General features: G+C 36.1%; 2 protein-coding genes across 4 annotated transcripts; one reads left to right on the top strand and one right to left on the bottom strand.

Moving 5' to 3' along the window:
- Positions 1-39777: 39777 nt before the first annotated feature.
- TEX9 (testis expressed 9) lies at positions 39778-93527 on the top strand. 3 transcript variants are annotated; one of them, XR_005986357.1, is made up of 12 exons: positions 39778-39886; positions 39993-40084; positions 49520-49583; positions 50385-50464; positions 55784-55829; positions 56549-56631; positions 58502-58680; positions 61553-61635; positions 62034-62207; positions 73198-73332; positions 88826-88929; positions 92383-92424. XR_005986357.1 is itself a non-coding variant. In XM_041746475.1 (12 exons), the coding sequence occupies exons 1-12, from the start codon at positions 39860-39862 to the stop codon at positions 93423-93425; spliced, it is 1176 nt and encodes a 391-aa protein (XP_041602409.1). In that variant the 5' UTR covers positions 39778-39859; the 3' UTR covers positions 93426-93527. The 3 variants fall into 3 exon arrangements, 2 of the variants coding, with proteins under 2 accessions (XP_041602409.1, XP_041602410.1); XM_041746475.1 differs by lacking the exon at positions 88826-88929 and adding an exon at positions 93348-93527 and having other exon boundaries at positions 92383-92517; XM_041746476.1 differs by lacking the exons at positions 39778-39886; positions 88826-88929 and adding exons at positions 49210-49364; positions 93348-93527 and having other exon boundaries at positions 39990-40084; positions 92383-92517.
- MNS1 (meiosis specific nuclear structural 1) lies at positions 92598-127185 on the bottom strand. The gene is made up of 10 exons (XM_041746474.1): positions 127118-127185; positions 125775-125996; positions 118440-118567; positions 110518-110620; positions 107819-108048; positions 106880-107096; positions 106669-106776; positions 100427-100684; positions 95542-95667; positions 92598-94172 (listed from the first exon to the last, which is right to left on the bottom strand). Exons 1-10 carry the CDS (start codon positions 127118-127120, stop codon positions 94080-94082), a joined length of 1488 nt encoding a protein of 495 aa, XP_041602408.1. The 5' UTR covers positions 127121-127185; the 3' UTR covers positions 92598-94079.
- Positions 127186-144179: the final 16994 nt, after the last annotated feature.

Here is a 144179-nt window from a genome sequence, read left to right as displayed (position 1 = left end):
TGACTCCTGCCTTGGAGGCAGAAGATAACCACACATATCAGTCTGCAGCACTAGCAATGAGCTGGAGACAGATATCTAGTCTGACTCCAAGCCCTGCCTACCAACAAAACTTCATAGTGGACAACAAAGAAAAGAACCCTGTAGTTTGGGGTTACTGCATCTCGAGTAGATGCCTGCTATGACTCACCTCAAGTCAAAGGCCGCCCTGGACTGGCTCACTTACAACATAGGGACAAAATCTTGTCCACAATACACAAAGAGAGCCATTGCAGATGACTGGACTGAAGGCAGAAGCAGCTCAACAACAATATAAGGGTGACACAACACACATAGGAGACACACCTGAAGTGCCAGGTTCTGGTGAACAGAAAATCTTGTACTACAGGCACTGCAGGACTTCTTCATACTACAACATACCACTACTGTCAAGGGCAACAGACATACACAGCTGACTTTCCTACCACACATAAACAGACACAGAGAGTCAGATAAAATGAGGAGACAGAGGAATATGTCCCAAATGAAAGACTAGGACAAAATCACAGCAAGAGAGCTAAATGAAACAAATAAATAATATGCCTGATAAAGAATGTGAAGTAATGGTCATAAAGATAATCACTGGACTTAAGAAGAGTGGAGGACCTCAGTGGGACCCTTAACAAAAAGATAGAAAACATTAAAAAGAAGCAATCAGAGATTTAAAAAAGCTCAATGATTGAAACTAAAAATTATTAAAAATTATTTCCTACACTAGAGGGAATAAACAGTAGTTTAAAGGAAACAGAGGAATGGATCAGTGACCTACAGGACAGAGTAATGGAAAGCAATCAAGCTGAGTGGGAGAGAGAAGAAAACTAAAAAATGGAAGTAGACTTGGCGAACTCAGCAACGCTAGTAAGTATAATATCCTTATTATAGGGATCCCAGAAGGAAAAGACAGAGAGGAGGGGGGCAGAAAATCTATTTGAAGATATAATAGCTGAAAACTTCCCAAATCTGGAAAGGGAAACAGAAACCCAGATCAAGGAGGCCCAGGGAGCTCCCAACACAATCAGCCCAGGAGTTCTACACCAATACATATAGTAACTAAAATGGCTAAAAGTAGTAATAAAGTGAGAATTTCAAGAGCAGCAAGAGAAGAGAAAACAATTAGATATAAGAGAAACCCCATAAGGCTATCAGCTGATTTTTCAGCAGAATCTTTGCAGGCCAGAAGGGAGGGGAATGATATATTCAAAGTGGTGAAAGGAAAAGATCTGCAACCAAGGACATTCATTCCAGCAAGGCTATCATTCAGAATAGGAGAGATAAAGAGTTTCCCAGGCAAACAAAAGCTAAAGGAATTCATGACTACCAAACCAAGAAATGTTAAATGGGACTCTGAATTGCAAGATAAGATCATAAGTAGGAGTAAGAAAAGTAGGAAGCAAAGCAGTGGAAAAAATAATTATATTTATAAAAGACAATCAAAGGATTCACAAAATAAAAGGATGTAAACTATGTTACCATATACCTAAAATGTGGAAGGGAGAAGAGTAAAGAATGAGTTCAAGTTTAAACAACCACCAACTAAATATAGAGTGCTACATGCAGAATATGTTATATACAAACATAATGGTAACCACAAATCAAAAACTGGTGATACATATGCCAAAAATAAAGAGAAAGGAATTCAGGTATATCATTAAAGAAAGCCACCAAACTATGAGAGAAAAAAGCAAGAGAAGAAAGGATTAGGGAATAACTACAAAAACCATGACAAAACAAGAAACAAGAAGGCAATAAGTGCATATCAATAAATAATTACTTTGAATGTAAATTGACTAAATGCTCCAATCTAAAGACATGGGGTGACAATATAGATAAGAAAGCGAATTCCATCTATATGCTACCTAGAGACTCATTTTGGAACTAAAGGATCCCTGGGTGGCGCAGCGGTTTGGCGCCTGCCTTTGGCCCAGGGCGCGATCCTGGAGACCCGGGATCGAATCCCACATCGGGCTCCCGGTGCATGGAGCCTGCTTCTTCCTCTGCCTGTGTCTCTGCCTCTCTCTCTCTCTCTCTCTCTCTCTCTCTCTTTGACTATCATAAATAAATAAAAATTTAAAAAAAAGACACTTACAGATTGAAAGTGAAGGGATGGAAAAGCATTTATCACACAAATGGAAGTGAAAAGAAAGCCAGGATAGCAATATTTATATCTGACAAAATAAACTTTAAAACAAAGACTGTAACAGGAGACAAAGAGGAATACTATATAATCATAAAGGGGATAATCCAACAAGAAGAAATAGCAATTATAAATACTTATGCACACAATACTTGCACAACCAAAGTAGATACTTTATGCTTTATATTTAAAGCAGCTTTTAACAGACACAAAGCAGTAAATGACAGTAATACAGTGATTGTAGAAGACTTAACACCCCAGTCACATCAATGGGTCGATCATCCAAGCAGAAAATCAATACTGGCTTTGGGTGACACACTGGATCAGATGAATCTAACAAGTATATTCAGAACATTCCATCCTAAATCACCAGAATACACATTCTTTTCAAGAGCATGTGGAACATTCTCCAGAATAGATCACAAAACAAATTTTGACAAATTCAAAAAGATTGAAGTCATGCATGCATATGTTCTAACCACAGTGCTATTAACTAGAAATCAAGTACAAGAAAAAAATCTGAAAGAACACAAATAAATGGAAGTTAAATAACATGCTACCAAACAAGGAATGGATCAAACAAGAAATCAAAGAGGAAATTTTAAAAAATACAAATGGAGACAAATGAAAAGTGAAAACACAATGATCCAAAATCTTTGGGATGTAGCAAAAGTGGTTCTAAGAGAGAAGTTTAGAGCAATACAGGCCTATCTCAAGAAGCAAGAGAAATCTCAAATAAATAAGCTAATATTACACTTAAAGGAGCTAGAAAACAAACAAACAAAATCCAAAATCAACAGGAGGAAGGAAACAATAAAGATTAGAGCAGAAATAACAAAATAGAAACTAAAAAAAAAAACAAAAAAAAAAACAAAAAAAAAACAAAACAAAAAACAATGCTTCAGTGTAATGAAAGTAGGAGCTGTTTTTTTTTTTTTTTAAAGATCAACAAATTCATAAACTTTTAGTCAGACTCAACAAAAAAAGGAGAGAGGACTCAAATAAAATCAAAGAAAGAGGTGAAATAACAACTGACACCACTGAAATACAAGACTATAAAAGATCATTTGAAAAATTATATGCCAACAAACTAGATAACCTAGAAAAATAAATAAATTTCTAGGAATATATGACTTCCCAAGACTGTAATCAGGAAGAAATTTAAAAAAAATTGAATAGACCTATTTTCAGCAATAAAATTTAGTCAGGATAAAGCAACAACTCCCAACAACAGAAGTTTAGGACCAGAGGACTTCACAAGTGTATCCTACCAAACATCTAAAGAAGAGTTCATGCCTATTCTTCCTAACCTATTCTGAAAAATAGAAGAGGAAGGAAAGCTTCCAATTTCATTCTGTAAGGACAGCATTCCTCTGATACCAAATCCAGGTAAAGACATTACAAAAAAGAGAATTATGTGCCAATATTGTTGATGAACATACATAGGAAAATCCTCAACAAAATACTAGCAAACTGAATCCAACAATACATCATTCACCATAATCAAATGAGATTTATTCTGGGGATATGAGTGGTTCAATATTTGCAACTCAATCAACGTGATACATCACATCAATAAGGGAAAGGATAAAAACCACATGATCCTTTCAACAGATGCCTAAAAAGCATTTGACACAGCACAACGTCCATTCATGGTAAAAACCCTCAACAATGTAAGTTAAGAGGAAACATAGGAACAAGAGGAAACAACATAATAAAAGCCCTACATGAAAAACACAGAGCAAACATCACACTTGGGAGTAAAAAATTAAGAGCTTTTCCCTAAGGTAAGGAACAAGACAAGGATGTCTACTCTAATCACTTTTATTTAATATAGTACTGGAAATTCTAACCACAAGTAATCAAAGAAGAAAAAGAAATAAAAGACATCCAAATTGTACAGAAGAAGTAAGCATTCAGTATTTGCAGATGACAAAATACTATATGTAGAAAACCCTTAAAACTCCACCAAAACACTACTGGAACTGATAAATGAATTCAGTTACTGTTGCAGTATACAAAATGAATATACAATGATGTCAGTTATTATGTCATCTCTTTCTTTTCAGTGTCATTCTTTTGCATTTAGCTATCCAGTTTTCCCAGCATCATTTGTTGAAGACAGTCTTTTCCCCATTGGATAGTCTTTCTTCCATTGTTGAAGATTAATTGACCGTATAATTGTGGGTTTATTTCTGAGCTCTCTATTCTGTTGCATTGATTTGTATGTCTATGTTTGTGCCAGTACCATACTGTTTTGACTACTACAGCTTTGTAGTATATGTTAAAATTTGGGATTGTGATACCTCCAGTTCTGTTCTTCTTTTTCAAGATTGCTTTGGCCATTCATGGTCCATCCAAAATTTAGGATTATTTGTTCTAATTCTGTGAAAAATGCTATTGCTATATTGATGGGAATTACATTAAATCTGTTGATTGCATTGGGTAGTATGAACATTTTAGCAAAATTATCCTTCCAATCCATGAGCATGGAATATTTTTCCATTTGTTTGTGTCATCTTTTCTTTCATTAATATTTTATACTTTTCAGAGTTACAATGATTTCACCTTTTTGGTTAAATTTATTCCTAGGTATCTTATTATTTTTGGCATAATTGTAAATGACCCTTTTTTCTTAATTTCTGTTTCTGCTACTTTATTATTGGTGAATAGAAATGTAATAAATGTCTGTAGAGTCTATACATTCCCAAGTATTTTATTGTTTTTGATGATATCATAACAAATGGAATCAATTATTTCTTTTTCAGAAAATTCATTGTTAGTGTGTGGAATCATTGCTGATTTTTGAATGTTAATCTTGTATTCTACTGAATTCACTTTACTTAACTCATTATTTAGTTCTATTTTTGGTGGAGTCTTTAGTATTTTCTAATTATAAAATCATATCACATGCAAATAGAGGTAATTTTATCTTTCCATTTCTGATGACTTTTATTTCTTTTCTTGCCTTATTGGTCTAGCTAGGATTTATATCACTGTGTTGAATAGGAGTGGTGAGAGTGGGTGAGAGGAACCCACCCTCTCAGAATGGGTTCCTGGTTGTAGAGTAAAAGCTTTCATTCTCTCACCAGTGAGTATGATGTTAGCTTTGGGCTAAGGCATCATATATGGCCCTCACTATGTTGAGAAATGTTCCTCTGTGCCTGATTTGTTGAGTTTTTTTTTTTTAAATCATGAACAGATATGGCATTTTGCCAGATGTTTTTTCTGTGCCTATCGAAATGATTGTGTCATTCTTTTGTTCTCCTTATGTGGTGTATCACATTGATTAACTTGCATAGGTTGAACCATCCTTATAACCCAGGGTTAAATTCCTCTTGATTCTGTGCTGCTGAATTCAGTTTGCTAGCATCTTAAATTTTACATCTATATTTATCAGGTATACTGGTTTTTTGTTTTCTTTTCTAGCAGTGTCCTTTTATGGTTTTAGTATCAGGCTAATACTGGCCTCCTAAAATGAGTTTGGGAATGTTCTCTTTGATTTTTTGTGATTAGTGTTAGTTCTTTTTTAAGTCTTTGGTAAAATTCACCAGTGAAGCCATCTGATCTTCAGCTTTTCTTTGTTAGAATATTTTGATTACTGACTTAATATTTTTACTATTAATTGATCTTTTCATTTTTAAAAAATTATTCCTGATTCGTTCTTGACAACTTGTGTGTTCCTAAGAATTTTTCCATTTTTCTCTAGGTTATCTGATTTGTTGGTATGAGTTCTTTATAGCAGCCTCTTATGATCCTTTGTCTTACTGTGGTAGCAGTTGTAAAGTCTTCTTTTTCATTTACAATCTTATTGATTTGGCTCCCTTCTCTTTTTTCCTTGGTTAGTTTATCTAAGGGTTTGTCAATTTTATTTATCTTTTCAAAGAATCAATTCTTGGTTTGGTTTAACCTTTCCTGTTGTTTTTCTGTTCTTTATTTCATTTATTTCTGGTTTAATCTTTATTATATTGTTTCCTCTGCTAGCTTTGGACTCAGTTTGTTCTTCTTTTTCTAGTTCTTTAGGTCATAGAATTAGGTTGTTTGGGATTTTCTTTCCTTCTTAATGTAGATGTTTATTGCTATGAAATTCCCTCATAGAACTGCTTTTGCTGTATCCCACAAGTTTGTTGTCTTTCAATTTTCCTTTGTCTCAAGAAACTTTTATTTTGCTTTGATTTCTTCTTTCATCTATTGATTGTTCAAAACAGTGTTAATTTCCATGTTTTTGTAAATTTTCCAGTTTTCTTCTTGTGATTGATTTTGAGTTTTATGCCACTGTGGTCAGAGAAGATGCTTATATGATTTCAATCCTCTTCATTTTGCTAAAGCTTGTTTTGTGACCTAACAGATGGTCTATCCTAGAAACCATTCCATCTATGCCTGAGATGAATGTGTATTCTGCTGAACAAACCATATGTCTCTCAAGTCCATTTGGTCTATGTTTCCTTATTTCTTTTTTTTTTCCTTATTATTTCTATATCTGGATGATCTATCTGTTGTGGAGAGTGGGGTATTTAAGATCCCAACTATTGTATTACTGGGTTTTGTTGTTGTTGTTGTTGTTGTTGTTGTTCTGTTAGTTTTTGCTTTATATATTTAGATATTAATATGTTGGGCACAGACATATTTACAATTGTTATGTCTTTTTGATATATTAACCCTTTAATCATTATATAATGACCTTCTTTGTCTCATTAACATTTTAGTTTAAAGTCTGTTTTATCTAAATATAGCTACCTCTGCCATTTTTTTTCTTCTTCCTCTCCTCCTCCTCCTCCTCCTTTCTTGGCTACCCTTTGTTTGAAATGTGTTTTTCCATATCTTCACTCTTAGGTTATGTGTGTATCTAAGGCTACGATGAGTTTCTTGTAGGCTACATATTTTTGGATATATTTTTTAAAAATTTTATTTATTCATGAGAGACACAGAAAGAGAGGCAGAGACATAGACAGAGGGAGAAGCAGGCTCCCTCTGGGGAGCCTGATGTGGGACTCAATCCCAGAACCCTGGGATCATGTCCTGAGCCAAAGGCAGATGCTCAACCACTGAGCAACCTAGGCATTCCTTCATGTTCTTTTATATAATTATGATAGGATTTTCATTGTGGTTACTGTGAGGCTTCCATAAAATGTCTTCAACTTTGAACACCTTATTTTCAACTAATGAAAACTTCACTTCAATAGTATTTGTAAACTGTGCGCTCTTATTCTCTCCCTCACATTTTAGGTTATTGCTGTTATTTAAAAAGATTTATTCATTTATTTGAGGGCAGAGGTGGGGAGAGACAGAAAGAGAGAGAGAGAACATGAAAGTGGAGAAAGGGGCAGATGAAGAGAATCTTCAGACTCCCCACTGAGCTTGAAGCCCAGTGCAGGGTTTGATCCCACAACCCATGAGATCATGACCTAAGCCAAAACCAAGAGTTAGACACTTAACTGACTGAGCCACCCAGGTGACCCACAATGTACATGTTTTTTATATTGTGTAACTAAGAACAGATCATTATATTTGTGGGTTTTTACATTAATTTAGAAAAATTTTAAAAGAATTGTAAGTAAATTATACACTATTACTATATTGCAGAATCTAATTATGACTATATATTTGTCACTACCAGTGAGAGTTTTGCTACATTTTTGTGTTTTTATCATGTTAATTGCATTTTTTTTTTTTTACTTCCATTCAAAGAACTCACTTTAGTATTTCTTGTAAGGCAGGTTTGTGGTAATGTATACCCTCAGCTTTTGTGCGTTTGGGAAAGTCTAATCCCTCCTTTGTTTCTGAAAGAAAGTTTCTCCAGGTATAGAATTCTTGGTTGATAGTTATTGTCTTTCAATATTTTGAATGTGTCATCTGATTTTCTCTTGGTCTGGAAAGTTTCTGTTCAGAAATGTGCCAATAATCTTAGGGGGGTTCCTTTGCAATATTTCTTCTCAATCTTTCTCCTCTTAAAATATTTTCTTTGTCTTTGACTTTTGATATTCTAATTTTAAAGTATCTTGGTGTAGTTCTATTGGGGTTCAACGTATGTGGGATCTTTTGAGCTTCATGGATCTGGATATCTCCTTCCCTATATTTGGTAAGTTTTCAGCCATAATTGCCTTAAATATACTTTCTGTCCTTTCTTTTTCTCTTCTCTTTCTGGAACTTCCGTAATGTAATTATTGGTTCTTTTCATTGGGTCTCATAATTACTATGAGCTTTCATTCTTTTTATTTTCTTTCCTTCCTTTGTTTCCTTTTCTTCCTTCCTCTCTTTCTTTCATTCTTTGTCTTCCTTCCTTCCTTCCTTCCTTCCTTCCTTCCTTCCTTCCTTCCTTTCCTCCCTCCCTCCCTTCTCTCTCCCTTCTTCCTTCCTTCTTTCCTTTTTCTGCTCTGGATAGTTTCCAATGTCATATCCTCTATGTTGCTGATTCTTTTTTTTACATGGTCCAGCATTCTTTTGAAACTCTAGTAAATTCCTCAATTCAGTTATTATATTTTTCAAGTTTAGAGTTTCTTTTTGTTGTTGTTATGTTTGATAGTTGATATTTCTTTACCGAACTGCCTATTTTGTTCAGGCATTGTTTTCCTAACTGTTTAGTTGTCTGTTTTCTTATATTTCATTAAATGCCCTTTAGAGGATTATTCTGAATTATTTCTCTGGTAGTTGATATATTTCCATTTCTTTGGGTCAGTTGTTGGAGCTCTAATAGTTTCCTTTGTGTTTTCATATTTACTTTACTTTTCATAAACCTTGATTCCTTGTTTTGGCATCTGTGCATTCAAATACTGGACCTCCTTTTCCAGACTTTACATGTTTGCTTTGACAGAAACAATTCTTCATGAGTCAGTTCAGTTTGGGCTTCTGAGTATGTCTTCTGTTAATGTGTTTGGGTAGGTTGTCTAATATTATGGTCTAGTTTCTATGGTCTAATTTTGGGTGAGGCAACTATTTGACAGAGATTGGGGGCTATGCCACTGGTGAAAACTCTTGGATAAAACTGCTGTCCTGTTGCCTGCCAAAGTATAGGTTCTACAGTTGTCTGAATAATCTAGTCAGACTAAGTAGATGACTGGGGCTGTGTACTATATTAAGTAGTAGGTGGGGATATGAATTAGCTTCCCTACCCTGGCATGACAGCTGGCTAGGACCCAGCTCCAGGGCCTGTATAGCTGGTTGTTTGGGACCTAAATCAAGCCAGAGTGTCAGCAACTCTGAGCCTTGGTTGTGAATTAATGCCTCTGCCTGTGCATAGCATTTGAATCCTCCATGCCTGGTACTGGCTTTTTCCTGGGGTAATCAGCTTTTCCTATCCAATTCTTGGCTTAAGTCCTATTGGGCTAGATAGTTTCCATGAGTTGCTACTAGCCCTTCTGCTTATAAAATACTCTGCATAGTGGGTGGGGCTGTGTCACAGCATCTTGCCTGGATAGCAGCAAAGTGGGCTCTAAAGCCAGCAAAATACCTTATCTGAGGATTCAGATCAATAAGATCTGCACTCCAGTGAGTTCCCTGGTCAGAGTATACCCCTGAATTGGTTCTGCAGATTGACAAAGGCACTGGTTGGAATTACTATTTGGCCACTGCAGGTATGAACTCAGTCTGGCAGGATTAGTGAGCTGCTTGTTGCAAGCCCCTCCCTTCTTCTTTCCCCCAATCAGATTGCCTTTGGCTAGGCCCCACAAATTCTCCTGCAGCCCCTGTGGAGTGGGATCAGAATAGGGGCTCCTGTAATGTTGGGGAGACTTTGGTCTCACATATGTTCTCCTTTCCTACTGGAGGAACCAGAGGCTCAGGGCAGATATCTCTGCATGGTGTTCCAGTAGCCTGGGGGAGGGCCATGTGGGTCAGTGTATAGGTACTTCTCTTACCCTTCTAATGCAGTTTGTCTTGGTGTCTGTGGTACAGTGGAGTGCTTCAGACTCACCCTGTGTTCTAGAATTTGCTCAGTGGTGTCTTGTTCTTGAGTAGTTGTTAGTTGCTCTTTTTGTGAGGAGGGGAGTCAGGAATAACCTGTGTTATATCTTGGTGGTATCCCTTGTGTTAATTTTCTTTGACTACATTAAAATTTTTTCTTTCTCTTTTGTTTTCAGATATTTGTCTATGATGTTTAGGCATTATTTTCTTTATGTTTATACTATGTGGCATTCACTGAGCTTCTTGAAGCTGTAAATTTACTTCTTTCATCAAATTTAGGGAATTTTTAGCCATTATTTCTTTATATATTTCTTCTGCCCCATTCTAAATCTCCCCTCTTGTGACTTCAAAAATTTATATATCACGTATATTAGAATAACTAATACTATCCTATTGGCCCCTGAATCTCTGTTCATATTTTTAATATTTTTCTCTTAATTGTTCAGATTGAATTATTTCTAATGATTAATCTTCAAGTTAACTGACTTTCCTTTGTCATCTTTACTTTGCCAGTCAGCCCATCTGAAGAATTTTTCAAAATTTCACTGATAATAGTTATGATAGCAACTTTAAATTCCTTGCTTGTGGGCACATAGGTGGCTCAGTGTTTGAGCCTCTGCCTTTGGCTCAGGTCGTGGCCCCGGGGTCTTGGGATGGAGTCCCACATTGGGCTCCCTTCAGGGAGCCTGTTTCTCCCTCTGCCTATGCCTTTGCCTCTCTCTGTGTCTCTCATGAATAAATAAATAAAATCTTTAAGAAAAATAAATTCCTTGTTCGCTAATTTCTACATTTGGGTTATCTCAAGATCAGTTATCATTGATATCTTTTACTTTGAGAATAGGTCATATTTTCCTGTATATGTCAAGTAATTTGGGGTTGTACCTTGAATAATGTTAATACTAATAGTATAGAGATTCTGGATCTTTTTTTTTTTTTAATTTTTATTTGTTTATGATAGTCACACAGAGAGAGAGAGAGAGGGGGGCAGAGACACAGGCAGAGGGAGAAGCAGGCTCCATGCACCGGGAGCCCGACGTGGGACTCGATCCCGGGTCTCCAGGATCGCGCCCTGGGCCAAAGGCAGGCGCCAAACCGCTGCGCCACCCAGGGATCCCAAGATTCTGGATCTTATTATATTCCCCCGAAGAGTTGTTTGAGAATGAAATTAAGTTGGTCAGACTCGATCTGAAAACTTTTTCTCTTGGAAACACCTTAGATCTTAGGTGTTTTCATTATTAGCTGAGCTGCTTGAAATCTTCCCATGCATGTGCAATTCATTGGTCAGCTAAAGCTTTGGCTATAATTTATACACAGAATTTTGTGCTTTTCTTCTTTGATGCTCTTTCAAGCTGTTCCAAACTCTATTGTCTGGTTCTTTAGATCAGAAAGGCTATGGGTTTTCTCTTAGAGTTTTAGCCATTTTGTGCTGTGCACACTACAGCTTGCTCTCATGTTAAAAGCTATAATTTTTTTATAAATTCATTTTTTATTGGTGTTCAATTTGCCAACATATAGAATAACACCCAGTGCTCACCCCGTCAATTGCCCACCCAGTGCCTGTCACCCAGTCACCCCCACCCCCCGCCAACCTCCCCTTCCACCACCCCTAGTTCGTTTCCCAGAGTTAGGAGTCTTTCATGTTCTGTCTCCCTTTCTGATATTTCCCATTCATTTTTTTCTCCTTTTCTCTTTATTCCCTTTCACTATTTTTTATATTCCCCAAATGAATGGGACCATATAATGTTTGTCCTTCTCTGACTGACTTATTTCACTCAGCATAATACCCTCCAGTTCCATCCATGTCGAAGAAAATGATGGGTATTTGTCGTTTCTAATGGCTCAGTAATATTCCATTGTATACATAAACCACATCTTCTTTATCCATTCATCTTTCGATGGACACCGAGGCTCCTTCCAGTTTGGCTACTGTAGACATTGCTGCTATAAACATCGGGGTGCAGGTGTCCTGGCGTTTCATTGCATCTGTATCTTTGGGGTAAATCCCCAGCAGTGCAATTGCTGGGTCGTAGGGCAGATCTACTTTTAACTCTTTGAGGAACCTCCACAGTTTTCCAGAGTGGCTGCACCAGTTCACATCCCCACCAACAGTGCAGGAGGGTTCCCCTTTCTCCACATCCTCTCCAACATTTGTGGTTTCCTGCTTTGTTAATTTTCCCCATTCTCACTGGTGTGAGGTGGTATCTCATTGTGGTTTTGATTTGTATTTCCCTGATGGCAAGTGATGCGGAGCATTTCCTCATGTTGGCCATGTCTATGTCTTCCTCTGTGAGATTTCTGTTCATGTCTTTTGCCCATTTCATGATTGGATTGTTTATTTCTTTGCTGTTGAGTTTAATAAGTTCTTTATAGATCTTGGAAACTAGCCCTTTATCTGATACGTCATTTGCAAATATCTTCTCCCATTTTGTAGGTTGTCTTTGAGTTTTGTTGACTGTATCTTTTGCTGTGCAAAAGCTTCTTATCTTGATGAAGTCCCAATAGTTCATTTTTGCTTTTGTTTCTCTTGCCTTCATGGATGAATCTTGCAAGAAGTTACTGTGGCCAAGTTCAAAAAGGGTGTTGCCTGTGTTCTCCTCTAGGATTTTGATGGAATCTTGTCTCACATTTAGATCTCTCATCCATTTTGAGTTTATCTTTGTGTATGGTGAAAGAGAGTGGTCTAGTTTCATTCTTCTGCATGTGGATGTCCAATTTTCCCAGCACCATTTATTGAAGACACTGTCTTTTTTCCAGTGGATAGTCTTTTCTCATTTGTCGAATATTAGTTGATCATAAAGTTGAGGGTCCACTTCTGGGTTCTCTATTCTGTTCCATTGATCTATGTGTCTGTTTTTGTACCGGTACCACACTGTCTTGATGACCACAGCTTTGTAGTACAACCTGAAATCTGGCATTGTGATGCCCCCAGCTATGGTTTTCTTTTTTAAAATTCCCCTGGCTATTCGGGGTCTTTTCTGATTCCACACAAATCTTAAAATAATTTGTTCCAACTCTCTGAAGAAAGTCCATGGTATTTTGATAGGGATTGCATTAAACACGTAAATTAAACATGTAAATTGCCCTGGGTAACATTGACATTTTCACAATATTAATTCTTCCAATCCATGAGCATGGAATATTTTTCCATCTCTTTGTGTCTTCCTCAATTTCTTTCAGAAGGGTTCTATAGTTTTTAGGGTATAGATCCTTTACCTCTTTGGTTAGGTTTATTCCTAGGTATCTTATGCTTTTGGGTGCAATTATAAATGGGATTGACTCCTTCATTTCTCTTTCTTCAGTCTCATTATTAGTGTATAGAAATGCCACTGACTTCTGGGCATTGATTTTGTATCCTGCGACACTGCCGAATTGCTGTATGAGTTCTAGCAATCTTGGGGTGGAGTCTTTTGGGTTTTCTATGTAGAGTATCATGTCATCGGCGAAGAGGGAGAGTTTGACTTCTTCTTTGCCAATTTGAATGCCTTTTATTTCTTTTTGTTGTCTGATTGCTGAGGCTAGGACTTCTAGTACTATGTTGAATAGCAGTGGTGAGAGTGGGCATCCCTGTCTTGTTCCTGATCTTAGGAGAAAGGCTCCCAGTGCTTCCCCATTGAGAATGATATTTGCTGTGGGTTTTTCGTAGATGGCTTTTAAGATGTTGAGTAATGTTCCCTCTATCCCTACACTCTGAAGAGTTTTGATCAGGAATGGATGCTGTATTTTGTCAAATGCTTTCTCTGCATCTATTGAGAGGATCATATGGTTCTTGTTTTTTCTCTTGCTGATATGATGAATCACATTGATTGTTTTACGAGAGTTGAACCAGTCTTGCATCCCGGGGATAAATCTTACTTGGTCGTGGTGAATAATTTTCGTAATGTATTGTTGTATTCTATTGGCTAGTATCTTGTTGAGAATTTTTGCTTCCATGTTCATCAGGGATATTGGTCTATAATTCTCCTCTTTGGTGGGGTCTTTGTCTGGTTTTGGAATTAAGGTGATGCTGGCCTCATAGAACGAATTTGGAAGTACTCCATTTTTTCCATCTTTCCGAACAGCTTTAGTAGAATAGGTAAGGCTTCTTCTATAAACGTTTGATAGAATTCCCCAGGGAAGCCATCTGGCCCTGGACTTTTGTGTCTTGGGAGGTTTTTGATGACTGCTTCAATTTCTTCCCTGGTTATTGGCCTGTTCAGGTTTTCTATTTCTTCCAGTTCCAGTTTTGGTAGTTTGTGGCTTTCCAGAAATACGTCCATTTCTTCTAGATTGCCTAATTTATTGGCGTACAGCTGTTCATAATATGTTTTTAAAATAGTTTGTATTTCCTTGGTGTTGGTAGTGATCTCTCCTTTGTCCTTCATGATTTTATTAATTTGAGTCTTTTCTCTCTTCTTTTTAATAAGGCTGGCTAATGGTTTATCTATCTTATTAATTCTTTCAAAGAACCAACTCCTGGTTTTGTTGATCTGTTCCACAGTTCTTCTGGTCTCTATTTCATTGAGTTCTGCTCGAATCTTTATTAACTCTCTTCTTTTGCTGGCTGTAGGATCTATTTGCTGTTTTTTCTCTAGCTCCTTTAGGTGTAAGGTTAGCTTTTGTATTTGAGTTCTTTCCAGTTTTTGGATGGATGCTTGTATTGCGATGTATTTCCCCCTCAGGACTGCTTTTGCTGTATCCCAAAGATTTTGAATGTTTGTATCTTCATTCTTGCTAGTTTCTATGAATCTTTTTAATTCTTCCTTAATTTCCTGGTTGACCCTTTCACATTTTAGCAGGATGGTACTTAACCTCCACGTGTTTGAAATCCTTCCAATCTTCTTCTTGTGATTTAGTTCTAATTTCTGTTAAAAGCTATAATGATGAGAAGTTCACTCTATGCCATTCCCTATAGTCGAGTATAATTTTTCTTTCACAAATTATCTGGTTTTAGTCATCACCCAGTTCCTACAGGTGATTTTATTTATTGTGTTCAAACTTTATTGTTGTTATCTGCAAAAATGTTGGTCTAGTAGATTAGTCATACCAGAATTTGAACTCCCTTCTTCTGTCTCTTTCTCTCTCTCTCTCTGTCTCTCTCTCTCTTTTTTTTTTTTACTAAAAGAACATCTGTCAAGAATAGTTAAGACTATCTCCTCACAGAAAGCCTCTCTTGCTTTCATCTTCTTTAGGTTCAAAGTTAGTTACATAAGAGTTGATTAGGTGTCTCTCCCCTGGGCTTTCACAGGGACTTGTGTCAAATTTGCTTATAGCACTTATATTTTAATGAAGTTATTTATGTGTATATTTCTTTTTCAACTAACTATAAGAATTTGAGCTTAGTGACTCTAATTTATTTACCTTTATATTCCTGTATGTTATATAAGATCTGGTGAATAAGCTATTTTTAAAAAATTCTGTGTTGATAAAATATATTACATATCTTATAGAATTGTGTGATAGTAGATAGATAGAGATAGGGATGTATACATATTTACAGTTGGCTCTTGAACAACATGTGGATTAGGAGTGTCAACTCCCCACACAGTCGAAAATCTGCATGTAACTTTTGACTCCCCCAAAACTTAACTACTATCAGCCTACTATTGACTGGAAGCCTTACTAACATGAATAGTTGTTAAAACATGTTTTGTATGTTACATTTATTACATATTGTATTTTTACAGTAAAGTAAGCTCGAGAGAAGAAAATGTTATTGAGAAAATCATAGGAAGTAAAAATACATTTACAGTACTGTACTGTGTATATACATATATATTAAAAAATGACATATCAGTACAGAATGTTCTGTTATGTGTGTGTGTGTGTGTGTGTGTGTGTATACAGTTGACTCTTGAACAACATGAGTTTGAACTGCATGGGTATGCTTATAAATGGATTATTTTCAATCAGTATATTGGAAAATTGTTTAGAGATTTGTGACAAGTTGAAAAAAACTTGCAGACAAATCACATAGCTTTAGAAATATTGAAAAAATTAAAAAGTTAGGCATGTCACGAATACATCAAATGTATGTAGATGCTAGTCCATTTTATCATTTGCTGCCATAAAATATACACAGATCTATTATAAAAAGTTACAGTTTATCAGAATTTCTGCAAACATTTATAGAGTTTACATGGCACCATTCACAGTTGACAAACTTATAATGTAGTATTAAATCATAACTGCATAAAATTAACTGTACTACATGCTGTACTACTATAATAATTTCATAGCCACCTCCTATTATTAGCTCAGCCACCTGAGCTATTGCAGTGAGCTCAAGGTGTTGGGAGTATTTGTTTAAAATGCCATGTGATGCTAATCATCTCTGTGTGAACAGTTGGTCTCTCCAGTAAATTGCATATCACAGCAAAAAGTGATCTATTGGTTCTCATATATTTTTATTGTGTTTAGTACAATACCATAACCCTCAAATAATACCATGGGATCCATACAAAGTGCCACTAGGGGTGCTGGAAATCCTCCCAAGAAGCAGAGAAAAGTCATGACATTACAAGAAAAAGTTGAACTCCTTGATATGTATCATAGATAGAAGTCTGCAGCTGTGGTTGCTCACCAATTCAAGAGAAATTAATCCAGCATTAAGGACCATCGTAAAGAAAAGAAAATGTACAAAACCACCACTGGAACTACACTAGCTGGTGTAAAAACCTTGCGATTTTTGCAAAATACTTTTTTTTTTAAACGATTTTATTTATTTATTCATGAAAGAGAGAGAGAGAGAGAGAGGCAGAGACACAGGCAAAGGGAGAAGCAGGCTCCATGCAAGGAGCCTGACTTGGGACTCGATCCCGAGTCTCCAGGATCGCACCCCAGACTGAAGGCAACGCTAAATCACTGAGCCACCTGGGCTGCCCGCAAAATACTTCTTAATCTCATATTGAAAATTCAGCTTTCAGATTGGTACAGCATTGGCATAAGAAATGCATACCTATAGACTCTAATATGATTCAGGAAAAACCAAAATCATTATGTGACAACTTGAAGCAAAAGGAAGGTGAAGGATTTAAAGCTCGAGAATTTAATGCCAGCAAAAAAAAAGATGGTTTGATAATTCTAGAAGGAGGTTTACTTTTTTAAATGTCAAGATAACAAGAGGAGCAGCTTCTGTCAACCACGAGGCAGAAGACAAATTCTATTTGTCTAATAGACAGATACTATTTAGAAGATCATTAAGGAGAAAGAATATCTGCCTGAACAGATTTTTAATGCAGACAAAAGTACCCTATCCTGGGAAAAAAAAATACCACAAGGACACTTATTAGTAGGAAGAGAAGTGAGCACTGGGATTTATGGCAGGAAGGGATAGGCTAACTCTACTATTTTGTGCAAGTGCAGTCAGGTTTATGATCAGGACTGCCCTCATCTATAAAGTTGCTAAACCCAAACCTTGAGGGGAAAAGATAAACACCAGGTACCAGTCTTTTGGTTGTATAACTAGAGGGCCTGGACAATGAGAACACTTTTTCTTGGTTGGTACATAAATGCTTTGTCCCTGTCAGGAAGTACCTTCCCAGTAAGGGATGGCCTTTTAAAGTTCTTTTGATAGTAGACAATGTCCCTGGCCCCCCAAGACCCCATGAGTTCAACACTGAAAGCATCAAATGGTCTACTTGCTCCCAAACACAATATCTCTAATTCAATCCCTAGATCAGGGGATCATAAGGACCTTTAAGGTTCATTATACATGGTCCTCTATAAAGGATTGTCAAGGTCATGGAAGAGACTGATAGACTATCATGAAAGCCTCAAGGATCATACTATTGAAAATGCCATCATTTATTTTTTTAAAAAGCTGTTAAATCATCAAGCCTTAAACAACAAATCCCTATCATAGAAACTGTCCAGATGTAGTACATGACTTCACTGGATTTACAACAGAGACAATCAAGGAAACTATGAAGATTGTGGGTATGGGAGATAAAAGGGTATGGGGGTAATGGGTTTCAAGATATGGATCTTGGAGAAATCCAAGAGCTAATAGACAGTTTGATGGAAAGAAGTGCTTCCAAGCCAGTGCCAGATGATGAGGAAGATGTAGAAGTGGTGTCAGAAAATAAATTGACATTAGAGAACCTGGCAGAAGGGTTCAGATTATTCAAGACTGCTTTGACTTCTTCTATAACCTGGACACTTCTATGACATAGGCACTGAAACTAAAGCAAATGGTAGAAGAAGAATTGGTACTATGCAGAAACGTTTTTAGAGAAGTGGGGAAAAAGAGTCAAACAGAAATTACAATATATTTCCATAAAGTCACAGTGAGTGTGCCTGCCTCTCCTGACTCCCCTCCTAACTCTTTTAATTCTTCCCCCTCGGCTACCCCTGAGGCACCAAGACAAACCCTTCCTCTTCCTCCTCCTCCTCAGCCCACTCAATGTGAAAATGATTCACTTCAACTTAAAGAATAGTAATAATCATCATGCTGTACAATCAATAAACTTCTCTGTTGTATATATATATATATATATATATATATATGAGTATCTTCATATAAAAACCTAATAACTGTATGACAGGAACTGTGTGAGATGTTTTTGTGTCACCATTATCATCATTGCCCAAGTGTTCATCATGTAGAATGTTGTATAAGACTGGTATAGAAGTGGGCAGCCTATCCTCACATAGGTATAAAGTGAATTATAGTTAATATAAAATTAATAACGTTTTAGTTTTCTTACTGTTTTATCATTTCAGTTTCAAAGATTTACATTGTTTCTAATATTGTGTTATGAGGGATGCCCTGGTGGCTCAGCAGTTGAGTGTCTACCTTTGGCCCAGGGCGTGATCCCGGATTCCTGGAATCGGGTCCTACATCAGGCTCCTTACATGGAGCCTGCTTCTCATCCCTCTGCCTGTGTTTCTGCCTCTCTTTCTGTGTCTCTCATGAATAAAAAACAAAATCTTTTAAAAAACTGTATTATGAATCTAATTGTAATACTTGTATGCCATAAAAATTTTATAACACCTTATTCATTAGTGTATAGGCTAGGCTACCATGAAGCAAAGCAATCATATTGCTGCTTCTTCATTATTAATGCATGAGTCCTTATTCCTGTAAATAATTACAAATTCCTTTTTTGATATTATCTTTTTAATTTTGATGTCCAGGGTTAGTAAACATGCATAGCATCTACAGTGTTTTATATCAAATAAAACAATATCAGTATAGGAACTGACAGTTCATCTTGTAAACAGACAATGTAAGCTTATGGTATTGATAACTTCAGTACTTTTGTGAATGTTTTTTCTTATGATTTTCTTAATAACATTTTCTTTTCTGTAGCTTACTTTATTGTAAGAATACATTATGCAGTACACATAACATACAAAATGTATGTTGACTGTTTATGTTATTGGTAAGACTTCCAGTCAATAGTAGGGCATTAGTAGTTACATTTTGGAGTAGTCAAAGTTAACTTTTGGGGGGATTGGTACCTTTAACCTCCACATTGGTCAATGGTTAACTGTATGGTCAGCTGTAAAAAGATGAAAATAATTGTTATGATTCTCTTCATGTTGGTAAGTGTGTAGTGGCCAAATATTCAAACCAGAGAGTTCAAGGGGACATGTCCAATATAATTGTTAGGCTTAGTAAGCTTAGGATGGCTATGGAGATTAATAAGTAGACTGGGGTTCTTGGAAAAGTTCCAGACCCAGAAGTGGGAATGACAATTAAACTAGGAACTAAGGCCAAAATTTATCCTATTGAGCAGGCACTAAAGACAAGGGGCAGAGAACAAGGAAGCCACATAGTGGTCTACAGGTGCTTGGAGGGTTCTCATTCCATTCATGCCAACCAATTTAAAATTTTATTCACTTAGTCTGGAATAGCCTTAAAATTGGATAGGTCTGACCCTTAGGCTGGTGATCTTAAATGATTAAAGTTTATTTCTGCTATGGATACATCAATCCTGGTCCTAGAAATGTCATAACTTTTTATTCATTTCATTAGGCCTTGAACTTATATTGGTCCTTAAGAGGTCCAGCAAAAATACCTGTGGGAAGGCTAATGGTTTAGAAGATAGTTAATTAACTGATGGCAGTGGAGTGGATATGATGGAAAAACAGAAACTATAAAACATTTCCATAGTTTTATGAAGGGTCACTGTTTAAGTGGATCATTAGTCAATTCTCCCTTCATAGGCTTCCAAACTCCAGACACTTAAGGTACAATGAATTTTTTCCCTCTTTTTAATAAAAAGAGTAAAATAATTTGTAGCTATAGACCATGATTCCTGAGTAAGTCTTACTGAGATTTAGAGAATCTCTTTCTTAGAGAAATAAATTCATTTAGTAGCAATAAACAGGACATCATAGGTGCAAGGTAGCTTTGAAGTTTATGCCAGGTTACTGTTTTTCGTCTCCAGTAAAGGATAAAGAAAGACCTGCTAAATAACCGGTCTCAAATGAAATAATGGAGTTATGATAGTATACCATCACTGTTGAACATTTCAGCCCAAAAAAGCAAATAAGAGTATTAAAACTCCATCCTCCTTTTTTTTTTTAAATTTTTGTTTATTTATTTATGAGAGACACAGAGAGAGAGAGAGAGAGGCAGAGACACAGGCAGAGAGAGAAGCAGGCTCCATGCAGGGAGCCTGATGTGGGACCCAATCCCGGGTCTCCAGGATCAGGCCCTGGGCTGAAGGCGGCGCTAAACCGCTGAGCCACCTGCCGCCCCCCCCCCCACCTTTTTTAAGGATTTTTCCATCCTCCTTTAAAGAAGATACCTAATCATAGTCAAAAGCCTTTGGATTTGTTTCCAAATATCAGATGTGTAGTTCTACTTCAATATAACAAAAAGAAAAAAAAAAAAAAAACCTATGTCACAGCAGAGGGCTAACGTAGCACAAGAGTTTGCAACCGATGTGATGGTAATACGGTTATGAATGGAGAAGAATGAAGAAATAGCAAGGTAATCCTTGATGATCTCTAGGTCTCTAGCTAGGCAAAAAATTACACCTAGCTAGAAGTCATTCATTTTAATTTCAGCGAATGACGTAAGCAATCAGACTTAGCAGTTGCCAAAATATCCTGATCAAAACTCTTCAGAGTGTAGGGATAGAGGGAACATTACTCAACATCTTAAAAGCCATCTACGAAAAACCCACAGCAAATATCATTCTCAATGGGGAAGCACTGGGAGCCTTTCTCCTAAGATCAGGAACAAGACAGGGATGCCCACTCTCACCACTGCTATTCAACATAGTACTAGAAGTCCTAGCCTCAGCAATCAGACAACAAAAAGAAATAAAAGGCATTCAAATTGGCAAAGAAGAAGTCAAACTCTCCCTCTTCGCCGATGACATGATACTCTACATAGAAAACCCAAAAGACTCCACCCCAAGATTGCTAGAACTCATACAGCAATTCGGCAGTGTCGCAGGATACAAAATCAATGCCCAGAAGTCAGTGGCATTTCTATACACTAATAATGAGACTGAAGAAAGAGAAATGAAGGAGTCAATCCCATTTATAATTGCACCCAAAAGCATAAGATACCTAGGAATAAACCTAACCAAAGAGGTAAAGGATCTATACCCTAAAAACTATAGAACCCTTCTGAAAGAAATTGAGGAAGACACAAAGAGATGGAAAAATATTCCATGCTCATGGATTGGAAGAATTAATATTGTGAAAATGTCAATGTTACCCAAGGCATTTTGAGCTCAAAAAATTTCTAGCTTCAGGGACACCTGGGTCCCTCAGTCAGTTAAGTGTCTGCTTTTAGCTCAGGTCATGAGCCCAGGGTCCTGTGATTAAGCCTCACATAGAGCTCCACATCAGCTCCTTACTTATTAGGGAGCCTGCTTCTCCATCTCCCTCTGCCCCATCTCCCCTTCTCTTCCCTCCCCAACCCCTCCACCTCGTGCACATGCATTCTCTCAAATAAATAAAATCTTTAAAGATTTTTCCAGTTTCATAAAATATTTTAATGTAGTCACAAATTTTGGGTTAAATATCCTATGTATGAAAGAGAGAACTGTTATGTTATTTGGCATCACATTTTTCTTTAATTCAAAATTTTTTTTTCAGCTGAAGTACCAAGTGGAGGTATACAAAATGCTTCCTTCTGATTTCTCTAAATCTTAGTACGTAACTTTGTTGACAAGTCACTTTAGACACTATTGTTATCCTCTTTAGTACTTGAGATGAGGAGAGGATGTATGATAAGTACATAATGAAGCTCTTGATCTAATGTATCCCTACATAGAGCTTAAAGCTATTCTAACGTGAACAAGATTGAAAAGGAAGCAACTTCAATACTTTGGGGAATGAACTTCATTTCCAAGAAGTTGGCATGTATGGGTTTAAAAAGAATCTCAGACAGGAGTCTGGAAAATGTTGAGTGATTGGGTGTTAAAGGAATATCCGGATGTTGATTGATGCTTTTCTTTTTTTTTTTCAAGATTTTATTTATTTATTCATGAAAGACACAGAGAGAGAGACAGAGACAGACAGACAGAGTCAGAGACACAGGCAGAGGGAGAAGCAGGCTCCATGCAGGGAGCCTGACTTAGGACTCAGTCCTGGGTCTCCAGGATCATACCCTGGGCTGAAGGTGGCGCTAAACCGCTGAGCCACCAGGGCTGCCCTGATTGATGCTTTTCTCTTGCAAGCTTTGCCATGTGTCTTCCATTAGTACAGATTTTAAAAAATAATTTACTATTTCTTTGGCAATATAGTGGCTGATGGCACTTCTATTCTTGTTTATTATTTTTGTTTTTAGTATTCTTGTCATGTGACATTTTATATCAAGTTACTGGGAAGCAGTAAACATAATTGTTGTCACATCAGAAATGAATTTCTTCAAAATTAAAAAATAAGCTTTTCATGCAAAAAATCTTAGTTACTCCAACTCAAAATCTTAAGATATCCAGTCAGTTAATATAAACTCTGTTACATAATTTCAGAATATATGAGTCCTTGAAAAATACATTTCTACATACCTTTGAATTCTTTTTTCCCTCTCCATCTTCTTTTCAATTTCACTTATTTTCTAAACCATCAAAAGTTAATTATTTCCTATTTTTATGCAAAACTGATTAACAAATACTTGGGTCCTTGTGATATGGGGTATATTTGTGTGCCTGACCTGCTCGTAGCCATTTTCTGAACAAATAGATCAGAAGCAGCCCTTACACATAAGTGGCCATGCTTAGGCTTATAGGATCTCAAAATAATAACCACAGTTGACTAGACCCAAACATAGCATGCAGGTGAGTAAGCCTATCATGAGAGCATTGGCTAAGTGTGGTGCCCTGTGCCCAATAACTGGGCAATACCAAAGGAGACTTCCCTTAGAGAGTTCGAATGAGAATCCTGCTGTCAAGGAGTTATTTCATTGTTATTGACAGGAGCAGTAGCAATAAAGACAGTAAATGAGTGGTAAATGAACACTGGAATTGGAAGCAAGACTCTCCTACTGTTGGTATGATGAAGTAAGCAGAATACTAGAAGTATGTTGTTTCCTTAATGATATTCCAGTTCTCCATAGCCTGGTGGTATGGCTATTGAGACTATTTCCTTTTCTTCCAATAGCCTCCCCTCAGTATGGCCACAATAGATTCTTGTTATTTGAAATAACATGAGAATGTTCTTTATAATCCTAAACAGTCCAGCAGTGCTTCTCACAACTTAGTGTACATACAGATCTTCTGGGATCTTGTTAAAATGCATATTTTGATTCAGTAGGTCTTGGATGTGGACTGAGATTCTCCGTTTTAGAAATTCCTAGGTCACACTGATTTTGTTAATCCATGCCCATTGATTGTACTTTGAGTAACAAGGGCTTAGATAACACCTACTCTATGGGCTACATACTAAGTGATTGATGCACTACTTATAAGTTCCTACTAAGAAACAACATCTACGTGTACTTGGCTGGCTCAGTCCGTTAAGTGTCTGACTCCTGATTTCAGCTTAGGTCATGATTTCAGGGTCATGATATTGAGCCCGAGTCATGCTCTGTGCTGGGTGTGGACCCGGATTCTCTCTGCCTCTTCCTCTGTCCCTCCCCATCTACCTCAAAAGAAAAAAAAGAAAGAGAAAGAAAGAAAGAAAGAAGAAAGAAAGAAAGAAAGAAAGAAAGAAAGAAAGAAAGAAAGTCAAAAAAGAAAAGAAGAGAAAAGAAGAAAAAAGAAAAAAGAAAAGAAAAGAAAGAAAAAAAGAAAAGAAAAGAAAGAAAAGAAAGGAAAAAAAATGGGGGCACCTGGGTGGCTCATTCGGTAAAGTATCTGACTCTTGATTCACAACATCCTTTAGATTCCTGTTTGTTTTCACAATGTTTCCCTATCAAAATGGAATGTTTTATAAATCTTCATTACTGTGAAACATTATTTCAAAACAGATGGGGTGGCTACATAGACTATCTAAACATTTCTAATTTTTTTTTCACATATTTGCAGAATTGAATTATGGAAGACTAGTTGTGAATTTTCAAGTTCCATTCAAAGAAGAAATAAAAAACAATGAAAAGTTTATCACAAAGTACATCCTATTTAAAAGTGACACTATGAGAGACGATGTGTGCCATCCATGACTTGACTTATAGCTGAGTCTTTAAGTCACTTAGTCGATAGCAAGTATTATTGAAAAACACCAGAGGTTTGGTTTAATCAGGGCAGGACTTGAGGAGATCTCTGTCACTTGAGGGACAACAGATCAAAGTATGGTGCAGCTTTGCAACCAGATCTAATAATTGACATAAAGAAGATTTTTAATAATTACAGCTATGCTCTGCTTTTGCTTAGGAAGTGCTATGGATTTAACACACTCCTGTCTGACTTCATTTGACATTAATTACACAATATTTTAAGGTAGGGAACAGTTGCTGAAAAACACATAACAAAGAATAAGGGGTGTGAATATGCCTTATTGCTTACTGCCAGTTGTCAAACTGTTGAGGAAGAAGGACATCCAGAAATTATATCACCCTCCCAAAATAGATTATATAACATATTTAGGGACACTAGTGAGATGGAAAAAAATTTTTTAAATTTCATTTTATGTATTAAGCATGACTCATAAGAAGTTGACTCTTCCACAGTACGTTGTGGAATCTAATGCACGTATTGCATTAGATTAGTTTCTTTTTTTTTTTAAGATTTTATTTATTTATTCATGAGAGAGAGAGAGAGAGGCAGAGACACAGGCAAAGGGCGAAGCAGGCTCCATGCAGGGAACCTGATCTGGGACTTGATCTTGGGACTCCAGGATCACACCCTGGGCTGAAGGCAGGCACCAAACCGCTGAGCCACCCAGGGATCCCTAGATTAGTTTGTTTCTTGAAGCTTAAATTAAAAAATAGTATTTTCTGGTAATAATTTTAAAGCAAATAATTTCAACAAACAGGTTTTATTTAGGCATCTATATTTATCATAAGATATTGAAGAGATTATCCATATTTTAATAACATTGGCTTTTTCTATAGGTGAAGAAAAAGAACTTTCCCTATATAAATTTGTTATAAAGTTCTTTGATAACTGAAGCTGGAAAACACATTTAAAAATTTTCTACTAAACTTATAACCAAGAGGAGAGAAATTAAGACTAAGCTGGTTCTGTAATCTTCCTATTGTCCAGACTAGACTGGCTTTGTTTTCTTTTTATCCACTTATAACTATACATCTTAATGTATTTTTTATTTATTTTATTGTTTGCAATAGAATTTTATTTTTTGTTGAGAAGAACTCTGAATATATGAGCTTGTTTTAATGAAATTAGTGTATATGTTGTTGTTTTTCATTCTGGTTACTTACCTTAAAGAAAGCCTGTTGAAAAGTGAATAGTCACCTCCTAAGGATGCCACAAAGAAATGTTTAGCTCTGGATATTTTAAATGAAAAAAATGAAACTAACAAATACTACTCAATTTTGGATATCTCTACAGTACTACTGGGGAAAAAATAAAATCACATCAGCACTCTAAATTAATAGAAGGCATTTTTGAAAAATATAATCTACATTTCATAAATTGTAACAGGCTTCTTTAAAATTCACATTAATAAAGAAGGAATCAAATAATTATTAAAAGAAGTTTTTTGACCATGATTAAAATTACTTATTTAAAATAAAATCCAATAAAAAGTGGGGAAAAGATCTAACAAAAAGAGATGATGTGGTAAAAAATGTAAAGTGGCCCATAAAGAAAGCAGCACAAATCAATTCAGTTGGTCAGGTGTAAGCTTCAGGTTTTTAAATATGGACTGATTCAAGAAAAATGTACAACCATACTTTGGCACCAGATTCCTCAAACATATCGTTGACAGTAACTGCCTTCCACTCATTCCCTTCTAACATGGCTTCTAATTCTTCCACTTTACTATAAATAACCTTCCTGAGACCAGTATCTCTTGCCAAATCCAGAGGCCTTTTCTCAGTCTGCCTGTTGCTCATTTTTTCCATGGTATTTTAGATGGGTCACCTCATATTTGTTTCATTTTACTTTTAGAATTCTAAATATTAGAAAAGTAATGTGCTCTTCATAATGAATTAGAAAATACAGATTTTTAAAAAGATATTCAATTTCCATAAACATTTTAGTGAAATCTTTTGTTGTTGTTGTAGTTTTGTTTTTGTTTTTGTTTTCATTTTAGTGGAATCTTTCCTGGTTTAGACACATTTACGTATTTGGCACGTTTGTATCCTGAGTCGGAGATAGGAGTCATTCCTTCATTAATAATCAGATATCTCTGGCATTTGTTTCACCTGCTTACAGGATATACTACCAACTTCTGCAATGTCTTTCTAGTATTTCTGGAGGTTCCTAGGGGTGTCTCTCCTGTACTTACAAACAAATCTTATCTTTTTTTTTTTTTAATTTTTATTGATCTAATGTATTTTTTTTAATTTTTATTTATTTATTTATGATAGTCACACACAGAGAGAGAGAGAGAGGCAGAGACACAAGCAGAGGGAGAAGCAGGCTCCATGCACCGGGAGCCTGACGTGGGATTCGATCCCGGGTCACCAGGATCGCGCCCTGGGCCAAAGGCAGGCGCCAAACCGCTGCGCCACCCAGGGGTCCCCAAACAAATCTTATCTTAAAGGTACTGGTACTATTCTGTGAGGTGTCTCCCTCCCTCCCATCATCCTGGACTCTGCCATACACCAACTTTGGCTCTCTCCATTCCTTGAATCATCAAACGTGGGCTGAGCTCCAGAAGTGAAAAAGAGGAGGAAAAGATAGACCAGGAAAATGACTAATCAAAAATCGCCAAGTTAGTTATACTAATATTAGATAAAATTGGCCAAAAAGCATTATTGGAGATAGACTATTTTATAATAATAAAATGTTTGTTTCACCAGGACTTAAACTGTGCTTGCTTCTCCCACATTTCAATTCCAAAATGTCCTTCTTCTTCCACATTTTAATGTATCTGAAATCAGAAGGCATCTTGTAGTTAAAGTCAGACAAACAGTAGAAACAGAAAAGGTTTGGTTATAATTATCATTGCTCCAACATTCACATTAAAACTTGCTGAATGGATGTCAGAAGCTTGGAAGAAAATTCTGGAAAAAATAAAATAGTGGAACACTCTTTATAAATGCTGCATAACCCACACTTGATGATACAAAAGATAATACTATATGGAAAAGGGTGGACACTGATGACTCAGTTAAAAAGTTATTTCAATAAGTCAACCCAAATTGGAGGAATTTTAGGAATATCTTAATCTTTTTCCCCCACAGTTTTATTGAGAAATAATTACACAATAAAATTCGTTGATTTTAATTGAATAGTTTAATGAGTTTTGGTATTTAAATATAGCCATATATCCACCACCACAGTTAAGATTATAGAACATTTCCAACAATTAAAATTTCCTTGTGGCCCTTTCCACACAATGCCTTCCTCCCACCTCCAATTACAGGCAACCACTGATCTGCTTTGTCATTAAGGTTTGCCTTTTCTAGAATTTATTATTAATGGAATCATATAGTATACAGTCTTTTGTGTTTGATGTGTTTTCATTGTCTTGGGTAATTACCTAGATTGTTGGGTTATATGGTAACTATTGGTTCAAATTTATAAGTCACATTCAAATTTTTTTTATATGGTGTGAAGTAGCAATCTGTTAACTTTTTTTTTTTTTTAAGATTTCATTTATTTATTTGAGAGAGAGAAAGAGAGGCAGACTCTCCACTGAGCGGAGAGCCCCATGTGGGACTCAATCCCAGAATCCTGAGATCATGACCTGAGCCAATCAGATGCTTAACCAACTAAGCCACTCAGGTGCCCCATCAGTTAACTTTTTTATATGGATTTATAGTTATTTAAAAAGGCTATTATTTTTCCATTGAGTGCCTTTGTACTTTTATTAAAATGTGTGGGTCTACTTTTGGGCTGTCTTTCCTGTTCCATTGATGTGCATGTCTACTTTTTTTTTAGACTACATTGTCATGATTGCTGTGGTCTTAATATCCGGTATTGTGACTCCTCCAACATTGCTGTTCTTTCCCAAAACTGTTTGGCTAGTGTAATTCCTTCATTATTTTAGGTAATGAATAATCAACACTGCATTCCCATCCTGCTGGGATGTTGATTGGAAAGAGTTGATATTTTCATAATATTGAGTGTCCTAATTCATTAACTTGAAATATCTTTTTATTTATTTGGTCTTCTTTGGTATCTTTCACCAGTGTTTTTGCAGTTTTCAGCATATAGATTTTGCACATATTTTGGTACATTTATACTCTAGCATTTCATGTCCCTTTGGTGCTGTTGTAAATAGTACTGCATTTCAAAATTCAATTTCCAATTGTTCACTGCTAGCATTTAGAACTAAAAGTAGTTTTTCTATATCTTACAATTTTGCTAACATCTCTGTATAATTACATGGACTTTTTTGGGTAGATTCTTTGGAGTTTTTCAAATAGACAATCATGTCATCAGTGAATAGAGACAGTTTGTTTCCTCCTTTCCAAGACTGATTGATTACTTTACCTTATTATGGGACCCTCAGTTCTGCAATATGATTATGAATAAGAGTGGTAAGAATGGAAATTCTTGTCTTGTTCCTTAAGTTAGGGGGAAAGCATTTGCTTTTTTATCATTAAATATGAGGTTATATATAGATTTTTTTTGAGATGCTCTTTATCAGGTTGAAGAAGTTCCTTTCTCTGCCAAGTTTGATGAGAATCCAATGTTCAGTCTTCCTTTAAACAAAATTCCACAGATTAGTCATCGTTATTAGTAGGAATTTTAAACAGTATTTAGACTTACATGTATGTTTACCATTTTATATGCTTACTATTCTTCAATTATCTCAAAGTGATCTTCTGGTATGATTTTCTTTCTTCCTAAAGCACATCTTTTAGAAGTTCCTTTAGTATGTATATTTGAGTCGTAAATCTCTTAGATCATCTTTATCTGAAGATGTCTTTATTTCATCCTCACTCTTGCAATGTAGTAGTAGTGAGTGCACAGTTCTAGATTGAAAATTTTTATCACTTTGAAGATATAATAAAATCCCCTCAGAATCTGATCAGTGAAGATGAAAATTTCTGATTGTGTGAAGAGAAGAGTGGGTTTATTGTGGAAATTAAAGAAATGAGTCACCTGAGTCTGTCTAGCTGGTTGGCTAGAAGTTTTAGTTGTCTGGCTCTATAATTAAAATCTTTGCTCATCCTGATTGTGGTTCTGCACCACTTGGTGGTGGCTGTCTGATTCAAAATAAACACCAGTGGTGCCATTTCTGGATCATGTCTCACTGGCTAGAACCTCCAGGACAGTGACAGCATTTATAGTAATTTATAGTAATCTCCTACATAGGTGGGGCCAATTAAGTCAGGCTCATCAGGGATCCCTGGGTGGCTCAGCAATTCAGTGCCTGCCTTTGGCCCAGGGAGTCCCGGGATCGAGTCCCATGGCAGGCTCCTGGCATGGAGCCTGTTTCTCCCTCTGCCTGTGTCTCTGTCTCTGTCTCTCTCTCTCTCTCTCTCTATGTCTATCATGAATAAATATTAAATAAAATCTTTTAAAAAAAAGTCAGGCTCATCAAAGGAGAATGGACTAGAAGAATATTGGCAATAAAGGACTTACCCTCTGCTGCTTTGTATCCTGAGATAGGGTGCTTCCTTTTACCCACATGCCTTTACATGCTCTTTCTTCATCCTTCCACATCCTCTATCTCATCCACTTGGAAGATAAAAGTTTATTCCACCCAGTTTGAAAATGGGAGCTAGAGAGAAGGCAGCCAATCATTAATGATTAATTGGTGATTAGTCATCCATCATACTTGATACAAATTCTCACTATTTTACTGTCTTCTGGCTTCCATCACTGCTTTTAAAACATCTGCTCTCAGTCTAATCCCTTCTTTGTAAGTTGCCTTTTTTCTCTCTGGCTGTTTGAAAGATGCTTTTTAAAAAATCTTTTGGATTTTAGATCTAAGAATAGGTTTTTAACTTCATCCTCCTTGTGATATTCTGCGCTTCTTGAATCTGTACATTCATGTCTTTCCTAAATTCTCAAAAATTCTAAGCAATTAACTTTTGTAATGTTACTTATCAACATTTAAAATCTGGTTATTGAGACGCCTGGGTGGCTCAGCGGTTGAGTCTTTCTTTGGCCCAGGGCATGATCCTGGAGTCCCAGGATGGAGTCCCACATCGGGCTCCCTGCATTAAGCCTGCTTCTCTCTCTGCCTATGTCTCTGCCTCATTCTCTCTCTGTGTCTCTCATGAATAAATAAATAATCTAAAAAAAAAAAAAGAAAATCTGGTTATTAATATGTCATATCTTCTCAGCCTAACTTCTGTAATTATCGTTTATTTTATATTTACTATGTCCTTATCATTCTCTGTTCATTCTGGAGAGTTCTCATAGGTATTTTATGGTTATCAATTTATCTGTGTAATATGTGACATTCAACCTATCCACTGAATGTTTTTATTTCAACAAATATGTGGGGTTTTTTTTTTAAGATTTATTTATTTATTCATTCAGAGAGAGCGAGAGAGAAGCAGAGACACAGGCAGAGGGAGAAGCAGGCTCCACGCAGGAAGCCCGATGTGGGACTCGATCCCGAGTCTCCAGGATCACACCCCGGGCTGCAGGCGGCGCTAAACCGCTGTGCCACCAGGGCTACCCCCAAATATGTGTTTAATATCTAAAAGCTTTCAATAATTATTAGTCACAACTACTTGACCATTCCTGATAGTCCTTTGTTGCTTACTCATCGCTATAATTATCCCTTATTTCTTTAAATATTTTCTAAATAGATATTCTATATTACATAACTGATAAAATTTTGGTTTTTTGTTTTGTTTTTTTCCTTCAAAGATATTCTTTATTTGAGAGGGTGAGCGAGAGAGATAGAGTGTAGAAGTGGGAGAGAGGGGCACAGGGAAAAGGAGACTTCTTGCTGGACAGGGAAACTGATGTGGGGCTCAATCCCAGGACCCCAGGATCATGGCCTGAGCAGAAGGCAGACACTTAACCAACTGAGCCACCTAGACACTCCAGAATGATGAAATTTTGATATCCGACTTTCTTTGGAGTTATAAATATTTATAATTTCTTTTGATTTTTGATGGTGCACTCACATTTTATTGATCTTAATCCAGGAATCTAGGGGGCTGAAGAGGTTTTCTGTTTGATCTTGCTGGAAGCCTAGGGATATTACCAATTTGGAACTATTTTGGAACCTTTATCAGTTAATTTAGTAGCTTACAGCAAGAGTCTCTGGTTTAACCCCTTCATATTACTATTGAGCTGTCTTGTTTTCTGAGCACAGTTCTTTTATGTGCATTTTCTTGGGTTAGTCCATTTTATTCTTAATTGCATATTTGCAGAATCCGTTTTGTTTATCTGAGGGGACAGAGAGCTGGAGTGAGAGATGTCAGGAGGACACAGAAATTTGCCTTACTTCTGCAGACTCAGCAATGCAAATATGTTTGACAGAATCTGGTTGTTTTACAGGATGAGGGTGCTGCAGATGATCTAGCTCACAATTCTGTTAAAGACGTTTCTTTTAGCTTATTTTTTTTAAAATAGAATTTAGTTTTTGGAACAGATTTAGGTTTACAGAAAAACTGAGAATATAGTACAGAGTTTCCATATACACTGCACCCAGTTTACCGTATCATCAACATCTTACACCAGTATGGCACACTTGTTAGAACTAATGAACCATTCTTGACACATTATTATGAGCTGAAGTCTATAGTTTATTCAGATTTCTTTGTTTTTTAACTTAATGTATTTTTTCTGTCCTGGGATTCTATATGGAATACCACTTTACATTTTTATTGTCATGTCTCTGTAGGCTCCTTGTGCTTATGATTGTTTCTCAAACTTCCCTTGTTTTGGAAGATCTTGATAGTTTTGAAAAGTACTGATCAGGTATTTTGTAGGATGCTCCTCAACTGGAATTTTTTTTATTGTGGTTATACACACACATACATATGTGTGTGTGTGTGTGTGTATTTTACCATTTTAACTATGTTTTAAGTATACAGTCTGATGGCATGAAGTACATTCACAATGTTGTGCAATGACCACTATTTTCCACTTCCAGAGCTTTTTCATCATCCCACACATAAACTTTGTACCCATTAAAAAATAACTACCTGGTCCCTCTCTCCCCTGAGACAGTCTATATTCTGTCTCTGAACTTGCCTATTCTAGGTATCTCATATAAGTGGAATCATATTTGTCCTTCTGTGTCTGGTTTGTTTCACTTAACATGTTTTCAAAGTTCATTCATGTTAAAGCATGGATCCAAATTTCTCTGTATATGTACACCACATTTTGTTTATCAATCTTGTTCATTAGTTGCAGGAAGTAGTTTTTTGGTGATTCTTTGAAATTTTCTCCATAGATACTTATGTCTTCTCTGAACAAAGACATTGTATTTATTCCTTCCCAATCTATACCTTTTATTTTATTTTCTTGTCTTATTTCCAGGTAAGACTTTAGGTATGATATTAAATAAGAATGGTGAGAGAGGATGTCCTTGTTCCTGACCTTAGGGGGAACTATTCAGTTTCTCACCATTAAGTATGACATTTGCTGTAGGTTTTTGGTGGATGTTCTTAATCAAGTTGAGAATGTTTTCCTCTGAGAATTTTTTGCTGAGAAATTTTCTAGAATATAAGTTTTGGGATTTTCTCAAAAGCTTTTGCTGCATCAGTATTAATGATCATATGATTTTTCTTCTTTATCTTCTTTATATGCTGAATTATGTCAATTTTAGAATGTTGAATCATTTTTCTACACCTAGAATAAATCCCCCACTTGGTTATGTTGTGTAATTCTTCTTGTACATTGTTGGATTCTATTTGCTAATATTTGTTGAAGATTTTTGCATTTATATTTGTGAGAGATATCAGTCTATTGTTTTCTTATACTGTGTTAAACTGCTTTCATTATTAAGGTAATGCTGGGCTAATAGAATTAATTAGAAACGGTCCCTCTATTTCTATTTTCTAGAAGACATTGTGGGAAATTAGTACCATTTCTTCTTTAAACATTTGGTAGAATTCACCAATGAAACCATCTGGGCCAGGCACTCTCTTTCTCAGAAGGTTTTTACTCAGTCCCTGCGGACTGAGTCAAAAATCTTTATCCATTTCTCCTTGTGTGAGTTTTGGTAGTTTGTATCTTTCAAGGAATTGGTCTATCTCATCTAATTTATCAAATTTGTGGATATAGAGTTGTCTATAGTATTCTTTTATTATTCTTTTAATGTTCATGGGATAATTAATGATGATCCCTCTTCCATTTCTGATCCTGGTAGTTCATTGTTTATATTTTTAAATTTTCTGTGGATTATGACATCTTGAAAAAAATTTTCTGCCTGGTGAGAGATTGTCTTTCCTGGGGCTAGCCAATTCTCAGAGATAGCAAAGGGCTCAGCCAGGAACATGCCTTTGGTATGCAAACTAACTAATCCAGAGTCATATCTCCTTTATTTGTCCTTATACACCCCAGGAAGCAATATTTCTCTGCCTTAATTGTCCCAGGACCGGATTCCATGCAACTAGGGACAGCCTCTGTGCCCCAAAGCCTGCTGAAATGATTCAAACTAGCCAATCCTAAACCACCTCACCTTGCCTTTTCTGCAGAAACCCCAATAAAGTTCTAGCCTAAGTTTTCCCCTTGTTTCTGTTTTCTGTCTTCTTACCACCTGAGGCTTTCCTATGTAGTTTTGTGTGGCATGCTATGCCTCCTGCTTCTCTCCTGTGTCTCTGCTTGTGGTCATACCTAACTGACCATCAAATGAAATAACACAAAATGGGTAATTTTACGTCTTTTTTCTTTTTCCTTGGTTAACATGGCTAGAGGTTTATTGATTTTATTAATCTTTCCAAAAACTAGATTTTTGTTTTCTGTGATTTTCTCTATTGTTTTCATTTTCAGTTTCATTGATTTCTTTTTTAAATTAATTAACTAATTAATTAATTAATTATTTTTTAAGAGAGAGACAGAGATACAGGCAGAGGGAGAAGCAGGCTTCTCACAGGAAGCCTGATGTGGAACTTGATCCTTGGACTCAGGATGACGCCCTGAGCCAAAGGCACTCAACCGCTGAGCCACCCTGGTGTCCCCACCCCCGTATTAAAGATTTTATTTATTTATTCATGAGAACAGAGGGGGGGCAGTATTCATGAGACACACACACACACAGAGGCAGAGACACAGGCAAAGGGAGAAGCAGGCTCCCTATGGGGAGCCGATGGGACTTGATCTGAGACTTGGGATCACGACCTGAGCAGAAGGCAGATGCTCAACCGCTGAGCCACCCAGGTGTCCCAAATCCATTGATTTCTGTTCTACTTTTTATTTCTTTTTTTTTTTCTCTCTCTCTCTCTCTTTAACATCAATTGCTCTTCTTTCTTTCATTGCCAGGGTGGAAACTTAGATTGTCAATTTTAGGTTTTTCTTCTTTTCTAATATATGCACTTAATAGTAAGTACTGTATGCACTGTTTTTGCTATATCCAACAAGTTTTAATAGGCTACATTTTCATTTAGTTCAAAATATTTTTTAATATTTTTTAAGTTTCTGTTGAGATTTCTTTGACTCACGTATTATTTAGAAGTATGTGTTTTATCCCCAACTATTTTGGGATTTTCCCAGCTATTTTTCTGTTACATGACTTCTAATTTAATTCTATTGTGGGCTGAGAACATAATCAGTATGATCTTATTATAGGTCGAATTGTATCCCCTCAAAAGATATGTGAAAGTCCGAAACCATGCTCCCCAACCTGTGGATTGACCTTATTTGGAAATAGGGTCTTTGCAAATGTAATCAAATTAAGATGAGGGCATATAGGATGGGTCTGTAGTGTAAGTGGCTGTCATTAAGCATTTGATTGCCAAGGCATCCCTTTCAAATACATCTATCTTTTTTTTTTTTAAGATTTATTTATTTATTTATTCATGATAGACAGAGAGAGAGACAGAGAGGCAGAGACACAGGAGGAGGGAGAAGCAGGCTCCATGCCGGGAGTCCGACATGGGACTCGATCCCGGGACTCCAGGATCGTGCCCTGGGCCAAAGGCAGGCGCTAAACCACTGAGCCACCCAGGGATCCCCTCAAATACATCTATCTTGAATAAACATGTTGCCAGCTGGATGACACAGTTACTACCTAGACAGCTAGATAAAGAGCCAGGCCTCGCCTACCCATGAAATTTTCCTTTTAGGAACCCTTGGGTAACCTACATAACTGACCATAACTGACTGCTTAAGTAACTGACTTCTTTCCCTTCCTTGTACCCAAATTCTCATTCTTACATTTGAAAACTCACCAGTAAAGACTGAATCACAGAAACCCTAGGCAACCCACTCTCAATCCTGATAAAGGCAGAACCCCAGGTGTGAACTCCCTCTCTCTACCTGCAACCTTCTTTGCATGGTCCTTGGGCATGCTGTGTACCCTCCAGGATTTGTAAGTAATAAACCTTGTTTTTCCCTGATAGTTGTGGCTGAGGTGCATCTTGCATTCATAATAAGAACCATAAGGGCCTGTCCACTCACAACACTGGCTCTGGTTGTGGAAATATCTACACAGGCTTGCCACAAGTAGTATGGGCCCAGGTGAGTGCCCCAGGCATTTCTAGCCAATAGAATCACTGCTGATAGGCTGAAATTGACATGAAACAGTGTCCTTGGTCAATATGACTAGTCTTTATGAGAAGAAATGCCATGTGAAGACAGAGACACTTGGGGAGAGCATTGTGTGATTACAGAGGTACAGATTAAAATGATGCATCTGCAACCCAAAGAATTCTGAGGAGTAACAGCAACCACCATAAGCTAGGAAGGATTCCCCCCCTATAGGTTCCAAAATGAGCATGGCCCTGCCAACACCTGTTTGGACTTCTATTTTCTAGAATTGTGTGACAATAAATTTCTTCTGTGTTAAGTCACCCAGTTTGTGATACTTTGTTACAGCAGCCCTAGGAAACTAATATAAATTCTATTCTTTTAAATTTATTAATATGTATTTTATGGCCCAGAATGTGGTCTATTTTGGTGAATGTTTTGACATTGAGAAGAATGTATATTCTGTTTGAAGGGAGTATTCTATAAATGTCAATTAGATCAAGATGATTGATAGTGCTATTTAGGACAATTATATCCTTACTGATTTTCTGCCTGTTTTAACTATCAATTACTGAAAAGGGGTATCAAAATCCCCAATATGTTAGTGGATTTATCTTTATCTTTTTGCAGTCCTTTTAGGTTTTGCTTCATGCATTTTAACACTAAATTGTTTGGTGCATACACATAAAGGATTGTTGTGTTTCTATGGAGTGTTAATCTCTTTATTATTGTGTAATGCTTTTCTTTGTTGCTGATAATTTCCTTGTTCTGAAGTCAGATTTGCTTGAAATTGATATAGCTACTCCAATTCTCTTTTGATTAGCTTTAGTGTGGTATTCCTTTCTCTGTCCCTTGACCTTTCCATTTAATAATTAAATTTTTAAATATTTTAACAACTTGATTGACATATTTCACATACCTACCATTTACCCATAAAAAGTACACACTATTTGCTGGCTTTTAGTATAGTCAACAAGGTTGTGTAACCATCATCACAATCAATTTTAGTACATTTACATTAATCTCACAAAAACCATTGCAACCCCTTAGCTAATCCCCCATCATCTGTCAAACTAGGCAACCACCAGTCTCCTTTCTGTTTCTATGTATTTTCCTATTCTGGATATTTCATATAATATGTGGTCGTATTTGATTAGAATCATGCAATATTTAGTCTACTGTGAATTGCTTCTTTCACATTTCATTTTATCCCAAGGCTCATCCATATTGTAGTATGTATCAGTACTTCATAACTTTTTGGTGCTGAATAATAGTCCATTGTACGTATTGCACCTGGGTGGCTCAGTCAGTTAAGCAGCTGCCTTCAGCTCAGGTCATGATACCAGGGTCCTGGGTTCAAGCCCCACATCAGGCTCCCTACTCAGCAAGGAGCCTGCTTCTCCCTCTCCCTTTGCCACTCCTCATGCTTTTCCTCTCTCACTCTCTGTCAAATAAATAAATCTTAAAAAAAAAAACCCATCCCTCCTTTAGCCCCCCCCCAGCAACCCTCAATTTGTTCTCTAAAAAAAAAAAAATTATCTTAAAATAAAACTATTGGGAGGCCTGGGTGGCTCAGGGGTTGAGCATCTGCCTTTGGCTCAGAGAGTGATCCCGGGATCCAGGTTCGAGTCTCGTGTCAGGCTCCTTGTGGGAGGCCTGCTTCTCCCTCTGCCTCTGTGTGTGTGTGTCATGAATAAATAAATAAAAATCTTTAAAAAAATTAAACTATTATATCATTCTTTAAAAAAATAATCAGTTTTATTTGCCATTAATCAGTTTATGATCATTTGGGTTACCTTTTGGCTATTCTGAATAATGCTTCTATATAAATATTTGTGTACAACTTTCTGTGAAGGTATATGAAAAATTTCCATTTTTCTTGGATATATACCTAGAAGTAGGTTGCTAGCTCACATGGCAACTCTATGTAAAACTGCCAGGCTGTTTTTTGCAGTGGTTGCACAATTTTATATTCCCACCAAAAGTGTATGAGGATTTGAATTTCTCCACATTTCCTCCAACACTTGTTATTTTTTCATATTTCACTTTATTTATGGTATCCTTTTAAACAAAATGTTTTTGATTTGATGATGCTCAGTTTATTGAGTTTTCTCTTGTGGCTTGTTTTTGGCGTTATATCTAAGAGATCATTCATTTAAGGTAATGAAGATTTTCACCTATGGTTTCTTTGAAGAGCTTTATATTTCTATCTAAGATTAGGTCTTTGATTCAGTTTGAATTAATTGTTATATCCTGTGTGAAATAAGGGTCCAATTTCATTCTTTTGCATGCCCGCATCCACCCATCCCAGTATCAGTTGTTAAAAGACAATTCTTGTCCCCACTGGTCTTGGCACCCTTGCTAAATGTTGACTCTTGTGAAAATTAATAAATGGAAACTTTGTTGAGAATAGAGTCAGGAGACCATTAGGGGGTAGTTCTCAAACTTTACCACTTGATGATTACAAATCCAACAGGAAGAGACAGATTTGCACGTGGATACACTTTACTATCCCAGTAAGAGGAAGAAGGGTGTTCCTCGTGCCCTGGCAACAGCCCAGCCAATAAGAGGCTGTCACAGCCCCACCAATGGAGAGCCACTGCACTTCAAACTCCCAGTTTATTTCAATGGACTTTTGTTTATAACGGCTTTCCCAGCATCCCCCTTTCTTGTGTAAGAGCGGTTCTCCCCTTTGTTCCGTGGACTTGCCTGTAGTTCTGCTTCAGCTTGCTTGTTTCAGATGGCAATTCTGTATTCCCAAATAAATCCATTTCTGCTGGTAAAATAACAGGCAGTTTAATTTTTTTAAGGCTAACACCCTAAATGTGAAGGTTTATTTATGTACTCTTGATTTTATTCCAAGAGTTGAAAAATTTAACCTCGTTCTGTGTGTCAGCCACAATCCTAATCACAAATTCACTTCTCATAGTACTGTTCTTACTCCCATTTTACCGGCGAAGTGGCCAAGATACAGAGTGATTTACCCAAGACAATACAACCAGTTAGGTGGCAGAGCCAGAACGTGAACTTAGGGTGACTGATTTGAAAGACTGAGCCTTTAATCATGCTGTAAATAAATGTGTGAAATTAGAACTTAGAATTCCAATGGGGGCAGCCCGGGTGGCTCAGCAGTTAGCACCACCTTCAGCCCAGAGCCTGATCCTGGACACACGGGATCGAGTCCCGCGTCGGGCTCCCTGCATGGAGCCTGCTTCTCCCTCTGCCTGTGTCTCTGCCTCTCTCTCTCCTGAATAAATAAATAAAATCTAAAAAAAAAAAAAAAAAAAAAAAAGAATTCCAACGAAGAGTTCATTTTTTAAAAAAAACCAGGCGGAGGTGGAAGTGGCCAGTAAGTTTGGAAGAGAAATAACAGAGTAGGGGCTTTACTAGCTTGCTTCTTACTGAGTTTTAGAAACGGACCTGCCTGCCTTGGTTGAAACCTCCCCAACTCCAACTGAAGAGTTGCAGTCTGCGCGCTGGGCTGGCTTCTCCGGAGCGAGGGCAGCGCAGAGCGGGAGTCGCCCTCCCCGCCCGCAGCTAGCGCAGCCGACCGCCCTGCCCCGCCCTGCCCCGCCCTCCCCCGCCCTCGGGCCCCACCCCTGCTGCCCAGAGCCCAGGAACGGGCGGAGCCTGCGCTCAGGGCAGTAGGCCGTCGGCGATGCCGTAACTCTCGCGGGAAGATACGTTCGTTGCCTTGGTAACAGCGTCGCGGTCGCAAAAGATGGCGGGGCGAAGTGTTGGTTCCCAGGTTAGTTCAGACCGACCCCCGGGAGCTAACTACTAGCTTCGCAGCCGGCCGGAGAACACGGAACCTAATTTAACTTTGGGTCTGAACGTCTCTTTCTCTTTTACAGAGACGGGGCGTTTCAGGCACTCCGCTCCCGCCGCGTGGTCAGCAACCTGCTGCGTCTCGACGGGACCTCTTTGCCAGGGAGGAAGAATATAAGTAAGAGATTAGGCCGTTCAGTTTTTCCTTCTTTGTTTTATTACCCAGAGCAGGTTGCTCGCAAGTGCTTTCCTGGTGATTGACTGGGTCTTTGGGATCACTCCCTGCTCACCCTTCTCATCATCCGGTTCGCTGGTCTTCATCTTTTCTTCCCCTGCGCCTGAGCTGTTGGAAAGGAGTGAACATTTATTTTGCTCAAGTAAACGTGCCCATCCGCAAAGTGATAACTGCTAGAGGTGATTTGGAAAGCAGGCATTGCCAAAAGTTCAGTTTCTAGTTTAAGAAAACCCACTTAATTTGGAGCTCCTAGAGTTTAATTTCGTGGATTTCTTTAAGGCTTGGTTTCTCTCTCTCAGTGGTGCGGTTGGAACCCTCGTTCTCATCTACAGTTGGCGGAGTTGGGAGGAGGATGTCCTTCCCTCTTTCTGCTCTCAGCGTAATTACGCCTACTCTGACCACACGTGCTTTTTTCGTTCTTGGACCATTTCACACAGAAGCCGGGGGTAAATCATTTAATTTGATCCTGTCAGTCCCTTGCCTCGAACGTTGCAGTGGTTGCCAGGTGTACTTTAGACACTGTCACATCTAGCTTCTGTCCCTTGTTTGATTTAGTGCCCTCCCTTTTTTTTGCCTACCAGTCTCCAGCCTCCCTGGCCTTTAAGTTACTCAGAGCTCTTCCTTTGAGGGCAGTCACACACATGCCTTACACCTGGACGCTAACCTGGTGTTCCTTATTATGTTAAGCTTCCCAATGACTCTCTTTGTCTGTTTCCTCCACTGGTCAGTAAATCCTTTAAACTCAGAGACCAGGTCTCTGGTCATCGCATATGCCCGTACAAAATTATATTATATTATATTATATTATATTATATTATATTATATTATATTATATTATATTATATTATATTATATTTATTATATTTTTTTAATTTTTATTTATTTGTGATAGTCACACACACACAGAGAGAGAGAGAGGCAGAGACACAGGCAGAGGGAGAAGCAGGCTCCATGCACCGGGAGCCCGACGTGGGATTCGATCCCGGGTCTCCAGGATCGCGCCCTGGGCCAAAGGCAGGCGCCAAACCGCTGCACTACCCAGGGATCCCCAAAATTATATTTTAACAACTCATTTTTTTTATCATTTACCTAATTTAAAGTTCGGGAAACATTATAGCACTGCTTCAGATGGTTAAACATAGAGTTACCATATGATTTGTACTTAGATTCTCTGACTAGTTTATTTCTTTTTGAAAAAGGTTTCATTTACTTATTTGAGACAGAGAGTGCAAGAGGGTGCACAGAGGAAGAGGGAGAAGCAGGGAGAGCCGGAGCAGAGAGAGAGCCTGAGTTGAGAGCCTGAGCAGAGCTCTATTCCAGGACCCTGGGATGATGACAGGAGACAAAGGCAGACATCCAACCAACTGAGCCACCAAGGCACCTTTCCTTTTTTTTTTTTTTTTTTTTTTAATTCAAGTTAGTTAACATATTGTGTAGTATTGATTTCAGGAGTAGAATTTAGTGATTCATCACTTACATATAACACCCAATGCTCATCCCAACAAGCGCCCTCCTAACGTCCATCACCCACCTACCTGGTATTCCCCTCCCCCTCCTCCCTTACAGCAGCCCTCAGTTTGTTCTCTCTATATGAGTCTTTTATGGTTTGCTTTTCTGTTTTTATCTTGTTTTATAAAATTAAAGCATACTTAAAGTTAAAATGGAACTGTACTATCTTCTGATGAACTAGACGGTTTATTTAATTTGCCATAGCATTCTCCTCTGTTTAATGAAATGGGCCTATTAATCCAGTTCAAGACTGTACCTAAGCAACTGATCTTGCACAGGTCTGAATCAGCTGTGCTCAACCCCAAATGGTTATTTTCATTACCATATACAGATAGCACCAAATACCTTCATTGATTAGGATAATATAGTTACTTAATTAAGGGTCTGTTTTGCACCTGGCACTGATATGTTGTAATGGTCCTGCTTGAAATCTTAAAGATGTCTACAGGAGGGACTCCTCCGTGGCTCAGCGGTTTAGCACCACCTTCAGCCCAGGGCGTGATCCTGGAGTCCTTGGATCAAGTCCCACATCCGGCTCCCTGCATGGAGCCTGCTTCTCCCTCTGCCTGTGTCTCTTCCTCTCTCTCTCTCTGTGTCTCTCATGAATAAATAAAAAGTCTTTAAAAAAAAAAAGATATCTACAAGAGCTATTCTATTTCAGCAGAAGTCATTTTGTGGCAAATGTGGCCAGTTACTCGTTCTGGTTTTTTTTTTTTGTGTGTGTGTGTCTCCAGGATCACACCCTTATCCAGGGCAGGCACCAAACCGCTGAGCCACCCAGGGATCCCCTCCTTCTGTTTATTTACTCAGGTGTGCAGCTCTGAGACATATCCAAATAGAGTAGCTCCCAGGCTCAGCCTGAGGCTATAAATTACTTCTGTGCTAGATTATCTCTGTGCCATGCAGAAGAGTAAAAAGACCATTCTTGTAGAGAAGGATATGAGTTAATAACAGTATTATGCCACATATTCTTGATATTAAGCATATTTGAGATGTTTTCAATCAGGAGAACACAGCACTTCATTGGGATCCCAATGCAAAATCTTCTATAATCAGCTGCTGTTGAATATTTGGAGGAAATAATCACTGTCTGAGAGGATAGACTACAGAATATGCTGGTGGCTCAAGTCAGTAGATTTTTACATTTCGTGCTTATGTTATAAAACCAGAAAACTCAACAGTAAGATTACGTGACATCTGTTTTAATGATCTTGATAGCTGGTAGGGCAAGTCCTATATCTCCCCACACCCCATGCCTATAAATGCCAATTACATTGGATTTATAGATTATTTTGCAGAGCCCTGGCATCTTTATGCTATTGAATCTTTCCTGCCATAAATATGATACATTTCCATTTACACAGGAGTGGGTTTTTTTTTGTTTCCTTTAATATCTTATATTACCACGTTAAACTCTCACATACATAATCTGTTTCAAAGTGTCTTATGGTTTTTGTGGCTGTAATGAATGGCTTTTTTTTTTTTTCTTAAATGTGGAATCTAACTTGGGGCTTGAACTCAGGACCCTGACATCAAAATTTGAGCTGAGATCAAGAGTCAGACACTCAACTGACTGAGCCACCCAGGTGCCCCAAGAGTTATATGCTCCATCAACTGAGCCAGCGAGGTGCCCCACCTTGCATTTTTTATAATGACAGTTATATCATAAGCAAATTATGATAGTGTTGTCTCTTCACAGTTTCCCACGCATCTTTTTTTCTCAATTTGGTTAGGACCTCCATTACAGTGTGAAATAGAAAAAGTGGTGGTGGGCATCCCTATCTTGGTTATGATTTTAAGGAGCCCACTTAATTTATCACTGTATTTGAAATTTGATGTGGTTTTGCTAGATTCTTTTAATCAGGTTAAAGGACATTGCTTCCTTTAGTTCCTATTTTGAATGAATATTAAATCTTTTCAAAACTTTTTTTCCCCCAATTTAGGTGATTAAATGTCCTGTCCTAAATGCTTGCACACACACACACGCATTTAATGTTTTAACATACTGAACTACCAAGCAGATTTTTTATTTTCCTCTGAAGACTGCTGGATTTGATCGCTATAACTTTATGTAGATTTTTTGCATCTTTGAACTAAACTCTTATACTTCTTTCTAGTTCTTTTCCTTTCTGATTCAATATCAGTATTATCCTAGCCACACGAAATAACTGAGTAGTTTTCCTTATGTTTTTTCCTGTTCTTTTTTGTTTGTTTGTTTTTTCCTGTTCTTGAGAGCCTTTTTGTAATCAGAGATCATCTATCCTTTGGTTAAAATTGTGAAATTGAGTATCATGTACCTTTTTATGTAATCTTTTTGCCTATCAATTCAGTTTCATTGATGATTATTCATTTATTTAGATGTACAAGTGCTTCCAGAATAAATTTTGGTTATTTGATGGTTTTCTAGAAAAGTGTCCACTTCATGTGTGTTTTAAAAAGTAATAGCATTGGGATCCCTGGGTGGCTCAGTGGTTTGGAGCCTGCCTTCGGCCCGGGGTGTGATCCTGGGGTCACAGGATCGAGTCCCACGTTGGGCTCCCTGCATGGAGCCTGCTTCTCCCTCTGCCTGTGTCTCTGCTTCTCTCTCTCTCTCTCTCTCTCTCTCTCTGTCTCTCATGCATAAATAAATAAAATCTTTTTTAAAAAAAGTAAGAGTATAAATATACTCTAATATGTGTATTTTTTTATTTTAATAGTTAATTATGTTTTAAAATTCCAGTATAGTTAGCATAGTGTTATATTCATTTCAGGTGTACAATAGAGTGATTCAGCTCTTCCATACATTCCCTGTTGCTCATCACAACAGTGCCATCCTTAATCCCCATCACCCTATTTTTTTTTTTTTTTTATTTATGATAGTCATACAGAGAGAAAGAGAGAGAGGCAGAGACATAGGCAGAGGGAGAAGCAGGCTCCATGCACCGGGAGCCCGATGTGGGATTCGATCCCGGGTCTCCAGGATCGCGCCCTGGGCCAAAGGCAGGCGCCAAACCGCTGCGCCACCCAGGGATCCCCCCATCACCCTATTTAACCCATCCCCCACCCACCTCCTCTCTGGTAACCATCAGTTCTCTGTAATTAAGAATCTGTTTCTTGGTTTATCTCTCCCCTTTCTTTTCCTCCTTTGCTTGTTTGTTTTGTTTCTTAAATTCCACATGAGTGAAATGTGGTATTTGTCTTTCTCTTGACTTACTTTGCTTAGCAAAATACTGACTAGTTCCATCCATGCAAATGGCAAGATTTCATTCTTGGTTTATGGCTGAATAATATTCCATTGTGTGTTTGTGTGTTTGTCTTTTTATCAATCTTGCTGGGAGGTTTTTCTGTTTTATTGGTCTTTTCAGAGAACTAGCTTTTGATTTTGTTGCTAATCCATGTTTTTATTTCATTGGTCTTTAGCTCTTTTGATTGTGGTGGATTTATTTATTTATTTTTTAACTTTTTAGTTTATATTTAGCTTACTTTTTAAATTTTACTTGTTTTTTAGTTTTTTCTTTTTAATAAATACATTTAATTTTTCTAGATTTATCTCTACAGCTTATTTCAGGAGCTGTTTTGACATGTATTTCTTTTGTGATTATTTAGTTTTAAATATTTTGTGATTTTTTTTTTAGTGGTTATTTAGGAGTTCCCAAAAATATAGGGTGTTTGCTTGTTTTATTTTTGTTATTTTAAAATTTATTTTAATTTTTAAATTTTTTAAAATTTTATTTTTTTAAAGATTGTATTTATTTATTCATGGAGATACAGGGAGAGAGAGAGAGAGAGAGAGAGAGAGCCAGAGACACAGGCAGAGGGAGAAGCAGGCTCCATGCAGGGAGCCCAACGTGGAACTTGATCCCAGGATCATGCCCTGGGCCGAGGGCAGGCCCTAAACTGCTAAGCTACCAGGCCTGCCCTAAAATTTATTTTTAATTGTACTATAGTTAGAGAATTATATATTATTTTTTAAAAAACTAAATTTGTGAGCAGGTACATACTCAATTTTTGTAAATGTTCAGGTATTCTTTGATAGGATATTTACTATTTGTTGACTAATCTCTTAGTTTAAGCTAATTAATTTGGCTGTCCATAACATCAGTATCCCCACTATTTTTTCTCCCTGCTACTTCTGTTGGTTCCTCTTAGATGTGTATTAAAACGAACTATAGTTCTTCTTATAATTATGTCCATTTTTGCTTGGATGCTATATTATTTGATTTACTTAAATCTTCTAGATGAATTCTTTTCATTATTATTCAGTGCTATTTTTATTTATTTTCAAGCTTCTTATGTCCTTTAGTTTAAAAACATTCTTTTTATATACTGCCTAATCATTTCTGCCTTCTGAAGAGTGAGTTTATTTACATTAATGGGCTTACTAAATTGAAGTTGTTTGAGCCATCTTATTTTTTGTATTTTCTATTTACTATCCCTTTTCTTTGTTCTTTTGTCTTCTGTTGGATTGAAGGAATTTTTGTTATGTCTTTATTTTTCTGGTTTGGGAAGACCTTAAAATGCTTTAAAGTTTTGTTTGTTTGTTTGTTTTTTAATTTTTATTTTTATTTATGATAGTCACAGAGAGAGAGAGAGAGAGAGAGAGAGAGAGGCAGAGACACAGGCAGAGGGAGAAGCAGGCTCCATGCACCGGGAGCCCGACGTGGGATTCGATCCCGGGTCTCCGATCCCGGGTCTCCAGGATCGCGCCCTGGGCCAAAGGCAGGCGCCAAACCGCTGCGCCACCCAGGGATCCCTTGTTTGGTTTTTTAAAAAGATTTATTTATTTATTCATGAGAGGCCCAGAAGAGGAGAGGCAGAGGCATAGGCAGGAAGAGAAGTTGGTGCCTCTCCGGGAGCCTGATAGGGGACTTGATCCCAGGATCACGACCTGAGCCGAAGGCAGATGCCTAACCTTAAAGTGCTTTAACTTGGTTTTTCCATCCGTTAAGTTAGATAATACTTTACTTCCTCTTTGTTTTGAATACTCCTACTCTTCAAGTTATCATTGATGTTATTTTTATTTTTATATTCTGTACTAATTTAGATTTATCATTATGATTCCTAATGTTTTTTCTTATCATAATGTTCTTTTTAAGAGTCAGCTTCCTACTTCCTGAAGTGTAGACCCTTCATTCTTTCTTTTTTTTTTTTTTTGAATACTCCTACTCTTCAAGTTATCATTGATGTTATTTTTATTTTTATATTCTGTACTAATTTAGATTTATCATTATGATTCCTAATGTTTTTTCTTATCATAATGTTCTTTTTAAGAGTCAGCTTCCTACTTCCTGAAGTGTAGACCCTTCATTCTTTCTTTTTTTTTTTTCATAGATTTTATTTATTCATAGAGACACAGAGAGAGAGAGAGGCAGAGACACAGGCAGAGGGAGAAGCAGGCTCCATGCTGAAAGTCTGACGTAGGATTCGATCCAGGGTTTCCAGGACAGGTGTGGGCTTTTTTATTTTCTGTTTTTTAAGATTTTAAGTAATCTCTACACCCAATGTGCGGCTCAAACCCACAGCCCCGATTTCAAGAATCACATGTTCTACCAACTGAGCCAGCCAGGCATCCCTGTTTTCTTAATTCTAATTGAGATCCATGTCTTTTCAATTCTGGAAAATTCTCAGTATTCAAATATTGACGTTTTGTCCTTCCCTGGGATTTCCTTCTGCAACTTCTATTAGATAAATAGACCTCTGTCTTTGTCCTACAGTCTTTCAATGTATGTGAGCCTCTCTTTTGTATTTTTATCTTTTTGTTTCTCTATTTCCTTTTAGGTGAATTTTCTCATATCTGTCTTCTCATTCATTTCCTCTTCAATTCATTCTATTGTTCAGTGTAGCCACTGAGTTTGAGTTTTTAAGTGCAATGTCTGTGTTTTTCATTTATGTAATTTCTATTTGGTTCTTTTCTAAATTCAGTGTTCTTTTGTAATAAATACTTGTTCTTGCCTAACGGTTTCTATTCCTGCTTTCGGGGTAGTGGGCAAATGAAAAATGCTGATTTAAAAATCTTTTTAAAATAGATTTTAGATTTAGATAACCTAGTTATGATAGAAATTGTGTCATGTCTGCTGATTGTCATGGCAATTTTTTTCTTGATGCACTTTGTTATGTTGTTGAAGTCATTTTTAGCAAGGTTTGCTTTCTGAGAGAGTTTCATATATTCTAGATAAGTAAATGTCCTTCTAGGTTGACTTCATGTTTACTTTTCCTAGCTTATCAGAGTTTTCACTGGTTTTGGTGCAGCTTTCTTTCTTTCTTTCTTTCTTTTTTTGGTGCAGCTTTCTATAGTAAAATTTGGCATACAGTCCCTGTACCATCTGGGTAAGATGAATTTGCTGTGATTACTCACAAGAGAATTTTTTCCACCCATGGCTCCAGTTTCATTTCTGTTCATCTAAGGTTATGGGTAGTGTTTTTGTAGTCTGTTTCACAGGTGTAGCCCTTCGTGACTCCCACACATGCATCAATTTTTAGCTGTTAGACTGTTTTGGCTTCTGTTCCTGTTTACTGCTCTCACTTTGAGTTGCTGCTTTATTTTTAGTGCCAGGGTATTTCCCTTGCCTGAGTTGGAGCTTAGCGATATTTCCTTCATTGCATTTTATCCAACATGTCCTTTGGTTTGGAGCAGAATAGAGTTCTGAGTCATGTCAGAACACTATATTGACCAGAAGCTTCTATTTAAGCTCTCAGGATTCTTGTTAAGGAAATATGAGAAATCAAATAATGGTATCTTAAATACAACTCTAAGTCTTTATTAGATATTTTTCTTTTGATTAACTTATCCTAAGATATAAAAATATTTCTTGAAACATTAGACTGTTTTAAGAAGAGATAGAGTACTATTTCTTTTTTTCTGGAAGTGGGGATTGTTGGTGATCTTTATTACTTCTGAATCACATATCTAAGACAAAAAAGATATCTCATTTTAAAAATTGCTCAACATATTCCCTTCATAAGAGCCTAGATGGTCTGGAAATGTGAGCTATGAATAAAATAAAATTTTAAAGTTATATTCTTTTGAAGCTGTTTATTGTAGTGTTAACCTTTAAAAGTGAAAAAGGGACTTTAATAGTAGGAACAGTTCAGTATATCATGTTAAGTGCAACTCATTACAATATTGTGTAGCCATTTAAGGCATGAATTATAAAGATTATGTAGAGTTAAACATATTCCTTTTATATATTATGGGGAAACTATATAATTGTGTATATAAGTGAAACTTAGAAGGGAATATGAAAAATAGAAACAATTGGACGATGGTGGTAGGATTATGAGCATTTTGTCTTTAAAAATGGTTTCCTTCAGTGATATTGCCATTCTTCCATTCTAACTGAGGCCAAATAATATTCCTATTCTTTGCTAGATTCCAAATAGATTGAAGGTGGGGAAAGGAGTGGCAGGTAGGGGTCAAAACAAGCACCTTTTTTTCTGAAGCTGATACTGAAGTGTGGAGCTAAGATGTGAGCCATTATTAGGCCTACTCACTAAACCCCAGATTTATCTCCCCGGTTGCAGCAACACCCCAGACCAAAGCAGGCCTCTCCCCTCCCATGCCCCACTCCTGCCCCCATTAGGAATTGATTCCAAGAAGATGGAGATTGGAACTGAGTTGAACCCACCCAATTTATCCTACCCAAATAAGTCATTACAAAAGTGAGGCCCAGAGAGAGGCCAGGAGTTATTGTTTGAATTTCTACCATAAAAGATGAGGAATCATGAAAAGTTGGAGGTAAGTGTTCCAATAGTAATGGTAATTTTAGAGTAAAAATGTCGTGTATGTTTTGACATTTCTTCATTGGCTAAAGTGTAGTTACTGAAATTTAATTTTATTTTTGTTAGAATCTTCAGTATTTCCCAAATGTTAAATTATTTTTGGCTTTTTAGGCGTTTAAATGCAGAATTACAGGCAAAAACAGCTGATTTGGTTCGACAGGCTGAGGAAGTAATAGTAAGTGAATATGCAGTTATTATTAATTTCATGTGAGTGCTTGTTTTTTAACTTTCTTAAGTGCCCAAAGCATAAGTTTGTAGCTCAATGAATTATCACAGATTAAACATGAATATATGAATAGGTATATGTTTATATGCATGTATATGTTTTTGATAGGCACACATTTCGTAAAAGCCACTGAAAAAGCTTTTTCCATTTAGATGTTCCAATCATAGAATTATTAAGAACATTAATATTTAATAATCTTTCCCAGTACTTTAATATTTGAGAGTAGATGTATAGAATGAATGCTGGTAATTCAGAAATAAAACGGGCTCAGGATAAAAGTTGAATAAAAGATAATTGTTACTCATACTCAGATGATAATTTGTTTCTTCTGCATTTGAAAGTAATTCAAATTCTTAGGGCTAGACTAGTAAGATTTATAGTTAGAAAAAAATGTAGTGAAGTTATATCACTAGATAATGTAAGCGTATTTTGCCCCATTCTGGCTATCAAATTGGTTATTCCTACTTTAAGCAGCTTCTTAAGCATTAACATTCCCATTATTTATTGATAGGATATAGTAGTATTCCTTAGACCAGTAAAGTAGCTGATTTCAGACTTTTTTCAATTTTTACTCTGTACTTTTTTCTTTTAAATTCTCCCATCCCCCTTGGGGATAGCAGTGAAGAATAGGCAATAATTTGTTTTAATGCCTTATACAGATTCATTATTATTTGTTAGATTTGGAATAAGATATGTGTGTGTGTGTGTGTGTGTGTGTATGTATATATATATCTTTACTCATTTAACTAGAGAGATCAGCAAGAAGTACAATCAAGGCCGGTTTCAACACAAATTAAATCATATGAAAAGGAAGAGGATTACAGCTTAAGGTAAGTAACTTAAATTCTCAAACATCATTTTTTTGATGATATATGTAGATCTTTTATTAAAAATCTTTTTGCATGTAAGTATTGGAAATCTATAATTTGAAGAATAATATATACTCATAAAATCAGGGCTTTTCTTTTTTTTTTTTTTTTTTAAGATTTTTATCTATTTATTCATGAGAGAGACAAAGAGAGAGAGAGAGGCAGAGACACAGGCAGAGGGAGAAGCAGGCTCCAATCAAGGAGCCCGATGTGGGACTTGATCCTGGAACTCTGGGACCACACCCTAAGCCAGAGCAGATGTTCAACCACAGAGCCACCCAGACATCCCAAAATCGGGGCTTATACCAGCCAGACACAATGTAAACCCTTTACCTACTTTATGTCATTTAGTTCTCAAAGTATTATTTTGAAATAAATATTATGTCTTCATTTTAAAAATAAGGAAATTGGAGCTTAGCAAAGTTCAGTAGCTTGCCCAAGGATATATAGATAATATATGATTTCACTGCAAACCACAGTTGGTAAGATTTCTGAGCCTGTTCTTACATGTTATATTACCTTTTAAAATTGCATATGTAAGTTAGGTAAAAATAAATTAGTAAAAATACAATACAATATATTAGATCTTTCTTCCTTGAGTTTCATGTGCACTTCAGGTATGTCAAAAAAAAAAAAGAAAAACAGGGAACCAAAAGTATTTAGGAATAAACTTAACAGGAAACATAAAAGATCTGTATGAATAAAACTGTAAAATCTTATAGCAGAGGCATTGGTGATCACCCAGTGTTCTAAGTCTCTTGCTATAAGCAGAAATCAGATTATTCTCTTCCAAGCCAACAGATATGAGCTCTTTTTTGAACTCCAGTTGGCTCTCTGCCATCATCAGTGACAATCCAGTTGATGAAACCTCCCACCTGGTCTCTGGGTAACTATGTGGAACATATGGGGGGAAAAGGGCCTTCTGTCCTTCTCTATTGCTACCTTGTGTTTAGCCACTGAAATTTTGTGGTTAATGTCCTAGCTTATCCTAACTAATACAGCAATTGGTATTGAGAATCAGGTGTCCTATGACAAAAACTTGGAAAGTGTTGCTTAGCTTCATAGTTAAGTGGTAGCAAGGAAACTAATCCTGGAGGCTGGAAAGATAGAGAAGTACTATTAATATAGTCGCAATGGATTTAGTAAAACTGCCACCTTTGGTAAATTGGGAGCCAGAACAGGTGTCAAATGAACTTGTGCACTGGGGGGAGAGGTTTCCACACTGAATGGTCTTGGCAGTTTTGTCAAAAATCAGCTGACCAGAGAAACATGGCTTCATTTTTGGACTCTCATTTCTATTCCATTGATCTACAGATCTGTTCTTGTGGCAGTACCGCACTGTCTTGGTTACAGTTAGGGTTAGGTTTGTAGGCTTAGCTGCTTTTAGACCAAAAAAAATATGAGATAAAATTAAGAGAATCTTTGAGGAACAAAAGCCTTTCAAAGCTCAACCTTGATGCAAAGATCAGACTAAAGATGTGGTCTTCATACTATTTGATAAAACTTTATAATGGATTAAGTTTCTTCTGGGCAAGGATCATTTTGAATGGCACCTAGTGAAACTTTCCAATTGGATAAAATGTGTTAGGGCAAAGCTCTAACTAAAGGTATAGTTTCCCCATAGAAGCCTGACAACCTCAAAGTAAGCCATTTTTAAAGTTGGGGGGAGGTGGAAGGAGGGTGAGGTGTTCAGTATAAAGAAATAGTCTTGGAAAAAAAAAATCTTTTCATATATAAAAAAAATTGAATAACAACAAAAAAAAGAGTCTTGGAAGAAAATGTGGATGTGGTAATGGCATATGGAACTGACTGGAATCAAATAGATATGAAATCCACTAGTTTTGGGGGTGTTATACAGGCTAAGAACCTTTGAGTGCTAGACTACAACTGTTGCTGTTTAAATCTCAAAACAGCTATAGATCCTCCTGGTCTTCTAAGATAAAGAAGCAGGCTATGAGAGCAGCAGGGCCCTAACAGAGTATAATGTTTAAATACCTTAGAGGGCTTAGAAACAAAAAAGAAATGTTTTACTTAAGCAACAGTGTATTTGGCTTATACTGGAAATATTGGGACATTATTCATTTACTCGAAAATACTGCATATGATCCAGCAATTCCCCTTTAGCTATTTACCCAATAGAAATGAAGACATGTGCCCAAATGAAAACCTGTATGCAGATATTTATAGCACTTTTGGCATAACTGCCAAAAACTGGGAACAACTCAAATATCAAGTGGTGAACAGATAGGATAAGCGGATTATGGTATATCCATGCAATGGAATAGTACTGGCAGTAAAAGGCAAGGAACTATTGATGCGGCAACAACATGGAAGCTAAGTGAAAGAAGCCAAATTAAAGCGTATTAGTAAAAAAATAAATAAGTAAATAAAGCGTATTAGTATACTGTATGATTTCATTTTCTTGAGTTTATTTAAATTCCAGTTAACATACAGTGTAATATTAATTTCAGGTGTAGAATTTAATGATTCATCACTTCTGTACAACATTCAATCCTCATCACAAGTACCTTCCTTAATACCCATAACCCATTTAACTCATCCCCCTGCCTAATTCCTCTCCAGTAATCATCAGTTTGTTTTCTAGAGTTAAGTCTGTTTTATGGTTTGTCTCTCCTCCCCATGTTCTATTTATTTAACATTATTGGAAAGGTAAAGTTATAGGGACAGAATCTGATTAGTGGTTGTGTGCAGTGGAGGGGAGGGAATTAACTACAAAGGGCATAAGGGAACTTTTGGGGACGATGGAAATATTCTTTATCTTGGTTGTTGTGGTTACATGTCAATAGAATCTGTTAAAATTTATAGAACTGTAGAGGCTCCTGGGTGGCTCATTTGGTTGAGTATCAAACTCTTGGTTTCTGCTCAGTCATAATCTCATAGGTTATGGGATTGAGCCTCATGTCAGGCTCCTTGCTCAGCAGGGAATCTGCTTGAAAGATTCTCTCCCTCAGCCCAGTCACCCTGTGCTTGCTCGCTCGCTCACTTGCTCTCTCTCTCAAAATGAATAAATCTTTTAAAATATATAGAACTGTGTACCTAAAAAGTATATTTAAAATTTTTAATCATTATTTGATATACACACATGAAAATACTTATCCTTATTTTTTAAAAAATATTTTATTTATTTATTCATGAGAGACACAGAGAGAGAGGCAGAGACACAGGCAGAGGGAGAAGCAGGCTCCATGCAGGGAACCCGACGTGGGACTCGATCCCGGATCTCCAGGATCAGGCCCTAGGCTGAAGGCGGCGCTAAACCGCTAGCCACCCGGGCTGCCCCTTATCCTTATTATATGTAGTACTTCCTGATATTTTATGGGAAATGATGTTTAGCAGTTATCAAAATTCCAAAATTTGGATTACAAAGATTAGGCACAACTTTTATCAAGTAAACTGAAAGACTAGAATGATGGGAACAACAGCTAATCCCTAGTTTCTGTTGATTCGAGTGAGAGACTGACTTCACAAGCATAAAAATAAATTTGTTGGTTTCCTTGCACTGAATTTTCCTTAAGTGCAAAGTGGTGATGACACCTGTGTTTACCTTGACCAGGTGGCTTTTTTTTTTTTTTTTTTTAAAAACTACTGTTTGAACAAATGGCTTTTACCAGGTAAAACATGCCGCTTGACTATTAGTTGCAAATTGCTAAAGATGCGAGATAATTCTGTAAAGAGACAATCCATTTTAGCTTGGAACCATCATTCACCTAAATGCTGGTCGTCAGGCAGTATGTAATAGGTCTTCAACATCCAAGGTTTCTCTGCCAAACAATATGGTCGGGAAACCAGAATTTCATTTAAGAAATATCCTTCAGTCTCCTGGAAGCTGGGTTTAGCACACTAATCGTTTCAGTCTTACATACAAACCTTTCATGGAGAAGTGTAACAAAAATAACTAGGCTATTATATTTTAGTTCATTTTTTGTCAAAATACTACCAAAATAATGTCACTCTGCTAAACCTGAAGGAGACCAAGAACTTGTAAATGTTTCTTGGCTGATACATATGTGTGTCAGTGGGAGGGGAGGTGGGAGATGCAGAAAATGTAAGGAGATGGCAAATATTAATTTGATAAAAAAGCCATTAAAGAGGACACTTAAAATTTGTATAAAACTTGGTAACATTTTAATGTTGTATATGAGAATGATTCTTTAGTCCCTGTAATTTTAAGGTATTTTGAAAGCTCCCTTTTTTCTTTCCAGAGCTGTTGCTAGTTCTTTAAGAGGTTGTATATAATATTATCTAAGTATATTTTTGCATTTAATATTGAAATAACTTATATATGACTAGTCGAGTAGGTAGCATCTGATGGAAAGTAATTTTGTTTTTGTGTCCTTATTATGGTTATGAGTTCTCAGGGGATATGATGGAGTTTTTTGTTTTGGTTTGTTTTTTAATAGCAACAATAGATAGTAACATGGTAGGTTTTTAAGAAGTATTAATACATGTAATGGGGCTGATCTAGACCATTGATCAGGGGTAGGTGAACTCTTCCTATAAAGAGGCAGATAATAAATATTTTTGTATTTGTAGGCTTTACAGTCTTTGTCATAACTACTCAACTTTGCTGTTGTGTGAAAACAGCCATGGATAATGTGTAAATGAATGGATGTGGGTGGATTCAGCCCATGGGCCATAAAGTACAGACCCCATAAACACTCCCTGTTTTAAATAAAAACAGATTTTGAAAACTGTGCATAAAAATGAGTTGTATTTTAGATATATTTACTCATGCATTTAACAAATGCTTATTCAGTGACAGTTTAAGAGCTCATATGCTAGGTACTATGCCAAGTTATAGGTGTAGAGCAGTGAACAAAGCAGACATGATTCCTACCCTCATGGAGTTCACAGTATAATGGGGAAAACAGACACTGACCAAGTATTTAAATACATTAACAAAGGATAACTGTGGGGGGGCTCACACTTAAAAAGCCTTGTGGTGAATCATTTTGTAAAATCAGTAATCCCTGTGTGTAACCAGTACTCCTTATGATTTTCATTTGTTAAAATTTGTGGTATACTTTATTAGAGATGTGGGTATTATAGTGTATCTTCTCAAAGGTGAATTACTGAACCAAAGAACTTTTCTTGTTTGTGACACTTATCAAAATAAATAAACATGTGCATAACTAGAATTATAGCAAAGTTTACCTGATAGTTGTCTATTTTCCCTTTCAGATATAATTACTGTTGGATTTTATTGTGTCTCAGCTTAGTATCATCTATTAATATATAATGTTTACTTTTGGTCTGTAGCGGTCTGTTGTCTGAAGGGATAGCTCACCTACATTCAGAAACTAAGGTATGAAATCAAACTTTCTGTAAATGTGATTACTTTCTGCAGAATTTCTGTTATTTTAGACTTATTAGAACAAAACAGGAGTATGACTATAGAAATAGAAAATAAGCCTTGATTCTTAGAAGAGATGCCTTCATGAAATGTTGTTCATAAAATAAGTTGAATCCTTTTTGTTTCATAATTTCACTGACTATATATTGGAAAGAATTCTAAGTAAAATGAATTTGTAATCTAAGCATTTTTAATTTTCTTTCTGAAGCCCCAATTCACTAGATCTACCACTCAAAAAAGAAAAGTATCTATATATAAAGAAGGTAATTTGAAGGGTTTGTTAATTCATTTAAATATTTGCAGTGTATAGATCACTATTGCAGGTGCTGGGCAAATTGGGATCTACAAGTTCTCCACCCACTGGGATTTAGACCAAGGGAACAGTATATGTGAAGGCAGTCTGGGGAATAATCAGTGAAGTGAACTGAATTCTGTGAGTCAGAACATTAAGTTTAATGTTCTAGGAACTAGCTGAATATCTTTGAATTTTAGGGGCTAATTTGCCTTTGAATCTGTTGGTGATAATAATACCTATATTTTATAGCTATACAATCTGGGATTCTTTAAAATACAAATTGATTAATTCAATAGAATTCTGTGTATTACAAAATTGCGTACTATGGCAAATGATTAGAATCTAACCAATCAATAATTAAATTCTTTTGATGTAGCCAAAGACCAAAAATGTTGATGCAGTAAATAAGATTCAAAACAAACGACACTCTGCAAATAAAGGAAGGAAAGCAAATTCAAGGTACAGTTTTAACAGTATTACTTTACTTTTTTAGTCTTATGATTGACAGTACCATCATTTTAATTATTTTTTTCTTTTTCGTCATATTAATTATAAAGCTGTTTCTCCAGATCTTTTTATACCTTACATTGTATATATCTTATCTACATTCAATAATTTTAAAACATATTCTGCTCAGAAATGTCTTGCAGCAGTTACTAAGCATTTTATGTTCTTTTATTTTTTTTTTAATTTTTTAATTTTAATTTTATTTATGATAGTCACAGAGAGAGAGAGAGAGAGAGAGAGAGAGAGGCAGAGACATAGGCAGAGGGAGAAGCAGGCTCCATGCACTGGGAGCCCGACGTGGGATTCGATCCCGGGTCTCCAGGAACGTGCCCTGGGTCAAAGGCAGGCGCTAAACCGCTGCACCACCCAGGGTTCTCTGTTCTTTTATTTTTTAAAGATTTTATTCATTTATTCATGAGAGACACAGAGACATACGCAGAGGGAGAAGCAGTCTCCATGCAGGGAGCCCAATGTGGGACTTGATCCCGGGACTCCAAGATCACACCCTGGGCTGAAGGCAGACGCTCGACCACTGAGCCACCCAGGCATCCCCATATTATGTTCTCTTAAGCAAAATCGCCACATTTCAAATTTTTGTTAATGAGATATTTTCTTAGAACTAAGGCTCGTCTACTTTTTTGAGCATTTAATAGAACTATACATTGTATATATTGACATACAGAGTGATTTGGTGGGCTCTAAGACTGTAGGATCACTATAATTTGCATTCTATTGTTTTTGGTGAAAAAGAATTCAAGACTGTTAGTATTTTAAGCTTGAAAAGGGGACTGAAGAGGCTCTCTAGGATAGGAGACCTAGAGAAGGAAAGTCACTCCTGCAACGGATTATACCAACCAACTTCTTTTTATTAAATGTCTTACTTACTCAGACTGATCGTTGCATTATAATCCTGGAAAAATATTTCTTAATGTTAGTGTCTTTTAATTGGCTAAATAATTTTTTTGCTTTTGGAATAAAAGGAAAAATAGAGGGGATAATGAAGAGACAATAAATCTAAAATAGATTGATAGAAGAAAAGAGAACATATACTGCATACATAACATTACTGGTTATCTTATTTTCAGATGTCAGCATTACTTTTTAAAGAAAAGTTTATTTTTCTAAACAGAATTCTGAAGGTTTTGCTTGTTTGTTAAAAAGTAAGTTAGGCTTTAAGTAAAATGTTAAAAATAAGGCTTTCAGAACCATAAACTTGATGGGTTAGAGCTGGCCCATTCCTTAATGCCTTTACTAGTGATTTTTATTTCATATTTCTTCCCTTGTTAAGAAAATGAAATCTCATTTTTTTATTGACTTTGATTCTGGCGAGAATATGTTTCTTTAGATGGAAAAGAAGTTGATTCTGATTGATCTAATAATTGTGCATTCTGATTTTTTCTATAGAGGTATTATTCTTTGTTTACAGAATTAGGGCTATAAGCAATATCACTTTATACAGTTCTTCCTCAGCAGCATGTAGTTTAAAAGCAATGGAATGGATTTGATCTGGGAGGCACAACCCTCCTAGTTTTTATGTTTACTTGTTTGGAGGCAATGTCTAGATGAACTGGCCTTGTAAGCCTTCTCTAGCTCTGAAGCTGTGTGATTCATAAAAATTGAAAGTCAACTAATTGTTTTTTTTATAATATCATCCTTGGAAGTATCAATTGTAGATTTCATCATAAATTTAAAATTAATAATTTTGATCTTTGTTATTTGAATAAAAAAAGTCATATCTCCTTTGCATATTAACATTGTATATATGAGTGTGTGTATATATATGTGTGTGTGTATGTTTATTTATGTATTCATTTATTTATAGTATAAAATTGAAATACCCTGATGTACATGTTGCCAATGATGTTGCTATTCCGGAAGATTTCTCAGACTTTTCTCTTGCAAAAACAATTAGCAAAATTGAAGGGCAACTGGAGGAAGAAGGCATATCTGATTATATAGATGACGATATTTTTTGTGGTGTTAGTAACGACATTGGAACAGGTAAGTTTTCTTTTATTTTTATCCTTGTATCACCATTACATAGAAAAAGATATTTGGGAACTATTTTTCTTGTATTTAAAAAATGTATTGTGATATCTTGTGTTTGTTTCAAAATCATCTAGTGGGACATGGTAGGAGGAATGAGTGGAATTATAGGTAAAATTGGTAATGAGTCAGTTATTGTTGAAAATGGGTGATGGGAAGTCATTTCTCATTGACCTCATCTCTCTACTTCTATGTATATTTGATATTTTCTGTTATAAAGAGTAAAAGATTATATTGGGGGGCACCTCGGTATCTCAGTTGGTTAAGCATCTGACTCTTGATTTCTTCTCAGGTCATGATCTCGGGTTTGTGGGATTGAGCCCCATGTCAGGCTCTCCATTCATCAGGGAGTCTGCTTGAGGTTGTCTCCCTCTCCCTTTGCCTCTTCTCATCCCCACCACCCTCAAATAAATAAATAAATCTTAAAAAAAGAAGACTATATGGTACTGGTTTCATTGACCACTTTTCAACTAAGGTTAAAATGCCTCATAGCTTATCATTTTTGGGTGGGGAGTTGGGGGCAAGGGGAGAGAGAGAGAGAGAGAATCTTAAGCAGGCCCGATGCAGGGCTCCACCTCACAACTGAAATCAAGAGTTGGATTCTTAACTGACTGAGGCACCCAGGTACCCCACATTAAAATAACCTTTAAAACCCAATATTTGGTGCTTGGGTGGCTCAGCGGTTGAGTGTCTGCCTTTGGCTCAGGTTGTGATCCTGGAGTCCTGGGATCAAGTCCCACATCAGGCTCCCCACAGGGAGCCTGCTTCTCCCTCTGCCTGTGTCTCTGCTTCTCTCTGTGTCTCTCATGAGTAAATAAAATCTAAAAAAAAAAAATATTTCTTTGAATTCCTTTCATTTATGAATACTGTATTCTACTTAGTGCAAGCTAAAAAAATGAATTATTGATGTGGCATCAGTTAAAATAATCATTAATTTTCTAATGAATGTAATTTTCTTTCTTATAAATTCATTCTCTGCATATCACTTTTTAAAATAATAATACTAAGTTTAGATCATCTAAAAACAAAATTTAGTTACCAGTAATATCTCTAGAACTGTTGAATTTATGAGAAGCCACTTATGCTTTTGTAAATAAAGACTAAGACAATTGAGTGTATGTGACCCTGGTTAATACTGAGCTATAATTGTGACTTCAGGCAAGCCAGTTAGCCTCTCTGTAATAGCATTTTCTTCATTTCAAAATTTAGCAGTTTGTATTAGATGGTCATAAGATTTATCTTTAAAATTCTCTTGATTCTGTGAAAACCATAACATATGCGTAATGATTATTGTGCTGCATGCTAGTCAGTCATAAATGAGCTATTCATTTGTGAATTTATTACCTTTACTGACTTATCAAAGCTTTCTGGGAGTACTCTTCAGAAGAGAAGGAAAGTGAAGCAGGAAGTTGCCTTTATGTCTCTGTCAAGATGCCTTCAAGGACACAGTGATCACATGTTGACTGTTCTTCAGTACATAGTCACCATGGCCCTGGGACAATATTCTTGCTCTTAGATACACAGGACCAGTACAGACAGACCACCTGAAATTGCTATTTTCTTTTAATTGCTGAATCTCCTCTCTGCCACTTTGCCTCCCTGTCTTCTCTTCCCAGAATCTTTGGCTAAGCTATCCGCCCTTCTGGGGAGTTTTCTCTTGTTCCAGATGATTGCCTGAATGGCTGTTATGGGCAAGAGGAAAAGATGAAAAAGTAATTTAATAGTATATACTGCTTTGTAAGACTATTTTTTCTCCTTTCTTTTTAGAGACGAGCTCCTGCAAACTTCACATTTTTAAATGCGTCATTTCCCTTCTATACTGTGCTAACCTGGAGTGACATGAGAGGCTTGAAGGAGAGTTGAGGCTAGAGAGCTCTAGGTGAAGTAGAGCCAGTCATTGTTAATCAGCTCCATGGTAACACTGGGAGCATTTAATAAGAGCTTTGTAACAGGAAGTATGTATGGAGATGTTTTGTGCTCTGTTGGGATATATCCTAATGATTTCTCAGAGGCAACTCCAGGTGTTTATTCAAGATAAGATCCATGAAAGCAAAGCTTGTCTTATCCCTACTATGCCTGGAACATTATAGAAACTTAATGTATATTTTTTGAATGAATGCTTGAATGAATTGTGGAGTGAGTTCTAAGTTCACTTTTCACTTTATTTTGTTACATAGTTAGAGAAACATCAAAGATTTACTGCTGATACTGTTGAATAAAGAACTTTAGGTAGTGATGAAATACCAGAGGCAGATTTTAGGGTTTGTGGAGAAAGCTTCAGCAGTACATCATTAGCGTAATTCTTTGCTTTTATGGCACATAGATTACATTTTAACTTCTGTGAAATCGGGATATATATTACAGTCACTGGTATTTTATAATCACGGTGGCTGAGATTGAAGTTGAGTTTTGCTAGAGAGGTTTTATGTGTGCTTCTGCCAAACACTTGGGGACATTACCAACCTGAAACCACTTGAAGTTTTCTGACTGAGGTATTTTGGACCACCTTGGTAAAGTCTAACTCAGTCTGCAAACTTAACGTGAGTACTAGCTTGTGGTTCAGATTCTCAGGAGAGGTTTTTGTTGTTTTTATTTCTTTACTCAGTTCCAGGTTGAGATGTGGACAATTCCTTTTCATTGGGTGGATTTGTTTTTCATTTATCTTTATAGTGGGGGTATTTAGTGTCTTTAGTATTCTCAAACAAGGATCTCCTGATAAACTCTCCATCTTGAACATTTTTTTCCTCATGAAATAATGATCTATCTTGTAATTGATGGCATCTTAGATTCAGTGAAAGACAATAAATGTAATTATTTAAATCCACAGAAGCCCAGAACAGATTTCTAAAGGCCAAACTCCGTGTTATGCAGGAAGAATTGGATAATGTTGTATATGAATGTAATAAAAAGGTAAAAACCTCTCAAATTCCCTAATATTCAAAGATACTTTAGTAGCAGTTTCAATTATTTAAAAAATATATTCATCGAGGTATAATTTACTGTTAAATTTTGAATTAAATTCTATATAAATACTCAACTTTTATTCTGAAATACTGAATTTTCACTGAGCTAAAGAATTTTAAATACTTTTTAGCAGTTAGAATTTTCTGTGTAAGATTTACAAATGTAAGCTATTAAACACAAAATATCTCACTTCCATTTTTGAAGGTGAAAATGGAATGTAATTTGGTTTTCTTTGTGAAATGAATATAAATATCTGAAATCATATGAAGCTCCTTTTTTACTGCTTTGTTTTGATACTAAACCTTGTGCATTTTTTCACATAATGTATAATTTCATAACTATAGGAAAATGAAATTCAGAATTTAAAGTCACAAATAAAAAACTTTGAAGAAGATTGTATGAGACAGCAGCGAACAATTAATTTGCAGCAGTCTCAAACAGAAAAATATAAAACTCTTTTTGAAGAGCTAAACAAAAAATGTGATGGATTACAGCAACAGCTATCTTCAGTAGAAAAGGTAATAATTTTGCTATTTTTCTGGACCTAATGTTAAAGATACTATAAAACTTTAAAGTTTACATGTTTGTGAAGACATTACTTTTATTTGTTCAGTTATTTTGTTAGTATTTACTAAAATGTCTTCCAATATAAGAATATTTTTTAATAGCGTTATTGAAATACAATTCACAAATAATACAAATCACCCTTTTAAAGTATACAATTTAGTGGCTTTTAACATATTCAGAGTTGTGCAGCTGTCAGTATGATCATTTTAGAACATTTTCATCACCCCAAAAAGACATTCTGTACCCTTGAGCCACCGTATCCTAACCTTCTTCCCCTAGTCCCCTCCATCTCTAGGCAACTTCTAATCTATTTTCTGTTGATAGATTTGCCTATTTTGGACATTTCATATATACAGAATTATACAATATGAGATATTTTGGGATATCTTTCATATAAGAATGTTTTTGAGGTTCATCCACATTGTACTACATACCAGTACTTCGTTCCTTTTTATAGAGTAATATTCCATTATATGGATATAACACATCTATTTCTTTATCAGATGATATTTCTACTTTTTGACTATTTTGAATAATGCTGCTATGAACATTAACATACAAGTTTTTGTGTGGACATATGTTTTCATTTGTCTTGTGTATATACCTAACAGTAGAATCATTGGATCATATCGTTACCCTGTGTTTAACCTTACAAAAAACACTCAGCTCTTTTCCAAACCAGCTATACTGTTTGTACATTTCCACCAGCAGTGTGTAAGGGTTCAGTTTTCTCCACATCCTCACCAACACATGTTAGATAATCTTTTTTTTTTTTTTAATTTTTATTTATTTACGATAGTCACACAGAGAGAGAGAGAGAGTCAGAGACACAGGCAGAGGGAGAAGCAGGCTCCATGCACCGGGAGCCCGACGCGCCCTGGGCCAAAGGCAGGCGCTAAACTGCTGCGCCACCCAGGGATCCCAGATTATCTTTTTGATTCTAGGTATCTACTCATGTAAAGTTATCTTGTCATATTGATTTGCATTTCTCTGATAACTAAAGATTTCGAGCATCTTTTCATATGTTTATTGGCCATTTGTATGTCTTCTTGGAGAAATATCTGATTCTTTGCTCATTGTTTAAATTGGAACTTTTAAATTCTTGAGTAGTAAATGTTTTTTTACATATTTTAGATACAAGTCCCTTATCAGGTACATATTTCTAAATATCTCTCCCATTCATTAGGTTGTCTCTTCACTTTCTTTACAGTGACCTTTGACGCACAAAATTTTTTAATTTTGAAATCCAATGTATCTAATTTTTCTTTGGTTATTTGTGCTTTTCGTATCAAATCTAAGGGGATAATGCATTTTAAATAAGCTATCCTATTAAAAATTTTATATTGTGCCGTTGAGATAATAAAAATAAAGCATACTGTATGGTATTACTTTGTAAGACTTAGGATAAAAATTATGTATTATAAGAGATTTAGGAAATAGGAAATTATGTCTTCATTACTATATTTTTCTTTAGTGTGTTCATATAAAAGAGCATATATTTGAACATTTTCGTCTTGTCTAATTAGCATTATCTTCTGATAAAAAATTCTTAACATTGGATTCACTGAGATAAGATTCGTGTACAGTAAATCACCCTTTTTAAGTATACAGTTCTGTGAGCTTTGACAAATACATAGTCATATAACTATCACCATAATTGAAATACAGAATAGTTCTACCATCCCCAAAAGTTCCCTTGTGAATTTAGTCAAATCCGTTGCATACTTTGAGTCTAAGGCAGCCACTAATCTGGTTTTGGTTCTTACATTTTGGCGTTTTCCAGATTGTCATGTAAATAGAATCACATAGAATAACTTGTAGGCTTTTGAGTCTTTTTTCACTTGCATAAAGGAATTGAGGTTAATCCATGTTGAAATCTGTTCTTTTTAATGCTGAGTAGTATAACATTGAATGGATGTACCACATTTTGATTACCTATATGTCCGGAAATAAAAATTAATTACAGTATCTAGTAGCAGAAAGTGCTACCCAATATGGTAGCTCACTATATGTGGCTATTCCAAATTGTGACATGCTATAAGTTTAAAATAAATACCAGATTTTGAAGACTTAATACAATAAAGAATTAAAAAGAGAATCTTTTTATATTGATTACATATTGAAATATTTTAGATATGTTGAGATAAATGAAGTATAGATATATATAATGAAGTATAATATTAAAATTATTTTTACTTCTTTTTAAAGTAGTTACTAGAAAATTTTAAATTTCATATATGATTCATATTATATTTGTTAGTCTAAAAATTATAGACCAGTGTTCTAAGAAAAAACCATTGTATCTGGGAAACCAGAGTTTTAATTTGTCATGGTACTTTATCATTTGTCATCATGCTGACAAGTTTCTGGTCCTGCTGTCATCAGGATCATTTCACATAATCTGAAACCTTGCCTACATCTCTGATTCTCTTCTTCTTGGCCTTTATACCCAATCCTATGCATTCTTCACATGTTTTTCATTCTTTTTTTTTTTTTTTTTTCAATTACCATTGCCCCTTCTTGATTCAAGCTATTATTATCTTCTTTCTGAATCCTCCCCACTGATTATTTTATGTCCTTTCTCTTTTCCTTATCCATTGTATCCTATGTTCTGTCAATAGATTAATATTCCCAAAAGACCACATATGATTGATTATAACTCCACCTTTGTATGGCAGAAATGGAACTAATATTTTTTTGAGTACTATGTGTCAGGCAAAACATATTATAGAAAGAGACTGAATCTAATACGTTAAGCAGATTGCCCAGGGTCACACAGATAGTGGCAGAGCAGGATTCAAGCCATGTTTGTCTGACTCCAAAGTCTGTGTTCTTTCCACAAATCATGTAGACTCTTTCTACAACCCCTCAAAATTAAGTGGTCTACTATTCCAAAATCTCACTGCTGTTGAGAGTTAAATATTTGAACCTTTGGTTCACAGTGAGTCTTCTAAGCTATTATGATACATCGACTATCTGAAGATTTTTATTATAATGACTTTTCATTAGCTCTGAACTTTCCAGCTTGAATCCTTATCTACCTACCAGACAGAGAGGTGTAACAACTCTCATGGGTTATGCAGAACTCCAGATTGAGTCTTTGGCTAATTCTGCAAAAAAGAAAACAAAAAACAAAAAAAAACCCTCACTGGACATTTGATAGAAATGCAAAACAGAGCTTGAGTTTGATGGAGCTGCTTCTATAAACCTATAAAAGCCAACTATTTAAAAAATTACTACAACTATTATACTAACAGGTAGAGCCATTTCTAAAATACAAAAACAAAACATTTTATGGCAGCATTGAATTTTTGTTTTTCAGTTAATCTATTTTAAAATCAACTTTATTGAGAAATAAATACAATTAAATTTACTTGTTTTAATCGTGCAGTTCATTGAGCTTTGGCAAAATAGTATATCCTTATAACCATCACTGCAATCAAGTGCATCACTGCACTTCCTCCAAATTTCCTTTGTCTCCCTTCCCCCAAATCTCTGACCTCTGACCATGGCCCATCCACTCACTGATCTGCATTCCTTCGTTACAGATTAGTTTTCCCTGTTCTACAGTTTCATACAGATGGAATCATAAGTATGTACTATTTTATGCCTGGCTTCTTTTGTTCAGCATAATGATTTTGAGATGCATTAATGTTGTTGCATATTTTGTGGTTCATTCCCTTGTATTGCTGGGTAATGTTTGTTTATGGATGTACTGAATTTTGTTTATCCATCAATTTGTAGACATTTCTGTTGTTTCTAGCTTTGAACTATTAGAAATGAGGACACTATGAATTTTTATATACAAGTTTTTATGGAGACACATGTTTTTGTATAGGCACATCCAGCGATATTGGAAAAATACCTAAGGGTAGAATTTCTGAGTATTACAGAAAGTGTATGTTTAACTTCACAAGAAACTGCCAAACTGGGTTGCCTGGGTGGCTCAGTGTGGTTGTGCGTCAGTTAGCCTTGGGCTCAGGGCGTGATCCCAGGGTCCTGAGATCCAGTCCTGCATCAGGCTTCCCTGTGGGGAGCCTATGTCTCTGCCTCTCTCTCTCTCTGTGTCTCTCATGAATAAATAAAAATAAAATCTTAAAAAAAAAAAAGAAACTGCCAAACTGTTCCAAAGTGATTGTACCATTCTTCATTCCCACTAGCAATATAGGAGAGTTCCAGTTAGTCTGATCTTCATCAGCACTTTGTATTGTCAGTCTTTCAGAATTTTAGCCATTCCAGAGGGGCAGCATATTAGTATCTCATAGTGGTTTAATTTGTATTTTATAACTATTGATCTTGAACATTTTTTCATGTTATTGGCCATTCATATATCTTCTTTTGTCTATTCCTTTTGCCCTTTTAAAAAAAAGTATTGAATTGACATAGGAATTCCTTATGCTTCCTTATAAAATTCTTTTGCTAGAATATATAGTGAAGAGTTTCTCACAGTCTTACTTGGCTTTTTTTCTTAACAGCATTTTTCAAAACATAGTTTTAAAGTTTGATGAATTCCAGTATTTTATTTTATTTCTAGTTTGTGCTTTTTTAACCCTATTTAAGAAATCTTTGCCCAGTCCAAGGTCAATGAGGATTTTCTCCCATGTATTCTTAAGGAGTTAGCCTGTGTGTGTGTGTGTGTGTGTGTACATGCATATATAAATAGATCTGTAACCTTTTTCAGGTTAATTTTGTATATGGCATGAGGGTAAGGTCAAGGTTTATTTTTCAGACAATCAACATTTGAAAATACTATTCTTTCTCAATTTAATTACCATGGCACCTGTGTAGAAAATGAATGGACTATATATGTGGGTCAGTTTCTGGACTATTCTGCTATATAGATCTCTGTATGATCATTGATCTATATGTAGTATATAATTCATCAATAAAACCATGTGAAGTGGAGTTTTCTTTTTAGAAGGATTCTAATTGCCAGCTCACTTTATTTAGTGGATATGAGTCTCTTCTGATTTTTTATTACTTTTTTGGGTCAGTTTTGATAATTTGTGTTTTTAAAGAAATTTTTCTATCTCATTTAAGTTATTAAATTTATGGGCATAAATTTGTCTTAATATTCCTTTATTATATTTATAATGCCTGCATGATCTGTACTAATGACCCCTATTTTTAATCTCTCATAATATTCGTTGTTCCAAAGTCTGCTTACTCTGCCTGATATTGTAGTAATTCCAGCTTCATTATGTTTCATGTTTGCTTGGTATATCTTTTTCAACTTTTTATTTTTCATCTGCCTTTATATTGAGAATAGGTTTGTTGTAGCCACCATATAATTGGCTTTTGCTTTTTCACCCACTTCAGTGGTGTTTCTATTTTATTGAGATGTTCAGGCCAATTATGTTAATGCATTTTTGATCAGATTTAAAACTGTCATCTTACTATTTTTCTGTTTTTTGTTTTTTCTAACTCTGTTTTATTACTTTTTTCCTCTTCTGAATTGAATATTTTTTAGTATTACATGTTTTCCTCTACTGTTGGCTATATCTCTGTTTTATATTTTTATGTTCCATTTAACTCAAAAAACATATTTACATGTGTAAATTACATAAAACACAAAAACATATTTGCCATATCACAGTCTACCTTCCAATCATGTTATACTCTTTAACACATAAGACCCTCACAACAATATACTCCATTTCTGCCTCCTTTCCTTTCTACTTTTGTTATGTTTACTTTTAAGTGTCATAAATCTCACAATATTTCTTTAAATGGTTATATTTTAAACAGATTGACATATGAAAACGCCTTTGTATTTGCCAGTTTTGGTATTCCTCATTTTTTTAGATCTCTTTTTTCTATATGACAGCTTGAAATAACTACCCTTTCAATTTTTGTGCTGCCCTTTGGTAGTCACTGATTCTGGTGTTTGTTTCTTTGATAAAAGACCATATTTTTCCTTACTGAATTTTTTTTTGAAAATTATAGATTCATAGGAAGCTGCAAAAATAACAGGTCCTTTAGACCTCAGTTTCCCTCATTGATTGCATCTGACATGATGATAGTACAATATAAAAACCAGGAAACTGACATTGGTGTAATCCACAGGCATTATTTGGGTTTCACTAGTTTTGTGTGTGCTTCTGTGTGGTTGGCCCCTTACATTTTTTAAGGATATTTTCCACTAGATACAGAATTATCAATTAAAACTTTGTCTGTTTTTTAGTACTTTAAGGATATCATTCCATTGTCTTCTGGGCTATGTCATTTCTGACAAAAAGTTCACAGTAAATCTTTTCTTTCTACTCTGTATTTTTGTATCTTTTATCAATGCTTTCAAGACATTCTCTTTATTACAGGTTTTCAGCAATTTCATAATGATGTGTTTTCTTAGTTTTGTGTAAGGAGTGTATTTATTCTGCTTGAAGTTTGTTGAACTTTTTGAATCTGTGGGTTTATAGTGTTCATCAGATTTGGAAAATTTTGGCCATTATTTCTTCCAATATTTTTTCTTTATCCCGTCTCTCCCTCCCCCAATGTGAAACTTCAATTGTACTTCTCTTAGACTGCTTGATATTATTGCACTTAAAATATATCAGTGATATTAGGTCACTAATAATTTTGGCCTTTTTTATTTGGATAGATTCTATTGCTATGTCTTCAGTAGTTTACTGATCTTTTCTTTGCAGTGTCTAATATGCTCTTATTCTTAACCAAGTGAAATGTTCATTTTGATACATTACTCATCTATGGAAGTTCCATTTGATTCTCTTTTATATTCTCAATGTCCTCATTATATTAACATATATAATTAAAATAGCTGTTTTGACAGCTTTGTCTGATGGATCTGTCATATTTCTCATTTATGGATTTGTTTCTATTGACTACTGTTTCTTCTGTATATCAATCACATTTTCCTGCTTCTTGGTTTGGTTAGGGATTTTATACTGAATGCTAAACACTGTGAATATTATATTGTTGAGTGCTTGTGTTTAGTGTGCTCTTTGAACACAGGTAGTTATTTGCCAGTTTAGTCCCTTTGAGACCTGTTTTTAAGTTTGGCTGGGATGTGTCTAGAGTAGCGTCGGGGAATAGTTCAGCTGTACCACTAAGGCTTCCCTTAAAGAGACCTTCTAGAATCTCCACTGAATGCCTCAGATGATCACTAAGGTCTCTCCTTTCTGTCAGGTTAGAGATCAGATGTCATCTTTCCTTGTGTGAACTATGTTTGCATTGTTCTGTTTACATTCCCTGATTGTTCTTTGCTGGCCTTGTTGGGTTTCTCTGTATGTAGGTGCGGCCTCGTCCTCAGTATACTGGAAGGATATCCTGTGTAGATTCCTGAAGCTCCCTCCTAATGGAGTTCCTCCTACTTGAACCCTTCTCATAAATTCTAAGGGCCTCAGTCTCCTCCAGCTTCCATCTCTGTCCCTCAACTTAGCAGACCTCGGCTCTGTTTGTATTTTCTCCACATTATACCCACAGTGTGGACATTGCCTCCAGGCAGAATGCTGGGGTGATTGTAACACTACTCCATTTATTTGTCTTCTCTCAGGAGTCATAATCCTACTGTTTTCCTTTATCTCTAAATAGTTATATAACACATTTTGTCTATTTTCTTTAGTTTACATTGTGTTTTTATCTTAGGTTCTTATTTCATCATGAGTAGGAGCCTTCATCTTTGTTTTAGGGTTTTTTGAGGGTTTGGGTTTTTTTGGGGAGGGGGGTCAAATTATAGTCAGTAGGTACATTCCACAAGTTTCTCTGACCATGGATTATGTCACACAAACATGCCTATCACTAGTAACTCAGTTAAAAAAAAAGTCTGCTCTCTTTTTCTTTCATTCCAGCTGAAATTGAGGTTTGTGTCATTTTCTAAAGATGCTTTGTTCTTTGTTTCCGTAGCAAGGCGCCTCAAAAGCATTTTCTTTATTTCTTCAAGTCCTTATCTTGCAAAGGAAGCTTTTAAATTTTTGCCTGTATGTATCCTGCAAAGCCATAATTTTAATGGTCCTTATCTTCATTTAATATTGCATAGTTTACAAATTGCGATCACATACATATGATAGTTGTGTGTAGTCATATGGTTTTATTATATAGATCTGCACCTTCCCCTAGCTCTTTATTCCCTTTTCCCCAGCTTAAGTTTCATGGTGCACTACTTAATTATCCATTGTATATATTCTTAATTTCATGTGCCCATCATTTATGTAGAATAGTACCTGGCACACAGTAAATGCTTGATAAATGTGCTGAAGAAGTAAGTAGGTATAGATTTCATTACTACCAATTTTAGATATGGGAACTGAGTCTACCACAGCTCGTAGGTTCTCTGACTCCATGTTCATTGCTTTTTGTATCTTAGCACTTTTTTCTAAAACCTTATCTGATCATTTATTCTCATCTGATTATTCCTCTTCTGAATTACTGTGACAATTTGTGTTACTCTTAAAGCATTTACTACCATTTTTATCCTGTGCTGTGATTACTGATACAATACCTCTCTCTTTTCTTGCCCTCTCCCAGTGCTTTATGAATGCTTTAAAAGTTAAGAGAGGTTGGCAAATTATTTCTTCTTGGATCTCATAGTATTTGAGCTTTTAAGTGAGTTTTTAATTTCTTTAAGCTGTCTAAATTTTTCTCTTAAAAAAAGCTAAAATAAAATTCAGGGCTTAAGGTCTTTCCTAAAATTTGTCTTTAACAACATGTAAACTGCTTATTTTTTGGTAACAGTAGATTTGCTTCACTATTTTTAGCATATAAGGTATTATAAAAAATACTGGTATCTTGTCTACTTTGTAAATTACAAAGTACTTGAATGTGATTAAAAATAAATGTTTTCAAAAAAATAAATGTTTTCAAGTTTTTGGTAGGTTTTCCCTTTCCTTAGTGGATTTGTTCATTTGGGAATACTTTATTTCCTATTTTACTTTTCTAATGCCTTTTTTCTTTTTCACTTCTCCCAAGAAGGGAGCCATATTGATTCACTGTTAAAGGAACATAATGTGGTGTAGGATGGTTTTCATTTTTCTGTGAAGTAGGTTACAAAGTCACCAGCAGGAAAGAGAAGGGCAAAGATTTATTTTCATATTCTTTGGAGAAGAGGCTAAAATGAGGCAGCTAGAATTGTGGACTTTGTAGCTAATAAGAATCTCTGCCTTTTCCATGTGAACAGTGAGATAAATCAAGCTTGCTTTTACTGTAGCTACCACCCACAAAGCTGTGAAGAAGGCTGGTGATAGCAGATGGTATCCATACACAGTTTGATTTGTTTAGAAACCTACATAAAGAGCAGCATGTGTTTTGTTTTGTTTTGCCCTTAATTACTTAGGGCCAGGGAGATCAGTTTTCAAATAAAACAGTGATACAGCCAGGAGAAAAAAAATTTATAATAAAAGAAGAAAATAGACAACTATATTTTTAATTGCATCATTTCAATTCCATAATATTTATTGAATCTCTGTTGTGTATAAGGCTCTGTACTAGACATGGTAGGGGATGCAAAGAAGGGTGAGTTAAGTATTACAAAATAAATTCAGTTGAGGGATCCCTGGGTGGCGCAGCGGTTTGGCGCCTGCCTTTGGCCCAGGGCGCGATCCTGGAGACCCGGGATCGAATCCCACGTCGGGCTCCCGGTGCTTGGAGCCTGCTTCTCCCTCTGCCTATGTCTCTGCCTCTCTCTCTCCCTCTGTGTGACTATCATAAATAAAAAAAATATAAATAAATAAATAAATAAATTCAGTTGAATAAACATGTCATTAGTGCCTCCTCTGTGCCCCTAAAGTTCTGGGAATGCAGAACTTTAGGATTCCCTAAAGTTCTGGTAATCCTCAGTGAGCTTACATTAATAATGTGGAAAATGAAGTAAATGAATAGTTTCAGTTCTGCACAGCAGATACTGTGATATATGTGTGTCAAGATGTAGAAGCTCTGAAGAAAGGGTACCTAATTCAGCCTGGGAGGAGAAGAGGGAAGGCTTCCTGGTGGAGGTCAAACCCTCATGTATATCCCTCATTGAGTCTTAAAGGATGAATAGGTGCTGGCCAGGTAAAAATGAGCAGGGAGGAAGGATCAAGGAAGAAGGAAGAGCATGAGATAAGCAAAGGCTCCGAGACAAGAAACATCATAGCTGTTTGGGAGAGTTCCATATACTGCTGATATATCTGAAGGGTAACATCTTGCAGGAGATAAGATTATAGTGCCAGATAATGGTAGACTCTCTGTGACAGCATCCCTTAGAATATTTCCAGACATACAAGTCTAAATCTACCCCAAGATGTAGAACATTAACCCATAACTTGATTTTTTGCTCAAGAGTTGGAATTTGCCCTGTAAGGCTAATGTAGAATGCTCTGTTTTGAACAAATATTTCTTTTTTAAAAAAACATTTTATTTATTTATTTATGAGAGACAGAGAGAGAGAGAGAGAGGTGAGACGTAGTTCAGAGGGAGAAGCAGGCTCCCCACAAGGAGGAGCCCAACGCAGGACTCGATCCTGGACCCCGGAATCATGCCCTGAGCCGAAGGCAGACGCTCCACCTCTGAGCCACCCAGGCATCCCTTGAACAAATATTTCTTATATGATATACTTTGTTGGGTTTATACAAACACAGTATTTATGAGAGTTTGTGCCTTACATAGTTGTTATGAGGAGGTTCCCAAAGGAAGAGCTATAGGTACAAAGAGTTGCTTATAAAATAAATATAGAGGACCTCTATACTATATAAAAAGAGATAGAACATTCCAAACAAAAAGTAATTTGAAAGCCTAATTCTTGACTACATCTTTAAGGATATATCTGTCTAATACCAATTCAGGGTAAGAATTCCCAGAGACCTCTCACTCATTGCTCAGCCCCCAGCCTTTGACGTGTGTGTGTATGTGTGTGTGTAAAATTTGGGAGAAAGCAAGGAATATGGAAATGGAAAAGCAGAATAATAGAGGGAACTTATAAATGTTCCATATATCTCTTTTACCATATAGGAATTAGAAAGTAAAAGAAGACTACAAAAACAGGCTGCCACTAGCCAAAGTGCTACGGAAGTTCGGTTGAATAGAGCTCTAGAAGAGGCAGAAAAGTACAAATTGGAGTTAAGTAAATCAAGGCAAAATTACAAGGTATGGAAAAATTGAATAGTTTTGGTAATGATCACCTTTGGTAACTTTTCGCAAGAGTCAAAAATAATAGTTTTTAAATTTTAATTCTTAATGTTATGTGAACATTTCTATTTTCAGAAGCACATTCATTATTGTTAATGTAATTTTCAACAAATCTTTATTGTGTGCCCATGTTATATGCCAGACATTTTTCTAATCTCTGGGTACAAATGGTAGGAAAGAGTCTCTTTTGTATCTCAAATCCATTTCCTTCTTTTCTTTACTCACTTTTCTAATATTATGCAAAGGGCTACTTTATAGGGCAGTGGTTCTCAAACTTGAGCATGTATCAGAATTACCAGGAAGGCTGGTTAAGACAGATTGCTGGGCCCCACACCCAGAGTTTCAGATTTAGTAGGTGTAGGGTGAGGCCTGTTTTAACTAGTTTTAATAAGCAGTTTTAACAAGTTCCCTGGTGATGCTGATGCCTCTGGTTCTGAGACAACATTTTGATAATCACTGTTGTATCCCAGTATCTAGCCAATGATTGGTATAGAATTAGCGCTCAATGCCTGAAATAACTGTTGAATAAATGAAGGCTCAAATATCGTTGTGTATGAAAACTGTTTGCATACTCTATAAATTTTGACTAATTCAATTTTGGTTCTTTGTCAACCTAAAAGTGATGCTCCATTGGAATCTCTCCCTTTGGATAATACTGAATAATTTACACTTAACAGAGGCTTGATGAAGTTAGGAGCCACCTTTGTTACATACACAGATGATACATTTCCAATAAACTAACAGCACTTAATAGGACATAAAACTAGACTGAACTTGATAAATCCTCCAACATATTTAACAGAGGCAAAATGTGACAGTGACTACAGAGTTTTGAGATATCTTCTGTGAGATAGTTTGTACTGTGTAATCAGACTGTGTTCATGTTCAAGAGCCATCGGTGATGGTATGTTAGAGATTTATTAACAGAAGTTATTAAATGAATGAGGAAGTTATCTTTATAACTTGCCAATAATTAGCATGCTATTGGAATATTATTTCCAATTTGGTTCACTCTGGAGGGATTTTGAAGAAAATAAAATGGAATAACCATGTATATGTCAGGATTTGCTAATTCTTAGTTGTTGATGTTTTAGCACAATTAGAGAAGTAGAAGGAAAAACTTGTTTCCATGACAGCAATAATCCTATTGAGCCATTTTGCAAATTGATATACCAAGTCCTCATTAATTAAGTTTAAAACCATCAACACTGTAAAAACAAGTATGTTCAAAACAAATTTCTGATCCAAAGTCTGCATTATGGGTGATCAGTTTAAATGCAGTAGGAGAACATTTTGTAACTATTTGCTATCAAGTAGACATTTTGAAATCAGAGTTCTTAGATGTAACTTATTTTAGATTTCTGAAAAAATATGTGTATGAGTCTTAAGTTTCTGATTTTTTTCAATTATTTTGCTTCATTTCTAACTTGTCTTTTTTTAAAAAAATATTTTATTTATTTATTCATGAGAGATAGAGAGAGAGAGGCAGAGGGAGAAGCAGGCTCCATGCAGGGAGCCCGATGTGGGACTTGATCCCAGGACTCCAGGATCACGCCCTGGTGCTAAACTGCTGAGCCTCCCCTAACTTCTGTCTTTGAAGGACATTTTGGGCTTATGCTGTTTAGTTTTTCCTTGTAGTCTAGTCTATATATAAGTTTTTTTGTGAGGAGGTATATTTTTTCCATTTTAATTCTTTGTACCTTGCTTCTCATTCTAATTAGACATATGATTAGGTAGATAATTAAAATTATTCAGGTCTGTATGTTTAAGAAATAGTAAGGTTTCCATAAAATAGAACAAGATTGACTCCTAGTCATGAAAAAGTTAAAGATTTATTTTAAAAAATGATATATTCTGCACAGAGGTTAGGAAACTAATCTGGCCTTAGAGTAAGAGTAACTTTTGAAATGAAAAGTCAGTCAAGTTAAATCAGATGCTGCATGAGTGCAGGGACCCCGATTCTCTCATTCTGCTGTGTCTCAGTGCCTGGAACGTAGTAATTGCCTCTGAAATATACTATAGGAAGGAATGAGGAAAGACAACTTTGTGATGGTTTAATTGGAATTCTTAAAAACAGAGCATTTGATTAGATTGTTTGCTTATGGTCCATTTAAAATATGTCACCAGGGATCCCTGGGTGGCTCAGTGGTTTAGTGCCTGCCTTCGGCCCAGGGCATGATCCTGGAGACCCGGGATCAAGTCCCACGTCGGGCTCCCTGCATGGAGCCTGCTTCTCCCTCTGCTTGTGGCTCTGCCTCTCTCTCTCTCTCTCTCTCTCTCTCTCTCTCTCTGTGTGTCTATCGTGAATAAATAAATAAAATCTTTAAAAAATAAAATAAAATAAAATAAAATAAAATAAAATAAAATAAATATGTCACCAAGTCCATGTTATTTCATTTAGGAACAGATAATTTCAAATTCTTTATTAATTCATTTAGAAATATTTACAAAGGCCTTCTAGGTACCTGCCAGACCTTTCCTAGAGACTGGAGATACAAAGGTGATAAAAATAAATAAATGTGATCCCTGTAATCATATACTCCCTGTAGTGGAGAAGCTGTGTGTTATTTAGACAATTCATCAAGCAAAACTGAGGTGCAACTGTGATTTGAGCAGGTAACCAGGTAAAGGCATGCTTTTTTAAAAAATGTAATTCTGAGTTAAGATCTGAATAATATTAACAAGTTATATGCTAGGAAGAGATTATGGACAAAGGGAATCCTATGTATAAAATGGCTCTGTGGTAGGAGAAAAAACTAGGTCATGAAAGTCAGGGATGGAAGTGAAGAGAATGTTGTGAAGTGAGGCCTGAAGCAGGTAGAGGCCAAACCATCTAGATCCTTCAGGCTGTGTTAATATTTGGGGTTTTATCCAAATATAGTACAACGCCACTGCATGGTTATTTTGAACAAGGTAAGGGGAGACTATGCAGTGATCATATGTGTGCCTGGAAAGTATTTTTGTTTATTGTGTGGAGAATTCATTGGAAGGAGGCAATGAATTCTGGCTAAAGAGTAGCAGTGTGAGAGATGGAGGCAATGAACTCAGGTTAAGAGGAGCAGTATGAGAGATGATGAAGTAGCTTGGACTAGACTGATAGTGGTGGAAATGGAGAGAAATAAGTATCAAAATACATTGAAGAGAGAAAAATTACTAGGACTTGATGATGGGTAGAGATGGAATTATGGAAAAGGGAAGCTTTTGAGAGGATGTTTTGACTTTTAGTTTTCAGAACTAGATAGATAGTGCCATTCCCTGGAGTAGGTTTGGGAAAGATTTTAGAACATCTTGAGATTCATCCCATTGTTCCATGTGACAGTAGTTCACTTTTAATAATTTTACACGTGGTATAAATATAACAAACAATACCATCTATTGATGGACTTAGGGTTGTTTCCAGTTTTCACTATTACAAATAAAGCTGCCATGAACATTCACATATATGTCTTTGTGTAGACATGTGTTTTCATTTCTCTTGGGTAAATACCTAGAATTAATAAACATCTGGGTTTTATTATAGATGTACGTTCAACTGCCAAACTGGTTTCCAAAATGGTTTTACCAATTTATATTCTTAACAGCAGTATATAAAAGTTTTAGCTGTTCCATGTCATGACCAACATTTGACATAGTCAGGCTTTTACATTTTACTGTTCTAGTGGGTGACTAACAGTATGTCATTGTGGTTTAGTTTGCATATTCCTAATGACCAGTGAATAATACAAACATCTTCATATGCTCATTTGCTATCTTGAGATTTTCTATTTTCCCCAGTTTTATTGAGATATAGTTGACATACAGCATTATTAAGTTTAAGGTGTATAGCATAATGATTTGATTTATATATTGTGAAATGATTACCACAGTAAGTTCATTTAATATCCATCATCTCACAGAGATACAAAAAATAAGAAAAGCTTTTTTCCTGGTGATGAGAATTCTTAGGATCTATTCTCTTAACAACTTTCAAATATACCATACAACAGCTAACTATAGTTATCATGTTGTATATACATTACATCTCTAGTGTTTTATTATAACTGGAAGTTTGTGCCTTTTGACCACCTTCCTCCAATCTCCCCTCCTGCCTCCCACCACTCCCTACATCTGTTAACCATAAATCTGATCTGTTTTTTTTTTTTTTTAATTTTTTTTTTAATTTTTTTTTTATTTATTTATTATAGTCACAGAGAGAGAGAGAGAGAGAGAGAGAGAGAGAGAGGCAGAGACACAGGCGGAGGGAGAAGCAGGCTCCATGCACCGGGAGCCCGATGTGGGATTCAATCCCGGGTCTCCAGGATCGCACCCTGGGCCTAAGGCAGGCGCCAAACCACTGCGCCACCCAGGGATCCCTGATCTGTTTTTCTTTGCATTTTTAAAAAGAGTTTTTAAGTTATAAGTATGATCACACAGTATTTGTCTTTCCTTGTCTGACTTACTTAGCATTATGCCCTCTTGGTCCATCCATGTTCTTATGAATGGCAGGATTTCTCTTATTTATTCCACTGAGTGTATATATCACAATTCCTCTATCCATTCATGCATTGATGGACTTTTAGGTTGTTTCCATGTCTTGGCTATTGTAAATAATGCTGCCGTGAATATGGCATTGCAGATATCTCTTTGATGTAGTATTTTCATATCGTTTGGATATATTCACAGAAGTGGAATTGCTGGATTGCATGGTAATTGTATTTTAAATTTTTTGAGGAACCTCTAAACTGTTTTCTATAGTGGTTTTACCAATGTACAATCCCACTAACATTGCACAATGTTCCCTTTCCTCCACATCCTCTCCATCATTTGTTGTCTCTTGCTTTTTGATGATAGCTATTCAGATTGAATGCAATTCCTATCAACATTCTATCAAGATTGAAGATACTGTTTTATTTCCCCTTTGATTTCTTCTTTGACCTGTTGGTTGTTCAGGAGAGTCTAGATACCTTCTTTGGTGAAGTATTGGTAAAAAGTTTTTTACTCTTAATAATTTTTAATGAAGTTTAATTTATAGAAATTGTAAATCAGCATAAAAATTGTAAAGTTAGTACAGAGCATTTCTGTAATCTTCAAACACAGTTTCCTCTGAAACTAACATATACATTAGTATGGTACATTTACCATAGCTAATGAATGAATCAATAACGTTATTCACTAAAGAGCATACTTTATTGAGATTTCCTTAGTTTTTAATCTCTTGGTTCATTTTTAAAAATTGAGTTGACTTGTTATTATAAATGAGCTATAAGAGTTTTTATGTATTCTAACTACATGTCTTTTGTCAGATATATGCTTTGCAAGTGTCTTATCCCTTGCCTTTTATTTTTGTAACACTTCTTTTGAAGAGTGAACTTTTAAATTTTGATGTAGTCTAATCTGTTTTTTCTTTTATAATGTGCTTCTTGTGGCCTATTTAAGAATTCTTTGCTAAATCTAAGGTCACGATGATTTATTCCTATGTAGTTTTCTAGAAGTTGCATAGCTTGAGCTTTTGGGTGAATTTTTGTTTATAAGGGTCAAGGTTCATTTCATTATTGGTATATATGGAGCACTATTTGTTGAGAGATTATCCTTTTTCACCACATCCTTGTCAACACTTGTTTCTTGTGTTTTTTTTTTTTATTTTAGCCATTCTGGCATGTATAAAGTGATACCTCTTGTGGTTTCGATTTGCATTTCCTGGATGCCCATCTATATGTCTACTCTGGAGAAAAGTCTGTTCATGTCTTCTACTCATTTTTAATTGGATTATTTTTGGGGGGGTGTTGTAGAAGTTCTTTATATATTTTGGATGCTAACCCTTTATGGGATATGTCTTTTGCAAATATCTTCTCCCATTCAGTAGGTTGCGTTTTAGTTTTGTTGATTATTTCCTTCACTGTGCAAAAGCTTTTTGTTTTGATGTAGTCCCAATAGTTTATTTTTGCTTTTATTTCCTTTGTCTCAGGAGTCATATCTTGAAAAATGTTGCGACAGCTAAAGTCGGAATTACTGCCTATGCTCTCTTTTAAGGTTTTTATGGTTTCAGGTCTCACATTTAGACATTTATCCATTTTGAATTTATTTTTGTGTTTGGTGTAAGAAAGGGGTCCAGTTTCATTCTTTTGCATGTAGCTGTCCAGTTTTCCCAACTTGGCTTGTTAAAGAGACCATCTTTTTCCCATTGCATATTGTGTCGTCCTTTGTTAAAGATTAATTGACCATGTAATTGTGGGTTTATTTCTGGGCTCTCTATTCTGTTCTGTTGATCTTTGTGTTATTTTTGTGTCAGTACCATTCTGTTTTGATTACTATAGCTTTGTAGTATGACTTGAAGTCTGCAATTAGGATACCTTTAGATTTCTTTTTTTTAAAGATTTTCTTTATTTATTCATAAGAGACGCAGAGAGAGGCAGAGAGAGAAGCAGGCTCCCTACAGGAAGCCTGATGTGGTGGGACTCGATCCCAGGACCCTGGGATCACAACCTAAGCCAAAGGCAGATGCTCAACCCCTTAGCCACTCAGGTACCCCTAGATTTATTTTTCTTTTTCAGGATTACTTTGGCTATTTGGGGTCTTTTGAGGTTCCATACAAATTTTAGGATTGTTTGTTTTAGTTCTGTGAAAAATGCTGGTGGTATTATTTTTTTAAGATTTATTTATTTATTTGAGAGCGAGAGGTGAGTGTGGAGCAGTGGGAAAGAATCTCAAGCAGACTCCTCACTGAGTGCTGATCACAAAGTGGGGATTGATCTTACAATCCTGAGCCGAAATCAAGAGTCAGATGCTTAACCAACTGAGCTACCTAGGTGCCCCTGCTGGCTGTATTTTGATAGGGATTGCATTAAATCTGTAGATTGCTTTGGTAGTATGGACTTTTTAACAGTTGTTCTTGCAATCCATGAACATGGAATATCTTTCCATTTCTTTGTGTTGTCTTCAATTATTTTCATCAATGTTACACAGTTTTCACAGTACAGGTCTTTCACATAGTGAAAGTTTTACTTCTTTACTACCAATGTGGATGCCTTTTGTTTCTTTCTGTTCGATTGCTGTGGCTAGGACTTCCAATTCTATAGTGAATAAGAGTGATGGGAGTAGACATCCTTGTCTTGTTCCTGACTTTAAGGTAAAGCTCTCAGTTTTGCACCATTGAATATGATGTATGCTGTGAGATTTCATAGAAGGCCTTTATTATGTTTAGGTAAACCTACTTTGTTGATGGTTTTTTGTGTTGGGTTTTTAAAAATCATGAATGGATGCACTTTATCAAATGCTTTTTTTTCTGCATCTATTGAAATTACTATTATGGTTTGTATTCTTTGTCTTAGTAATGTGATCTATCATGTTGATTGATTTATGAATGCTGAATCACCTTGGCATCCCAGGGATAAATCCCACTTGATTGTGATGAATGATTTTTTTAAATGTACTGTTGGATTTCATTTGCTAATATTTTCTTGAGGATTTCTGCATATATGTTCATCAGAGAGATTGGCTTATAGTTTGTTTTATTTTTGTTGTATCTTTATCTGGTGTTGGTATCAGAGTAATGCTGCTCTTATAGAATAAATTTGGAAGTTTCCCTTCCTCTTCTATTTGTTGGAATAGTTTGAGAAGAATAGGTATTATTAACTCTTTTTAAAATATTTGGTAGAATTTTCCTGTGAAGCTTTCTGGTTCTGGACTTGTGTTTGTTAGGATCTTTTTGATTACTTATGCAATTTCATTGCTGGTAATTAGTTTATTCAAAATTTCTATTTCTTCAGTTTTGGTAGGTTATGTGTTTCTAGGAACTTATCAGTTTCTTTCAGGTTGTCCAGGTTGTGGCATATAATAATTCTTTGTATTTATGTGGTGTTTGTAGTCATTTCTCTTTTGTGGTTTTATTTGAGTCCTCTCCCCTGCCCCTCACTTTTTTTCTTGGGTCTTGTTTGAGGTTTATCAATTTTGTTGAGCTTTTCAAAGAACCACCTCCTGGTGTCATTGATCTGTTCTATTGTTTTTATAGTTTCTATATCACTTATTTCTGCTATAAGCTTTATTGTTTCCTTCCTTCTGCTGGTTTTGGGTTTTGTTTTTTCTTTTTCAAATTCCTTTAGGTGTAAGATTAGGTGGTTTGAGATTTTTCTTGTTTCTTGAGGTAGACCTGTATTGCCATAAACTTCTCTTTTAGAACTGCTTTTGCTACATCCCAAAGATTTTGCACTGTTGTGTTTTCATTTTCACTTATTTACATGTAATTTTTTATTTCTTCTTTGATATCTTGGTTCACCCATTAATTTTTTAGTAGCATGTTATTTAGCCTCCATGTATTTGTGGTCTTCCCAGATTTTTTTCTTGTGTTTGATTTCTAGTTTCATAGCACCATAGTCAGAAAAGATACATGGTATGACTTCAATATTTTTTAATCTGTTGAGACTTGTTTTGTGGCCTAAATGTCTGCTCTGGAGAGTGTTTCATATGTGCTTGAAAAGAATCTCTATTCTGCTATTTTAGGATGTTCTGAATATATCTGTTAAGTCCATTTGGTCCATTGTATCATTTAAAGCCACTCTTTCCTTGTTGATTTTGTTTAGATGATCTGATCTCTCCATTGATATAAGTGGGGTGTTAAAGTCCCCTACTATTTTTGCATTACTATCTATTAGTTCCTTTATGTTTTACTGTTTTACATATTTGGGTGCTTTCATGTTGGGTATATAAGCATTTACAATTGTATCTACTTATTGGATTGTCCCCTTTATTATTTTATATAGTCCTTCTTTGTCTTGTTAGTGTTTTAAAATCTATTTTGTCCAATATAAGTACTGTTCCCCATCTTTCTTGACATCCACTTGCATAATAAATGTTTCTCCATCCCCTCATTTTCAATATGCAGGTGTCTTTAGGTCTAAAGTAAGTCTCTTGTAGGCAGCATATAGATGGGTTTTGTTTTTTCATCCATTTTGTCACCCTCTGTTTCAGTTGGAGCATTTAGTCCATTTACAGAGTAATTATTGACAGATAAGTATTTAATATTTTGTTACTGGTTTTGTGGTTGTTATTGTAGTTTTTCTGATTCTTTCTTGTCTTGCTCTCTTCCGTGGTTTCCTAACTTTCTTTAGTGATATACTAGGATTCATTTTTCTTTATTCTGTGCATATTTATTACTGATTTTTGATTTATGGTTACCATTAGGTGTGTATATAACATCTTCTGCATTTAGTAGTCTATATGAAGTTGATGGTTACTTAAGTTTGAATCCATTCTTTTCTCCTACCTTGTTTTAGGTTTATGATGTCATATTTTATATCCTTTTATGTTGTGACTCCCCTGAGTATTTTTATAGACATACTTATTTTTACTGCTTTTGTGTTTCCTATTTTTCATACTCTCACCGATCGTCTTTACTTTCCACTCAAAGAGTCCCCTTGAATATTTCTTGTAGGGCTTGTTTAGTGCTTATGAACTCCATTAGTTTTTGTCTGAGAAAAAATTTTTTTTAAGATTTTATTTATTCATGGAGACACACAGAGAGAGGCAGAGGGAGAAGCAGGCTCCCTGCAGGGAGCCTGATGCAGGACTGGATCCCAGAACCCCAGGATCATGCCCTGAGCCAAAGGCCAGATGCTCAGCCACTGACCCACCCATGTGCTCCTGTCTAAGAAACTCTTCTTCTCTCCTTCTATTATGAATGATAACCTTACTGGATTGAATATTCTTCACTGCAGGTTTTTCCCTTTCAGCACTTTGAATGTGTCATGCCATTTTCTTCTGGCCTGCTAAGTTTCTGTTGAAAAATCTGCTGATAGCCTTATGGGCTTTCCCCTTATATGTAACTCTTCCTTTCTCTTGCTGCTTTTGAGTTTCTTTTCTTTCTCACTACATTTTGCCATTTTAATTTCTATGTCTTGGTATGGACCTCTTTGAGTAGATTTTGTTGGGCAATATCTGTGCCTCCAGGATCTGGATATCTGTTTCCTTCTCCAGATTAGGGAAGTTTTCAGCTGTTATGTCTTCACTTAAATATTCTGCTCTCTTTTCTCTCTTCTTCTTCTGAATCCCTATAATGTGAATATAATATATTAAATGTGGTGGAGTCACTGAATTCCCTAAGTCTATTCTCATTTTACATAATTTTTTTCTCATTTGCTCAGCTTACTTTCTGTCACTCTGTCTTCCAGATCATTAATTTGTTCCCCTCCTTCCTCTAGCCTATTATTTATTCCATCAAGTATATTTTTTAATTTCAATTGTTTTTTCTTCATCTCTGATCAGTTCTTTTTTTAAAATGTCTGTGTTAAGGATCCCACTAATGTCTTTTACTCTTCTCAAGTCCAGTATGTTTATGATCATTACTAAATTCTCTGTCAGGCATATTTATCTCTGTTTCTCTTAGGTGTCTTGCTAAGATTTTGTCCTGTTTTTTCATATGGGACATATTCCTCTGTCTCTTAATTTTGCCTAACTCTCTTTGTTCCTGTGTGTTGGGAAAGTCAGCTACCTCTGTTGTGCCAAAACGTAGTGGGCAGGGGGTGTAGGGGTGTATTTTTAGCAAAGTGGTGCTGGTCCTCCAGGGGATGGAGATGTTGGGAAGACCAGGCATCTGGGGTGCTCTGCAGGTTGCACAGGAGCAGGCAAGTGAGGGGTGCAGTTTTACCAATGTGTGCATGTCATCCGTAGGAGGTTGGGAGATGCAGTATTGGCAAAGATTGCACTATTCTCAGGGAGGGGACCTACAATGAAGGGACTGAAGCAGTTGTATTTGGAGGCAGTAGGGCATGGTCTAAGCAAGTTAGGTAGTGAATGCAGATGCTGAGCTGGTTCCCATAGGTGATCATGTGATTATGCTTGGGGGCAGGAGAGGGAAATGGAGGCTGCCAGCTCCTTTGTTCCTAGAGAAGTTCCTCAGGGAACTCCGAAGTTAGTAACTAACTCTCCCAGATGTTTTTCTTTTCTTTTTATAGATTTTATTTGAGAGAGCAACCTAGAGAGAGAGCACACAAATGGAGGGAGGGACAGAGGTGGAGGGAGAAGCAGACTCCCTGCTAAGCAGGGAGCCTGATGCAAGGCTTGATTCCAGGACTCCAGGATTGTGACCTGAGCCAAAGTCAGATGCTTAATCAGCTGAGCTACCTAGGTGCCCCCAGATGTTTTTTCAAACTGCTGCTTTACGCTGTGTCTCTGGGGCTGTTTTTTGTGCTGACTCTTTAAGGGTGGGGACTACGCTTCCTATTGTCCTCTGGGATCTCCCATAGCTGGGCCTGCTGATTTTTAAAGTTCCAGGCTTTTAGTATCACTGGTTGTAAGAACTCTTGAAATTTGACCCCTCTGATTTTCACAGCCAAATGCCATGGGGCTTTGTCTTCCCTCTGCAGGCTCCCCAGTGTGATAGTCTGTTTCTCACCCCTTTCCACACCTATGGCTTCCTCTCTCTGGTGGCCAGACCTGTGGGGTTTAGCTGCCAACTGCATATCTACCCTTCCCACTCTCTTTGATGTGGCCTTTTCTCTACATTCAGTTGTGGAGTTTGTTCTTCCAGTTTTCAGGTCATTTTCTGGGTTATCTGCACTGATGTGTTACCTAGTTGTATCTCAGGACAAGGTTAATTTAGGGACCTCCTACTCGGTCTTCCCTGAGCATTTGTTCTTATTTGAATCATTGTAAATTTATAGAGCTTTGTTTTATGGCCTGGAATGTGATTTAAATTGGCATATGTTCCCTGTCTCCTTGTAAAGAATGTATATTCTGTGTTTACTGGGAGGAGTATTCAGTAAATGTCAATTATGTCAAGTTGCTTGATAGTGTATTCAAGTCTTCTGTATCTTTACATATTTTAGTTACTTGTTCTATCAGTGATTGAGAAGGGGTACTGATCTCCAAACAGAATTGTGGATTATTTTCCCTTTTTTAGTTTTGGCAGTTTTTGCATCATCTACTTTGGAGGCCTAATGGTAGATACATTAAAATATAAGATTGTTATGTCCTCATAATGAGTTGAACCCTTTATTATTGTGATACAATTTATATTCCTCATAATTGTCTTTGTTGTGATATACTCTTAGATATTAAGTAACTGCAGCTTTTTTTTTAAGGTTTGTTTCTTTAATGTAGTCTCCATGCCCAATGAGGGGCTTAAACTCATGACCCTGAGATTAAGAGTCACATCATGTGCCCTACCAACTAAGCCAGCCAGACACCCACTTTAGTTTTCTTTTAATTAGTGATAGCATTAGGATATCTTTTTTCCATCCTTTTACTTATAACTCCTTTGTATCTTATATAGGCAGCATACAGTTGAGTACTTTTTACTTATTCATTCATTTGTTCAATGTCACAGTCTCTGACTTTTCAATGGAATGTATAGAATTACATTTAATGCGATTATTAATATGGTTGGATTTAATTTTGTTCTTGTGTTTTATTCCTAATTTTCTTTCTTTCCCTTCTTTCTCTCCTTTTGAATATTCTTTTAATGATTCCATTTTATCTCCTGTCTCTTTATCTCTACAGGAGATAAAATGTATCTAATGTATCTAATGTATCTAATGTATCTAATGTATCTAATGTAAAGTTGTCTCAACTTTTCTATGAACATTTTAGTATTATCATACACTTCTTTTTTTTATTTTTTATTATTTTTTTTTTATTTATGATAGTCACAGAGAGAGAGAGAGGCAGAGACATAGGCGGAGGGAGAAGCAGGCTCCATGCACCGGGAGCCTGATGTGGGATTCGATCCCGGGTCTCCAGGGTCACGCCCTGGGCCAAAGGCAGGCGCCAAACCGCTGCGCCACCCAGGGATCCCCTATCATACACTTCTTTAACTTACCATTGTCTGTCTTCCAGTAGTATCACAGCACTTTTTGAATAACGTAAGAACCTTTTAGTAGTGTACTTTCATTTACTCTCGTACCATTTTTGCTATTGTTATATATTTTACTTATACACAAACTCCACACTACATCATTACCTTTTGCCTTAAAGAATTACCTTTTAAAATTAAAAATTAGGGGATCCCTGGGTGGTGCAGCGGTTTATTGCCTGCCTTTGGCCCAGGGTGCGATCCTGGAGATCAGGGATCGAGTCCCACGTCGGGCTCCCTGCATGGAGCCTGCTTCTCCCTCTGCCTGTGTCTCTGCCTCTCTCTCTCTCTCTCATTCTCTCTGTGTGTCTATCATGAATAAATAAAATAAAATCTTTAAAAATAAAGAAATTAAAAATTAATTTTGAAAAAAATTAATTAATTTTGGTATAATACACATAAAAATACCCTTTTATGTTTTAAGTGTACAGTTCATGGTATTACATATATGCACACTATTATGCAGCCAGACTCCAGAACTTTTTTTTCATCTTGCAAAAACTGAAACTGTGTTCATTAAACAGCAATTCCTCATTCCCCTTTCCATCACTCTGACAACCACAATTCTACTTTCTATCTTTATGATTTTGACCACTCTATATGGTGGTTTACATCACATAAATGGTTCATACAGTGTTTCTCTTTTTGTGACTGATTTATTTCACATAGCATAATGTCTTCAAGTTTCATCCATGTTAAAAAAAAAAAAAAAAAAAAAAAAAAAAAAAAAAAAAAAAAAAAAAAAAAAAAAAAAAAAAAAAAAAAAGTTTCATCCATGTTGTACCATGTGTCAAAATTTCATTCCTTTTTAAGGCTTAGTAATAATCCACTGTGTGTGTGTGTGTGCGCGCGCGCGTGTGTATGTGTGTGTATACAAACAAACCAGCCACATTTTGTTTATCTGCTAGTCTGTGGATAAATACTTGGGTTGCTCCCACCTTTTGGCTATTACGAATAATCCTGCTATGAACATGAGTGTACAATTAATTATTTTAAGACCCTGCATTCAATTACTTTGGATATATGTCCAGATGTGGAATTACTGGATCATATGGTAAATCTTTCATTTTTTAAGAAACAACCATATTGCTTTTTTAAGAAACAACCATATTGCTTTTCCACACAGCTGCATCATTTTGCATCCTCACCATTGATGCATGAGGATTCCAACTTCTTTTTTTTTTTTTTTTAAGATTTTATTTATTCATGAGAGATACACACAGGGAGGCAGAGACATAGCCAGCGAGAAGCAGGCTCCCTCTTAGGAGCCTGATGCAGGACGCAATCCCAGGACCCTGGGATCATGACCTGAACCAAAGGCAGACATGCAACCACTTAGCTCCCAGGTTCTCAGGGTGCCAACTTCTCTGTATCCTCATCAGCACTCGTTTGTTGTTTCTTTTGCTTTTGGTTTTATTTTATGGTAGTCATCCTAATGTTTATTAGGTGGTTCTCTCATTGTGATTTTGGTTTGCATTTCCCTAATGAGTGGTGATGCTGACCACCTTTTTATGTGCTTGTTAGTCATTTATATATCTTCTTTGGAGAAAGGTCTAAAAAATACGCAAAGGACTCATTGTGCTCTTTTAATGATTTGGAGTTCTTTACATATTCTGGATTTTAACTCCTTATCAGATACATGATTTGCAAATATCTGCAAACCATTCTATAGGTTGCCTTTCACTCTGTTGATTTTGTCCTTTGATGTAGTCCAGTTTATTTTTTCTTCTGTACTGTTGGTGTTCTAAGAAATCCTAACCAAATCCAATATCATGTACCATGTCCTCTGTTTTCTTCTAACAGTTTCATAATTTTAGGATTATATTTAGATGTCTAAACTAACTAAATTTGAGTTAATTTTTATATATGGCATTATTATGGGGTATAAGTTCATTATTTTGCTTGGGGATATCAAGTTTCCTAGCACTGTTTATTAGAGAAGATGTCATTTTCCAGGCTTGACACCCTTGTCCATAATCATTTGTTCTTATGTACATAGGTTTATTTCTGGGCTCTCTATTCCATTGGTCTATATGTCTTTTATGAAGGTATCATATTGTTTTTGATTCTTGTAGTGTTGTCATAAATTTTGAAATCAGGAAGTATGAGACCTCCAACTTTGTTATTCATTTTCGGAATTGTTTGGCTATTTGTGATCTTTTGAGATTCCCTATGAATATTAGGATGGATCTTTCTGTTTCTGTAAGAAACACAATTGGTATTTTGATAGAGATTACATTTAAACTGTATCTTTGGGGTAGTATTGGCATCATAACTATTAAATCTTTCCAATCCACACACACAGAATTTCTGTCCATTTGTGTCTAAATTCTTTCAGCAGTGTTTTGAAATTTTCTATGTAGAAGTCTTTCACCTCCTTGGCTATATTTATTCCTAAGTATTTTGTTCTTTTTGATGGTTATTAATTTTTAGGAATGTTCATTATTAATATATAAAAATATAGGTGATTTTTGTGTATTGATTCTGTATCTTGCTGCTTTACCAAATGAAGTTATTCTTAGTTTTTTTATGGAATCTTTCGGGTTTTCTGCATTTTGTGTTATCTGTGAACAGGAATAATCGCTTCTTTTTTATTTGAATGCCTTTGATTTATTTTTTCTCCCCTAGCTGCTCTGACCAAGATTTCTAGGACTATGTTGGATAAAACTGGCAAAAGCAGGTATCCTTGTCTTGTTCCTGATCATAGAGAAAAAGCTTCCAGTCTTTTACCAGTGAGTATATGATCTGTGGGCTTTTCATATATGGCTCTTATTATGTTGAAGTGGGAGCATTCTGTTCCTTGTGTAATGGTTTTATCATGAAATTGTGTTGAATCTTCTCATATCCTTTATCTACATCAATTGAGAGGATTGTGTTTTTTTTCCTTCCGTTAATGTGGAGTGTTCCGTCAGTTGATTTTTGTATGTTGAACCATCATCCTTGCTTCCAGGAATATATTCCACTTGGTCATTCTGTATAATCCTTTTCATGTACTGTGGAATTCAGTTTGCTATTATTTTGTTGAAGATTTTCACATTAGTATTTGTGAGGGATTATTGGTCTGTAGTGTTTTTGTCTGGCTTTGGTATCAGGTTAATGCTGGCTTTTATTGAATGAATTTAGAAGTATTTTGGTCTCTTTAATTTGGGGAAAGAATCTGAGGATGATTGGTGTTAATTTTTCTTTAAATATTTGGTAAAATTCACCAGTGAAGCTATTTGGTTCGGGAATTTCCTTGTTGAGAGGTTTTTAAATACTCCTTCAATCTCCTAACTAGTTGTGTATTTGTTTGGATTTCCTGAACTGATTTCCTGTTTCTTCATCATTCAGTTTTAGTAGACTGGGAGTGTCTAGGAGTTTATTTCGTCTAGGTTATCCAGTTTATTGGTATACCATTGTTCATCCTCTGTATTTCTGTGGTATCAATTGTAATGTCTTCTCTTGCATTTAGAAGTTTTTTCTGTAAAGTCGGTTATAATATCCCCTCTTCCATTTCTGCTGTTGAGTCTTCTCTTTTTTTTCTTAGTCTAGGGTAAAGGTTCGGCAGTTTTGTTGATCTTTTCCAAGAACCAGCTCTTGGCTTCATTGATTTTTCTCCACTGTTATTTTATTCTCTATTTCATTTATCTCTAACCTATAGTATTTTCTGTTTTCAACTAGCTTTGGGTTTAGTTCTCTAAGTTATAGTTAGGTTGTTGATTTGAGATCTTTATTCTTTAACATAAGCATTTATAGCTATACATTTTCCCCTTAGTATTGCTTTCCCTACATCCTATAAATTTTGGTACGTTGTGTTTTCATTGTCATTTTTCTGAAGATATTCTCTTATTTCCCTTACAATTTCTTCTTTAACTCATTGGTTAAGAGTGTGTTAATTCTCACATATTTATGGATTTTCCATAAATTCTGTTGAATTCTAGTTTCATTTTACTGTGAGCAGGATAGACACTTTGTATGGTTTCAGTCTTTAAAAATTAATACTTGTTTCATGGCCTAACATGATCTAGGCCAATCTTTCATGTGCATTTTTAAAAAATGTGTATTTTGGGGCACCTGGGTGGTGTAGTCGGTTGAGGGCTGATTCTAGGTTTTGGCTCAGGTTGTGGTATCAGCGTGGTGAGATCAAGCTCTGTGTCAGGCTCCATATTCAGCAGAGTCTGCTTGGGTTTCTCTCTGCCCTTATTACCCTCTTCTATCTCAAATCTTTAGAGGAAAAAAAGTGTATTTTGCTTTTGCTGGTTGGAATGTTCTGTATATGTCTTTTGGGTCCAGTTGGTTATTCAAGTACTGTTCTTATTGCTCTTTCTAGTTATATCCATAGGTGGGGTATTGAAGTCTATTATTAATTGCAGAGCTGTTTTTTTCTTCTCACCAGTTCTGTCACTGTTTGCCTCGTATATTTAGGAACTGATGTTTGGTACATATGTAATTGTTAAAACTCCTTGGTGAATTGAGCCTTTTATTAAAATATGGCCTTTTTTTTTTTTTGTCTTGTAACTGTTTTGACGTAAAGTCTATCTTATCTAATTAATATAGCCACCTCTATCCTCTTTGGGTGCTATTTGCATGCAGAATCTTCATCCTTTCATTTCCATCTATCTATATATATATCATTAGATCTAGACAGAATACACTTATGTCTTTTTTTTTTTTTATCCAATCTAGGGGGAATTTAATTCATTTACATTTCAAGTTATTACTGATGGGGAAGAATTTTCTATTGCCATTTTGTATTAAAGTTCTTAAAGGTCTTCAATCACTTAAATGTCTTAATTTCCTAGGAGCTTCAGCCCTGCTTCTTCTAAAGGCCTTAAATGTTATATTTTATTCTTTTGCCTATAATCTCTTGCATTTGTGGTTCTGCAGACCCCCTTATAGCCCTCATGTGCAGCATTTCCCACTACTTTCAGCAGCCTCCAACCTGATAATCTAAACTGTGCCACCATTCCATCAGCGCTCAGAGTCAGACAAGACAGTCCCTCAAGCAATCCTCAGACAAGTCAGAACATTACAATCAGGTTCTACTCTTGTTTCCATGAATTGAGAGGCTTCCTTCCATATCCCAGGAGGGTAAGGAGAAAGGGTGAGCATAAATGCCATGATATTTCCTATCATTTTGAATGTGGCTTTTACTTGGTTAGGTGTTTGCTTGGTTGTTACTGCTGCTTAATTGGCTTCTATAGTTCTTATACTACATTGTATCTTCACTGTTTCCATGTGTGTTCATTGGGGGCAAGGGCCTGGAGCTTCCTAATCTGCCATCTTGGTGACATCAATTATCTTTTAAATCTTCAATTATCTTTTAAAGCAATTTATTTTAAAAAGAAAAAGTCTAATATTTATTATATGTTATTATTTCTGGTACTTTTTTATGCATGCATATGCATATTCAGATTTCCTTCTGGTATCATGGTCTGTTTTCATGAAAGACTTCCTTTAACATTTAAGTAGATCTTCTTATACTTCATTAAATTCTACTGGTCTGTTTTAAAGTTCACTGGTCCTTTTTCTGCACTGTCCAAATTGCTGCAGAGCTCATTCAGTTAATTTTTGCCAGAATTACAAACTCTTTCTCCCTTGTCAGGCCAGTGGCTGAATTCTCTGCTCAGCTTGCTACACCACAGCTATTGTCTTTCTTGTGCTTCTAGGGGTCTCACCCTGCACATGGGGTATTTGGGGTATTTAGGTGTCTGCCAAGGATTTGAGGGAATTTCAAGGGCTCCATTCTTTCTAGGATTTGCCGCCTAGAAATTTCTACCACCCTGGCAAAGCTGCTGTCTCATTCCTCAGCCCAGTAAGACTACTTTTTCTGTAAGGTCTATCTCTTGTGAACCCTTAAGGTAGAAAGTGCTCTCAGATTCCTTTTTTTCAAGGATCATATCACTTCCAGTTTCTGCTCACTACCAATTACTCATCTATACCTTCAAATGTTTTTTGTTACCCTCAGAAGAGTTGTCTATTACAAGCCATCATTATTGGAACTGAATTATTTCTAAAATGTTTAAAATGTGTGAGACATGAGCATCATTACAGGTTATCAAAGTTACATTTATTCAGTAATGCAAAGAAGACAACAAAAATTTTATATTTCTGTTAAAAAGTTATAAAAACTATTGTCATATTAGTAATATTTTTTCCAGTAAAGATTGTGAAGACTATATGGGATTTTTTTTTTCCTTTTGCAGGACATAGCCAATGAGGAACACCAAAAAATTGAAGCATTAAAATCAGAAAATAAGAAGCTAGAAAAACAAAAAGGAGAATTAATGATAGGGTTCAAGAAACAATTAAAATTAATTGATATTTTAAAAAGGCAAAAGGTGAGTCTGTCCTTAAAAAACACAGGAGTACCTGGTGGCTTAGTCAGTTAAGCGTCTACCTTTGACTCAGGTCATGATCCCAAGGTCCTGGTATTGAGCTCCACATCAGGCTCCCTGCTCAGCGGGGAGTCTGCTTCTCCCCTTCCCTCCCCCTGCTCCTTTTCTCTCTCTAAAATCTTAAAAAAAAAAAAAAAAGGTTAAATCATAGATATTATTTGGACTGCTCTACTAAAATAGTTATTTCTACTTTAGATATGTTTTATAGTTTGACATGCTTAGGCACAAAATTTTATCTATATAACATACACAATAAGATTTATATATGTGTCATCCAAGCAAATGGATATTTTCCTGCAAGTAAATTAGTAATGTGGCAAATGGGACTGGAAATACAGTATGGGTACTCCCTAATTATATACAAGAATAACTATTATCTTAGGGGATTGGCTTGCCTCTTGAAACATTGAAGATTGATTCCAAGCTATATTCCCTTCTGTGCACATGAATCACCTGGTAGTGAGAGGATATGAAATCATGGTTCTGCCACTTTCTCTTTTTGTAACAGTTAAATGTTACTATATTTATAATTTATAAATTAAAATGTTACTATATTCTCTTAATAGATTGGTTCAGTAACCACCATGGGCAAAATAGGCTTTTACAGGCTGACCATTGAATGTAATTATTTCAAATCTCACGTTTATTGGAATTCAAGTACACATTCCAACAGAGCTGATAATTGATAGCATATTTATATACCTTTATCAATTTTCTATTGTTCTGTGGTCTACTTTTAATACTAAAACAATATCGATTTGTTATAAATGCAGATGCATATTGAAGCTGCCAAGATGCTGTCTTTTACCGAAGAGGAATTTATGAAGGCACTTGAATGGGGAAATTCATAAATGATCTACTTTCTGTGACTATGTGACCCATATACATTGTATTTAAAACTTTAATGATTTATTCTTACTCTTTATAAACTTTGATTTCATTGGCTTTCATCAGGTAACTCCAGAGAATTCCCTGTTTAGATTTAGGGGATACAGAATTGACATGTAATTATTAAAGGAAATATTTTGTAAAATAGGATAACCCACTTGCCCTCTTATATTATAGAGATTCAGCACTAGTTCATAAGTGATAGTTTGTGAGATAGAAATTGTTCTTCTTGACAATAAAACACTTTGAAATTCCTCAGTTTTAACTGTTCAAAAGATACTTTGGCCAAATCTGGGAAATAAAGTTCCTAAAACACAAATACCTGTGGAACTGCAGTCTGAATGGAGATGCAGAAAAAGCTCTGAGCAGCAGCAGTAGAATGGAGAAATTAGTCTCTTGGGTAGTGATATGGAAGTCAGATCTTCAAATTATCATTTCAGGAACAAGAGTTTGACTAAAAGCAATTTTGTAGCTAAAAAATATTCTGTAACTTTTTAATTAGAAAACAACTGTTTACAAAAATAGATTACATTTCAGTGATAGTGAATCCATAAAACAAAAGTTACGGTGACATCTAGTGGTAAAAACAATCTGGGTTTTACCAAATCTTGATGGTATCATTTCTCTCCACAAATTTCACTCCTTTTCTGATATGCTTTCCTAAATTCTTCACCAAGCATATCGATATCATCCTCTTTTTTAAATACTCCCTACAAGAAAAATATTTTTGTGGGTTACTTGAAATACCAGAGCACTTCACTAAATTTTAAGACTAACAAATACATAGACTACAAATTTGTGAAGTTATCTCCAAAATAATGAAATCTATTTAATAGGTTTATGAAAAATATCACTATTCTCTGAAAATTATATTAAATATTCTTTAGCTTGATATATCTATCAGCTCCAGTGTAAGAATTTGTAATACAAATCTGGGCTCTTTGTCACCACTGCCTGCACTGGCTGAATGAGAAAAAATTTAAGGTATGAGAGAGAGGTCGGGTAAAGAGACTGAGCTTTGCCAGGTTCGTGCATGGGATAGACTCTTGCCTCTACTCAGGGACTGATCAGCTAACATTTAATCTTCCAGGAAAGTCTCCAGGCTTGGAGTTACACCATTTAAACAAGCCCTATGAAAATCTCCAAGCTTTTATTTACTTTTCTTTTCCCTTATACTATATATAAAAGGCTCTTAAATATTTACTTATATAATTTAAAGGAGCGAAAGAATAATTCAGGTCATTTGAGGATTATTAGTTTTGTTAGACTCTCCCCCATCTCTACAATTATTTCCTTTTAAAAATCTCTAAATCCCAGACTCTCTGGAATTTATAGTCTTGTTTTTAAATTAATACATCATTTCATATTCATTAATCCTATCAACCAGTTAGACTATAACATCCTGTGGAAAAGCAATAATTACTCATTTCCCTTTCTCCTTCCTTCCTGAGCACTGCATTGAACACAAAATAAGCACCAGTTCTTCCAAATGAATAAAAAGTCAAATGACATGTCTATATTTGAAGGATGGAAATTGTATTTACATGCATCCAGATGTTTACATGGTTTATGAAACTTATTTGTTACTTCATTTATAAGTCAGAATGTATCTCACCACTTATACATGAAAATGTTATCTTTTGGGAGTGCTTTTAAAAACAAGCTGCCTACTACCTACTTATAACCTCCCATTCATCATACAGCAAATCTATCTCGGACTTGGTTCAAACAGGTGTCTATTAGCGGTGTTTCCAATTACAAGAGTTTCCTGTGTATTATTAATTTTGGTGTACAAAGTATCACAACTGCTTTAGGGTAGTTTAGTTTTAGACTTACTACACCAAAAGGGAAGAAAAAATTTCTAGAATATAAATTCAGGAAATCTAGTGTATACTTCTAAGAAAGTTCAAGACCAACGCTCTCATTTTAGAGACAGAGATCAATGACTGCCTAACATCCACTGCTGCTTTGTAACGCCAGAACTAAGTGAAACACAGGCCCCCTGAAATCCTAATTACCATGTATTTTCCCTGCTAGTAGAGGACAGGAAGATTATACCTTGAGTTAAATCTCACTTACTTTAGGGAGATATCCTAGTAATTTTGTAGCATGTTCTTTAAGAAGTTTTAGTCTTTCTTCTTCAATAATTGCATTAATGCATCCTTGTCGTCTTTGCTGCAACTGCCATTCTTCCAGTTCACGTTGCTGGAAACAAAATTTTATTATTACAGAATACATTAGTCTTTTAAGAAGTTATCAAAACTATGCTTGCAGCAAATTAGATAAAATTGATGAACTATTTTTGACATTAACTTCAGAAAATACTATATAGTACATGTCTTTTTCATGTATTATATATACACATATCTCTTTTCCAGTCATTATTCCCTTAAAGTCACAAAAACAATAACCATGACTGGGATTTTAGGGAGGCAAGTATATATTTTCAGGACAGTATCTTCATTACCAAGGAAAAAAATGTTCAAAGGAAGGATTTCCTAATTCAAATATTTATGTAATGTTTACCATATGTCAAGTGCTAAAGGCAGCTTACAGTGTAAAACAAAAGTTGGATAAAACAGACTAGGGATATCTACAAAAAGTAAATATTTCCATGAACGTTAAAAGTTTTAAGAGCCTGCATGAGGCCCAAGAGTAGCCACGAGAGTTCCAACAGAAAAACCAATGTTTCTTAGGAGAGTTCTGAATGCCCTTACATAACCACACCAAAATTCTGTACCATATACTATGAAAGAGATGACCAGCTTTAAAAAGTTTTAGGTCTTAAAAGAATTCTTATGGAGTTGTACCCAAATAATCCTCTTGGAAAGAGAAGAGTGCTAAAGGCAAACCACTGAAGTAGTGAGTTCCTATCTACAATTAAAGGAGTAGTAATGTTAAGCTTGTCTGTGCAGTAACTATAGTTTCCGAGGGTCACTATTTCTTTAGACCTCTCCTTGTCAAGGTCATGTAAACTAGAAGAGTATGTCTGTCTCTCTTGCTACAATGGGAGGCTAGCTAGCTTCTACATAACCTAATAACTCTTCGTAGTCACCAGATGAAGATAAAGACAGATGCTGCGAAACAGCCAAATCTGCGGCCACTTCAACCTATAATTGCTTCTCATGAGAGTATTTTGTCTACTATGATACTATTTGTATTACAGAATCAGAAGCACCATTGATACAGCTAATTGAGAAAAGATACTCTTATTACTCTTACCCATCTTGTTACTGAAAGAGTTGAGTGGCTCCTATTTATCTCTAAGATGAAATAGGGTAACAGAATCTGCCATGGAATTCTTATACCTGAAATATTTTTGAGACTACATTTCAAAGGCTCCCTATGACTAGTCAGAAGTGTTTACAACAGGACATGGTTTCTGCCAATGGAATATAAGCAAAAGTGTCATATGCAGATTCTGGGAATCAATCTTACACACCCACTTTGTGCCTTCTTCACCTCTTCCATCTCCTGCTTGAAACATGAAGGGTGAAGATCCAATTTAGATCATGAAGATAAAGTTATACCCTGTGGAAGCCACAGTGAAAAGCTAGGCCGAGCCTGGTTGCTGAAGACTGAATAAAGCCTCCATCCAGCCCTGAATTGCCTATCTTTAGGTTTTTATGTGGGAGAAGAGTAAACTATCTACTAAGCCACTATTTATTTGGTACTCTCTACCTGTAGTCAAACCTAATCCTAACTGATCTGTTCCTTATAAAAAGAAGATCCAAGAAAGTTCTGTGATGTGAGGAAAGCTCATTTGTTAGAGATTGTACATCACTGGACAAAAACCTAACTTGGGTAGAATACAAGATTTCTCAGGATGTGGTAAACACATTAAAAATCCTAATAAACATTTTTAGAATAAGGGTTGTTTAAAAAAATCTGAAACCAATTTGTCCATTTAGGACAAATTCTGAATCGCTGGTAGTAAACTTTCCTGGGGAGTTTCAGATTTTGTCTGACTAACCATATGGTTTTTTAAAGCTAGACAGAACTGTAGGTACCTATTTAGGATTTTCTCTGAAATCTGAATAACAGAGTGAAAGCCTTATAGGATTGTAATAGAATGGATTAATATGTTCCATGATCATGAAAACACCCTTGCCCTTGGGATGTAACCCAATCTCACTGATATTTTAAGCACACAACTTCATACTAGGAATATTTACATTAGAAAAAAATTAAGGCAAATTGTTTGTAGAAGTATCTATGCTTCAGGCAGTTTTATTTGATTTCCATTTGACAGTTTCAGTAGTCCACAGTAATGATATTGAATGTCTGAGCTAAGTTATGAAGAAAAGAAACTGGATTAACACTTAGTGCTGAGGTGAAGTCAACAGAATTTGGTGGCTGACTAAAATTATTAGATAGGAATGGGTAAAAAATCCAGGAATGATTCCAAGGTCATAGACTTGGGTGACTGAATATGTGGTCTTTAACCGAGATTCAGAAATTGGAAAAAATGTCTGGAATGTTCAATTGTGGAAACCTTAATTCTAATGCACCTGTAAGATTTATGTCATTTAGACATCTGGAAATACGGCAACAGAACTATGGTGTGAAATGAGTAAGAAGAGAGGAAAGCCAGAGTATCTCAACACTTCTTGAAATAGGCACAAGACAGAGCTGATCCCTCTGGTTTTCTATGATAGACCATCCAGATTCTCTTGCCTTTATAACCATTTCTTTGTCTTGTCATTGTTTTTTGCCTCCTCCTCCTAACTCCTTTGCCTATTATTCAAGTTTCTCATTGTGGTAATTTCATATGCTGCCAACTTAGAATAGCCTTCTGCTTTTATTCATCTATTATGTATTTCCAGGTAAAACCACAAAGTTCTTCCATAAACATACGGTTGACCTATGAACACCACAGGTTTGAACTGCACAGGTCCACTTACCTGCAGTATTTTTTTGATAAATACAATATAGTACTGTAAATGTATTTCCTCTTCCTTATGATTTTCCTAGTATTTTTTTTTTTCTCTAGCTTACTTTAAGAATACAGTATAGGGACGCCTGGGTGGCTCAGCGGTTGAACATCTGCCTTTGGCTCAAGGCATGCTCCCAGGATCCCGGGATCAAGTCCCACATCGGGCTCCCTGCATGGGAGCTCTGCCTGTCTCCCTCTGCCTGTGTCTCTGCCTCTCTCTCCCTCTGCCTGTCTCTCTCATGAATAAATAAATAAATCTTAAAAAAAATAAGAATACAATATATATATATATTTATATATAATACATATATAAAGTAAGAACTAATTAAATCTTTATGTTATCTGTAAGGCTTCTGGTCATCAGTAGGCTGTTAAGTTTGGGGGAGTCAAAAGTGTATGTGGGTTTTTCACTGGGGTTGGGGAGGAAGTGTCAGCACCCCTAAACCTGTGCTATTCATGGGTCAACTAAATTGCACAATTAGTAAATTACAGCTACCAAATTCTATAAATGTTTACACTACAGATTTAAGAAATGTGTTCTTAGTATAATTTTATATTTAATCAAGTCTTTTCTTCCTGTCTACCCATACAGGAAAATATCATCACTTTATTAATTATTAATCCCAGCTCTGCCATTTACTTGCTGTGAAACTTTGAGCAATATATATAATCTCCCTCTGCCTTAGTTTCCAATAGTACCTAACTCAAAGGGTTGAAAGTTTAAGGTTATCACTTTGCTTTTAATGGACTTAGAATAGTGAATGACACATGTAAACACTCAATAAATGTTAGTGGTTATCACTACCACTTCTATTAATATTTTAAAATATCATATGCCTAATCTGTACTCTTCATATTTAGAGCTGTTTATGTTTATAAAACACATGTTATCTTACTTGGTTCTCAAAGCACAACAATCTAGTGAGGCAGATTATATAAGTATTATTTCAGGCTTATGAATGAAACTGACAAATCGATGTGTCCAAAGGCACAAATCTAGTTCCCTCTCTCTTAAATCTACATTTCCAACTAAGAAATCTCCCTGGGGCCTCAAAATTAATGTGGACAAAATGGAATTACATGTCCCTTTGAAATCTATTTTTCTTTGTTTTCTTTAGGACCTCACCTACTCACTCACTGAAGATGGAAGCAATAGTATTATTTAGTAGTAGCAGCAGCAGCTATAATCCTGATCTCACCTCTCCAGACCTAACTGGTCACCAAGCCCCATCAAGTGTATCTCTTGGACAGGCCCCTTCTCCATTTGCATGGGCTTTCTCTGCCTATCACGGACTTAACTATAGTAATGTCCTAACTGGACTCCCTGTCTCCAGTCTTACTCCCCTTATGTCTACCCCCAATAGCTCTACTCAAGTCATCTCGCCAAGCAGAACTTATCATGTAGCTTTCTTCTTTTTTTAAAGATTTTTATCTATTTATTCATGAGAGACACAGAGAGGGAGAGAGACAGGCAGAGGGAGAAGCAGACTCCATGCAGGGAGCCTGACGTGGGACTCGATCCCTGGTCTCCAGAATCACACCCTGGGCTGAAGGCAGCGCTAAACTGCCGAGCCACCCAGGCTGCCTAGATTTCTTAATTCTTCACCGGGTCCCCCTGCATAAAGACCATTTTCCTTAAAATAGCATCCAGTGCATTCATGATGTGTCCCCTCTACCATACTAAGATCCCCACACCTTATAATTATTATCACAGGTACTTGGCCTATATCTTTATATAATGATTGTTCTTATATATTTTCTTTAACCAAGACCATAAACCCATAGATATCATGGACTTGGTTGTATTTATGTTCTCAAAACCAACCAACCAGTAACCAGTACATAGAAAGCATCAATATATTCTCAATGCATTAGTAAATGGTCAGAAATATCTATACCATCTGATTAGTAAACAGATACCTAACCACCTCTGGCACATATAAAGGTCTCAGTTAAACATTTAGTGGAGGAACAGATGAGCTGATTGTTACTCAGTGATAATAAAAAAGACGCAACAGTTTTTCTTACTTTGTCTGCAAGGAACTGGTTGCGACGCTCTTCAATGAGTTTTTCCACAGCCCTCCTGTGTTCTAGTTGCTTCATTCTTTGTTTCTGAGCATTCATCAGTTCTATCCGATCGTCTTCAGCAAGTTTTGCGAGCATAGCCTTTCGAAAGGTCTCCTCTTCCTCTTTGGCAGCCTGGAGTACTAGTTCCTTCAGGGCCATTTGTTCTATAAAATTTTGCTTCATCTCCTTTTGCTTTCTCAATTTCTCTTCTGCTTCCTCCTAAACAACAATCCATATAAACATTAATTCAGTAACTGTTTCTTTGCAGCAGATTTATAATGAAAGGGTGGAGAGAGTTTGGTTGAGCACAGTGTTACAATATGAAATAAAACTGAAAAATTAAACCTCTTCCAGATAACACTTTTCCCCATCTTTTTAAAACTCATTTGGATAAAGGACATGTTAGTTTTTGATTGACTTATTTTTAAATTTTAATTTGTATATATTTTGGAAGGAGCTGATAAAACTTTTTGCACACCTGGGGTTATTAAATCTGTGGACTGTGAAATCTGTACCGACTATGAATCATTCTAGAATCTTGCCTGAAACTTTGGTTCAAATCACCGATAAGTATTTTTCAGAATAATCTCGAAATGATAATCACAAGTTTTGGGGGGAAATTCAAGTTTACTTAGAGCAGTTAAACTCTTTTCCTATAAGCTTTAATTTTCCTAACATGTTATTATGAAAAATTTCAAACACAACTGAAAAATGTTTACAGTGACCACCCATCTACCTAACACCTAGATTCTATCAATAACATTTTACTATTTTTTCTTTATCATCCATCCAGTTAGGACTGATGTAAATTTTAATTCCTTCTCAACTGTAACCAACCTTACCAAATTCTAACACAATTTCCAGGAGGCAAGCCATTATCCTTAAGGCATTCGAAATACTGCCTTAACAACAGCTGTGTGGTCAGGGCTCTTACAGGTAACACAAACTATAAGGGATTTACTACAAGCCAACAGGTGGCAGAGAAAGAACCTCCAACAGGGCCAGGGAAGCATCTGCCATCTTGGTTCCCATCTATCTTTGGTTAACCATCGTGGCTCAAGTTCCATGGCAGTAACTACCAAAGCTACTCTCAATGCCCCAGTCTTCCACGTGTGACTGCAATTTTACTGCTCACTTCTATCTTCACATCTTGAGGTGAAGTGATAACTTTGAAGATAGCCTAGGTCCTATGAAGAATTCTAGCTAAAAGAAGGGAAATGTGGTTTTAACTTTACAGTCTTTATTGAGACAAAAAGGACAGGAGTGGGTTTTAAGTGAGTCAATCTGAAACATCAGTTATAATAACTTTGTTCATTATCTTGAATATTCAACCTCTTTTTCCTCACTTATCTCTATCGAATCTGTTCAAATCCTGTCTCCTCCAGAAAGTCTTTTCCAATCACTTCAATTCCCACATCTGGGCCTCTGATACCATTTAATTTTCCCATCATTTAATTTTACTTCATATTCCCATGTCTTTTATCTCCTCACTAAGAGTAAATTCCTAGAGGGCACATTTTTAAATTATTTTACATATTATATATATTGTTTTTCCTTGGGATGCTAGGCACAGTATTTTTATGATTTTATAGTTTGTGTTCATCTGCCATGTATTGTATAGAAGTCAGTCAGAAGGCTCACTGAAGGCAAATACTGTCTCAGCTTTGAATTCCTCTGAGCTTGTCATAATACCATATACACAGAAAACATACATTGAACCAAATGAACTATTGACGTTTCTGGCATCCATCTACCATACAAATTTTAGTATAATCCAATCAATGATAAAGACATCTGGCTAAAAATCAGGGAAGTGTTAGCAAAACAAAACAAAACACAATTGATTATATTTTTTTCAACTAGAAAAGTATTCTGTACTCTTTATCCTGTCTGGGTCAGGATTTTTTATGTGTGTGTGTGTGTGTGTAATATAAACCACATAATTTTACATCCCATAATGTGGTTTAAGAAATAGCTATTCACTGAAGGTTTGAAATACTTTGCTATAAAAACTACTTTAAGCCTGGAAACTTTCAGAGGTATCTTGGTCTGGGTTCTCCTCTGAAAGCAGAGCCTTATACAAATATTTGTATATACATTTTTTATGAGAGGGAGATCTCAGGAAGCAGCAGAGAGCGTCAAGCAGAGAGAAATAAGGGGAGGAAGAAAAGCCAACACATGGGTGCATCACTGAACTGGTTACTATGTGGGCAACTGTGGGTGAATCCTGCCAGGACCTTGAAAGGAATGCATGGAGCATCTTTCAGGTCTGTCCCCAAGGCTGACAGGAAGAAGCATTCATCCTTTAATCTCTGTCCCCTGTTGGTTGAGGGATGCCCCAGAGGGTGTTAACTCCCTGTCCCCACCAACACTGCCACACTTTGGAAAGCTGTCAACAGAGTCAGTATAAGCTCTCAGGAATGTTCCCCACAGCTGTCACTGAAATCAAAGGTAGGAATAAGAGGGTATGAGGCAGGGCATCAAAAGCTTTTCATATGATATATCCTTAGTAATTTTATTTCATCTGCTTTTTCCATTTTTGAAATCACCGTATTTTTAATGCAGAATATTGTACATTAAATTATCTTCCCATTTTAGGAGTATACAATTGAATGATCCTTTCACTATTTGTTTAAAAAGATTTATTTAACGGATGCCTGGGTGGCTCAGTGGTTGAGTGCCTGCCTTTAGCTCAGAGCGTGATCCCGGAGTCCTGGGATCAAGTCCTGCATCCGGCTCCCTGCATGGAGCCTGCTTCTCCCTTTGCCTATGTCTCTGCCTCTATCTGTCTCTCATGAATAAATGAATTTAAAAAATTAAAAGATTTATTTAAGAGAAAGAGCACGTGTGCGCAGGGATGGAGGAGGGGCAAAGGGAGAGGGAGAGAGTAAGTCTTAAGCAGACTCTACACTGAGCTTCATGCCTAGTGAAGCTCCATTTCCTGACTGTGAGATCATTAGCTGACCCAAAATGAAGAGTTGGACATTCAACTGAATGCACCATCCAGGTGTTCCACTGTTCACTATTTTCTAATCTTTTTCCTTTATGGACCCTTTAGTCCTTTTTGTTTTGGTTTGCTTTTCTTCTTTAGTATGTTTTTCCAGAGTAAAATCCTTGTCCCCCAATACTAAGTAATCGGATTAATTATGCTAATGTATTTTCCTTACTTTCAGGAAATTTCCACTTGTATCTTTATGATTTCCTTCCATATTATTGCCTCATATTTGAATTTGTCTTGTTTTTCTAAGTTACTGAGTTGGCCGCCTAGATAAATTTTACCAATATTTCTTGTTTAATAATTAATTGCCTCAGAGATCAGTTTTATAAATCTGTTAAGATTTTGATATGTAGTAATCTCATCCTTTAAATTTAACCGGCAAATTTCCTCTTCAACCAATAATGATTGAAAAAAATATTTTCAGACTTTCAGTTAGAAGATGAAAATATAGTGGTGTTAAGCACCATTTCTCCTTGGTTATTCTGGTAAATTTTCTTTAGAGATTTAATAGCTTCTAAAGTTACATACTTCAATGCAATGTTTGATAGAAAGTTAAACGTTTATTCTTTAGAACCTTCATTATCAATTATACCCTCATCTGTGATATCTGGGATTCATTTGATGTTCTACTTATCTGATGACGACCTTGCCTATCTGCTTCCCATTTGTTTATATATACCTGTTATGCCTTCATCCATCATTTTATTCTTAATTTTTTGGGTAATTTGATATTATATATATATATATATATATATATATATATATATATATGAGTTACATTAAGTTTTTTTTTAAAAAGACATGTACATACTTAACATTCTTTTATGCCGTTAATAATCCAGCCATATATTAAAAGAATTATACACCTATTCAAAGTGGGATTTATTTCAGTGAATCGAGGCTGGTTCAGTATTCAAAAAATCAATGTAATCCACCAAGGTAAAGAGGAAAAAGCACATGATCTTATTCTATAAATGCAGAAAAAGCATTTGACAAAATTTAACATTCCTTCATGATAAAAACCTTCAAAAACAGGAAAAGAGAACATCTTCCACTTAATAAAGCGCATCTATCTACAAAACAAATTACAATTAACAGAATGCTTTCCCCTAAGATAGGCAACAAAGAAAGTTGATGTCTATCTCATCACTCTTATCCAGCATAGTGGTAGCCAATGCTAGAAGTTTTAGCCAGTACAAAAAAGCAAGAAAAAGAAATAAAACGGATACAGATGAGAAAGAAAGAAAACTGTTCTTATATGCAGAAAACATGACTGGCTATATAGGGAAAAACAACAAGTCCTACAGTTACTAAGTGAATACAGCAAGATTGTGAGATACAAGATAAGCATAAAAAAGTTAATTCACTAAAAATGAATCTGTGGACACTACAATTAAAACTAAAATTGCATTTACAATTGCTTAAAAAAAAAAGAAATACTTAAATCTAACAAAGCACTAACAGGATTTGTATGCTGAAAACTATAAAACACTGAGGAAAATATTCAAAGATGGTTTAAATAAATGGAGAATCATTCTACGTTCATGGACGGGTAGACTCAACATAGTGTACATGTCAGTTCTCCCCAAACTGATACTTAGATTTAATGCAATTCCTATCAAAACCAAGAAGGCTATTTTTGCTTTTGTTTTTTTTTTTTAAAGATTTTATTTATTCATGAGAGACACAGAGCGAGGCAGAGACAGGGGAAGCAGGCTCCATTCAAGGAGCCCAATATGGGACTCGATACCAGGACCCCAAGATCACGCCCTGAGCCAAAGGCAGACGCTCAACCACTGAGTCACCTGGGTGTCCCAAGAAGGCTATTTTTTTAGAGATAAGATTATTCTAAAATATATATAGAAAGGCTAAAGCAAATATGAAGAATTATTATATAGCTACAGTAATCTGTGTTGTATTGGTGAAGGAATAAATACATAGATCAATGGAACGAAACAGAGATCCCAGGAACAGACCCACACCCATACAAATATACTCAACTGTGTTTTAGTAAGTTGTAAAAGCAATTTGATGTAGGATAGAAAATCTTTCCAACAAATGATATGGTACAATTGAACATCTAAAAGCAAAAATCTTGGGATCCCTGGGTGGCGCAGCAGTTTGGCGCCTGCCTTTGGCCCAGGGCGCAATCCTGGAGACCCGGGATCGAATCCCACATCAGGCTCCCGGTGCATGGAGCCTGCTTCTCCCTCTGCCTGTGTCTCTGCCTCTCTCTCTTTCTCTCTGTATGACTATCATAAAAAAATAAAAAATAAAAAAAATAAATAAATAAAAATAAAAGCAAAAATCTTGACCTTAGTTTCTTTTTATACCCTATATAAAATATTAACTGAAAATGGATCACAGATATAAAAGTAAAAAAATTTTAGAAAAAAAAAATTCTTCAGGATCTAGGCAAAAACTTCCTAGAATTGATGTCAAATTACGATCTATAAAAATTGAAATTGGTAAGTTGGACCTCATAGAAACTGACAACACTTGCTTGAGAGAAACCCTGTTAAGAAGACAAAAAGAGCTACAGACAGATTAAGAGAAAATATCTGTAAACCTACACATCTGACAAAGGACTAGCATCTAGAATACATAAAGAACTATCAAAACTCTACAATAAATGTACAAACAACCAAATTAGAAAATTGGCAAGTCATCTTGAGATCAAGTTTTTTTATATTCTTCAACACTATATCCTGTGGTTTTCTGACTATTCTATACACTAATGAGAAGGAATACTGCAATCTTCAACTATAATTATGGATTTGTCTTTTCTCCTTTCAGTTTTACCTCATGCATTTTGAATCTTTGTTTAGATTCATCCACCTTTAGGGCTGTTATATTCTCTACATGAATTTACCTTATTAACATGTTGATTTCACCCTAACTTGCTTTTGATTAGTGTTTAGTATATCTCTCTCCATCCTTTTGTTTTTAAACTATATGTCTTCATACTTAAATTGTGTTTCTTATAGATAACACAATTGAATCACACTTTTTATGCAGTTTGTGAACTGCTGCCCAAGTCTAGCTTTTTTATCCAGCCTGAAATTTTTTAATTGTAATGTTTATGTTATTTACACATAATGTAATTACCAATATGGCTGGGTTTAGATCTATCATTTTTCTACTGCTTCATCTGAAAATGATATTCTTCTCTATGTTAATAATCCTTTCCATATCCAAAACTTACTTTTAGTTTCATCTTATGCATTTCAGCTTGTTCTTCCTGATATAATTCTTGTCGCACTTGTTCCAAATCTTCACGTTGCCGCAGCATTTCTTCCAATTTCTGAGTCAGCTAATAAATTTTTACAGAAACACACAAACATTAATGGGAAGCAAATTCTCTTAATAAGTATTTCAGAATTTCTCCAATGTTAAAGAAGTAATTATTTTAATACCATATTCTGAAGCTGTAGCCTTTTTTCCTCATTTTCTTGAACTTTTGCCATCCGATCTTCTTCTCTTTGTTGCTGCATATTGGCAAATTCTATGATTTTTCTGTTTTCTTCTTCCATCTCCTCACGCTTCTTCTTTCTCCACAGAGCCTGCTCTTTCTGAAATTCTTCTATATACCTTCGAGTTACATTCATTTTTTCTAACTTTTGTTGTCTTTCCCTAAAAAGCAATAATAGTCAGTGCAGTTTTAAAGTAACAAATAATATTGAAAAATGTGTCATTTCCTTCAATTGACAATAATATGGGAAAACCAGCTTTTCTTATTTATTTGAGAGAAAGAGAATGACAGAGTACAAGCAGGGGGAGGGAGCGAGGGAGGAGAATCTCAAGCAGACTCCCCACTGAGCTCGGAACCTGACAAGGGGCTTCATCTCATAACCCTTAGGTCATGACCTGAGTGGAAATCACACTTCACAGCTTTTCTACTTATAGTTTATTCATTCATTCATATCACAAACATTTTGAGTATACACTATGTGCCACTAAACATGATAGGTACGAATCTTGTAAGTAAAATACTACTTCTAACTTTTCTCTAACCTATTAGTGAAGTTTTATGCATCTTGCTTTATAGAAAGGCCAACAACCTATTTACATTACACTCAGCTGTCTAGCAAAGAAATGATCAGAAGTCCTCTGACATGATACGAGCATATTTAAGAAAAACAAAGGTTTAATCATTCTGTTACTTAGTAAGCATTTGTTATAATTATCATGCTTACGAAGATAAACAGGAGTTGATCTCAGTTCATGTGTTTGTAACATTTACTGAGGACTTACTATGTATTAGGCACTGTTTAGTTGCTTTACATCTTCACAACAAGCCTAAGATAAATCAAATCTCAATGTTTAGGCATATAAAGAAGCTGGGATAAACTTACAATTGATCTTCTTCATAGATTTTCCTAACAATTTCATCAATCATGAGTTTCTCTTTTAATAACTGCTCATACGCTTCCTGCTTTTTCTTCTCTTGTTCTTCAAGTTGTTTCTCTAAGTCCAGATAATACTGTGCTTTTACTTTATTTCGTTTGTCCTCCGCAGCACTCTCTTCCTTTATTACTCTCTCATGTTCCTCCATCATGGTTTTGGCTATTTCAGCATCACGTTTCTGTTATTAGGATAAAATTCATCTTTCCATTTTCAAATATTCAAAAGAATATCATTTTCAGATGAAGCAGTAGAAAAATGATAGATCTAAACCCAGCCATATTGGTAATTACATTTGAAATGAGCACAGTATCATAGAATATTTCAAAACAGACAAAATGGAATATTATAAAGCCTATTGCATAAAATATTTTCATCCGTCAAGGTTAAAAGCTAAGGAAAGTTACTGTCACCTGAAGGGTTTAAATGATGAGTCAAACCCTAAAGAGGCCTTCCCATTCCTTCAATTAGGTCTGAAGGAAATACAGGATAACTGATAACTCCACATTTGAAAAACAGCAAATAAAATTAGAAGGACTTTATTAACACTGTGCTTAAAAAGCAACAGTTATCTTTTCTCTAATTTAAAAGTTGATAGAGGCAATTTTTAGCTCCATTGTGTATCAGCTACCATTTACATCAAGGATGGTACTCTTTTTGAGACAGGTCTACTATTAAACAGCTCTGAACCACTCTTAATGTTTCTCCCAGTCTGAACTTTCTTGCCATTGGCCTTTGAAGTCTCTCATTTCTCATTTATTAAATGTCCTTTATAATCTTTAAAGAGTCATATATACCACTGTGCCTATTTTTTGTAGCTTTTAATTCATTCATTCAAGACCATTCCCTCTGAGTTAGAGAAATCTTGCTTCTTAATTAGGTTAAACCTCTTATTTGTTTTGGGCATTTTGAAATCACTTAACAAAATAATTTGTCAATTATATATATTGAGGCCATTTTTATTACTGTTTGCCATTATGATGGCACAATCTAAATGCTAGAATGGTTAATGGCGTCAAATAGGCAAGAAGAAACAGATTAAAATATGAATGCTGAATGCCATTCCTGATCTAATTGATGCCTTTACCATATACACTATTAATATAGCTTGACCAACTCTTTCTCTGGTTCTATTTTCTTACCACATGCTGTATTAGGTTCTTTAAAATAATGTGAAATGACAAAAATATTTATGTTTTTGTTTTCACATTGCCATACACTTATAGAAACACAACATTCTCATTTCACAGATAAGGCTAAAGCTCAGAGACACAGAGCCCAAACTGGTACCTAGATATCTCAACACCTAGTGAAGTCCCAGGACTATTTAAGTTTAATTTTTGTGGACCAATTTTATTTAGAAAATAGCAGCAATTCTTTCAGGAATCAGATTAAAATGTACAACTGCTTTGAGAAACCTCAATTATCAGGATAAAACTATAAGCTACTAGTCAAAAAGTATACTGTTTATGTTCTACTTTGTCTCTGCAAAGGTAGAAAGAACTACATGGCTCAGGAAACCAAATCTCCTGTGCTCTCCTGTAACCTGCCACACCAAAGGTGATCTCAGTCACCAGCATGCTGTGTGACCCTCATACTAACACACATGCACAGACACATCACTATGGCCAGCATCTCAGCATCTCGTCATATTAGATGCCCATATTGCACTGCACTGGTTAAGTATTTTGATATTATTCCTCTAATTGTGTGTGTGTGTGTGAACATATGTGTGTGTTGATATATACACATAGGTTGATATACAGATACAAGTTTTAAAAAATAAAAATGGTTTGTGATATGTGTTACTCTCCAACTTGATGTGTTTGCAGCTTGTTTTATTTTTAACGTATAATATTTTCAGGCCAACTTTAAAAGTCAGAATATTTACCTCTGCCTCCTCTCTTTAATAGCTGTACAACATCTTTGAAAGGGATCTAGGAGAGAGGAAATGCTACCACCAAAATATTCTACATAATAATAGAGAACTATGATAAGAGAACTTACAAGACCATGTAATATTGCAATCAGACCTTTTTATCTACATCTAGCCTTTCTGTGGGACCATGAAAGCTCAAGTGATGGTGTCACCCTGCTTCTAAGTGTTAACCCAATAAACCCTATTCTACATTTACCATATAACACCACTGGTGAGTGTGTCTGAAACTCCTTTGCTCAAGAGTAATTCTTGCCCTGAACTTGGCAGTATGTTAGAAGTTAGAAAAGGGGATAAAAATAGAAATAGAAGAAGAGATAGCTACTTATAAAACAGGAAAGTTTCTCACCTAAAATTATAAAACACTTTAATTTTTAAAACATTTACAAGTAGAAAATGTTATTACATTGGTTTGTCAAAGAATAATCAGAGAACACAAGAAATGCTCAGACCTACTGAGTATAGCTATTCATTCTAAACAGCAACCTCATTCTTTGTGTCTCTGAAAGACTCTAATATGAAATTAGACAAGGCTCACTATTAAATAATATAGGAGTTCCTGTACCTTAAGTATCTGAGAAGTATAAAAGTATTTAAGAAAACAAGCAGTGTAAATTCTTTATAGTATGCAACAATTTTGAAAAAATTGGTCTATTTTTGGTTTTCTAAATGAAGGTAAAAATATAGAAAACATAATGACAGAAACATGATTACCATTTGCTCGTATTTAATGGCATCCTTCTCTGCAATCTGAGCTGCCCTTTCTTTATTCATATAAGCTGCTTTTAATTTCTTCTCCAATTCTCTGAGCTCAATACTGTTTAAAAAAAAAAAAGAGACAGAAATTTAAAATTGAGGACCATATTTCTTTTACTATTTTAAAAGTCTGTATTTAAAATAAAAAACTTTTCTAAATGTGTAAAAGATATTTATATTATTAAAAACCTTGAAAACAATATCCTTTCCTCCCTTCACCCAAAGAAAAATCAGAATGCATATGAAATGAGACATTATAATTAATTTTCCAGACAAAACAACTCTTTTATTTTCAATAATCATCACTATAAAATCTTTTTTGCCACTGTGTGACTGAGAGAAGATGGTTTATCAATACTAGTTAAAATTTCTGTCCAGCTCTACTAATGCTATCGAGCTAAAAAGAATAATAGTGGAACAGTTTAGGGCAAATTACTTAAATTTTGTACCTCAGTTTTGTTATCTGTAGAAGGGGTAGCTATGGGAATTAGTTGATGTATTTAAAAAGCTTAGAAAAGTACCTGTTACACAGTAAACACTCTATAAATGGTAACTATTTTTTTTTTTTGGTAACTATTTTTTGATGATGATGATGATGATGGAGTGTAACTCCAGTAACTATAAAAAAAATAAGTTATCCTTCATAGGTAACTGGGCTTGTTTACTGATCTGTTTAAAATGAAGACTGCCCCAGAAAATCTCTGAGCTACTTTTGAATCTACCCTTTCCCTAACTCTAGTGGAAAACAATATGCTATACACAAATTTTCATTTTAATGTGCCAGACATAATTCTGAATATAAGAATTCTGAGGGATCCCTGGGTGGCACAGCGGTTTGGCGCCTGCCTTTGGCCCAGGGCGCGATCCTGGAGACCCGGGATCAAATCCCATGTCGGGCTCCCGGTGCATGGAGCCTGCTTCTCCCTCTGCCTGTGTTTCTGCCTCTCTCTCTCTCTGTGTGACTATCATAAATAAATAAAAATTAAAAAAAAAAAAAAAGAATTCTGAGCTGGAAGGGTCTTTAGATGTTACTTAGATGCACATCTTAATTCATTAAAAAAAAAAAGATTCAGGGGATCCCTGGGTGGCTCAGTGGTTTAGCGCCTGCCTTTGGCCCTGGGCGTGATCCTGGAGTCCCGGGATCGAGTCCTACATCAGGCTCCCGGCATGGAGCCTGCTTCTCCCTCCTCCTGTGTCTCTGCCCCTCTCTCTCTCTCTCTCTCTCTCTCTCTCTCTCATAAATAAATAAATAAATAAATAAATAAATAAATAAATAAATAAATCTTTAAAAAAAAAAGATTCATTTATTTTAGAGAGGTGGGGAGTAGCAGAGAGAGAGGAAGAGAGAGTCTAAAGCTGACTCTGCTGAGCCTGAGCCTGAGCCTGAGCCTGAGGCAGAGCTCTATCTCATGATCCTGAGATCGTGGCCTGAGCTGAAACCAAGAGTTGGAAGCTTAACTGACTGTGCCACCCAGGTGCCCCCAACACATCTTAATTCTTACTAGAACACAGGCACTCACCCAACAACTTACAAGTACCCTATACCTTCAAAGAGACAGTCCTCATGACTAAGGGAAGAGAGAGGTATTGGTGTTGTGATGTGTTCTTCTTGCTCTTACTATTGTAGGTGTCAGTATGTATGACACAATAGATGCTTTCTTTCGGAGCACCTGGGTAGCTCACTGGTTGAGCATCTGCCTTCAGCTCAGGTCGTGATCCCAAGGTCCTGGGATCGAGTCCCACATCAGGCTCTCTGCAGGGAAGCCTGCTTCTCCCCCTGCCTATGTCTCTGCCTCTCTCTGTATGTCTCTCATGAATAAATGAAATCCTTTAAAAAAATTGCTTTCTTTCATAAAAATAATAATATAAATGAGGATTAAGTTTCCAGATTACTCTACATATTTAACTCTAAGAGGGCCCTTGTATATTTACAAGGGTTTTTTGTTGGAGTTAGGTATTAATATTTGTAAACCAATGTATGAACCCAATCACAATTTATATTACCCCTCCAAAACAAAGTGCATCAAATTAAAAAAACTAACATGCAAATAAATGACCTTCACTTGAAGAACAAATACACACACATTTCTGTTGGATATATACCTGGGGAGTGAAATTTCTGAGTCACAGGGTAAGGCTGTGTTCAAATGTAGTAGAAAATGCCAGCTTTCCAATGCTTTGTACAGATTTACACTCATAGTGCTTAAGCACTATGCTATACATCCCAGCCACACTTTCCAGTCTCATCATTCTTTTTTGTTTCATCACTCTTGTGAGTGTGTAATATATCATTGGGGTTTTAATTTGTTTCCCTATTATTAAAATGAAACAGACCTTTTCATGTTTGAGCCATTTCTGTGTCTTCTGTGAAGTTTTTGTTCAATTTTTGCCCTATTTTAGACTAAATTGTCTACTTCTTATTGTCGCATAAAAGTTCTTTATATATTCTTAACACAAGCCTCTTGTTGCTTATATAAATTGCAAATATTTCATTCCATTCTATACTTACTCTCACAGTGGTTTCTTTAGATGAAGAGAAGTATTCTAATTCATCAATCTTTTTCTTCATTGTCAATGACTTCTGTGTCATGTTTTAAGAAATGTTGCCTACTGCACAGACATAAAGGTATTTTCTTTTATTAGTCTCTCAAAACTTTGTTTTGCCACTGACTTTTAGACTATAATCATTCAAGAATTGATATCTGTGTGTACTGTGAGGTAAAAATCAAGTTCATTTTTGTATATATGGCTATTGAATTGATCCAGTACTATTTTATAAAAATGTCCATTTCTGAATGCTGTGCAGTACCAGGGCAATGACAATGTTCTGCAGTGTCACAAGGTTTAAGTGTACATCTATGCATAGATCTGTTTTTGAATGTATTCCACCCTTCCTCAACTGGGGTCCCATAAGGCAATTAAATCCTGCAGAAGACTGAGTAGATACATTTTAATTTTCTCATAGATGGTATATAGTTGGTATTGTTTTAGATCCACAGGAGGTTAATTAATTCATTACAGATAAAGGATACCTTGGACCATTAGGGTCTAAATTTTCTGGTTGAGAAGATCTGCTCCATTCTATCCCATTGATCCATTTGTTTATGCTGTGCTAAAACCACACTATCTAAATTATTGTAGCTTTATAATAATTTTTCATATCCTAGAGAATAAATCACCAATTTTGGGCTTCTTAAAGATCATCTTAGCCATTCTTGGTACTTTGTATTTCCATATACATTTTAGAATCAGCTTGTCAAATGTCACAATAAACAATACTGGCAGAGATTCTGATTAGGATTATACTGAAAATAATTGTTATAATAATAATTATTATTATACCGAGAATATTGATTATTCTCAACTTGGAGAATATTGGTATGTTTACAATACTGGGTCTTCAATAAACATGGTATATCCTTCCAATTAGGTTTTTAAAAACTCTATTGGTAATGGTTTATTTTTTTTTCTTTCAGTGTTGAGGTTTTATATCTATTTCATTAGGTATTTATTTTTTATGCTCTTTTTAAAAAAATTTTATGCTCTTATACAAATTATTTTTAAAATTTCATTCTCTAATTGTTGCTAATTCACAGAAAACACCTAATATTGTATATTGACTTCACATCCAACAACACTGCTGAACTTATAATTCATACATAGATTCTTTTTGATTTTCTACATACACAATCATATCATCTAGGAATAATGAAAGTTTTATTTCCATACTGCCAATCCTAACACCTTTCATTTACTTTTCTTGACTTATTGCACTGGCTAGTATGTCCAATACAATGGTTAATAGAAGGTATTATAGCAAGCATCCCTGTCTTTCTAGTAGAGGTAAAGTGTTTAATGTTTACCATTAAGTATGATGTTACTATAAAGTCAATTTTATTCCTAATTTGCTAATCCTTTCTTTAATCTTAGAGTAATGCTGATGTAAATCAATTGGCTTTTTCTGCTCATACAGTTTTTCTATTATATTTTATTAATGGAATGAATTACACTTACTGATTTTCTAGCTAAGTCACTTTGTATTCCTAGAATAAGTTAAAATAGTCAGATATAATATCTTTCTCACATGCCACTGGATTTGATATTAATTTCAGATTACAGTAGCTAAATTCGAGAGAAAAACTCATCTATGTTTTTTTTTTAATCCTATTGAGGTACTGATCGGGAAGTGTTCCCTCTTGTCTCACTCTGCAAAACTATACGAGACTGGAGATTGAATGTTTGGTAAAATTCACCAAACGCCTAGCCATGTAGGTTTCTTTGTGAACAAAGTTAATTACAGATATCTTTAAAAGTTATAGAAACACTTAGATTTCTGTTTCTACTTGTGCCCATCAGTTTGGTAAATTTTTTATGAATTTATCTAAATTTTCAAATTTATTTCTATCAAATTGTTCACAATATCTTATGATCTAGCAAATATTTGTATGATCTATAATGATATGCTATCATCCATTCCTAAAATTGGTTATTTGTGCATTCTTTTACATTTATCAATTTTATCAATTTTATTAGCCTCTTTAAAGGCACAATTTTATAGAAAAAAATAAAAATAAAGGCACAATTTTTGGCTTTGATTCTACTTTATGCTTATATTCTAATGTATTTGTTTCTGCTCTTATTGTTCTTCTACATCCTCTTTATAATCATTCCAGATTGAAATTTGCTGATCATTTTCTAATAATTCCAGCTGGAACCTTCATTTCTAATCGTCATTCTGATTATGAATTACTCTTGAATAAAAGCTCTAGCTAAACCCCATGTTTGGGGTTTTTTAATTCTATAACTTTTTTATTGTGGTAAAATACAATAAAACAAAAATTTGCCATTTTTAACTATCTTAAGTGCACAGTTTTGTGGTGTTGATTACATTCACAATGTTCTACAACCATCTACCATTATTTCCAAAAATTTTGCATCACTCATCAAACAGAAACAGTGTACTTGTTTAAGCTTGTTTAACACCCCATCCCTCCCTTTCCCTAGCCCCTGGTAACCTCTAACTACTTTTTGTCTCTATAAATTTACCTGTACTAGTTATTTCACATAAGTGGAATTATACAGTATTGATCCTCTTGTGTCTGGCTTATTTCACTTAACATATTCCTCTCAAGGTTCAGCCATATTGTAGCATGTATCAGAACTACATTCCTTTTCATAACTGAATGTTATTCTACTGCATATATAAACCAGAGTTTATCTACTCATCTGTTGATGGACATTGGATTGTTTCCACTTTCTGGCTATTGTGAATAATGAATAATGCTGCATTAAACATTAGTGTACAAATATCTGATTAAGGTTCAGTTTTCAATCTTTGTGGGTATCTATTTAGGGGTGGAATTACTAGTTTTGACACTGATGAAAAGCAGCATACTCTATTTGAAAACGTACCCAACTAGGGCAGGCCTGGTGGCTCAGTGGTTTAGTGCCACCTTCAGCCCAGGATGTGATCCAGGAGACCGGGGATAGAGTCCCACATCAGGATCCCTGCATGGAACCTGCTTCTCTCTCTGCCTCTCTCTCTCTCTCTCATGAATAAATAAGTAAAATATTAAAAAAAAAAGAAAAGAAAAGAAAAGAAAAGAAAAAAGAAAAAGTACCCAACTGAATGACTTTTGCCTTAAGTTTGAAGAACATTTTCACAAAGTATAGAATTCTAGATGGGCCATTATTTTCTTTCAGCCCTTTAAATCCAGTCTTTTAATTTTCACTATTGGCTTTCAAAATCTAGTCATACTTCTTATTGCTGCTCTTTGAAGGTAAGTCTTTTGTGGGACTGCTTTTGTGATTTTCATGGTTTTCTTTATTGCTGGATTTCAAAACTTTGACTAGGATAAGTATAGGTATAGTTTTCATCATGTGTTGTGTTTTAACCTGTGGCTTTATATTTTTTACCATTTTTGGAAATTCTTGGCAGTTATCTCTTCAAATACTGCTTCTGCATCATCCTCTTTTATTTCTATTACCAGAACTAAAGTTATACATCTGTTTGAACCTTTCATCATGGCCCTTATCTCTTATAAGTTTTCTTTCTTATTTTTCTACCCTTTTGTCTCTCTGTGCTGTATTCTGCATGTATTGCACATTATTTCTTCATCTGTTTCTATCTAATAAAATCAAATTGAACTGTGTATTAGTGAAGTAAAGCAGACACTAAAATACCCAAATCTTGAGCATAAGACTTGTAAAATGATGTTGAACACCTTGCGATTCACTTATTGGCTAAGCTCTGCTTCAGTCCTTAACTCTCAGCCATACTTTTAGAATCAGCAGAACCTCCAGGAGAAATGTAGCTACAAATGCCAACTCACCATTCTGGTTTCCTTCCTCTTCCAGATCTCACTTTTATACTTTTTCCAGATACTCTGTTCTCAGAGACAGCATTTATTTGAATCACCTTGTCTATTTAATTTTTAGATCAGTGAATTAGACAAATACGTGATGAAATATTTATTTCATCTTCAGATAACATAAACCCATGAGGGATAGCTAACAATGATCAGAGAATTAATATTCAAAAAGACAGTTTGCAACTAGAACAATATGAAGACATTAGTGGCAATTTTAGATCTTTAGGCATTAGTAATCTCTTAAAGAATTTGGTAAAAGTTGTAGATCCAGAAAAATACAATGGGTACATTTGTCAAACATAATTTAATGAAGCTCAAAATCCCTGAAGCTAACCCAGAGGTCATATAATATCCTACAGAAGTCTGGCTCAGTTAAGATAATATGTATCAACTATCAAAGTAAATTGCTACTATATTCAACTATATAACTATAGGATGGGCATTTAGTGAGCCCTAAGTTTTAATCAACAGTGTGACATGGCTGTTCCTAAAAAGCAAATCCATCTTCGGTAACATGAAGAAACATATTTTAGAACAATGTGGTTAACAATGTGGTTAACAGTCCCACTACTAGGGATAATAAGCAGTACCCTGGAGCATTATACATAATTATGAAGTCAATATTTTATTAAGGAACAATAATTATGTAAATTACATCTACAGAAGAAAACCAGGATGGTGAAGAAGCTTGAAACCTTATTATATAGGCAACAAATGAAGGATATGTAACTTATAGAAGAAAACATCTAGGGGATTCAGAAATATGAACAGATATCCTAAATAAGAACTAAATATGTTTTTCATCAGATAGCAGAAGTGAGATAAATGCATGAAAGTCATAGGGAAATTAATTTTGAAACAATAGGGAAAAAAAGATTATTCAAAGTTAGGACTGAATGAAAAAAGAAGTTCTTATCCCAATCACTAGAGAGCTAGAGCTATAGCTGACCAGCCACTTTCCAGAAATGCTGTAAGAAATTTATGTCCAGGTAGAAAATTTAATTATGTATTACCTAAGGTCTCACTTCAGAGTAGGATTCATGAGTCTATTTTTTCTAAAGATTTTATTTATTTACTTATTTGAGAGAAAGCACACAAGCGTGGAGGAGGGGAACAGAGGGATAAACAGACTCCCCGATGAGCAGGGAGCCCAACACAGGGCTCAATCCCAGGACTCAGATCATGACCTGAGCCAAAGTCAGACACTTAATACGACTGAGCCACACAGGTGCCCCTCATGAGTCTATTTTTTTTTTTTTTTTAGGTCATTTAAAAAAACTGTTTAGAGGAAAGAGAAAAAATTGCTATTTATTTTCACTTTAAACACTTTACTTCTTTGAATATAACTTCTTTTCTCAAATGAATAAATATAGCATTTAAAGCAATAAATGTTTCCAGACAAAATATTAACTAAGTGCAATGATAGAAAGAAGTAAATTTCACTCTTAGGTGCTAAGCATTACATAAAAGCAAAGACAAAGTAAATGAAACTTATAAAAACCAAGATACCTGTTTTCTCTTACTTGTTGCCTCATCTTTTCATCCTTTAGACTTTCATGTTTTAGTTTTGCCAATTCCATAGCCAACTTTTCTTCTTGTTCAAGCTGGAGTTCCCTCAATCTTTTGTTTTCTTCTGCCTGAATTTTTTTTAAGAAGTAACTTTAGTTATTTGTCCTCTAGAATCAGATTTTTCTTTCATCAAGGCTTGAGAGCAACAACACTTGTGTTTTATTTTTAAATACAAAATACTATATCAATAAGTACTTTCCTGATATATTATCATGGAAAATTTCAAACATCATCAATAGTAAGAAGAAGATTAAAGTATACCCTCAGGCAGTCATCACTTTCAAGAACTATCAATATTTTACCAATCTTCTTTCTCTATTCTTCCACTCCAATTTCATTTTTTTCTTTGTTCTTTTTTTGCTAGACTATTTTAAAATATATCCCAGATATGTCATTACTATATAAATAATTCAGTATTAATCCCTAACTGATAAGAATTTCATCTTATGTAACAACCATGCCATTAGCATGTCTAAATAAGAGTAATTCATTAGTAAGGAATAATACCTTGTCCATTCTCAGGTTTTCCCAATTGTCTCAAAGATACTTTTTGTTTGCTTTTTCAATCAAAATCCAAATAAGGTCCACATGTTGCATTTAGTTATTATTTCTCTTAAGTATCTTTCATTCTGTAACAGTTATCCCATATATATATATACTTTTCCCCAAGCCACTGATTTGTTGTAGAAATTAGAATATGTGGCCCACAGAATGTCCCACATTCTGAATTTGACTGTTTCCCCAGGATAGCATTCAACTTGTTTCTCTTTTGTATCCGCTATAAAATAGTAGAAAGATCTAGAGGCTTGACTAACTTCTGTATTTGGAAAGAATAAGCACATGAGAAGATGTTCAATAACATTAGCCATCAGGAAACGCAAATTAAAATTACAATGATCACTACAAACCTATTAGGATGGCTAAAATAAAAAATAGTGGCAAAAGCAAATGTTGGTGAGAAACTTGCATTACTCACATATTGCTAGGTGGGAATGTAAAATGGCAGAGCCACTCTGGAAAACAGTTCAGTAGCTTGTTATAAAGCTAACATGTAATTATTATATGACTCAATTACAGCCCTCTTAATGCATTTAGCCCAGAGAAATTAAAAATTATGTTTACTTAAAAACCTATACCCAAATGTTTACAGCAGATTTATTCAAGATAGCCAATACTGGAAATAAACAGACATACTTCAATGGGTGAATAGGCAGATAAATTGTGGTACATCCATACCATGGAATACTACTCAGTGGCTAAAGGGAATGAAGTACTGACATTAGCAACAACCTTGATTACTTTCTAGGAATTGAGCTGAGTGAAACAATCCAATCCCAGAAGATTACATACTGTTTGATCCCATGTATATAATGTTCTTGGAACACGTTATTTTAAAATTGAGCTTTAATTTACACAGCATAAAATTCACCCTTCACAATTCACAACTCAGTGGTTTTTAGTACATTAACAGTGTTGTGCAACAACCATCACCATCTAGTTTCAAGACTTTTTTTTAACAGATATTTTTTACAGCAGTTTTGGGTTCACAGCAAAACTGAGCAGAAATAACAGAGTTCACACTGCCCACACACATGCACTGCTCTACCTCACTATCAATATCCCCCGCCAAGTGGTATATTTGTTACAATCGATTAACCTTCCATTCAGCCTGAATTTAGGTGAATAAGATTCCTCCCCTTGGAACTCTGACACGTCTTGGCACACCCTCAGCAACAGAAACATATATAGAATAAATCAGACTGTTTAGACAATCACAAAGGTTCAAGAGACGACCAAGAACTAATCAATGGTGAATGAGAAGTTTCATCACCTCTCCAAGGCCACTTCTTCTAGACTGAAAGGAGTAGCTGTTTTGCCTAATTCAGGGCAACAGCCAAACAATATGAAGAAACAGAGAACTATGTTCCAGATGAGAGAATAAGACAGAATATCCTAAGAATACCTTAATGATACAGAGATAAATAATCTACCGAATAAAGAATTCAAAGTAATAGACATAAAAGATGCTCACTGAACTCAGGACACAGTGGGAACTTTAACAAAGAGATATAAAATATAAGAAAGTACAAAACAGAAATCAGACCTGAAGAATATAATAACTGAACTCAAAAATACACTGGGGGATTGATTCTACAGCAGACTGGATAAAACAGAAGGATGGATCAGAAAGCTGGAAAGCAGGGCACTGGAATCACCCAAGCAGAGCCGGAAAAAAAATAATAAAAAGGAATTCGAAAAAAATGAAGATAAAGTATCTATGGGACAACATCAAGGGAAACAGTATTTGCATTATAGGGTTCCCAAAGGAGATGAGAGAGAAAACGGGCAGAAAACTAATTTGAAGAAACAATGGCTGAAAACTTACCTAACATGGAGAAGGAAACATATCCAGGTCCAGAAAGCCCAGAAAGTTCCAAATAAAATGAACCAAAGAGATCCACACCAAGATACATCATAATTGAAATGTCAAAGAGAAAATCTTTTTTTTTATATATATTTTTTATTGGAGTTCAATTTGTCAACATATAGCATAACACCCAGTGCTCATCCTGTCAAGTACCCTCCTCAGTGCCCATCACCCAGTCACCCCAATACCCCGCCCACCTCCCTTTCCACCACCCCTTGTTTGTTCCCCAGAGGTAGGTGTCTCTCATGTTCTGTCACCCTCACTGATATTTCCCATTTTAAAGAGAAAATCTTAAAAGCAGTACAAGCTTTTGTTGCATACCCACCCCATGCCCTACCCCCCAAAAAAAACCTGCAAGGCTATCAGCAGATTTTTCAGCAAAAACTGCTCAGGCCCGAAGGGAGTGACATGACCTATTCAAAGTGCTGAAAGGACAAAACTTACAACCAAGAATACTGTACCCGGCAAGTTAACACTCAGAATAGGAGACACTGAGTTTTTCAGATAAGCACAAACTAAAGGAGTTCATCACCACTGAACTGATTTTTCAAGAAATGTTAAAGGGACCTTTTAAGCCGAAAAGAAATGGCACTAATTAACAAGAAAACATATGAAAGTAAAAATTTCTCTGGAAAAGGTAAATATGTAGTGAAGGTAGATAAATCAACTTACAAAGCTAGCATGAAAAGACAAAAATGATAAAATAAACTAAAACTACATTAAGGGATACATAAAGTAAGAGGTAAAATGTGACATCAAAAATATAAAATGTAAGGTCGTGGTAAAAATGTAGAGTTTTGGAATGAGTTCAAGTTTAATTTGGTATCAACCTAAAATAGACTGTTCCATACATAAGATGTAATATATGCTATATACATAATTACCTCATGGTAACACAAAGCAAAAATACAGTAAGTAAAAGAAAGTGGGAAAGGACTCTAAACACAACACTAAAGAAAGACAATAAACCTAAAAGGGAAACAATATACATGGAAAAGAAAAGAAGGCTAGGGTAGCTATATTCATATCAAACAAAAAAAGCTTTAAAACAAAGACTATAATAAAAGACAAAGAAGGGCATTACATAATGATAAAGGGGTCAATCAAGCAAGAAGATATAACATCTATAAATATATATGTACCCAATATAGGAGCACCAAGATATATAAAGCAAATATTAACACACTGAAAGGTGGAAATCGACAGCAATATGATAATGGTAGAGGCTTTTACACCCTATTTAAATCATCTGACAGAAATAAGAAAGTCAATAAGGAAACATCAGCTTTACACAACACCTTAGACCAGGTGACTCTAACAGACATATACAGAACATTTCATCCAAAAGCAGAATACACACTCTTCTCAAGCACACATGGAACATTTTCCAGAATAGATCACGTTAGCCAAAACAAAAAACAAAAAACAAAACAAAACAAAAAAACAAAAAACACCACAATAAACTGAAGATTGGTATATCAAGCACCTTTTCTAACCACAATACAGTGATATAAACTAAAAGTCAATACCAAGAAGAAAACCAGAAAACCAAAGGCAGACTGCCATTTTGTGGAAAAAAATCACATGGCAGGAAATGTCAACAATCTCTGGGAAATGTGGGCCTCAGTCTTATAAACTATGAGAACATGAATTCTGCCAACTTAAATGAGCTTAGAGGAGGACCCCAAGATTCAGATGAGAATGGATTTCAGCCTTGTGAGGTGAAACGGTCAATCCTAGCTGGACCATAACATGTCTGGATTTCTGACCTACAGAAACGGTGAGGTAATAAATGTTTTTACCCACTAGATTTGTGATAATTTGTTACACAGCAACTGAAAACTAATATAATAAATGAACTGTAGTCTTTAAAATTGTCAAGGTCATGAAGTACAGGAAAAAGTGAAAAACTCTTACAGATTAGAAACTAAGGAAACATGACAATTATAGGCCGTTTGTATTCCTGGAACAAAAAACAGATGTTAATGGAAAAAACTGATGAGATCTGAATAAATCCTATAGTTAACATGTTGTATCAAGGCTGATTTCTTTGTTTTGATAATTGTTCTGTGATTATGTAAGATGTTAACATAAAGAGAAATCAGGTGAAGGGTATACAGGAATTCTCTATACTATTTTTTACAACTGTATTATAAATCTAAATTTATCTCAAAAATTGTCTCTAAATATTATCTCCACTAGATGATAATACGGCTTTTGGTACAATGGCTGACACTAGGTGTGAAGCAAGAATTTTAAGAGATGAGCCTTGTATTAGCCAGAGAAAAAGAACAAATGGGATAATGAATCAGCTCAAGTGATTCCCACAATCTTACGGGTGAGTCAGAAAGCCAGAGACCCAGGAGATCCAATGGTTTAGTTCCAGTATAAGCATGGAGGCCTGAGAAAGAAGAGGACCAATGGTGTATTTCCTGTCTGAAGGCTGACAAACTTGAGACTCAAAATGAGCTGATATTTCAGTTCAAGTGTGAAGGCAGGGAAAAAGCTGATGTTCCAATTAGAAGGCAGTCAAGAAAGAGTAGTTCCTTTTATTCAGTCATTTTGTTCTATTCATGCCTTCATCCAACTGGATGGGGCCCACCCACATTAGAGAGGGCAATCTGCTTTACTCAGTGTGCCAATTTAAATGTTACTATCATCCCCAAACACCTAGGATAATGTCTGACTAAATATCTGGGCACCCCATGGCACAAAGTCAACACATAAAATTAACCATCACTAGCCTGGCACATCTTGTACTGACAGAAAGCAAGAAAGCTATCACACAAATTAGGGGAATCTTATCAAAAGGACACAGAACCAATTAAGACATCCATTGGCCAAAGATGGGACAATTTGAGCATCAAAAAGGATAATAAGTGCAATTAATTCAAGTATTGAAGACCCATTAGTTCATAAAGATTTTTTTAAAAAAGGAAAAAGTCAAAAACTAAAGATAATTTTAAAAAACAACATTCAGAGACACCAATGGAAGTGACCAGAGCACCATTTCTGTACTCTGAAGACTAAGTATATATCTCCCTTTCCAGTAATAACTGTATTTCAGGGTACCAAATAACCCTAGTTGATGTGGGAAAGTTCTTTACAAAGGAATTTCAGCTAATTAAAATGCCTCACTAGAGGTACCAGAATATACATGTTTATCAACATTAGCATCTAAAAGTGGACCAAGCAGACATCATGTGCCTGCTGATGTGATATAATGTCAAGGATAGCATGACCTATGGAGTGATTGCCAAAAAGTTGTACCTAAATCATGCCTTTAGGATTAACTTCCATTTTGAGGAAATATAAAAGTTAGGAAAACAAATTAAATGAACCAATGAGAAAGCAAACAGGTAAATTCAGAATATGGGATATCCTATAAAACACTGGCCTAATTTAACAAGTGAAAAACATGAAGTTAAATAAAAGATGGGGGTATGAGAGTGGTTCAGTCAGAGAAGTGTCTGACTCTTGATTTCCGCTTAGGTCACGATCTCAGGGTTGTGAGATCCAGCCTTACATCGGCTCTGCACTAGCACTAGACATGGAGCCTGCTTTAGATTCTCTCTCACCCTCTCCTTCTGCCCCTTCTCCCACTCTTTCTCTCTCTCCTTCTCTTAAAAAACAAAAAACAAAAAAAGGATGAGGGAGGTACCATTTTAGATTAGGAGGTCCCTAACAGACATAACAACCAAATACACTGTATGAACCTTGTGTGGATCTCAAGAAAACAAACCAACTGTAAAAGCAGATTTTGACACAATCATAACAACTTGACTATGGAATGGCATTAAATGATACCTAGAATTTATTGTTAATTCTATTAGGTGAGATAGTGGCATTATTCTACTACTATGTAAGAAAATATCTATATTTTATAAGATGCATACTGAAGTATACGGGAAAGAGGTGACATGACATCTGGGACTTTAAAGAAAAAATAATAAAAAGCATAGTAAAAAATACCTGATCTCTAGGATCTTATTGTTCAGAGCTGAAAAATTATGTCTAAGCCTTATGAATTTGGAATTCAAAGGGACGGATACCACTTTTAAAAGTTGCTTTTGCCATTCCAATATCCTACAAAATGTTTAACATACAGCAGGAACTCAAAAAATACTTAAATATCAGAACACTTTTTTCATATTCTGGTCTCCCTTTTATACCACCCTCATCCTTTAAAATATTTAGAAGTTTCCACAGAAAAATTATCTCCATATTTTAAGTTATATACATACTGTACCTGAATTCAAGGCAGTATTTCAAGATAAAAAATATGAGTACCTAATTCATATCCAATATATACGTGTTCATTTTCTACTATTGAATGAATATTTTTAATCTTAGTAAATTCAGAAAAACTACTCTTAAATTTTTTCTTTCATATTTTATGGAAAGCAATCAAATTTTACTTATATGAACAAAACTGTGGAAGTTAGTAATTATGGATTTCGTATTTATGAAAAACCAAACCAAACCCTGAGTCTTACTCTGTTACAGGCACCATTCCAAGTGCTTTGCATGTATTAACTCCTTATTAAAACAATCCTACAAAATGAATACTATTGTAATTTTCATTTTAGAGATGAAGCAGAAAAGTAAAATCAATTTACCGAGGGTTCCAGAGCTTGCTTAGGTACAGCGATACTGGGATTTAAAGTCATAAAAGTCTAACTCCAAAAACCCAGCTCTTTACCACTACACTGGGCTGACCTACAATGAGGCATCCTTTACTTTTGCTGCTATTATCTATCTACTCAATTCCAGTATCAGCAGTTGGTTTTTATCACTTCCGAGGAGAAAATGAAGAAAAAAATGTCAAAATGAATAAGACAATGTACCTTTTGAATGGCTTCTTCCATATCCAACTCAAATTGTTCGTTCTGTAATAATCTGAGGAATCTCTTGCGCTCCACGCGGTCATCATTTTCATGATGCACCACCTGGTCCTTGATAGTATTCTCTATCTTTCTTAGTGATTGGACATGCAATTGTTTGCCGTAATTTACATCTACTAATTTCTGATGCCTTTCACTGAAGCTCAAGGCTCGCCTTCTAGAAGCCTATAATGGGAGGAAAAAAAAAAAAAGCACACATAGTTTGGTATTCCAAAATCTGATTTTTAAAAGTATACCGCTGTAGGGATGGCTGGGTGGCTCAGTGGGTGAACCTGTGCGTTTGACTCAGTGCATGATCCTGGGGTCTTGGGATTCAGTCCCGTACATCAGGCTCTCTGTGTCTCTCGTGAACATATAAAATATTAAAAAAAAAAAAAAAGTATACCTCTGTAAGCTCCAGGTACAAAAACAGGAAACAGCAATAAATAAAGGGCGTTTGGCTTCCTTCCTAAATTCAGAGAAATGTAACATAAAAAAATGTACACGTGGTAGATAAATATATTGATATATCTATAAAGTTCTCTTATTACTCCCCATCTTCTAGATGAGACGTGAAAAGTAAAAGCAACTTTACCCAAGGTTCCTCGAAAACCTAAATAAATAGCATACTGGGATGCAAAGACCCGCAGTCGAGCTCTACAGACCTAGCTCTCAACCGCAGCACAGAGAAGGCCTCCTCTCCTCATTCCCCCCAGCGCCTCCCTTACCCTTGGCCAGAAAGTGCCGCTCAGAAGCTGATCAGGTTTTCCTAATACAGATTTAATAAGTCAACCGATGCTACTTTTTTTTTTTTTTTAGGTTTTATTTATTTATTCATGAGAGACACAGACAGAGGGGCAGAGACACAGGCAGAGGGAGAAGCAGGCCCCACGCAGGGAGCCCGACGCGGGACCGGATCCCGTGACCCCAGGTCAGGCCCCGGGCCGAAGGCGGCGCTAACCCGCTGGGCCACCCAGGCCGCCCTAACCGCTGCCACTTAATTCATTTGTTCTCTCCCAAACTTTTTTCCCCCACTATTTCGTTCAACGTTCTTAATCTTTTCCCAAATTTCCAGAAATATGGCAAGCAAGATTTTCACCGGGCAGATCTAATAGAGTCTGAGGAACATTTGAAAAAGGTCGGAAGCCACCGCTAGCGTCGCTGAAACAATAGCCCACGAGGCCTCTGAAAGCAAACTGAACGAGTTTCCCACTTGTTGCTCAGAATAGGCACCTCCGAATCCCTTTTTTAGATGCAGACTGGCTCCACCTACTACAATTAAATCAACAGACAAACCAGCGGCTCACCATCTTGGCAGAGGAAAGTCCCCCTCTCAGGCTCCGGCGTCCACCACCTCCCGCGGCCAGAGCAGGGGCCGGCTGGGAGCGCCGCTGTTTACGCCGTTTCCTGGCAACTGCCCCCGCCCCCAGCGGGGCCCGGCCCCCCGGCGCAGGCGCGGCCTCTCATTGGACGCAGCAGGAGCCAATCGGCCCTGAGCTTTTTGCGGGGCGGGCGGGGAGGCTGCGGCTCCTGGTCTAAGAGACGCGCGGGAAGTTCGGGTCCCGCGTCCTGCCGCGAGCTCTTTGCAGTTTAGTGGGGCGCTGGGTCTCTCACGAATAAAATTTTTTAAAAAAGAGTATCCTGTGCCCTCAATACACGGTCCATGTGAGTTGATGACTAGCTTCATCTTGAGCGGCAGGAGGCATGGTCACCGGCCCCCTCCCTGGTAACCGGGAGGCACCGGGGGTAGTGTGTTCGAAGCCGCCTTCACCGCCACCCCCAACGGATGCTGTTGGTAAACTTTGGTAGTGAAATGTATGGAAAAAAAAAAAAAAGAAATGTATGGGCACGTGGATCTTCTGCTGTGGAATACATGGTCCAAGCACCAGTGTGAGAGCAGATAGATGGAGGCGGAATGTGATCAGATTTAACTGGCAAGTAGACGCTAAAGTCCATTTTTATTTTTATTTATTTTTTAAGATTGTATTTATTTATTCATGAGAGAGAGAGAGAGAGGCAGAGACACAGGCAGAGGGAGAAGCAGGCTCCATGCACCGGGAGCCCGACGTGGGACTCAATCCCGGGTCTCCAGGATCAGGCCCTGGGCCCAAGGCAGGCGCTAAACGGCTGAGCCACCCAGGGATCCCCTAAAGTCCATTTTTAAATGGAAGAATTTAAAGATAGGACCGGATCAGAAAAATTAGTCAAATATATTTATTTTAGAAATGACAGATCCCTTAAAAACAAACAAACAAAAAAAAGTGTTGAGAACTTGGCTTAGTTTCTGTTATCTAATTTGAAATCCATCTTATGCAGCAATATGTCTGCCTAAAGATTAATAATAACCAGGAGGACTTCCAGTTTTAGCTCCAAAATGTAAAAACTTGGAAGTCATCAACTTCCATCCTTACTACCAGAAGAGGCCGAACAAACTAAAAACTAATGCTTTTTTTTAGACTCATCATAGAACTGAGGTCACAGGACAAATAACAGCCCTGAAATCTGGAGAGGTGAATCCAAGGACTCATATCTGAGACCTGCTTACCTAGAACAGAAGCCTCTGAAACCATAAAGGAAGAATACTTGAATGGCAATTTTAATGAATTCCTAGAGGCTGAGTGGGGCTAGGGTAAGTAAAGCTATTGGGGGTTGCAGGCTTGGGAGGCCCCAGCACTTGCATGGATTTTGTTTCCAGAAACTCCAGCAAGTTTTCACCATGAAAAACCAAGAAAGATCTCTTGTCTCCTGTGGCTCTAGGAGGGGGATAAGATTAATAATTATTGTCAAATACATCCAGAGCCTTCTCCTTAATAAAGGCCTACATTCTAGAAGAAAAGATTTTACCAAAGCCATATCCCAAGGCAAGGATGGTTCTCTGACCAGAGCCTTCTGCAGCCTTCCTGTCTCTCCCAAGTAGAGAGGAAGAAGTTAAACACTTGTGAAAGTCACAGCCCAAGGACACCAAAAGGTTTAATCAGAAAATTATAGAATGCTTTTCTTCCCACACTTTACTACTGCACCAACAGTGCTTCAGTGTAGTGTCAGTTGAGTACAGGTGGAAGCACTGCAGAAACACACTAACAAGAATTTTTAGGGAAATCCAAAGACAATGGGAAACAAAAACACTAGAGGAATTTAAAACTTCTAGAATGAACAGCTACAGCAAATATTAAACACAGCCCAGTTCCTAGTCACATAATAAAAAAAACACATTAAAGCCCTATTTATCTCAATCCTCATTACCCAATATGCCACAGCCAGTTTTCAACAACAACAACAACAACAACAACAACAACAACAACAAAAACCAGCAAAGCTAAAGGCAAGGAAAAACTCAGTCTGAAAGGCAAAGTAAGCATCAGAACTAGACTGAGCTATGACACAGATTGGAGGATTATTAAACAGTAATATAAAATAACTGCTAATGTGCTTAAGGATCTGATGGATAATGTGGACAACGTACAACAGATGGGTAATGAATGCAGAGAAAGAAAAACTGAAAGAATCCAAAAGAAATTCTAAAAATAAGAAACACTGTAACAAATGGAGAATGCCTTGGACAAGCTCATAGGAGACTGGACCACACTGTGAGAGCCTGAAGATAGATCAATAGAAACGTCCCAAACTGAAATGCAAGGAGATTATCAGTAAATAGATAATCTTGTTGGGCTTGTGGACTTCACCTTAGAATGAAATTGTTTTCTACATTAGAAGAATGTGTGTGTGTGTGGGGGGGGGGTGACAATTGTCAAGGTTTCTGTCTTTTGGGATAACATCTAAACCCAGTTACCGGGACGCCTGGTGGCTCAGCAGTTGAGCGTCTGCCTTCGGCTCAGGGCGTGATCCTGAAGTCCAAGGGTCAAGTCCCACATCAGGCTCCTTGCATGGATCCTGCTTCTCCCTCTGCCTGTGTCTCTGCCTCTCTTGAATAAATAAATAAAATCTTTTAAAAAATAAAATAAACCTAGTTACCACAAAAATCAAATTGACCATATGGATACAGTGCAAAACATTTTGAACGCATTTAATCCTGTTTGTCTAGCATCTTTCATGAGAACTCTAGAAAAAAAAAAAAACATGAGTTATGTATAGCTTCTTATAAAGTAGCCTCTAACTAAAATTTTGCTGGTTGGGCTATCAGCAGGAAATTTTGTTTTGTTTGTTTTGAACATTGCTAAGTGCCTGAGATATAAATATATATCACCAGCATAGAGCCTGACATGGGACTCCATCTCACAACCTGAGATCATGACCTGAGCCAAAATCAAGAGTCAGACTCTTAACCAACTGAGCCACTCAGGCACCCCCATTATACACTTATAACAATGGTTTTTCTTGATTTTTGGCCATTTTCATAATGTTGGATTGAATGCCAGACAAGTAAGAGAGTAGAGACTGAGGCATATCGTATTTAGGTCTGAAGTAAGTCCACCTCTTCTCTTGCTGTAACACTACTGCAGGAGGTTGAGCCCATGCAGTCAGGAGTTGAGCTGGTTTTGAACTTTTGTGTCGCTCTGGTTATTTTCAGTACACCACTATCTTCACATTTCTCTAGTGTTATCTTGTGCTTATGCTTGAGGCTATTTTCCAGAAGGCTTCTCTTAATGTTCCTGGTTCACCTTTAGCTTAAGGCCTTCCCTATGTTCCTGGCACGACAGAGACTGTCTCCACACTCTAGTTCCTCCTCCCGCACGCCAGGCGATGGCTGTTCTTTGTGGCTCATGCTAGCTAGCCAGTTGGTGGGAGGAGGGGCTACTCTGTTATTCTTGTCTAGTCTCAGTGTTAGGTGGGTTCTGGAACACTAGTTGTGGGGAGCTCATAAATTGGAAAAACTTTCTTTAATGGAAAGTACTCACTTTGTTTTCTTATTACTTAAAAAAAAAAAACTAAAACCCTTAACCTGGCCTTTAAAGGCTTGTATGTCTGTCTCTTCAGGTTTCTTCTTCAAACTTTAGCCAAAATGGACTTTGTTGAATTCCTTTCTGCCAGAGGAGAAGGAGCATGTGTGAGTCTCTGCCCTTAATAAAAGCATGAGACTGGGGCGACTGGGTGGCTCAATCAGTTAAGCATCTGCCTTCAGCGTGGGTCATGATCTCAGGGTCCTGGGACTGAGCTCATCATCAAGCTCACCACTGGGCTCCCTGCTCAGTGGGGAGTCTTCTATTCCCTCTCTCTTTGCCACTTCCCTGCTTGTGCTCTTTCTCTCATTCTCTCGTTCTCTCTCTCTCTCTCTCTCATTCAAATAAATAAATAAATAAAATCTTAAAAATAAATAAGAGCATGTGATGACTAAAACCCCACCAGTCACCTGGTCAATGAGATAATAATGCTCTGGATCCTGGATGACAGAACAGAAAAATAGAAGGATGCTCAGTTCTTCATGGCCACAGAGCTACCACACCAGCCCTGGACTGCCAAACTCCTGACCTCATGCTGTATGAAAGAATAAGTTCCTAATTTATCTAAGCCTCTGTGTCCTCTCCTTCACTCAGGATTCTATTATTATTGTTAGTCAAATGTAATTCCTAACAAACCATCATCTCTGTTTAATCTCATGGGTGAAAATGATTAAGAAAAACAAAGCTTTTTGTAGAATTAATTACCTTTTTAAATCAATATTTGATTTTATAGATTAGAAGGTAGAATAGAAGGCCTCTGGTTTCCTTTCTCACTTCTTTAATTTCTAGAAGCTACTAGCTAATTCCCTTCCCTTAATCTCTGTGCTCTCAGAATCTTGATCACAACTTTTAATTCTTGGTTTTGATTTCTGCAATACCCATGTAACATGTTTAATAACTCCCAGAGTCATGTCATTTACAAATTGGATAAGCATGCCATTTGTTTTTTTCAAATACTTCAAGGATAAGAATGTAGAAGAGGTTGCAAGAACACAAGCCCTGACAAACACCACTGGAGTAGCTTTCTGATGGGAACTAAATCAGCAAACCTGGAATATGATCAACTAGTTACCAATACACCAATTTTCCTAATAAGCTACCGATAGTTATATACCTTTCTATAAGGTCTTATTAGGAGAATTCTCAAAAAAATCTCCACTAAAGTCTAGATACATTATGATTTCTTCATTTCCCTTATCTCCTAACACAATCCAATGGACTGCTTAGCAACCTAATGACAGATTTTTTTGGTTGTATACATACACTCAGGTTAACATTATTTACTGAACTATGATATTTATTGATGTCTTAAATGTCTTAAATATAGGTATCTTACATAAATATAAATATAAATGTCTTAAAAACATTAACAGGGTACAAATCTGATCATTAAATGTTTAGTTACTTAGGAACTAAATATAAGCCCTCTCAAATGCAATGGATTTCTAAATCACACCAATATATTAGTTTTTCAAAGAAATATTTGTAACTTAAAAACTACCTCATAATCAAATACACCAAGTATTTTACTCATCAATACATAGATTATCTGTGAAGTTAGGCAGCTAAATAAATCAATCAACTCCATTTGCTTTTCAAAACATGCAAATAACATTTCAGAACACCACACACATAAGCAATAGTTTAAGTGCACTACTAATTGTCTCAATTTACTAAAATGTGGCTAGCACAGAGCCCTGAACGCAGTATAACTTAATAAATATACTTTGACGGATTGATAATATTTTTAGAATGCAGTAATTTGAGTGTTAGGATGTTCAAAAGGATAATTCAGACGAGGAATCTGTTGTGTCAGAGGAGGGAAAAGCTTTTCATAAAGCTTTTGCAAAAATAAAGCTATATTTATACTAAATATAAATAAACTAAGGTGAAACGATATAGGTGACCAGAAATTATGAGAGAAGAGAGAGAGAAGAATTTTATGGAAGGGGGGATGCTGAAAAACCAACAGGATTCTGAACAAGTGGAATTCAAATCTTGGTCTAAGAGTACCACACTGCACTCCCTGTTACCCTGGTAAAGGGACCCCCTACCTTAAAGGAATGGCATTATAATAAGAGCACTGTGTACTAATGAACGAAACAGTAAGGATAGGTCAGGCCATACACAAAAGAGCTAAAATATGCAACATTCATGGGCTTTTGTTGTTGCTGTTGTTTGTGGGGGGTTTTTTGTTTGTTTTTGTTTTTGTTTGCAACATTCATGTAGGAAATTCTGGTGAGGAGTTTAAAAAAGATATATATGTGGCAAAGACTGATATTGTGAGGTAAAGAATATGAAGCACTCATAAAATGATTAACCTGAGCTCTGAAAGAACTTCCTGGAGCTGCAAACCTTTTCCTCCTCTGTCCTTGGGTTATTGATCACATGGTTGCATATCAATATTATCTCTCCTGCTCTATTTATTGGCAATATTGTCTGAGAGGAACAGAAAGCACAAGCTTTCCCTCTTGGTGTTCTGCGTGAATTGACCTGGGATGAAGAAAGCAGTCTGCTGCACATTTCTTGATATAACCACTTCCCCCAAAAGGTTAGGCTTCTATAGTGACGGCAGATGAGCACAGGTTCAGGATATAATAAGTTTAATAGAGTACAATTTGCTAATTCCTAATAGTGAAATGTCATGTAGCATTGGAAAGTAGCAAACATGTGTTTATTATTTCATTATTTTTTTTTGCTTCTCTGAGAACCATTGGTTCTAAAGGGAATTTTAGTTATAGTTTCTTATTTCCAGTCCACACATGGGTATTGTAGAAAGATTCTACAATAACTTATGTAATTTAGTAGGGGATATGTCAGAGAGAAAGAATTTTGGCCTGAATGTTCATCCAAATTAAAGACAAATTTAAACAACTGCAACAATTAGCTGATTTTACCTGAAAATAACAGACTAAATTTTTAATTAATAGAGTTTGCTTTTTTTAGAATGGTTTTAGATTTACAGAAAAATTGATAGACTACAGAGAGTTCTGATATGTCCTCTCCCCCCTCCACATTCACACAGTCTCTGTCATTAGCATCATATGAAAGTGTGGTACATTTGTTACTATTGATGAACCAACATTGATACATTAACTGGAGTCCATAGTTGACATTCAGGTTCACTCTATTTGTACAGGTCTATGGACTTTGACAAATGCATAATGTCATGTAATCACCATTATAGTATCATACAGAATAGTTACATTGCTCAAAAAAAAAAAATCCCCTGTGGGCCATCTATTCATCCCTCTCTCCTTCTTTCCAAACCCCTGGAAACCACTAATCTTTCTACTGTCTCTAAAGTTTTTTTTCTTTTCCAGAATGTCATACATTTGAAATCACACAGTATGTAGCCTTTTCAGACTGACTTCTTTCACTTACTCATATGCATTTAAGAATCCTCCATGTCTTTTTGTAATTTGATAGCTCATTTATTTTTATCACTAAATAATATTCCTTTGTATGACTTTAAAAAATAGTCATTACATTTAAGTATTATTTTTTCCTGATGAATTATTATCATAAAAGCTATTTTATTGTTGAGGAAGGATTTATGCCCTCCCAGCATGAAGGAGAAATTTTCTGGTTCATTTCTCCTTGGAATATAGCTTTTCACCCACAGGTCTAGACTAAAGGTCTAGTATATGGAAGGCAAAGAGCTTTCCCTAATACTAAATGCTGGATTATATGATTAATATTTGCTAGTAGTTATAACAGGGTTGAACATAACATAGTTCCTGATCTGAAATAAGGAATGCTAATAGGTATACACTATAAGTTCTAACTATACAGTAGAAATTATTTACAAAATTGTATTGCTTTATAAAATGAAGCAATTAAAACAAAGCAATTTTTCTTTCATTCAGAAAAATGCCCAAATCTAATCTAATTTGCTGCAGCTGGACACCACCTGCAGATGACTGTTTAAGTACTCTGAACATTACACACTTATCTTTTAAATATTGATAATGCCATTTTTCATTTCCTTGACATGAAATCCCACAGGGAATAATTATGCTAATAAACCTTAATGATTCTTGCAAATAAATGATCAAACCAAATTGCTACTGTTGATTTATATTAATGGATGCCTTTAGGATGAGATTTGCCAGTACGATGCTGCCTCTTGAATCTCAATTCATCTTATTTAGTTGAAGAGTGTACATAGTTTGTTAAATAGATGAAGTGTTTAAAATATAATGTGTTTGTGCAGTTTTCGCACTTCATAATGTTCAAGCATTACCATCTTGCCTTGTGGCAAATCTGCATTTAATGGTTTCATTGTATATAACTTCCCTTCTTACTTTGTCTCTCTGTGATATGCAGTTAGGAAGTGACTATTTCTGGTTCAGTATAAGTCAGTTTCCATATGTTGAATTTTATTGTTTCATTAAGACAATAAAATCTGTTCCTGGATATTTCAGCCACCATAATCTGGGAATCACACTGACTAGGTGATGATGGGATCAAGAGCTTAATAATTATTGTGGAGGTGGTCGAGGAAAACGACACCACTAAATGGTTTGTTGTCCCATTTAAACCTAGATTAGTGGGTCCCTTCCTTCCTTGCTCTCTTACTTTTCATCCTTGCTCTTGCATCCTCACCAAGTCTATAGGAAATAGGAAATTGCTGACTTGGTGAATTCCAAAGTAACCCTGGAAAGTAACTGTAGAAATGTTATACATGCATATCCAAAGTTGGGGAACACTACACAGGAAGAATGCTTATTCATTGTGAATATGAATAAAATTTTATCTGGCAATTTTTTTAAAGCCACTTGTATCTAAAATACCATGGTAGTTCAGGGGCACCTGGCTGACTCAGTTGGTAGAGCCTGTGACTCTTGATGTTACGGTCATGAGTTTTAGCCCCATGTTCTGTGTAGAGATTACTTAATAAAATAAAATATCGTGTAGTTGAAAAAAATTATTACCTTCATCTAGGTAATTGCCTCAATTGCCCATTCTTGTGCATTTTGTCACAGTCTAAGCATAGGAGAAAACCAGTTCAGACACAAGTATAGGAACAGAATTGAAAAATGATATAAATTAGTACTAAAATAAGGGATTGGCACATACATATCATGTATATAAAAACAGGATATGCAACAGCAAATAATAATTGCTTAGGAATTTGTCATTTGATACACAGAGACTGTAATCTGGTTAGTGGTGAAGCAAAGGTGACCATATTTAATTCATTGTAAAGAGTGGAAAGGGTCCCTTTCTGAATTATAAAGCTCTTCTTGATCTTTAAAAATATGTGTGTGCATATTAATATATAAGTAGATATATCTGTAAACTATCATTAGAAAGGTTTTTTTTTTCCTCTTCTTAACTTTGGGAAAAGTACCTACTTTGATCAAATTTGGTAAATTTGTGGCAATTTTTTCTAATGGAAAATTAGCTAGACCAAAAATTTTAAACCACCAAGTGCATTATTTTATTAATTGTGGAATTTTCCAATTTAGAAAAAAAGAGGAGCAATGCAAATATGCAATGGTAAGGAAATGATTAAATAAATAATAGCACATCAGCTATGTACCTAGAGAAATGTGAGTATGTCTGGGGGATAGAGAGTCAGGCCCAGGAGAAGTAATTTGCAGAGAACCTGAGAAAACTTGTAAGAAGGGAGAATGACTGGGCACTTAGAACCTGAGCACCCACTCTAAGATCCTGTTGAGAAAGAGGGACACAATAACTCTTCAGGAGGAATGGCAGATGAAGATGGCAGCATCCTGAGGAGGGAGAGCCAAAGAACCCAAGCTGGTTGTGAGCACCTGAAGCAAGGCAAAGGAGTATTGGTGTAAGGCTGTTTACATAGTCTTAAGACCCAACCTTGTTTGGTGCATTGCCAGAAAACAGAGAGGAATTATGGAGCAGAAGGAAAAGGGAGACAGGGAAGAAGGGAGGAAAGCGGGGAAGGGAAGTCGGGGGTCGGGGGAGAGAAAGAGAATCTGTATCAATTACTCTAGAGCTAACAGAATCTGTAACAACCTTACCTTGAGGTAATAAATGACAAAGGATATAAGGAAATGCAGTGCAAAACATTTAGAAAGCATTTTCCTGCTGCCTTATATCTATTGAGCATCTATTATATGCTAGTCACTTCATATATAATGGTCTGTAAACATCAGGACAAACCAGTTCATTGTACATATGAAGAAATCAAGATTTAAAAGCAGCAACTTGCCAAATTCATGGAAGGGACTAGTTGTGGATAGAGTTTCATATCAAGTCTACCTACCCAGCTCATGGTCTTTCATAAAGTCCAGTATTTTTCAAATTGTGGATGACAAACAAGAAAGATAGAAAGATGAAAGAAAGAAAGAAGGAAAAGAAAATACTGAATCATGATGTAAAATGTATTTCTTACTATGGATCAATGTCAAAAAAGTTTAAAAACTACTGAATTAGATCACACTGCCTCTCCCAATCTTAGAGAGGAGATCCTTCTAACTTTTATTACAACAAATTTCTCATTTTTAAAAAATATTTTATTTATTCATTTATTCATGAGAGACACACACACAGAGAGAGAGAGAGAGGCAGAGACACAGGCAGAGGGAGAAGCAGGCTCCATGCAGGAAGCCGGACGTGGGACACGATACTGGGTCTCCAGGATCACACCCCAGGCCGAAGGCGGTGCTAAACCACTGGGCCCCCCGGGCTGCCCAAATTTCTCATTTTATGGAATATTTTCCACAATGTCTAGGGCATTATTCCATACAAAATCATTTTTTTTCAAATAATCAGTGAATCTAACATGTTTGAAGTATTTTCCATGAACTATACCGATTTTTCCAATGACTATGGAGTAGTATATTAAAATGGTCCCCATTTATTCTTTCCTAGGATTTTGGAAATATGGTGATCCAAGCATAAAGACCACATGGAGAGAGAAAGGAAACAAAGGTTTCAATCCTAACTTTGGAAGCAGTCAATGCCAGAGAATACAATTTAGATATGAAATACATTTACGGGGAATCCAGACTAAAGATCCTTACATCTAATCTGTGTCCCTGGAAGACTGTTGGTAAGCTTACTGGATTTGCTCGGTCCTTCACTCGGGATTTCTGACCATGTATCAACGTGGGGTTTAATACATTGAATGTTGAACACATAGATCTCATTATACAAGATACAAGATACTGCTGGGAGAATGACAGAGTAACCAGAACAAGTTAGCTCTGGCCCGTAATGTTTCCTATAAGGAAACATCAACTGTAAAAATATCAAAAAAGAAAAGAAAAGGAAATGAGTGAATACAGCCAGAAGTGACAAAGAGCATATGTCCTGTGTCCTCTGACTTATTTTTTTTTAATTTTTTAATTTATTTATGGTAGTCACAGAGAGATAGAGAGGCAGAGACACAGGCAGAGGGAGAAGCAGGCTCCATGCACCGGGAGCCCGACGTGGGATTCGATCCCGGGTCTCCAGGATCGCGCCCTGGACCAAAGGCAGGCGCCAAACCGCTGCGCCACCCAGGGATCCCTTCAAGATTTATTTATTCATTTTGAGAGAGAGCACACATGTGCAAGTAGGGGGAGGGGCAGAGGAAGAGGGAGAGAAGCAGACTTCCAATGAGTGGTAGCTTCACTTTGGGCTTGATCTCATGACCCTGAGATCATGACCTGAGGCAAAATCAAGAGTCGAATGCTTAAGAGATTGAGCCACCCAAGCACCCCTCCCCTGACATTTTTTTTTTTTTTTTACCTCTTTGGATCTCTAGTTATTTCTATAGTGATATACCCATAAAAATGGTCATCCACAGTATACCTCTCTAACATATAATTCTGTTCTTTAGGATTTTCTTTCTTTTCCTGGTAGATATATCTAAGAAACAGCCCAATAATAACTGATAAAAGCTAATCCAGCTCCTTAGATCTTTAGGATCTATAATAGTACCTGGCATCTGGTGACCTGAACTGAACTAATGTTTCTTATTGAATCTATGACACCATCAATGGTAGGATGCCCAAGTATTTTATTCATCAGTAAAGGAAAAAAAAATCTCTCCGATTTAACTGTGGCATGCCATTTATTTTAAGACCCATTCCAATTTCAGAAAGACTAAAGTAAAAAAAAAAAAAAAAAAGTATACCTTAGAGTATATGAAACATGGATTTTCCCCCTGGAGGTAAATTTTGCTATAACACATATATCTTAAGGCATGGCATCATGAAGGAGCACACTTAATAAATTGTCATAATCGTAACTACAACAACCAAACAGAAACTATTGCTATTAAACCACCCCTCAGCAAAGCAGGATCCCAATTTTTTTCTCAAATAATTTTTTTTAATCCCTCCTTGACATCAACCAGGGCAATTTGCTATACTCCGCATTGGCTAGGGTCTTCTGTGATACAGATGCCAAGACCAAACCGGCTGATCAAAAGGTTTATTTAGGAAAAAGTCTATAAAGGAGAAAGGGAGAGGGACAAGTAGAGGTAGGCATGGAGAGCCTTCAGAACTGATACTGGTCTGACACCCATCCATAAAAGGAGAGAGGAAAACAGGAAGAGCCTCAAACTGCAGCACAACTGATAAAGTCTCTGCCAGGCCAGTAGGGAGTCCCCAAGCAAAGCCTTCCCATTAGAGATGTTCCATGTTGAGCCAAAAAGTCCTGGCTCTAATACCCTGATCATGCTCAGGGATTGGCTGGGAGCAGCTTTGGCAGAGTACGGCCTCAGCATGAACACTGCAGCAGACCCCAGTGTACAGCAACTGGAGGTTCTTGGACAATTGCTTTCCTTGAAGCAACTTCCCTGAAAGAGATTGAGCAGAGCACCTCCATGGCTGCTACATTGACACATGGAGTGCCACTCTGCTTCCCACGTTTCCAGCAGCTGTCTCATTTCCTGTGATCTTCTCCTATGTCATCTTTGTTATCATTGTTACTCTGCTGACATTCTCTGAAAATACTCTGTGGCCACTTTTTCTACTTAAATCTTGGCAGCCAGCACATCAATCCCTAAGAAATGACATGGCCTGCACAGTACCACCAGGATTCGGTGTCCCTGCTTCCACCAAACTAGGACCCCTAGTTTTCCACAAGTCCACAGAGGGCTGCTCCTCTGTTTCTAGAGTTCCCCTGTTGGGTGTGCAGACTAGCACACTGTCCCGTCCAACTCCTCTACTACTGCAAAATCATTATGGAACAGGCTTCACATTTTGAAAACTTAGAGGCTTAGAAACCTTTGCAAGGAGGCATTCAGGAGATGAGTTCCCAGGTATTTTATGAAATAAGAAAAACCTGTGTTCAAATAATACTTCATGATCCAAAGCAAAGAAACTCATAAAAGCTTAAACGATGCAATTCTGAACCTATTTACAGGATGCACTGGCAAAGACAGACAGTATCTTTGACCTTGAACAAGTTATTTGACCTCCTTGATGTCTATTTTCTCCTCTATAAAATGAAGAGGGTGAGCTAGATAATCCTTGAGGCCTCTTCTAGCACTAACATTCTACGAAATAAAAGTCAACTTAGAGATTAATTGGGTTTCTGAGCCTCGAGCAATTAATTACACTGTCGCTGCCCTTTAACAGACCCATCACAGAAGAAAATTAGATTCAACTGACAGATTTTAATCTTCACCAACTCATGTTGAATTGAAGTCCAACATTATTTTTTAAGATTTGCAAATTAATGCTTTCACAAAAGTTTCAATTGCTTTCTGGGCAAGGAATTTGACCTGATAGACATATTACAATACCAAAGCCATTCTTTTCCATTTAAAAAATAGTCATTGTGCTGACTTTTTTTTTCTGTATTCAGAACCTCAGCAGGCAGTCTACCAGAATTTTATAAAATGATCAAGAGTGGTTTTGTGAAATTCTTTACCAATTTCTGAAGTGCTCAAGGACATCTGTGATCATGGACTCTAATTGTACCTACATCTACTTCATCTAATTTCACTATGTTTTTTTTTGTTTTTGTTGTTGTTGTTGTTTTTTACTTTTGTTTTCCTGCTGCATTGCCTTTACCTTAGGTTAACATTGAATTATTAGTAGAAAAACATCTTGGTTAGTTTTCTATCCAAAAAAAAGAAAGAAAGAAAATCTGTTTTGGCTTCCAGTTAATAAGGAAGTATTTTACTTTATCTTCCTCTTAATGCACCTATTCATTTCAACAAAGCTGATATTTTCCTATTTTTTCCTTATATAACAGTTTATAAGATTTAAATTAAATCCCAGAACTTTTGGTTTATTGGACTTTGATTTCTGATATCTAGTTTCTACTTTTGTGTCATGTCCACTTGCATCAGTAATATTTTCAACATAAACGTATAGAGAATAATATGAACACCCATGTTTCCATAAGAAAACTTACATAAGTTGGGATGCCTGGGTGGCTCAGTGGTTGAGCATCTACCTTTGGCTCAGGGCATGATCCTGGGATCCAATATCAAGTCCCACACCAGGCTCCTTGCAGGGAGCCTGCTTCTCCCTCTGCCTGTCTCTGCTTTTCTGTGTGTGTGTGTCTCTCATGAATAAATAAATAAAATCTTAAAAAAAAGAAAAAAGAAAAAACTTACATAAGAAAAACTGTGGAAGCAATTTTTATGCACCACTGTCCATATTCTGGTCTCATTTCTTCCGCCTGAGATAGCACTATTCTGTATTTAATAGCATTTATCATCCCCATGCTTGCCTTTATACTTTTAATACCTTTAAAAATGTGATATTATTTTGCATGTTTAATAAGACTGAGCCATACTTCATAAATAGCTTTTCAATCCACATGTTTGTGAGCTTACTACATGCTATTACATGGATGTCTACTTTGTTTTCTCCAAGCCATGGCTTATATTTTTACTTTCTCTAAAATAACTTTTAATGCACAGAATTTTAAAATTGAATGTAGTCAAATTCATCAAATGTTTCCTTTGCATCTACTGTGGCGTTTTAGGCCTTATTTAAATACTCTTTTAGTAATGTGAGATCATAAAGTTTTCATGATCCAACTATAATTCACCTGGTATTCATATATTCTCTATAATGTAAGATAGGTGTATAATTTTATTATGCTTTTGTCCACATGAATAATTATTGTCCCATTACCATTATCTTTCCCTATTGATCTGTAATGCACCAATTTCAGTTTTAATTGCTACACATTTATAGTAATACTATCTGGTAGAACAACAAGGCTTTACCTGATTTATTGTTCTTCAGATTTTTCTTGGCTATTCTTTGCCCTCTTTTCTTTTATAGAAATTTATATTTCCCTGGCCAAGTCCCTTAAAAAAAAAGGTATTGGGAATTTGAAATTTCATCAAATATCTGGTCAATTTGGAGAAAAACCAATGTCTGTATGTGGATGGTAACATCTCAATAGCCTTTTAAAAATGTCCTTTAATTAAGCTTTAAAATTTTGTCTAAATAAATAAATAAATAAATAAATAAATAAAATAAAATAAAATTTTGTCTGTAGGGATCTAAGTACCTCTATTCATTTATTTCCAGTTAAATTCTTTGTTGCTGTCATAAATAATATCTATATCATTGAAGGTCCAAATAGGAAACAACACCTTCATATTAGGTCATTTACAAAGATGTAGGCAGAGTTTAAGCAAACTACCAGGGGTTATACAGTACCTAGGGGGCAGTAACGTTAGAGAATCACACTACTCCTAAACTTAAAGGGATAGGAAGAAGGCAATTTTCCAGAATCCAAAGTCAGAAATAGCTATGTGGAGAGAGCCCTCTGATGGAAGTTATGACCTTTGTAGAGGTATACAGCCAGCCAAGAACAACCCCACTGGGAGAGAGAAGAGGTAATATAATCCCCATCTTCATTTCATCCTCTCTTGGATCTCCTGCTGGTGCTACCACGTACTAAACCTAATGAGAAGCCAGAGAACAAGGGAGCCTGTTACTGCAGGTCAGTATCCCAAGGTACTACCAATGTAGAGAAAGATAATGAATCTGGAGGGGCAGATAGATGTCCAACAATGTGTCTTTTTTTACAATTAATTTTGTTTATTGCTGCTATATAGATATGAAAATTATTTCTTTATATGACCTTATATCCACTAGTCTTACTGAGTTACATTTTATTTATTTATTTATTTATTTATTTATTTATTTATTTATTTATTTATTTATTTATTTTACTACACTGCTTGGTTTACCTTGCTCAAATTGCTAGTATCTTACTTGAACCTTGCATCTTTATTTGTAAGTGAAATGCACTTCTGCTTTGAGTCATCATTGATTAGTCTTTGGTGAGGTACCAAATCTAAAATACGTAAATTATTTTTCCTATCCTCCTTCCTTCCAGTTTAGGACTTTCTGAAGCTAAGAACCAGACCAACAAAACAAAACAAAACAAAACAAAACAAAACAAACAACAACAACAACAAAAACAGAGCAAGGCCCCTTACTCAGAACTAGCCCTCCCCACTCCCAACACACACACACACACACATATATCCCAAGGCGCTTTTTTCAGATCCCAGTGTGGGGACAGTTCCTAAGATTTTGATCCCCCTACTGACCCTACTACCGGTGCTAACGGTGACTCAAAGAGCACTTTGATGGTTTCAACTCAAGGAAACAATATTAAGTAACTGAAGATGCAAGTCAATAGCTGTGGAGTTCCCTAACCTCTGTGAGCCTCAATTTCCCTGCGTGTAATGTGAAACTATTAAAAAAACAAAAACAAACAAAAAAAGCATTTAAGCTTGTGTGGAAACGTCCATGATAAAACGTGCGAAAAGCCACACAGCCCGGGGCCACGCGGGCGCTGGGGACCTTGGCTATCGCCGCTTCCACGGCACCGGGAGAGTCGGGGAGGGCGCGGGGCCAACCGCGCACGCGCACCCCGAGCCCCCCTGCGAGCCCTCCTGGGGCGCCCGGGCCCGCTCTGCTCCGCCCCCCGTCGGGACGCCCGCGCCTCCGTCTGGGCTGAAAAGGGCGGGAGGACTCACACCTGCCCCGCGCGGGCTGCGGCCTAACCGGGGTGACGGGCACGAGCGCCTCGCCCACGAGCCCGCGATGAGTGGCGGCTTTTATGACCCTTCGTCACGTTTTCCAGACCCACCGCGGGGCGCCTGAACATAGCAGGAGCCGCACCTCGTCCCCCACCCACTGGGGAAACGCCGCACCCGCCGCACTCCCTGAATTACTTTTTAAATTTTAATCATTTTTCTGTAGATCCTCTTGAGTTTTCTATGTTCATAAACATCTTTTTCTTTCCTTATGCCATTTTTTAAAAAGATCATTTGAGAGAGAGAGAGAGAGAGCACAAGCAAGAAAGAACTTGGGGGGGGGGCGGTAGGAAGGGGCAGAGGGAGAGGGAGCAGCAGACCCCCCGCTGAGCACAGAGCCCAACTTGGGACTTGATCCCATGACCTGAGCCAAAGTCAGACACTTAACTAACTGAGCCACCTCGGGGCCCCTCTTTCCTTATATCATTTAAAAAATTTTCTTTGCTTGGGCACCTGGGGGGCTCAATT

This window comes from Vulpes lagopus, chromosome 2 (assembly GCF_018345385.1).
Source record: "Vulpes lagopus strain Blue_001 chromosome 2, ASM1834538v1, whole genome shotgun sequence".
In the NCBI taxonomy this organism is placed as follows: domain Eukaryota; kingdom Metazoa; phylum Chordata; class Mammalia; order Carnivora; family Canidae; genus Vulpes; species Vulpes lagopus.
The sequence above is the reverse complement of the archived record's forward strand: the minus strand, read 5'-3'. Positions and strand labels throughout refer to the sequence as shown.

What these genes read in the sequence shown, in the direction of transcription:
- TEX9 (XM_041746475.1), top strand. Translation starts at nt 39,860, where the DNA reads ATGGCGGGGCGAAGTGTTGGTTCCCAG. An exon ending in GGAAGGAAAGCAAATTCAAG is followed by an intron (nt 56,632 to 58,501) that starts GTACAGTTTTAA and finishes ATTTATTTATAG; the next exon opens with TATAAAATTGAAATACCCTG. An exon ending in TAGTAACGACATTGGAACAG is followed by an intron (nt 58,681 to 61,552) that starts GTAAGTTTTCTT and finishes TTAAATCCACAG; the next exon opens with AAGCCCAGAACAGATTTCTA.
- MNS1 (XM_041746474.1), bottom strand. An exon ending in CCATTAAATACGAGCAAATG is followed by an intron (nt 108,049 to 110,517) that starts GTAATCATGTTT and finishes TCCTAATAACAG; the next exon opens with AAACGTGATGCTGAAATAGC. An exon ending in ATCTATGAAGAAGATCAATT is followed by an intron (nt 107,097 to 107,818) that starts GTAAGTTTATCC and finishes ATTGCTTTTTAG; the next exon opens with GGAAAGACAACAAAAGTTAG.